The 135,563-nt window shown below is 61.1% G+C and overlaps 6 protein-coding genes across 21 annotated transcripts; 3 read left to right on the top strand and 3 right to left on the bottom strand.

Annotated features, from left to right (window-relative positions):
• The first annotated feature begins 454 nt into the window (after positions 1 to 454).
• Positions 455 to 22,928, top strand: MEIOSIN (meiosis initiator). 2 transcript variants are annotated; one of them, XM_048833337.2, is made up of 14 exons: positions 455 to 536; positions 1,578 to 1,660; positions 4,846 to 4,936; positions 6,098 to 6,197; positions 8,428 to 8,580; positions 11,226 to 11,465; positions 11,861 to 11,984; positions 12,824 to 12,924; positions 13,613 to 13,765; positions 17,003 to 17,079; positions 18,100 to 18,219; positions 18,608 to 18,843; positions 20,159 to 20,248; positions 22,147 to 22,928. In XM_048833337.2, the coding sequence occupies exons 2-14, from the start codon at positions 1,578 to 1,580 to the stop codon at positions 22,343 to 22,345; spliced, it is 1,767 nt and encodes a 588-aa protein (XP_048689294.2). In that variant the 5' UTR covers positions 455 to 536; the 3' UTR covers positions 22,346 to 22,928. The 2 variants fall into 2 exon arrangements, with proteins under 2 accessions (XP_048689294.2, XP_074978547.1); XM_075122446.1 differs by lacking the exons at positions 455 to 536; positions 1,578 to 1,660; positions 4,846 to 4,936; positions 6,098 to 6,197 and adding an exon at positions 7,969 to 8,046 and having other exon boundaries at positions 18,043 to 18,219.
• Positions 22,929 to 35,206: 12,278 nt separating this feature from the next.
• SIX5 (SIX homeobox 5) lies at positions 35,207 to 44,235 on the bottom strand. Its single transcript, XM_048833275.2, has 3 exons — positions 43,487 to 44,235; positions 39,165 to 40,384; positions 35,207 to 38,326 (listed from the first exon to the last, which is right to left on the bottom strand). Exons 1-3 carry the CDS (start codon positions 44,233 to 44,235, stop codon positions 37,737 to 37,739), a joined length of 2,559 nt encoding a protein of 852 aa, XP_048689232.2. The 3' UTR covers positions 35,207 to 37,736.
• Positions 44,236 to 53,810: 9,575 nt separating this feature from the next.
• DMPK (DM1 protein kinase) lies at positions 53,811 to 86,313 on the top strand. 11 transcript variants are annotated; one of them, XM_048832693.2, is made up of 15 exons: positions 53,813 to 54,245; positions 67,853 to 67,944; positions 69,487 to 69,570; positions 70,940 to 71,035; positions 71,841 to 71,989; positions 73,700 to 73,793; positions 74,181 to 74,381; positions 75,089 to 75,352; positions 76,743 to 76,828; positions 77,495 to 77,600; positions 80,045 to 80,187; positions 80,449 to 80,546; positions 81,502 to 81,566; positions 81,920 to 82,000; positions 84,611 to 84,829. In XM_048832693.2, exons 1-15 carry the CDS (start codon positions 54,086 to 54,088, stop codon positions 84,707 to 84,709), a joined length of 1,818 nt encoding a protein of 605 aa, XP_048688650.2. In that variant the 5' UTR covers positions 53,813 to 54,085; the 3' UTR covers positions 84,710 to 84,829. The 11 variants fall into 11 exon arrangements, 8 of the variants coding, with proteins under 8 accessions (XP_074978733.1, XP_048688650.2, XP_048688651.2 ...); XM_048832690.2 differs by having other exon boundaries at positions 53,814 to 54,245; positions 81,924 to 82,000; positions 84,611 to 86,313; XM_048832691.2 differs by having other exon boundaries at positions 53,814 to 54,245; positions 75,089 to 75,337; positions 81,924 to 82,000; positions 84,611 to 86,313.
• A 2,058-nt stretch (positions 86,314 to 88,371) lies between these two features.
• Positions 88,372 to 95,880, bottom strand: DMWD (DM1 locus, WD repeat containing). Of its 2 annotated transcripts, XR_012665876.1 has the most exons (4): positions 95,746 to 95,880; positions 93,584 to 94,849; positions 92,060 to 92,198; positions 88,372 to 90,121 (listed from the first exon to the last, which is right to left on the bottom strand). XR_012665876.1 is itself a non-coding variant. In XM_075122633.1 (3 exons), exons 2-3 carry the CDS (start codon positions 94,745 to 94,747, stop codon positions 90,074 to 90,076), a joined length of 1,212 nt encoding a protein of 403 aa, XP_074978734.1. In that variant the 5' UTR covers positions 94,748 to 94,849; positions 95,746 to 95,880; the 3' UTR covers positions 88,372 to 90,073. The 2 variants fall into 2 exon arrangements, 1 of the variants encoding a protein (XP_074978734.1); XM_075122633.1 differs by lacking the exon at positions 92,060 to 92,198.
• Positions 95,881 to 99,696: 3,816 nt separating this feature from the next.
• Positions 99,697 to 120,722, bottom strand: SYMPK (symplekin scaffold protein). Of its 3 annotated transcripts, none has more exons than XM_048832686.2 (27): positions 120,678 to 120,722; positions 119,229 to 119,468; positions 117,967 to 118,032; positions 117,452 to 117,505; positions 116,846 to 116,919; positions 116,025 to 116,151; positions 115,501 to 115,750; positions 115,172 to 115,342; positions 114,526 to 114,765; positions 113,562 to 113,716; positions 112,821 to 112,971; positions 112,107 to 112,341; positions 110,266 to 110,416; positions 109,946 to 110,181; positions 109,179 to 109,260; positions 108,729 to 108,842; positions 108,196 to 108,343; positions 107,515 to 107,675; positions 105,362 to 105,470; positions 104,268 to 104,368; positions 103,903 to 103,993; positions 103,407 to 103,508; positions 102,954 to 103,141; positions 102,005 to 102,181; positions 101,230 to 101,319; positions 100,614 to 100,919; positions 99,697 to 99,994 (listed from the first exon to the last, which is right to left on the bottom strand). In XM_048832686.2, the coding sequence occupies exons 2-27, from the start codon at positions 119,334 to 119,336 to the stop codon at positions 99,815 to 99,817; spliced, it is 3,867 nt and encodes a 1,288-aa protein (XP_048688643.2). In that variant the 5' UTR covers positions 119,337 to 119,468; positions 120,678 to 120,722; the 3' UTR covers positions 99,697 to 99,814. The 3 variants fall into 3 exon arrangements, with proteins under 3 accessions (XP_048688643.2, XP_074978491.1, XP_074978490.1); XM_075122390.1 differs by having other exon boundaries at positions 112,107 to 112,320; positions 120,678 to 120,720; XM_075122389.1 differs by lacking the exon at positions 120,678 to 120,722 and having other exon boundaries at positions 119,229 to 119,471.
• Positions 120,723 to 127,986: 7,264 nt separating this feature from the next.
• LOC125628017 (homeobox protein MSX-1-like) lies at positions 127,987 to 130,475 on the top strand. Of its 2 annotated transcripts, none has more exons than XM_048832695.2 (3): positions 127,987 to 128,456; positions 128,948 to 129,111; positions 129,883 to 130,475. In XM_048832695.2, the coding sequence occupies exons 1-3, from the start codon at positions 128,123 to 128,125 to the stop codon at positions 130,045 to 130,047; spliced, it is 663 nt and encodes a 220-aa protein (XP_048688652.1). In that variant the 5' UTR covers positions 127,987 to 128,122; the 3' UTR covers positions 130,048 to 130,475. The 2 variants fall into 2 exon arrangements, with proteins under 2 accessions (XP_048688652.1, XP_074978514.1); XM_075122413.1 differs by having other exon boundaries at positions 128,948 to 129,069.
• Positions 130,476 to 135,563: the final 5,088 nt, after the last annotated feature.

A 135,563-nucleotide genomic window follows, 5' to 3' on the forward strand; every position in this document is an offset into this window, starting at 1 on the left:
CTCCTGCCCCCCGTCCCGGCCCCACCCCCTCTCCTGCCTCCCAGCCTCTGCCCCAATTCCCTCTCCTGTCCCGAGCTTCTGCCCCATCCCCCTCTCCTGCCCCCCGTCCCGGCCCCACCCCCTCTCCTGCCTCCCAGGCTCTGTCCCAATTCCCTCTCCTGTCCCGAGCCTCTGCCCCATCCCCCTCTCCTGCCCTGCCCCCCAGACTCTGCCCCATCCCCCTCTCCTGCCCCCCGTCCCGGCCCCACCCCCTCTCCTGTCCCGAGCCTCTGCCCCATCCCCCTCTCCTGCCCTGCCCTGCCCCCCAGGCTCTGCCCCATCCCCCTCTCCTGCCCCCGAGTCCAGGCCCCATCCCCCTCTCCTGCCCCCGAGTCCAGGCCCCAGCCCCAGCCTTTGCCCACCCGCGCTCCGCCCACTCCGCACGGGCCACGCCCCCTCCTCGCTTCCCGCCCGCCCCTCCCCCGCCTTGGAACCCGGGCCCGGCTCGTCCTCGCGCCCTGCCGCGCTCCCGGGAGCTCGCGGCCCGCCCGGGAAAGGTGGGGGGGCGGGGGGGTAGGGAGCCTATTCCCCCCGCCCCTCCCCCATCCGCCCCGGGGTCCCCCTCCCTCATCACCCCTTCCCCATCGCCCCCTCTCCCTCTATGCCCCCCCACTGCCCCCTCCCCTGTCACCCCCCCAGACCTTCCCCTCCCACCTCAGCCCCAGGGAGCCCCCTTCCCCCATTGCCTCTGGTTCCCCCTCTCCCATCACCCCCAAGAGGCTCCTTCTGCCCCCCCCCACAGCTCCCCTCCCACTGCACCCCCTCCTCCATCAGCCCACCAGGGAGCCCCACCCTCTCCATTCCCCCCCTGTGGGAGCCCCTGTCACCCCCCCCAGGAAGCCTGCTCTCCCCCACTGGTCTCCCATCACCCCACAGGGTACCTCCCCCGACTCCTCCCCATCACTCCCAGGGCTCCCCCCCACATTGCCTCAGGCTCCCCCATTCCTGGGAGCCCCCCCATAACCCCTCAGGGAGCCCCCTCCCCCCCGTAGCCTCTTGACTGCCCACAGCCCCCTCCTGGCATCCCCGCATGTGTTCCAGGCTGGGCCCCCTTACCACTCCCCTGAGATCTTCCCCCCATTTGCCTCTCAGAGCTCCCCCCCACCCATTGCAGGGGATTGGGCCTGTCTCCCTTCCCCCACAGTGCTGGGTCTAGTAACAGCTGCCTCCGTCCTCCATGCTAGTCTCAGCATTACTGCCCCCTCCCTACTGCATGGGGGGCAATATTTGTCCTCCCCCCCAAAAGGAGCAGGTGATATTTGCCCCCCTCCTTTATATCCCTGAGCCTCGCAGGATGGTATTGGTCATATCTGCCCCACCCCCACACTCAGCTCAGTTCTCTTCCCCCCTCCTGTGTATCTGCCTCTGATTCTTGCAGCTGATGACATACCCCCCCCCCTTTACGGCACCCTCTTCTCATCCCACCCTCTGTCCAGTGGGGTGGAGGGACAACACATGGGCTCCCCGTTTCCCCATCTCATTCCTGGTCTGGGATCGATTGGAATTCCCCTTCTTTTTCCCTTTGTTCTCCATTGCAGATGTGGGGTCAGGTCGGGCGTGCTGGCCCCTGGGAGCCACGTCCTGGCCGCAGCAACTGCCAGCCGCGAACCATCGGAGACGGGTGAGGACATGGGACAGGGCAGTTAGGGCCTATCCCTTCCACGCCAGAGACCAGATTTCCCCTGGCTTTATCCCCTGCCCCCATTCAAAACCCCTTCTTGATACACCAAGTCACTTACGCCAGTGCAAAGCGGTCCCAGAATAGAGTGTTTTATACCCGCTTTGCCCTTGGCAGCTGGGAGTGAAGTTCAGGGGTTTTGCCTTCACTTCCTGTCCTAAAGTGCTGTGTTATTGTGCTGTGTGGCGTTAAATAGCTTTCGCAGTCCCAACGGGATACGTGCAGTGTGATTTCTGTGAGCAGCTCTATCATTCCTAGAGAGAAAGCGTTGTTAGGATGGAGTCAAGTTTGTCAATATGTATCAGTCGATCAGTGCACGGGGGAAAGGGGTAGCCTAAAAAAAAGCCACCCCCTGCTCCCCGTCAGCTGGCTGGAGTACAGTGATGAGCATTATAACATGTCTTCGCCTTCCACGCCCTTTGTGGCCCATCCCTACCTGACCTAACATCTCTTCTTTGCTATCGAGTTGTTGACCCGCGCCTCTAGCGGGCCCATGGCGCCAGCCTCCGTCACCCACCAGGGAAACTTTCCAGCAAGCATCTTTGTGCTTCCTCCTTTGCTGCCCTTCACGCTTGGGAGGAACTCCCTGTAAACATCTGCAAAGCCGCCTCCTTCAAAACCCACCTCGAAATGCTCCTTTCTGTGATTCCTATCTGAAACTTGACAACAGTCGGGCTGCTGGTGTGCCGAGACCTCGGCCCGTCGTGCTGACCAGCATTGTCTCGTTTCCTTATACTTCCCGTCCATCTGTCTGTCTCCATCTGTTGACCCTTGGCTTGGGGCAGGGACTTTTTCGGTGTTGGTACAGCTCCTGGGTGCGGCGGTACTACAAATAATTAATACTAATATATTCATGGTTGCATTGAGTTCACTTTTGGTTGCTTTAAATAAAAACTGCTTCAACCACTGTTGCACCCTGTGTGGATGCTCTACGTTCAATTATAACCAGGCTTATACCAGTTTAGCTTACCTGGGTGAGGAATCAGGCTAAAGCTAAATCCAATTTAGAATGTCCACAATTTAGAATGTCTACACAGGGGTTTTGAACTGATTTAACAAAAATCTATTCAAACTTGCACCTTTTGTGAAGCAGGTGGAATTCTGAATATAGACAAAGCAATGCAGATTTAGTGATGGAAATAGGTTTTTACTACAGACAGCCCTGCAGGCCCAGCCCAGCCACGTTGTCACCGCAAAAAGAAGTGTGTTCTTCCATCAAGTTAGCTGTCTAACGTGAATAAGGAATGCGGCCCATACTTACAAGATGAGGGGCTCTATCCTGGGAAGTGTTTGGGGCCCCCGAAAGTCACCGAGAAGCAGTGACTCTGAAAAAGATTTTGGAGTCATGATGGATAATCAGCTGCAAATGAGCTGTCAGTGGGATGCTGTGGCCAAAAGGGCTAATAGGATCCTGGGGTGTATAAACAGGGGACTCTCAAGTAGGAGCAGGCAGATTATTTTTACCTCTATATTTGACACCAGCTGCTGGAATATTATGTCCAGTTCTGGTGCCCACAATTCAAGAAGGATGTGGATAAACTAAAGAGGGGCCACGCTGCAAGAATGAAGAAAGGCTGGAAACCTGCCGTATAGTGATAGACTCAAAGAGCTCGGTCTATTTAGCTTAACAAAGAGAAGGTGAAGGGGTGACTTGATTAGAATCTATAAATACCTACATGGTGAACAAATATTTAATAATGAGCTCTTCAATCTAGCAGACAAAGGTCTATCCTGATCCAATGGCTGGGAGTTGAAGCTAGATTCATTCAGCCTGGAAATAAGGTTTAAATTTTTAACAGTGAGAGCAATTAATCATGTGAACAATTTAGCAAGGGCCGTGGTGGATTTTCTATAACTGGCAATTTTTGCATCACAATTGGATGGGTTTTTTTTGCAAGATCTGCTCTAGGAATTATTTTGGAGACATTCTCTGGCCTGTGTTATGCAGGGGGTCACAGTGGTCCCTTCTGGCCTTGGAATCTAGGAATCTCTCTATAAACTCCTAGTGGAAATTCACAGATTCAAGGATTCCCAAGGCTTAGAAGGGACCACTGTGATCAACTAGTCTGACCTCATGTAGTTTTTTTACCTGGGGGTAGCTAGTTGAGGTCAACTTCAGGGGGATATAGGGTTGATCTCAACTAGCTACATCAAGGTAAAGACTCCTCGTGCCTCGTCTTCGCTAGGAGCTTACAAAGATAGCTGACTCCATGAAAAAGCTCACCTCTTTTCACAGTTAAGGCATAGCCCAGGGAGCTAGATGGATACCATTCCTTCTTGTGCATCCTCAGCCCAACTCTTCGTGTTCCAGTGAGAGAGCCAGTCAATGAGACCTCGTCTCCACACAAAAGTTGTGCTGCTTGAACTGTGCTGGTCTCGCTAAATCGGGACGGTGATTTCAGTATAAATGTGTTTCTACTGGTAATGCTGATTCCTGTAAGGGAAGGGGAATAAGCTATATGGGTGTATGGCACCCTTGTTCCAATATAACGCCATCTGTACTAGGAGTTGTGCCGGTATAACTACACCAGCAAAAATAATCATTCCCCTAACCAACATGATTGTATCAGGACAAAATCCGTGGGTAGAGCAGACCTCAATAATGAGCGCTTTCCAGCAGTAGGTCTCAAAGCGCTTTACAAAGGAGGCCAGTCTCATTATTCACATTGTACAGAGGAGGAGACTGAGGCACAGGGAGGTGACAGGACTGGCGCAAGTTCACCCAAGGCAGGATTAGAACCCGGGACTTCTGAGTGCCAGTCCAGTGCTTGTTTGACTGCCTGTGTGACCTCTATTGGTGGCTACCCAATTTGTGTGAAGCCTGAAAGTAGTAAGTGCTCAGCAGTCAGGAAATGCCACAGTCAAAGTTGCCTGCATAAGCTTAGATCTGCCCCGTTTGGATGCATGCAGTAGTACGATAGTACCCGGCCCAGTTCCGCAAAAGTATGTAGGGACCAGAGCAGGCCATTCGTCTGCAGTTTCCTGCCTCTTCCCTGAGCCTCGCCTGTGCCACTCGTCTATGTAGCTAAGTGAGCTTTGCAGTTGGTCAGAGGGGAGCATTACCAGAAAGGACTTTTTTGCCAGTGGATTTGGAAGCAACTGTTTGACCTTCTTTTATCCCTGAACAGAAAGAGACGTGGTAACTACACCAACATGCTCCGAGAGCTGGCTCAGATGCTGCCTGTTCCTCTGCATACCAGCTACAAAAAGCTTACCAAGGTACTGCCGGCCAGAGTGGGCTGCTGCCCTGACAGCTGCTTCCCCAAGTATAACGTTCTGGAGAGAAGCAAGGGACCATGTTAAAGAAATAATGTGACTCAGGGAAATCATAGGTGAGGCAGGATGGAAGCCAGCCCGCTCTGAGATCTTCAGTCTATTGGAGGACGAGAGGCTTTGAGCCTTGCTGCTGCTAAACCTCTAGGCTTCTTGAAGGGAACAAACAGCTTGGCACTCTTATGCGATCTTATTCTGGAATAATGACTCTGTTTCAGAAGCATGCTAATTATTCCGGAATACAGTGTCCACAGGGGGAGCTATTCTGGAATTGCTATTCCGGTCAATTTCCCCTGCAGACAAGCCTTTAGACTCTGGGTCTTATGTGCAGGCTGCCAACCCCATCCCAGAATAAATCAAGGAGAAGAATTTCCTCACTGAAATCATCCTTGTGGGGTTTTCTAAAAAGCAAATGTGTTGTGGATGGGTCTGTTGGATTTGCAGCCTTGGAGGCTGACGTGCTGTATCTGCCCAACAGCTGCGTCCCAGACATTTGGAGGGGACGCTTTGCCCCACACTCACGCCTTGCTCACCTGCCTTGTTTCTGTTCTGGGGGGACCCACCATTAAAGATGAAACATGAAATCATGAAACTTGATGACAGTCCTTGGTTTTTCTGCTGAGCCTTCCAGCTCGTACCAACCCTTGGTGATGTGGATACTTACCCTCATTGAACTGGGCAGAAGAGCAACTTAATTCGCACAACAGCCGTCCCGTGGCAGTGAATTGAGTCGAGTAGGAACCAGTGAATTGAGTTGGGTCACCAGTGAATTGAGTTGAGTGGGCACTGAGCAGTCTAGAGGCAAATGGCTCCACGTCCCATCCCATGAGCCAACCAGCCCCCCTCATGGTCTTGTTTTGCAGACGGGTCTGTCTTACACAGGTGCACACACACGCACACTAGAAGGTGTAACTCATTATTACTGAGTAAGCCTAGAAGAAGGTTCCCAGCCACTCTCCAGCTGTGCAGGGCCAGGGACATTAGTGGCTGTGGATTTTGTTTGTAGAATTCACGTGTTGCCACAGAATTGTGCCACGGGTGCTGCATCTACCAACGCTCCTTGTGAGTATAAAGCCTTTCCCTGAGCGTGTGTTCCCTTTGAAACAGAAGGAAATCCTGTTGTGTGTCCTCTGCTACATTGAGCATCTGCAGGCGAGCATCAGCACCGCCAGGACTCTGCTCCAGCTCCGGCGTGGGGAGAAAGAAGGTAAGGGATCGCGAGCAGTGAACGGAGATGGGGGAGGGCACAAGGGACGTGAGCTGCCACGTGGAGGGAAGCCAAGGGGCGGTGTAGGGACATGGGTCACAGCAGGGATGTGGGATAAGCCAGAGAGGAGATCCGCTGTACGTGCATTGCTCAGCCAGAGGGGCAACAGGGGCTTCCGAGTAGGAGAGACAATATTTTCTGGGAGTGTTTAACGCAAACCAACTGGAGCTCTGAGAAGGTGCCCCTGAGCCCCTTGGAAGGTGGTAAGAATTCCCCTGGACAGGGAGCCAGTTCTTCCAAATGCCTTGTGCCTGCAGTCGTTCCGGTCCCCTGTCCTTCTGGCTGCTGGGGGCTATCTGCTCAGTTCTGGAGTATTTATGCAGGTGCTTCCTTTTAGAGCTGCGTGAAGAGTTCAACAAATAGCCCCCCACCCCCCACATACACACCTTGGCCATAGCATGAAGTGACTGGGAAAAGCCCCAGGAGGGTCCTATTCAGTCCAGTGTCCTGGAATCCAGTGCAGGATCGGGCCAGGCGATTTGTGTCCCAGCACTTTGGTCAGAGGATTCTTGGTTTTGGAGTCCTCTGATTTGGTCACGTGGGGTTAAGTCAGGCTGGCTGTTAAATTGTGCCCTGTGGGTTTGGCCCACCAGGTGTATTATTATTTTGTATTATTGTAGCCCGTGGGCTTCACAGGGAACAGGGCCCCATTGCACTAGGTCCTGTACGAGCCCAGAACAAAACCAGTCCCTGCCCCGCAGAGCTGACACTTTCATTCTGTATTTTCATTTCCTGGAGACCGGAGACCAGGCCCTGCTCAAACCCCCACCCTCGCCCCTTGACCTTGCCCTGGAGGTCAGGGGGGTGTCTGTGACCCACTCAGTCCTTGACCTTTCCACTGAAATGGTGATCCAGGGGGCCATTTGTGAGGCAAGCCCATTAGGAATTGGAATGGGCCACCCCTTGCCACTTGGTTCACCTGGGCCACCAAGCAGCTGCCGGGGGTGGTGACTTTTGAATGCTGCTGGGCGGGCGTTGCATTCGCGTGGCTGCCCCTGGAGGGATCGGTTCCGTCTCCAGACCCACACTCCGTGGGCACTGTGGCTGTGACAGGCTCCTCTGACTCCGGGGCCGTCCGCGCTGCAGCTGGGAGGTGTAATTCCCAGCTCAAACAGACGTATGGGCTAGCTCTACTCCAGCTAGCATGCCAAAAATGGCAGCGTGGCCGCGGCATCATGGGTGCTGGGACGGGCTGGCCGCTCCAAGTACAGCCCCGTCTGAACCTCAAGGTGTGTACTCAGGTGACCACCGCTGCCGTCAGAGCCATACTCCTGCTTTTAGTGCACCAGCTCAGTGGTTCTCCACCAGGGGTACGCAGAGGTCTTCCAGGGGGTACATCAACTCATCTAGGTATTTGCCTACTTTTACAACAGGCTACGTAAAAACCCTAGCAAAGTCAGTACAGACTACAATTTTATACAGACAATGATTTATTCGTATTGCTCTATATTCTATACACCAGCAGTTCTCAAACTTTAGTAACCCGAGGACACCCATTTTGATTTTAAAAAATTTCGTGAACTCCCAAGACCCAAACGCTCAGCCCAAGGCCCCACCCCCACTCCACCCCTTCCCCCACCCCACTGCATCCCTGCTCCCCCACCCCCGCCTCTTTCTGCCCCCTCCCCCGAGTGCACCTGTCCCCGCTCCTCCCCCTCCTTCCCAGCACCTCCTGCACCACGCTGAACAGCTGTTCCCCGGCTTGCAGGAGGCACAGGGAGGGAGGGGGAGGATTGGATCAGCAGGGCCCGTGGACCCCAGTTTGAGAAACGCTACTATACACTAAAATGTAAGTACAATAGTTATATTCCAATTGATTTATTTTATAATTTATGGTAAAAATGAGAAAGTCAGCAATTGTTCAGTAACCTTGCGCTGGGACACTTTTGTATTTTGATGTCTGATTTTGTAAGCAAGTTGTTTTAAAGTGAGGTGAAACTTGGGGATACGCAAGACAAATCAGACTCCTGAAAGGGTTACAGTAGGCTGGAAAGGTTGAGAGCCACTGCCCTAGCTTGAGCAGGGCTAACGTGGACCTCTACACAAGCTGAGTGATCGTCGGAAGCTGTGTTTTTTTCTCTCTCCCTTTTCGGCCCGGGATCCTTGCGAGCCAAAGTGGTTGCTGGAGGGGGGGAGTTCTGACCTGCTCTGCTCTCCCCTCGTCTTGCAGAATTTGAAGCGGGTGCGTTCAGATGTGCAGAGATGTCCGCCTGTCAGCGAGGGCGTGGAGACGGCACTCCGCCCATCACCCCGCGGAGGAGGAGAGCCAAGCTCCTGAACGTTGGCAAGAAACCCCGCAAAGGAAAGCGATCCTGCAGATCAGGTTGGGACAGAAGCTGTAGCAGCCATTCCCCCTAGCCTCGCTCTGCAGAGCGATCTCTCCTCCCCCCCCCACCTTTCCTGTGGGACAGGCCCGTCTCTGCTGCATTGGGACAACCAAGGGGAAGAAGGGGAGATTTCTTAGGAGAGGCAGCTCTTCTCCAATGGCCGGACCCCCTTCTGTGCTCATGTTGCTCTCCATGCTTCGCTTTGGCCAGCCCTGGCTTTTGACTTCATTTTGAACATCCTGACCCCTTGCCTTTGGCAGGGCGGAGCACCGGACCCCCACCTGGAAAGTCACTGGCCATTTGCCTCTAGGAAGGCCCTACAGCACTCAGAGTACATCCGCACTGCAGCTGGGAGGTGTCATTCGCAGCCTGGATAGATGTACACAGTACGCTGCTGTTCAGTATTTTCATTACGGACGTGGGTAATGGAGAGGAGAGGATGCTTATAACATTTGCGGATGACACCAAGCTGTGGGGTGGGGGAGGTCTGCAAGCACTTTGGGGGACAGGATTAGAATTCAAAGCAACCTTGACAAATTAGAGAATCGGTCTGAATGCGACAAGATGAGATTCAATGAAGACACGGGCAAAGTGCTGCACTTGGGAAGTGCACCACTATCAAATGGGGACTAACTGGCTCGGCGGTCAAACTGCAGGAAAGGATCCGGGGTCATAATGGATCACCAGTGGAATCTGAGTCAGCGATGTGACGCAGCGGCTAACCAGGCTAATATGGTTCTGGGTGTATTAACAGGGGTGTCGTATGTAAGTCGCAGGAGGTAATTGTCCTGCTCTGCTAGGTGCTGTGAGGCCTCAGCTGGAGGGCTGGGTCCAGTTCTGGGTGCCGCACTGTAGGAAAGATGTGGACCGATTGGAGAGATTCCAGAGGAGAGATACTAAAACAATCCAAGGTCTAGAAAACCTGACCTAGGAGGAAAGGTTAAAAAAACTGGCAACATTTAGTCTTGAGAAAAGAAGCCACAGGGAGGCCCTGAGAACAGTCGTCAAATACACTAAGCACTGTTATAAAGAGGGGGATTGATTGTTCTCCGTGTCCACTGAAGGTTGGCCAAGAAGCAATGGGCTTAATCTGCAGCGAGGGAGATTGAGGTTAGATATGAGGGGAAGTTTTCTAACTCTCAGGGCAGTTCAACTCTGGAACAGGCTTCCCAGGGAGGCTGTGGGATCCCCGTCCAGAGAGGATTTTAAGACCAGGCTGGACAACCCCCTGTCAGGGCTGGTCTTGGTTTGCTTGGTCTGGCCTCAGGGCAGGGGGCTGGGCTCGATGACCTCTCAGCCGGACATTTCTCTGATTCCATGACACACGTGCTAGCTCTGCTCAAGCCGGCGTGCTTCCCTAGGATCTTGGACCCGGTGGTCCTCAGGCAGCTAGCTCAAGCCTGTGCCACGGTTGCCAGATTGCTGTTTTTAGCGCGCTGGCTTGAGCAGAGCTAGCTCATGTACATCTGCGTGAGGTGGGAAGAAGGCCTCCCAGCTGCGTTGTAAACGCAGCCTCCGTGTCACAGATCTGAGATTACCTCCAGAGCGTCAATTGGTGAGTGTGGCTAGCAGGGGCTGCTGTTACATTTGTGAAAAACTCTCCCTCTTCTCCCCCCACCCCTCCCGTGCCGTGCATGTGTCATCCCCGTAAGGGTCAGGATCCCAGCTCACCTCCTAGGTTTCTTGCCATGGAATGAGGTAGCTGGGTCTTTGGGTTGCTTGACCCAGCAAAGGGCTGATGCAGGGAAATGATTAGTGTAGCTTAGAGTGGGAGGAGGGCTGGGAGCCAGGACTTCTGCGTTCTCTCCCCAGCTCTGGGAGGAGAGCGGGATCTAGTGGTTAGAGCAGGGGGGAACTGTGAGCCAGGACTCCGGGGTTCTCTCCCCAGCTCTGGGAGGAGAGCGGGATCTAGTGGTTAGAGCAGGGGGGAACTGTGAGCCAGGACTCCGGGGTTCTCTCCCCAGCTCTGGGAGGAGAGCGGGATCTAGTGGTTAGAGCAGGGGGGAACTGTGAGCCAGGACTCCGGGGTTCTCTCCCCAGCTCTGGGAGAAGAGTGGGGTCTAGAGGTTGGAGCAAGGGGGCTGGGAGCCAGGACTCCGGGGTTTTCTCCCCAGCTCTGGGAGGAGAGTGGGATCTAATGGTTAGAGCAGGGGGGCTGGGAGCCAGGAGGTTCTCTCCCCAACTCTGGGAGGGGAGTGGGGTCTAGTGGTTGGGGCAGGGTAGTGGAAGGCAGGACTCTTGGGTTCTGGACCTAATTCTGCCACTAACTTGCTCTGTGACCTTGGGCATGTCCCTTAATCTCACCATATGTCAATTTCTCCAGCTGGCCTGTTAGCATTTCCCTTGCTCCTGGTAATCTTGTGTTTCCCTCTCTCCCGGTGAAGCTTGCTGAGCTGATGTCCGGGAAGCCTAGGGCGGTGTGCAGCACAGGGGTGTTACCTTGGAGCTCTTGGGGAAGGGGCGTCCTCACAAGCTGAGCTTGGAGCTGACGGGTGCCCAGGGCAGGTGGAATGTTCCTCGTGCCTGAGCTGCACTGTGTGGCGATGCACCTCGGGGCTCACCTGGCTCCGTGTCCTAGGTGAGTTGCCGGGAAAGCAGAGACACAGTCAGGCCTAGAGTACTGTGCCCTTTCCCTTCGCAGAGCAGCATGGGGTGAACAAGGAGATACGTCGGAGCCTGAGCCTGGGGGAATCGCCCTGGCAGTCTGGGCAGCGCACAGAGGCAGATCTGCACGCGGCAGGCGAAGGGGCCGTCCTTTCTCCTGGCATGAAGCAGCTTCTGTTCCAGTTCAGCCGAAGGGACCCGGCGCTGGGGTCTCGCCAGCCCACAGGCAGCGCCTTCCTGGACAGGGGCAAAGGTGGCATTCCCGACTGTGCAGCAGGTGTGGTCCCTCTCTGTCCTTTGCTGGACACCTCCTGCAGGACTGGGTGGGAGATGGGAGCTGATGGGAGCTCGCCCGTCGCTCGGGTCAAGGGAGTGTCTCACCCCCGCCACGTTCGCCGTGCACGGGGCCTCTGGGGAGCATCAGCTCTCGCCATGCACAGGGGTCCGTGGCAACACAGGGTGTGTGTGAAATCCAGGCCCTCGTTAACAGAGATTATGCACCAGATCCCCAGCTGCCCATTTCCACCCACAGAGCATCTGGCCCCGTTCCTATAAGAAGCCATGGCCGTAGCGTCCATAATCTGGGTTGGATCCGTGGTAACCTTGAGTCTCCTCTGCTGGGGGTCGCGGTATCTGGTGGAGCAGGACCAAAGCATGCATGTGCATTTGCAGATTGGTGCGTAGGCTGTGACCGAGAGGGGAGCCAGGAGGAGGATGACATCTGCTCTACCTGCGAGGCTCAGCTGATTTACCGGGAGCAGCGTCGGTACGACGGGCCGGACCTTGCTCTGCTGGGGTAAGAGCTGGTGCGGGAGCTTGACCACAGAAACTTGTGGCTCTGGTGACTTCAAGGCGGCTCTGCCAATTTGCACTTGCTAGGGATCTGGCCTGGAGCTGCCATCCAGCCAGGGTGCAGCGTTTTCAAACCCTGACTCCAGATTGCTGCTGGGAGCTCCCTCCACAGCCAGCACTTCTGCCCCGCTCCCCACAGTGCTCCCTGCTGGGGGAGGCTGGGACTGGAGTAGCTGGGAGCTCTGCCCCCAGCCAGTGCTCCACCCCTGCTCCCCACAGCACCCCCTGCTGGGAGAGGTTTAGACTGGAATAGCCTGATGCTGCCCCACTCCCTACAACGTCCCCGGCTGGGGAGGCTTAAACCAGAATAGCCTGGCATTCTCTACAGCACCTCCTGCTGGACGGTCCCCCTAGTTTTCGCCCCTGCAGCGTGCTTAGCAAAGGGGAAGGCTCCCGCAGAAGGCGAGGCTGGGTCTCACGTACAGTTGGGTTCTCTGCCACGTGCCTGCTGGCTCGGCTATAGCCTGCAGACAGCCAGAAGGAGAGGCCTGTTCCCAGCCGGCACTTCTCAAAGAGGATCAGCCGTAGTGCCCAGAGCAGGTCTCCCCGGTTCCAACCCTCCCTGGGCGGGAGGCTGCAGCTGAAAATCTCCAGGAAGCTGGGGTCCGCCCTACCCCACTGCACAGCTGGGCCCTAGGACACTAGGAGCTGCTCTCAAAACCGCCTGTGTTTGGTCCAGCCCCTTGCGGCCAGCTGCACAGAGCTGCAAGCAGTTCTGTCTGGGGCTCTGGGAGAGAAGAGACAGAGCAGCAATCCAAGGCCGTCTCTAAACTGCTCTTCCAGGCAGGAGCTGGTGCAGTATTATTCCTGCGGGGAGGAAGAAGAGGATGGGCTGGATGCTGGTCCTTGGCTCTCAACCCAGTCCCCTGTGTGTAGTTCCCATGGTGAGTACTGCTGTAGACTAGAGCGTGCAGAGATGGCAAAGGCCCCTTAGGCTGCACCAAATTGCTGCTCTTGGTTGTGTTGGGTACCAAGCATCTGTGTGTCCAGGCTCTGGGAGACAGACCTCGTCAGTACTTTCAGACCTGAAAGGTCCCCCCATCTAACAGCACAGTGTGTTCATTGACAGACAGCTGGAAAAAGGGATATGGACATATCAGCTGCATGTGTCCTTTTTAAACTTTATTGTTTTGATATCAAATACAAACACACAAGGAAACACAATGAATGGAAACACATGCACAAGAGGGAAATAACGAATAACAAAATTCGATGTTGGTTATTTGCAAAACCTGGGGGGGAACAACCAAAAAACCCTGAACATGCAGAGGTCATGCAGGGCATCGGTTATTAAAGGGGCTAAATAAGTGAGAACATAACCTCTGATTATCGGGGTGGGGGAAGGGGGGCAGAGATTATAGGTCCCGGCTGACAAGTGGTAGAGGAAGTTAACAAGCGTCCTTTAAATAATAAATCCAGCAGCATCTTAGTGGTCCAAGTTAGTCTATTTCCTGGAAGTCTCCAGCTTTGCTGCTGAGGAGCAGCCCAAGTTCTCCTGGCTGATTATGGGGACATAGGGTAGCAGAAATGTAGCCAGTGAGATTCCTGTGTAAATGATGTTTTGGTTCACAGGCAGCTCACTCCTGTGCTCTCCCGGGAGCGGAGGCCAAATCGGGGCTTGCTGGGCCAGTAAGGATCTGGGCTTGAGCCCCTCGCTGTTCTCCTCTCCTGGACGGCTGCTTCCCGGTCATATTCTGCAGGGGGGGTCAGAGGAGCTATCCCAAGGTAAAGGGGGTCCACGTCCCTCCTTGCGGCCGGAGGCGTCTGAGGGGCTTGCCGGGATCGGTCGTGGTGCTGTGGTGATTCCCAGGAGGCGAGCAACGAACCGTGCCATGCAAGGGAGGCGGGGAGCAAGTGAGAGCTGTGCAGCATGCCTTAGAAAGGACAGAGCACATTGCTGTCATTACAGCTTATGGGGGCGTTGTTGGGATCCCAAGAGGGGGGCTGGATTCTCCTGTTGCCAGTCACTCTCTCCCAGATCACAAGGGAGCCTACTACATCCACGCCATAGAGCACAAGGCAATCGAGAGTTAACCGCCCCTCCCCTCTTTTTGTGTGATCTCTACCTAACGTGTCTGGGGGCACCATGCCATCATTACTGTGTGGCCACGTGCTGTGTACCGGAGCCATTCAGCAGTGGCACGTTACCGGCTTTGTCAGCCAGACCTTTCCTTATATGTGGGCAGCATCCGTATATTTATCTGGCTCCAATCACTGTACTGTCTGGGCACCTCCCGATTCTTCACGTGGTTCTCCTGGCACACTCCTGTGTGGCTGAGCAGGGCTAGTCTCTCCACTGTACAGATGGGGAAATTGAGGCACAGATCCTTAAAGATATTTAGGCGCCTAACTCCCATTGATGTGAATTACCTTTGAGGAACCAGGGGCTGACGTGGCTTGCCCAGGGTCCCACAGGCAGGCTGGAGCAGAACAGAGAATCCAACCCAGGCCTCCCAAGTCCCAGGCTAGCAGCCCTAACTGCTGGGCCATCTTTCATCTCCAGCCATCCAACCGCGGTAGAGTCTAGAAGCGCCAAAGCGGGATTGGGGCCCCTTGTGTCAGACGCCGTATGCAGTCCTTCCAGCTGCCACAGGCTTCAGTGGAGGTTGGGCTGCAGGGATTGACCCTGTGCGATTTCAGCAGAAGGAGCTGGTTGGCCATGTCTACATGGCGAGTTAGTGTCACAAGCTAGGGTGTGAATCTGCTCTGCACCCACTTACTGCTCAGTTACACCCTGAGTGGACAGTGCTACAGTGCAAGAGAAGTCCCAGACTGTGTTTTCCAGTGGGAACATGCCCCAAGAGCAGCGGTTCTCAAACTGTGGGGCAGGCCTCCCAAGGGAGGCAGGGGACTGTGTCAAAGAAGGCGTGAGCTATATGCTATTCTTTTTTGTGTGTGAGTGGGGGGGAGAGAGCTCTGGCTGTCACCCCTGGGTGGCGGGGGCTTGTGCAGAAGGGCTGTGAACACCGGGGATGGGGGGATAAAGGGGATGGCTGGAGCCCTGCCACCCAGACTCTCTCCTTTTCCTCCCGCAAATCCCTCACCTGCAGGCGGCGAGGCTCTGGCTGCCAGCCCCAAAGTGGCAGCAGCAGCAGTACAGAAGTAAGGGTGGAAATGGGGCACTACGTCTGCTGTGGAAAGTGATATTGATGAATGTGTCTTTTCACATTGCCACCCTTACTTCTGCACTGCCTCCAGAGCTGGCCGCCCGGCCAGCAGCCGCTGCTCTCCGCTCTGCCTCCAGAGCCAGCCGCCCGGCCAGCAGCCGCTGCTCTCCGCTCTGCCTCCAGAGCCGGGCGCCCGGCCAGCAGCCGCTGCTCTCCGCTCTGCCTTCAGAGCCGGGCGCCCGGCCAGCAGCCGCTGCTCTCCGCTCTGCCTCCAGAGCCCGGCGCCCGGCCAGCAGCCGCTCCTCTCCGCTCTGCCTTCAGAGCCCGGTGCCCGGCCAGCAGCCGCTGCTCTCCGCTCTGCCTCCAGAGCCGGGCGCCCGGCCAGCAGCCGCTGCTCTCCGCTCTGCCTCCAGAGCCGGGCGCCCGGCCAGCAGCCGCTGCTCTCCGCTCTGCCTCCAGAGCCGGGCGCCCGGCCAGCAGCCGCTGCTCTCCGCTCTGCCTCCAGAGCCGGGCGCCCGGCCAGCAGCCGCTGCTCTCCGCTCTGCCTCCAGAGCCGGGCGCCCGGCCAGCAGCCGCTGCTCTCCGCTCTGCCTTCAGAGCCCGGCGCCCGGCCAGCAGCCGCTGCTCTCCGCTCTGCCTTCAGAGGCGGGCGCCTGGCCAGCAGCCGCTGCTCTCCGCTCTGCCTCCAGAGCCCGGCGCCCGGCCAGCAGCCGCTGCTCTCCGCTCTGCCTCCAGAGCCCGGCGCCCGGCCAGCAGCCGCTGCTCTCCGCTCTGCCTCCAGAGCTGGGTGATGGTATATGTAGTTGTGTGGTGGTGGGGAATGCGTAAACAACTATAGATACAAAGAAGGGGGGCCTGAACAAGTAAGTTTGAGAGCTGTTGCTCTAGAGAGATGCTGCCACTTCATTCCCTGAGCCCCAGGAACGCTGCACCAAGCACCCAGGGTTTATCAGAGACTGACTGAAATCCACAAACTTAACTGGCCTTTTGTTGTCTCTTGAGCCGGGCATTGCAGCAGAGACAGCCAGCACCCGGGATGCTAGAAATCAGGTCCTAAACTCCAGACTGTTCAGCTAGTCAGTTCAGATTTTGGCTCCTGGCTCCTTCCCTGCTTTGATTCTGGTTCCCTCCCGTGCTGGGTCAGAAAGAGAGATACAGCCCCTGCAGGTGGAGTCCCGCTGCAGCCCATGGCAGGTCGTGGCAGCTTCCATCCCAAGTGTCTGATCCTCTCTGTGGTGGGTTGTGGGGGATCCTGGAGATGGTGGCAAGGGGAGAAGGATCCTTTTTATCATCCAGTCTGACCTCCTGGCCTGGAGATTCCCCCTCCCCCTGCCATCATTGTCCCATCCTCCACCAAGATTTGAACGCTGACCCTCACGTACCCCAATCGTTTCATCCCTAGGCTAACGAGCTACAGAGGGTCTGTCTGCAGTGCAGTCCTGGGGCATCGCTGCAGCCCGTGCAGACATCCCTGCGCTGGCTTTGCTCTAGCTGGCTCAGACGGCGATAGCCAGGAAGCCCACGGCAGCTCAAGTACATACCCAGCCTCCCGGGCACGGCTTCACTGCTGGCTTTATTGGAGCCAACGAGTTCAGAGCTAGCCCTGGGGATGTCTATACGTGCTGTGCTCCCACCTCTGCTTGCAGTGTAGGCAGACTCCTAGCGACCGGCTGGTGTGTATGCTGAGAAGGGCATGTGGCAAGAGGAAATCATTAAAATCATTGCTACCCTGCAGTGTGGCCTTTGGGGGAGGGGGCTTTCCTCTTTCCTGGTGGGGGTCCTTGCCGGGGGAAGGCCATGGGAGGTCTGCTCTGATGTTACTTGTTTCGAAGGGGTGTGTCTTGTTCTCCGGCAGGTTTGTTTGAGGACGTGTGTCTGAGCCCAGAGTCTGCTGGTTCCTCGGACAGCCTGGCTGGGACCCTGCTGAGAAAGGTGGGCAGGGGGGAGCCCCTTCCTGAGTCCCCTGTTGGCCCCTCTCCCTCTCCCTGTCAGCAGACAGAACCCGCCTCCCAGCTGTATATTGTCGTACAGCCTCCTCTGGTGCTACAAAGTCAGGCTCAGATGTGGATGATCATAATAACGGCCCTTAGCATCAGTAGGTCTCACAGTGCTGCACAAAGGAGGACCAGTACCATTATCCCTGTGTTCCAGGTGGAGAAACCGAGGCACAGAGCGGGGAAATGACTTGCCCCAGGTCACCCAGCAGGGCCGGAATTAGAGCCCACCTCTCCCGAGCCCCCGTCCAATGCTCTGTCCATTAGGTTGCTCTTACCTGCTGGCTGTGAGTGGCCTATGTGAAGTGGCCAGCCACGGGCATGGGCGCTATCCTCACCACCACCATCGCAGCTGGCATTAATCGGGCCTCCTTGGGGGCAGCTGTAGAGAGGGAGGCCAAGGGTCGAATGAATCGTGTGACCCCTCCATGAAACATGCTGGTGGAGGTGAATGTGGGGGAGCTTTGCCCTGCTGCTGGGGTCTGGAGCTGCGAGGTTCTCATCCCCCTTTGTTATTTGTGCTGGAGACCCTGCTTGGGGCCCTGTAGTGCTGAGCGCTCTCCATATCCATACTAAAGCCAGACTTGCTGCTGCAAGGGGTTTGCAACCAGCCCTGTAAGCAGAGACTGCAGGGAAGCATTGGAGAAGGGCTTGCCTGTAGAATGGAAATCATCTGGGGCGGGTGAAACCTGCTGCATTCCTCGCTGAAGATTGAACAGCCCAGGCCTGGGAGGATTAGACAGGCCATTCAAGGCTTATGGACACAGGCCGAGATTTTCCCACACGCCTGTGGCCAGCCTGGGTGTTGTAATGGGAATCAGGCTCCCGGATCCCTTCTGAACATGTCAGCCTTAATGTTTCATTGGCCGTGTTCCTCTCCCCTCCCTCACATCCTTCTCAGCACGACCCGCATCAGACCCTTCCGGACACTCCGCTGAACTCCCGCAATCTCTTCCAGTCCACCTTCTCGCTGGATCATTGCTACCTCTCCTACAGCGAGGCGAGTAAAACCGATTCCAGCCCCAGCTCAGGAGTGACGGAATTAATGGGGGTGTGGAGTGGGCAGCTCTTGCAGGAGGTGAGAGGATGGGGTGGGGGTGGGGGGGAAGGAAGGAGGGAGGGGTCATGGCGCTGCCCTGTAGACTGTGAAAGGGGGGAGAAGATGGGTTTTGGGGGGCAGGGGTTGAAATCTTGCAATCTTAGGGTAACAGAATGGGAAAGGGCAGATGTACATAGTGGCTGTATAAGGACTGGATGAGACACCAAGCCTCTGATCTGGCTGGAAGCGGAGCCCGCTTGGGTGTTCTCTCTCTTCCACTCCAAGGCTGAGGCTTCCAAAACTGCTTTGGGGATTTAGACCTGCAGCCCCCAGTGAGGCTTGTGCCACTTCCTTTCCCCGGTGTCCCAATCTCAGGGGCCTGCCTGGGTGTTTGCCCACCACACCCCCCTCTTTCTCCGTCCGCCAGGGTTCCAGCCCTGGACTGGCTCGCTCCATGTCCTCCAGCGACGAGAACAGCGACAGCACCTGGATCCCTTACAAGCGGACGAAGCTGCCACCTGCTGCCAGCCGGAAAAGGAAGAAGGGGGAAGGCGGGCGGCAGCCGGAGGCCTCCAGCAAGTCCCGGTCCCCCTTGCAGCTGAAGAAGAAATGTGTCAATGGGTTCATCATGTTCTGCCGGCTGAACCGCAAGCAGTACATTCGGTAAGCAGGAGGGGGTGCTGAGTCACGGGCTGGAGAGCGGAGCTTGACCCAGCTGGCCCTGTGTCCAGGCACTATGGCCATGGCTCAGCAAAGCGCTCGAGCATGAGCATTAATTTTAAGCATGTGCTCTAGGTTTCATTGGCTTCAATAGGACTTAGGGAATGTAAGATCCAGGTTCTTATTGCTACTTATTATTTGTATTACGGTAACACCTAGGGGCCCCCAGTCATGGACCAGAACCCCATTATGCCTGGCGCTGTACATTGTTTATTGCTATTAGGTGTATTACGGTAGCACCTAGGCACCCGAGTGACGGACCAGGCCCTCGTTGTGCCAGGCGCTGTACAAACACAGAACACAAAGACAGTCCCTGCACCAAAGAGCTGACACTCCAAGTATCAGACCAGAGTCACCTGATGGAGACCGACAGAGCACTAGTGCGGTGCAGCAGCTAATGTAGTCCTTGGCTATACAAGCAGGGGAATATAGCCTAGAAACGGGTGGAGGGCAGTTACCTCTGTATATGGCAGGGAGACCATTACAGGGATGCTGGGGCCAGTTCTGGCGTTCCCACTTCCAGCAGGATGCTGGAGGGTTGAGCTGCGGGAATGATCCATGATCTGGGACACCTGCCTCAGAGATGGCTCGATCGGTTTCATTTACCCAGTTGACCTTGCTCCCGGGCTGTCAGCCGCTCTGTGGGGAGGAGATTGCTACGAGCAAGGGGACAAAGGCAGAGCAAGATCTGAGGGATAGGAACTGAAGTGAGAGAAATTCTGAATAGAAACAAGAAGGGAGGGGAATTAACCGCTGCAACAACCAGCCCAGGGTCTGGGGAGGTTCACATTTGGAGTCTTTACATCAGGTGGGACATCATTCTAAAAGATCTGCTCTAACTCGAGCCGGCTCAGAGTGCAAACCGCTGGGTAGGGTCTCTGGAGACCTGATGGTCAGAACGGTCCCTTCAGGCCTTACCATCCATGACGGAAGCCGCACGCCAACCCCCTTTCACCAACACCTTTCAGCCACTCCTTTTCCCTTGGCACAATCCCAGGCTGGATATTTTTAGTGCCCTTGTGGCGGGACTGACCTGCTGGATCTCAGCACGCAGCTGTGGTCCATAGCAACCAGCTGGAGAGAGCAGGTTGTTTGGGTTTCGTTCCCCTGAACGTTTAACATCTGTGTCCATGGAGAAGGCAAGGCGGGTGGAATGTGTATACAGCTGCTGGGTATTGCCTCGGCAACCCACGCTGGTAGGCCAGGCAGACGTGTGCTGCTGGGAGAACTCTGAGTTCCTGGTGCTCTCTCCCCTCAGCGCCTGCCCGGGGATGGCGTCCACCGCGGCCACCAGGGAGCTGGCACAGCTGTGGCGCACCATGACAAAACAGGAGCGGAGGCCCTACTGGTAAGGCTGGCATTCGGAGAACCCCATCAGAGCCATGGGAGTCAGTCTGGTGTGGGGGGAGATCTGCTGGGGAAGGTGCCAGCTTCCACCACGGGCTGTTCTGGCCCAATGTTGCAGCTGCTCTTTGTATTACACTAGCATCTATGGGTCTCAACCGAGATCAGGGCCCCGTCGGGCCGGGCGCTGCCCAGACACACAGAGACCGAGATCAGGGCCCCGTGCCGGGCGCTGCCCAGACACCCAGTGACTGAGATCAGGGCCCCGTCGGGCCGGGCGCTGCCCAGACACACAGTGACCGAGATCAGGGCCCCGTCGGGCCGGGCGCTGCCCAGACACACAGTGACCGAGATCGGGGCCCCGTCGGGCCGGGCGCCGCCCAGACACCCAGTGACCGAGATCGGGGCCCCGTCGGGCCGGGCGCCGCCCAGACACCCAGTGACCGAGATCGGGGCCCCGTCGGGCCGGGCGCCGCCCAGACACCCAGTGACCGAGATCGGGGCCCCGTCGGGCCGGGCGCTGCCCAGACACCCAGTGACCGAGATCGGGGCCCCGTCGGGCCGGGCGCTGCCCAGACACCCAGTGACCGAGATCGGGGCCCCGTCGGGCCGGGCGCTGCCCAGACACACAGTGACCGAGATCGGGGCCCCGTCGGGCCGGGCGCTGCCCAGACACACAGTGACCGAGATCGGGGCCCCGTCGGGCTGGGCGCTGCCCAGACACACAGTGACCGAGATCGGGGCCCCGACGGGCCGGGGGTTGCCCAGACACACATTGACCGAGATCGGGGCCCCGTCGGGCCGGGCGCCGCCCAGACACCCAGTGACCGAGATCGGGGCCCCGTCGGGCCGGGCGCCGCCCAGACACCCAGTGACCGAGATCGGGGCCCCGTCGGGCCGGGCGCTGCCCAGACACACAGTGACCAAGATCGGGGCCCCGACGGGCCGGGGGTTGCCCAGACACACATTGACCGAGGTCAGGGCCCTGTCGGGCCGGGGGCTGCCCAGACACACACTGACCAAGATCAGGGTCCCATCACGCCGGGCACTGCACAGAGTTAGACACCTCCTGCCCTGAAGAGCTTGCAGCCTGAACGGACAGCAATGGGAGGGGAGACAGTGTCTCAGGAAGGTGCAGTGACTTGCCTCCAGTCACCCAGCAGGCCAATGACAGAGCCAAAGGTTACTCGAGTCCCAGTCCAGGGACCTTCCAAGGGACCCCGTTACCCCTAAAGTCTGCCTTAGTCCTGCCACACACGGGTCACCTCAGGGGCTCCCAGGGGAGCGGATTTTGCCACATGGACAGTTGTCCACTAGAAGTTGAGATTCCCCTAACTCATTACACATAGGAGCCAGTAGAGTGAGATCCAGCCACTGCTGGCCTGGTGGGTTCACACCATGGACCTAGAAATGAAAAGCTTCCAATTCCATCCCCTGTCCCCAGAGAGATGCTGATGAGCAGAGAGCCTAAAATGGAACAGGATTGGATTCTTAGCACCAACTAAGCCTAAATGGGATGTAAATAAGTACTATAATCCCCTCCCAGCCCCCTGCTCTAACCAGACACCACTCCCCTCCTAGAGCTGGGGATAGAAGTCCTGACTCCCAGCCCCACCTCTCACTTGCTACATCACCCACCATAGGTGGGATTAGAACCCAGGAGTCCTGGCTCTCAACCACAAATGCCCTTTATTATCCACTGAATTACACCTGCTGGCTGTCCGTGGCATGTGGCTGTCCCATCCTGGGCTATATGGGAAGAGTTTTATCAACCTCTAGGCTCAAGGCAATTGATCAGGCTGGGCGGTTATTTGCCAACAGCCCATGGGACGGATGGTGATGAGCCCATAGAGGAAACGGGCGCAGAGAGCCATCTGGTTGGATTTCACCTCTTTCTTCCAGTGTCAAGGCCCGGAGGTTCAGCAGGCTGAACAACCGCATCGTGAAGCAGGACTTCTCCAGCGGGGGAGAGGAGGAGGAGGAGATGGAGGCTCCTAAGCCATTTCATTTGCTGCTGGCCGAGAAATCCCTCGGTTCCCGGGACCTGGGACCGCCAGCCCCGCCCTGCTCGCTCCCACACCCAGCCCCGGAGTCTGTGTGACGAAGGGCAGTGCAGGGCCCCTCCCACCCAGCGTGCTGGGGCCCCCATCCCCTGATGTGGCACCTCTTCCTTCCTTTGGAGACACTTGCTGCTCCATTGAAATGAACGAGGGTGCTTGGGAACAGGCAGGGGCTACAGCGTGCGTGTTGCCGTTGGGAGACAAGGCTTTGGGGTTTGTAGACTGGCCTCTTGTTTTAGCTCTGGCAAGGAGAAATTGTGTGTGGGTGTGGCGGAGTGGCTCATGTTTTTAATTAAAATCCTATTTATTCTGATAGTTTTCCGCCATAACTACACCACTGTGCCGATCAGAGAGCACCGACCCCGGGCTGCCCATAGGTCTGGTCAGTTCCAAACTGCCCTGTCCAACCAGCTAAGGGAGGGTTGCTTGGGCATAAGGGTAGCCGTGGTTAAATGGAGGATTAGAGGCCCCCCCCTCCCCCCAAAAGAAAACCAAACCGTCCTCCACTGGTTCAGGCCAGACTTGTATTGGATTCTGTTCGTTGCTTGAATAGTTTGACAGCTGTTATATGTATGTATGTATTTATTTATTTATTGGTTTTAGAATAAAGCTCATTTGTGGGTTTCCTGGCTCCGGTCCGAGGTCTCAGACCCCCCTGGGGCAGCCCCATTCACCACTCCTCCTGGGTTTATTCAAAGCAGGAAGAGCAGCAGGGGTTGTGGTTGGGCTGAAAACTCTTCCTTTGTTCAGCCACTGAGCTATCAGAAGGGGATATTTTAGATAAGGGTTTCCCAAAGTGTGGGGCACACGCCCCTATGGGGACACATGATGGACTGGTTGGAGGGTGCACTCACGCTGCTTCGTTGTCTTCCAGAATCTCGCATGAGTCTCTAGCTCTTACGGCTGTGAAGGAAACCTGGAAAACACGCTCCAGGTACCCTGCTTCTGATTCCTGGCTCTTTTGGCTGTGGCCTCCGGCTTCTGGCTCTGGGTCTGAGCCTTGGGTCCATTTCCCAACTCCTGCTGTGACCGCTAGGCCTGACTGCCCCAAGCCCTGGTTCCTGATGCCTGACTCCCATTGAAATCAGTCCTTTGAGCCCTGGGGCCTTGGCCGCTAGAACAGGGCTAACACCCCCACCTGCAGGCTCTGCAGTGACCGGGAGGTCTCTGGCGCTCGCTCACACCTCAGCGCTCCCTAGCAGCACCAACTGGATCACCGCTACAGCCTGGGTCTGCCGTGGCCAGCTCCCATCCGAGCAGCTAATGCCATGGCGGCTGCTTCCTTGGGGCTGCCACCGCCCCAGCTGGCCTGGCTCTGGTGCTCCCTGTCCTCGGCTGGCGCAGCGGTGATGGTGGTGTCCCTCCATCTGCCTGGTGAGTGATGCTGTCACACCGGTCCCACAGGTGGTTTCCAGGAGGGCCGAGGCTACGCAGAGGTGGGGCTGGCAGCTGGCCCGGGCCAGAATTCCCGCCCTGCTCTCTCTGCCCGCTAGCCAGGGCCTGTGCCAAGTGGATCCAGCTCAGACGGAAGAGATCCTTAACCCCAGCGCCTTCCACCCCCTGATGTTTCTCACCTCTGCCTGTTGCAGGCAAACTGCAGGGGGAAGTTTCCTACCCCCTACTCTGCTCCTCTGCCAGGCCTGATCCAGACCAGCTGCTCCTGGAATTTAGGACCTGCCGCATGGAGACGTGAGCCGAGGCTGCCCTGGGGGGTTATTTCCACGCGACTGAGGGGTTCCTCTGCCCTGAGTTTTAATGGGTTGACCCCCTCGGTAACCAGAGCACCATGGGAGGCGGGAAGGTATGAGTCCCCTTCTCCCACCCTTCCGGCTGCAGCCAGCCAGAGTCCAGGGAATGGCGAGGGGTGAAGCGGGACCTGTGGGCAAGAGGAACCCTGTAGAAACGTAGCCTGCTAGGAGACCCTGAGCGATGTGGGTGCCTCTGGGTGGTAATCACAGCCCCCCGGCCCTGACTAGAGCCCCAGATGTGCCGCAGCGGGTGGGGTTCTGCTGGAAAGCAGGGGATGGAATTTGGCCAGGCCGCAGCCCTACTGACACTGTCCCGTGAACACTCTGCTCCAGCCTCAGCTGCTGCTTTTAATTCCCGAGGTGCCAGGCTCGAGTCCCGCAGATGGCGACCCCCCTGCCCCCAAAGGCGCTGTGATATGAGCACCGTGGAGCCCTGTTCCGTGGAGGCTGCCTAGGCCCCACTGCAGAGGAGGCTGTAGGAGCCAGCCCGTGGGGATGGGGGCCATGCCTTGGAGGCAGCGCTGACCATGTCCCCATGGTTAACTTCAAGTTTCAGGCGTTGATTTGGCTCCGTTCCCATGGCCCAAAGAGTAGAGGGTCCAGCTGAGCCCCTCCAGCCTGGCTCTTGCAGGGGGAGATTCATGCTGCAGAGGCTCACCTGGGAGGATGGCACATTTCATGGTGCAAAACTTGGGTGCCCTTTGCCCTCCTGGCATCACCCAAGATCCACTGAGGGGGTTGGGGAGAGATCTGTAGGGGGAGGAGGCGCAAACAAGGGAAAGTCCTGGCACAAGGAACCCTAAAAAGCTGGGAGATGAATGTCCCCAACCCTCAGTTTCCCATCTCCAGGCTGAGGAAGGGTAATTAGTTGATTAGCATGCTGCAAGCTGTTGGCAAGAGCAATTCATGGCTGACTGGGCATCCCGGGGCTCCGCACACAGGTTACAATACAAATTCCTGGAGGTGCTTTCCCCTAGCCAGCCGCCAAACACACCAGCCCTGCGCCCCCTGCTGCACACAGCATAATTGGAAGAGCAAAAGACTCAAAAACTAACAGCAAAAAAAACTATTTCGGTACATCAGAAGCAGGAAGCCTGCCAGACAATCAACGGGGCCAATGAACAATGGAGATGCTAAAGGAGCACTCAAGGAAGACAAGGGTGTTGCAGAGAAGTGAAATGAATTCCTTGCATCAGTCCTTACCGCTGGGGATGTGAGGGAGATTCCCACACCTGAGCCGTTCTTTTTTGGTGACAAATCTGAGGAGCGATCCCAGATTGAGATGTCAGTAGAGGAGGTTTTTGGAACAAATTGGTAAATTAAACAGTAGTAAGTCACCAGGACTAGATGGTATTCACTCAAGAGTTCTGGAGGAACTCAAATATGAATCTGCAGAACTACTAACTGTGGTATGTAATCTATTGCTTAAAAGAGCCTTTGAAGCAGATGACTGGAGGGTAGCTAATGGCAGATGAAATTCAGTGTTGAGAAATGCAAAGTAATGCATATAATCCCAACTATACATACAAAATGATGGGGTCTAAATGACCTGTTCCCACTCAAGAAAGAGATCTTGGGGTCACTGTGGATAGTTCTTTGAAAATAGCCACTCACCGTGCAGCGGCAGTCAAAAAAGCGAACAGAATGCTGGGAACCATTAGGAAAGGGATAGATAATAAGACAGAAAATATCATAACACCACTATATAAATCCATGGTACGTCCACACCCTGAATACTGTGGGCAGTTCTGGTTGTTCTACCTCAAAAAAGAGATATTGGAATTGGAAAAGGTTCAAAGAAGGGCAATGCAGATGATCAAGGGGATGAAACAGCTTCCATGTGAGGAGAGATTAGAAAGCCTGGGACTGATCATCTTGGAAAAGAGATGCCTGAGGGTATGACGGAGGTCTGTAAAGTCTTGACTGGCGCGGAGAAAGTGACAAAAGGAAGTGACAAGAACTAGGGGTCACCCAAGGAAATTAGTCGGCAGCAGGGTTAAAACAAAAGGAAGTATTTCTTCACACAATGCACAGGCAACCTGTGGAACTCACTGCCAGGAGATGTTGTGACGGCCAAAACTATAACAGGGTTAAAAAAAGAATGAGAGAAACTCCTGTAGGATGGGTCCATCAATGGCTGGTAGCCAAGGAGGTCAGGGACGCAACTCCATGCTCTGGGTGTCCCTAGCCTCTGACTCAGAAGCTGAGAAGGGGCGACAGGGGACGGATCACTTGATGATGACCTGTTCTGTTCATTCCCTCTGGGGCACCTGGCACTGGCCACTGTCGGAAGACAGGACACTGGGCTAGATAGACCCTTGTCTGACCAAGTATGGCCATTTTTATGTTCTGTTAGGATCTGGGCACGTCAGGAGCTTTGGGGACAAGCGTGACGGGTTTTCAGACACAATGAGGCCAGAAGGAACCATTCTGATCATCCACTCTGACCCCTCCCCTGCCCCCCCAGTGATTCTGGCCTCCAGCCCATAGCTTGTGGTTGAGCTAGCTTTCCTAGGACAACATCCAGTCTTCATTTAAAGACCCTCACCCCTGCATCAGTCGTTATTTCTCATCCCTGTTACATGCTGGCACCTTATTTCCAGTCTGAATTTATCTCACTTCAGCTGCAGTCACGAGATGGCGCTCTCTCTTTGTCTGCTGGATTGGAGAACCCTGTGCTCTCAGGTGTGTCCTCAGGCAAGTGCTGAAAGACCAGGATTAAGGCACCACTGAACTGCCCTTGGATAATCTAAATACACTGAGTTTCCTCCCCATCAGAAAAGTTGCACTGGTCACCCCAGGACAGTTTTCCCAGGCCGGGAATCTGCCAGTATGGAGAGGGCGTGTGGGCCATGCACCAGGACTCAGGAGAGCTAGGTTCTGTTCCGGGATGTACCACTGGCCTGCTGGGTGACCTTGACCAAAATCCTTCCCGTCTCTGTGCCTCAGTTTCCCCACCCATCCTTTGTCTAATTAGTTTAAGCTGTTTGGAGCAGGGACACTCTCTCAACCTGTATCTGGGCAGTGCCCGGCCGAAGGGGCCCCATATCTCAGTCACTGTGTGTCTAGGCAGCGCCCGGCGCGATGGGGCCCTGATCTTGGATGGGGACCTCTAGGTGCTACTGCAAAACACCTAATAAAATCCAGTACCAGCACAGGGATGTGACCGCCTGTTAACAGAGGGACCCAAACAAGGTTTGCCTCTAGTCTAACCAGCAAGTGGCGCTGGAGCACACGTCTGCCCCATCAGCACCCCCTGGTCGGTGGGCCCTTCCTTTCAAAGCAGGCAGCCAGCTCTCTGCCTCAGTTTCCCTAACTGTGAAAAGGGGGAGGCCAAAGTCTGCCTGCCTCTTGGGGGTGTGTGGAGGACGGTTAATGCTTGCGTGCAGCATTTGTAACTCTAGTGAAGAGCTGGGTGAGCTGAAAATCCTCCCTGAGCCACCTGTACATGGTTATGGGGGTGCTGCTTTGACACCCCGATTCTCCTCCCTGCCTCACCCCCATTTGTATAATCCCCTAGCACCTCGCTATGCAGCAGCCTGGCACACCCTCACCCTGCCAGTGCCCACACAGCAAGGCCCATGGCCCTGCCCCTCACATTATGTCTTGTAGGTGTCAGATGCCCCCACCCCCCCCCCCGCCTTTTGATCCACCGGCCTCCAGCCCCTGCTCTGCACTGGTACAATGCTCCTGGGGCCAAACAGCAGGCCCCAAGCCATGGCGAGCGAGGGCAGGGGGCCCCCAAGGGCACTTGGTTGGATCCATGTGATGGGCGGGCGGGGCTGCTGGTGTCATTCCCCGTGGAGCATGGGGATGTGCAAGGGGCTGGGCTGGAATAGGGATCTTGGGACAGGGAGCAGGAAAAGCCAGTGGGGTGGGTCAGCCCTGGGAGAAGCGAGTTTCTGGGGCTCGCACTAAAATAGCCGTCCCCCAGAGCTGCACCCAGCGGCGATGGAGATGCCCCAGCAGTGTCCATCCTTCTAGCCCATCCCCACATGGGGCAGGGTCCCTCGTTGCCCCATCCCAGCCCCCAGGAGCAGTAGGGCACAGCTGGGGTGGATGGCCTGGCTCAGCTCATACCTTCTCCCTGGCTCAGCTGACCCTGGGCAAGGGGAATTTGCGCCGCACCCACAATTTGCACACATGGGCCACCCAATACCTGGCTGGAGAGGGGCTCCACCCGCCCCACAGCCCAGCATCCAAGGGTCTGACCTCACAGTCCTCTCAGAAGGGACTTAAAATCACCTTTGACTCCTCCCAGAGGTGAAGTCACCTGACACAGCTCTGAACTGCAGGGGCCAGTTCACCACAGAAACAACTTACAGGGGCAAAAACTTGGTGTTCAGAGGGGGATCACAGCTTGGCGGCCATGATGGGCCTTCTGAGGAGGGTGGAAGAACTCGACAGAGGATTTGATGATATTGGGCTTTTGAAAGGAGATCTAGTACAAATCAATGTAAGAGACAATGCTGAGCCATACAGTGTACAGACACCTCTACCAGACAGAGCAGGGAAGAGATTAGCTGCAGATTTATGTAAATTTAGAGGATAGCATTTTGTGGTTGTTGTGGGCTGTTTTTCCAGGTATAGAGAGAGAAGACGTAACATGTCGCAGTATTATCAAGAAACTGACGTGCTCATTCGCTCCCTTTGATATTCACAACTAGCGATGGACAATGTGACGCTCTGTACCTCGGGGGAACACCCAGCACTCCCCTGTTCATCTTTATAAAATGATTGTGTGGTATTCAATGCAAAGTTAGTCATGTCGGGTGTCTTCAGAAGGCTCATAATGCACTGAGCATGGTTGTTATAGTGATGTTATAGTAATTGTTACAGTAATGTTATAGTGAGGTTATAGGTTATAACTTCCATGTATATAGTTATGAGGCTGAAAATGTATCCTCATGGCTTAAAGCAAGCCCAGACAAAAACTCTCCAAGAGCAGAGAGGTAGTTCACACCTCGTCAGGGCATGGATGGGACAAACCCAGCCCAGCCTCACAGGAACAATGGACACTGGCTTAGGCAGCAACAAAAGAATCTATTAGACCCTCAAGGGAGTCACCTGACTCTGAAGGGCGGGGGGGAAGCCAAGAGGAAAGAAAGGGCATGATAAAAGGGAGAGACGTTTGCCATGCTCTCTCTTCCATCCACATCTACAGACACCACCACCACCAAGTGACTGTCGCACTGATCAAAGGGGAGAGCCTGACGGAAGGGCAACCAGCCAGCCTGTGGTGAGAAGCATCTAAGTTTGTAAGGTTTCAGAGGAACAGCCGTGTTAGTCTGTATTCGCAAAAAGAAAAGGAGTACTTGTGGCACCTTAGAGACTAACCAATTTATTTAGTCTCTAAGGTGCCACAAGTACTCCTTTTCTTTTTAAGTTTGTAAGGACATTGAAAGTGTTAAGATTAGCTTAGAATGCGTTTTGCTTTTATTTCATTTGACCAAATCTGACTTGTTATGCTTTGACTTATAATCACTTAAAATCTATCTCTACAGCTAATAAATCTGTGTGTTTATTCTACCTGAAGCAGTGTGTTTGGTTTGCAGTGTGTCAGAGGCTCCCCTTAGGAGAACAGGCCTGGTACATATCAATTTCTTTGTTAAGTTGATGAACTTATATAAACTTCCAGCATCCAACAGGCATAACTGGACCCTGCAAGATGGAGGTTCCCAGGGTTGTGTCTGGGACTGGAGATATTGGTTAGTGTCATTCGCTTGCAAGTAGCTGGGAGCAGCTTACATGCCAGAGGCTGTGCGTGAACAGCCCAGGAGTGGGGGTTCTCACAGCAGAGCAGGGTCAGGCTGGCTCCCGGAGTCAAGGATTGGAGTAGCCTAGCAGATCACTGGTCCAGATAACCCCAGAGGGGAACGTCACAGACAATGAACCATAAAGTGGTGCAGCAGAATGTACATCATTCCACATGAAATATGATTTTAATCATATTCCCAGCAGCCCACATTACCCACAAGCGATGGAGAGGCTGAGAGAGCTGGACAGACAGCCAAGGAAATCCTACTGCAGGACGATCCATTCCTCGCTCTTCTGCGTTACAGATCAACACCAACAGCAGCTACTGGATCCAGTCCAGCACAACTCCTGATGGGAAGACAACTCAGAGCTACTGTTCCAGCTTAGGTTCTTTTCCAGTCTTCAAAGTGGCCAGGCATGTGGAGAGTAGCCAAAGCGCATAAAAAGGCTAAAAGAGCTCACGAACACTTTTTTAACAGACGTCACTCAGTTAGAGAACTGCCCGCTCTAGAACCTGGTGAGCGTGTTCATGTCCAGTTGGGTAGAGAAGAAGGATGGATGCCTCCAGCTGCCATAAAGAAAAGGAATTCAGCGCCCAGGTCAGAGGTGATCGAGACCGACAGTGGAGACGTCAACGGACACCGTCAACACTGACAGTTAGTTCCTCAGCAAGAGCTATCGGCAGAGCAAACTCTGCCAACGGCGGCTGCAGGACAAGGAGACGATTCCTCAAGGTTTCCAAACCAACCGCAGCCCATTGCTGCAACGGCCGGCCAGCCTGGTGGCCGAATGGTTCCGCGTTTGGGTCACGTAACTAGAAAACCAGCAGGATTCAGAGAGACGTGACAGCCTGAGCCGCCGTGAACGGCACAGACAGCGTGATGGTGTGAATAGCGTACGTGGTAGGAGATGGAATGGGATGTTCAGCTGTATTGCGCTAGGCAGCCACAAGGAGGCGCTGCGTGTAACGTACCGTATTGAAACGAACCGGAGCCGCTGGTGATGTTTTGGGATCCAAGGATGGGCACAGCCCGGGTGTGGGCGCGAGGGCCAGGGCCAGTCCACAGCTGGGACAGGGGCATGATGGGCAGCTCCCAGCCCCGCCCGCCTCTGCCAGGCTGAGCCACCAGGGGCACGCGCCCACCCTGCTGTGGCCCCAGGCGCTGTGGGTGCAGGGCACTGCCAGGTGTATGGGGCAGGGGGGTTCATATCACACACACGGCACCATCCCAGCCAATGCGCACCCCCGCACAACCCACACATAATTTATACCCCCACGCACAGAATATGTACCTGCCCATACTCCCACATGTGCACAACACACAATTCCACAATACCCCCCCACACGCACAAAATGTGCACACCTCACAACACCCCCCACCCCACAACACCCTCCCACGTGCACTTAGTGCACACACCCCACAACATTCCCTATACACACACACAACATGCACACTGCACGCTCCCCCACCTTACACAGACCCACACAACAGGTACACAGCCACAGAGTGCACACTCAAAACAGCCCTCTACACAACTCTCACACAGTGCACGCACCTCCATACAATTAACACAGAGCATACACCCAAAATATCCCCCATACACCTCTCAGCCCCACCTCCACCCAACCCACACAGCCCCTACACATCACAGGCACCCACAATGGCAAGACAAACACTTGTGCACTCACAGCGCGCCCACACATAACACAGCACAATATGCCCGAACATCTACACAACTCATACAGCCCCCTCCCAACACAGGCACCTGCAAACCCACCCTCCACAACTTGCACAACACAACACACACACCCCACATTCACAGAACACAGCATGAAATCCAGGGCCCAGACAGAGCCCAATACGCACCCCCACTCAGAATACGCCATTGTGTATGGACAACACCCAACCCCATGGGACTACGACACATGCATCCCACACGACACACATGCACCACAAACTCTAGTACTCACAACACATGCACACCCACCGTACACCCCATCGCATACAACATCCCCACAGCAGCTACCCCCCACAAAACACACACTCAAGTACCCACAATCCCTGCGACTCCACACACACCCCTGTAAGAAACGCACAACACAGACCCAAGGACCCACAACCCCCCCGCACCACAAAACACAGGTACCCACCCATACATGACACACACACACCCCGGTTTCAAGAGTCCCAGACTGCGGGCTGATTGCCCTGGGTTTCACATGGCCTGTAACTTAAGCCAGGGGCCTGAGCCCAGAGTGGGGGCAGCTCAGTAGAGAGGTGATGGGGGACTCGCGGGAAGGGGGCTACCTGGGGTGGATCAGGAGGTGCAGGGGGGCAGGGCTGGGGAGCAGTTGGCTGGTTCTCAAGCCCAATTCGGAGCTCAAGGCTGGGTGGGCGTGCGGGGGGGCTGGGAGGGGTCGTGCAGTGGAGGAGTGTTGGGGGATGGGTTGTGCAGTGTGTGCACGAGGGGGTTGTGAGGTGGGTGTGTGTGGGGGTCATGCCGTGTGTGTGCCTGGGGGTTGTGTGTTTGGGAGTTACCATGTAGGGGATCATGAACTGTAGTGGTTGTGTGGTGAGTGTGTGTACGTGGGGGGATTGTGCAAAGGGTGGCATACGATGTGTGTGGAGGGGGTATTGTGGGGGGTGTCGTGGTGTGGGGGGGTGTCATGCGGTGTGTGTGGAGGGGGTATTGTGGGGGGTGTCATGCGGTGTGTGTGGAGGGGGTACTGTGGGGGGTTGTGCGGTGTATGTGTTGGGGGTAACAGTGTATGTGGATGGGGTATTGGGGGTGGGTAGGGGTGTGTTGGCAGGTGTCATGCGGTGTGTGTGGAGGGCATCTTGTGTGTGTTGTGTGGTGCGGGGGTTGTGCATGGGAGGGGGTGTGGGAGGGTGTCATGCAGTGGGGGGAAGTTGTGCAGTGTGTGTGTGAGTTCAGTTCCCAGTGCCCACATCCCATAAGCCAGCCCGACCAGGCCTGGCAGGGGCAGCACCCGTGACCCCAGGATGGGGGAGTAGGGGGGCCAAGGGTCCCATTTAAACCTAGACTCAGGGCAACAGTTAGAGGGTGCAGCCGGGGGGCAGGGCGGGGGGCAGGGGTCACTCAGGCATTTCAGGCCCCAGCTGCCCAGCTCTCACCCAGGTCCCCGGCAGGGCTCAGGGGCCCACGGAGCTGACAGCACTCACCAGGCCCACGGCCCGTCTGCTCTGGCTGAGAAGAGGAGCCTGTGCGTCCTGGCTTGAGAAACTGAAGTGGGCGTGAAGTGAAGTGAAGAGGTCGGACAGGAGCTGGGTGTCTGGGAGAGCCTGCTCCCCTCCTAGAGCTGGGGAGAGAACCCAGGAGTCCTGGCCCCCAGCCCCCCCCTGCTGAAGTGCTGTGAGCCCCTTGGCTGGGCCATGCTGGGCTGGCATGATCCCAGCTGGGGCCTATGCAGCAAGAGGCAGCCCTGAGGGGCAGGAGGGTAGTGCTGGGCACAGCAGGGCCAGGTGCTGATGACACCCATGGGAGGGATGTGAGGCCTGCCCCAGCCCTATGCCCCTGCACCAGGTGCCCTCTGCCCTTTGACTGAGGAAACCCTCTGGGTGCTGTGCCGCCCCAGTGTGGAGCCACGGGACCAGCAGTACCCTGCGGACCCTGGCCCTGGGGGTTCCCCCTTCACTGCCAGGAGGGCACAGTGCATGGATCTCAGCCCTCTGCACCCCTCTCCTGGTGCCCCCCAGCCTGCTCCCCTCTGCACCCCCCTCCTCTGTGCCCTCCTTCCCATTACCCCCCTCCCCTCCTCTCCTCTGTGCTAGCCAGGCAGCCGGCAGTTTCATCCCACCTGGGGGTGTCACCCGCTAGCTGGCACCCAGGGGACCAGCGTTTGGACAGAAAACACAGGGGACACAATCTTGGCCTCCATCCATTGCCTCAGGCCAACGCTGGGCTAGAGGGATCTCAGCAGCCCCCACATCCAGCTCCCCCCCACCCCCGGGAACATAGGGCTTGTGTCAACGTTGGCAGCAGGGCCACAGCCAGCTTGGCCTTTGGGGCGGTGGTTTTCCCAGCCAATTAGAATAGAGACAAACTGGACCCACCCAGTTCATCCCGCAAACCCTCCAGCAGCAGCGTCTCACCCCAGTGCGGGAGGAGACCAAAGCAGGGAGTCCCCCGGGAGTTGGGGGGCAAAGGCCCACGTGTCGAGCAGGGCTAACGAACAGCACTGGGGGGAGAATGGGGCACAACCGATGGACGATTTTATCCTGGAAGTCCAGGGCGGAGCTGATCTGGGAGCAGGGCATAGGTTGGTCAAAACTCTCCCAGACTCTCCGGCTGCTGCAGTAGCACTGGGGACCACGCCCATGGGAGTTAGGCACCTTTGAGGAGCTGGGTCCAAGGTCACACAGGGAGTCCAGAGCAGGGCCTTCAAACCAGCCCTCCCAAGTCCTGGCCTAGCGTGCTAGGCACGTGGTCAGCCGAGGTGGAGCAGCGGGAGGAAGGTGACAAAGAGGCGAGAGAGTCCAAGAACCGCACACGCCCTCGGATTTACCGAGTCGGTGCTCTGGGGCCGGAAGCGTCGGCTCTGGTGTTTGTACAGCGCCTAGCGCGATGGGGGTGGGCCTGCTCCACACCCGGCGCTCCGAGGTGCTACCGTAATGCGCCTCCCCACACCAAGTAGGCTGTGCTCACCTCCGGGCCACTCAGAGGCAGCAAGCGCATCTCCCCCCTGCCCAGCCAGGCCTGCAGTACTCGGCCTTGCTTCCCCCATGCGGATCCCCCTCACACACACACACCTGGGTGAGTCTCAGCAGAAGTTCTCTGTGCAGTAACAAAACCAGCCCCTGGCACCCAGCAACGCTGCCCACCGGGTGCAGATCCAGTTGGGGTGGGGCCAGTTGGCTCAGTGCTGGGCAAGGGGGGACCCAAATGCTCTAGCCAGAGTGAGCATCCCAGCCCAGGAGGCTACATACGCATTTAGGGCCACAGGCTCCGGGGCCAGCCTCTCCATCACCTTCCCCACATGAAGCCCCGCAACTCCCAACCAGCTCAGCAAACAGGGTGAGGCACGGGCAACGCGGCCCAGGTGACAGAGCAGGCTGGTGACGTGGGACCAAGGTGTGATGGTGAAGCTCACAGCCAGGGGGCAAGAGGCCAGGTCTCTTGGTGCCACTCAAGCTGGGGGCTAATGGCCAGGATTACAAGATGGAGGCCATGAGGTAGGGTGGGGGTTACCGAGGGACCAGGCCTGCTGGTACCCCTCCCCATGGAGACAATCCTCAGCCTGGCCACCCTTGAGCACTGGCCTGCTGGGAGAGGTCACACGTGGCAGTGGACCCAAGGGGTCAGCTGCTGCCAGTTTCCCGGGCACCCCCCACCCCCACCCACCACGCTCCCAGCCCCAGCCAGCAGCAGGCTGTGTTATATAGAATATATATTTATGGATATACAAATTTCATACAGTACCAGGATGGATGGACGGACAGACAGACACACACACACAGAGCGCTATGTTAAAAAAAAACAACAACCAACAGTAATAGTGTACAGGGATGACGAGGACAGAAGCTTCTTAAAAAAAAGAACATCGGGTAGAAATGATTGTTCCTCACAAAAAAAAAATTGTAGCAAAATGGTGAACATAATAATAATCGTGAGATGCACTAGTACCTGGTGAGAGGAGGGTGGGACAGGAGGCAGTGCCCCAAGATTCAAGTGTCCAGTCTGGGTCCCTCCGCAGATAACCATGGTGCACGGGTGGAGGGAAGGAACCACCGGTGCCACACCGCTGGCTCGCCAGACAGAGCTGACCCCGCCCCCCGGTTTGTTCATCTTGGACAGCCAGAGAAACCCAACAGGCTCATGGGAGACCAGGGTGCCGGAGGAGCCCATGGGTGCCATGGTGGGGACAACTTTGAGGAGTCACAATGGAAGCTCTGGATTTTGAGGATGAGGAACCGGGGAAGAAGAGAGGACGACAGGGGAGCCGGTCCCAGATGACAACGAAGGCTGAAAAACCACAAAGAGCAGCTTGTTCCGAGGTGGGTCCAAGAGAAGCCAGCTGCTCCAAGGGGTGGGAACCCATTCCAGTGTGGATCTAGAACCTGGAACCCATTCAGATGATGATCTAGAACCCTGGAAGCTCCAAGGGGTGGGAACCTATTCTGATGTGGTTCCAGTTGCACTGTTGAGGATCCAGTTCCAGTGTGGCTCAAGAACCTGGTGGTTTCCTTGCGGGGGGTTCCCATATTGCCAGGGATCAAGAAACTGGCTACTCCATGAGGCAGGGTTCTCATTGAGACATGGATCTAGAATCCAGTAGCTCCATGGCAGGGGAGAGCTTCTATCCCACTGTAGGTCTAGAAACTGGGTACTCCATGGTGGCAGACAGATCCCACTCCAGTGTGGATCCAGAACCCAGTTACTCCATGGAGCAGAAATCCCAGCCTGGCACAGATTTAGAACCGGATTACTCCATCAGGCTGGGATCTGGTTTGGTGTGGATCTGGGACACAGGAGTCCCATTCTGCTGCAGATCGAGAACCTGGTTGTCCCACAGGGGGAGGGATCCTGTCCCATGGTAGATCTGGGCCCAGGCATCCTGTGTAGAGAGGACCCCGTACCAAAATGGCTCTCCGGTAGCTCCGTAGTGAGATTTGAGGGAGTCTAAAGCCTTCAACCAGTCCAACATACCCGCTCGAACAAACCCCACCAGGCTGGCGGGAAATATGGCCTCAGCTGGCCATGACAGGAGCGGCCACCGCTCCAACGTAGTGAATGTTTACAAAAGTTAAATGCACTTTATTTTTTAATATAAAAGATTCAGCTCGTGGGGTGTTTATCCTCCTGCTGGAAGAGTGATTCAAAAACCAGTGAGACCATTAAATACAGCTGGGGCGAGGCGCACCGGGGTGACGGTCCCGGGCATGCTGGAATCACGCAGCAGGATTTGCTCCTTCTAAAAATATATATTTTTATATATATAAAAATTCTTTCATGTAAAAAATAAGAAGTCAGGTGAGTTGGTTTGTAGTGTCTAGGAGTGAAAGGTGGGGGACCCATGAAATTCAGGGGGAGTAACTAGGGATGACTTTGGGTTTCATTCGTAAGATTCACATGCAGCCCCATCAGTGCCATTCTGGCAGCCTACCCGGGGCAGAAATGGCCCCAATAATCCCCCCCCCATGCACAAGGGGAGCTGGCATAAGGGTTCTTATCCCTGCTCCTGGTATAGAGGGCGGATTGGGGGTGTGGCCGGAGCACACGGCACTGTGGCTATTCGCTGCCCCACCAGGGGCGTGGCGGGGACAGACTATGGGGAACCCCAGGGCAGGACAGGGGAACAGGGAGCCAGGCCCCAGAATTTTCCTCCACCAGAAAACAGTCAGTGGTTCCCGCAGCGACCGATGGGACCTGGGGTCTGATCAGCAGCTGCCCCAGAAACCCCGTTCCCTTAGCACCAAGACCCCGCTGCGCTGCACGGCTCCCACACCCTGCTCTGGGAAGACACTTAGTGTTTCTAGGAAAGGGGGGGGGGAGCAGGGGGAGAAGGGAGCAGCTCATTACCTCAAAGCCCATTAATGCCTGCTTTTGTCCTGCCCCCTCTAAGCCACAACAGCTGACACCCCCTTCCTGAGGGCCTAGGAGCTTGCCTGGCAAGAGCCAGACTCCCTTCCCCCCACCCCGAAGTTTGGAATTGTAGTGTTTGGTCATGGGCCCCCCCCCAGATGCAGCCTCGGATCCGGCACCTCCCAACTGCCCAGAGCCTTTCAGGCACCCGCAGCGTCAGGGCCCCCTGGCAGCAGGATCCGGGGCGAGGGCTCGGGGATCTACAGATGTCTGAGAGTTTGGATCTGATGCACTGGGGGCAGCGAAGGCATGGAGGGGCCAAGACCTGGCCCCCCAGGAGGCGGCTCCCTGGTCCCATCCCGTGCTCCCCCCGCCGAGCCTCTTACAAGTCCAGGGGCTCCTCCACCGGCACCGACTGCAGCTGGGTCAGCACCTTCTCGTCCGAGTCGAGGCCCTCGGGATCCAGGGGGTCGCTGCCTGAACTGCCCAGCAGCAGCCCCTCGCCCTCGGGCAGCAGGAGGCCACTCGGCTCCGTGCCGTCCAGCACCTCCACCGCCCCCTTCTCCATCTCGAAGAGCCCCTCGGTGCCAACCGCTTGCATCTCCATGCCCGCCGAGCCGGGCCACGCTGCCGGCTGAGGCAGCGGGGACAGCACCAGGCCCTCCTGGGGGAAGTTCGAGAGGATGCCAGGCTGGCGGCCAGCCACACCGTCCGCCCCAAAAGCCAAGGCCGGCTGGCCCACCCCGGCACCCTCGGCGTTCACGGGCCCTGGGATGGGGGCGCTGGTGGCTGTTAGAGGCGCCGTTTCTTGCTTGATGGGCAGGGCCAGGCTGCCAGCGGGGGCGGAGAGCACCGGGGACATGAGCATGGTGGCCGGGAAGGTGGCAGTCAGGATGAGCTTGCCCTGCTGGAGCGTCATGCCGGTGAGGATGGTGCCGCCACCCGGCACTGGGTTCGTCAGGAGGAAGTTCCCTGCAGAGGGGAGAAGAGGGGGGCAGGGGGAACCCACAGGCCTCAGATGGGTGAGTGTCATCGTCCCTTGTACTGCTGAGGGGAACAGAGCGGAAAGGACTAGCCCATGGGCACCCAGCAAGTCATCAGCAGAGGTGGCACGAGAACCCAGGAGTCCTGGCTCGCACCCCCTGCTCTAACTACTAGACCCCACTCTCCTCCCAGAACTGGGAACAGAACCCAGGAGTCCTGACTAGAGCAGGAGGGGCTGGGAGCCAGGACTCCTGGGTTCTATTCCCACTTCTGCCACCAACCTGCTGGGGGACTTGGGTCAGCCCCTCCTGCTCTCCGTGTCTCAGGCTAAAAGGGGCCAGCCTGACCCTCCCCTGAGCCCCAGCTAGCGAGCCCCCAGGCCAGAGACACCCCCCCGCCCCCGCACACACAGCCAGTCCTGTACCCGGACCCGCGCTGGAGCAGAGCTTGGAGAGACATGGCGTCTTGGTGGAAGGACTCAGGGACTCCCCCAACCCCCTGGAACCTTGTCCTAGGGTTCAGCGCCCTTCCCCCCCTCAAACACCCACAGCCCCAGGACTCCCTCTGCTTCATCGGTGCTCCAAAATAGTCTCCCCATGGGCCCGGGTCCACACCCCCTCCCCCCAGCCTCTCCCCAGCCCTCAGGTCCTTCCTCTAGAACTTCTCTGACCTCCCCCCACCCCGACCTGTGGGCCAGGGGCCCCCCAGCCCACACAGCCCCCAAATCCACCTGGCCCGGGCCCCAATCCTCCCCCAGTCATTCCAGCTGCGCCCCCCCCGGCCAGGGCAAACGCAGCCAGCCCCTCCCTCCCCCCCCCGCCCGTACCTGGCGCGCCGGCAGGCAGCTGCAGCGTGGTCACGCCCACGTTGGCATTGATGAGGTGCACGTTGCTCTGCCCCAAGGCCCCGCCGGCCGCCTGCGGAGCCCCCACCTTGAGCGGGGTGGCGCTGGCCAGGATCTGGATCGGCCCCACCCCCTGCTGCAGCGTCACCACCTGCGACGTGGGCACCACTTGCGGGAGCGAGAGGAGCTGGGAGCCCTGGGGCACCGACAGCAGCTGCGGGGCGGGGGCCCCCTGGGGCACTGAGTAGACCTGGGTGGGTGAGAGCGGCACCGTCTGGGGAGGGGACAGCACCGGGGTGCCTGGGGCCGGCTGGCACAGGGGCACCACTTGGGAGGGGGGCGAGACCTGGGAGATGGGGATCAGGGGCGGGGCGGGGACGTGGACCACGGCTGGCACCGGGGCAGCCTGAGCTGGCCCCGGGATGGGCGAGGTGAGGGCAGGGAAGGACAGCAGGGGAGAGCCCTGGAGGAGCGGGGTGGCAGCCGGGGGAGGCGACGTCACGGGCAGGGCCTGGCCAGGCTGAGAACTGGGCACCACGTGGGAGAGGGGGACGATCTGGGAGCCGGAGGCCACCGGCTGGGGGAGCGCCGGGGCCGGGCAGGGGGCTTCCTCGCCCGACGGCACCACCTGGGGCACTGAGCTGGCCGGCGCGGGAAGCAGCACCCCCTTCGGGTCGGACGCGGCTGGGGGAAGGAACGTGGGCACCTCGGACAGGGCCCCGACCGCCTGGCTCTCCTCTGTCTTCACCTCCAAGGTGCCCGGGCTGAACACCAGAGAGGGCAGTGACTCGCCGGCTTCCGCCTTGATGTCAGGCCTGGCCGAGGCGGCCGGTGGCGACTCCAGGCCAGTGCCGGTTGGGGTCTTGGCCCCCGCCAGGGCGGCGCCGTTGAGGAGCACGGGCGGGGTGGGCGCCACAGGGCTCAGGGTGATGGTCTGGCTGTCGCCCAGCGCCAGCCCGTTGATGAGCACCCCGCCTGGCGCCTGGAGCACGGAGCCGCTGTTCAGCAGCATGGCCTGCGGGCCGGCCGTGGTGATGAAGTTGCCGTTGAGCAGGATGGACGAGGCCCCGGCGGGCGCCGGCAAGAAGAGGTTCCCCGAGGCGCTGGCCCCATCCGGCCCGGCGGGCGTCCCCACGGCCAGCTCAGTCTCCTCCAGCCCCCGGCTCGACTCGTCCTCCGTGCTGGGGTTCCCGTCCGACTCGCTGCCGGGAGAGAGGGACTGTCAGGGGCGGGGGGTTAGCCGGAGCTGTCATCCCCCCTCTAGCTGCAGCCTCTGCCCCCACCATAAAGGGGGCTGATATCCAGAGAGTAATGAGAGATAGCATGGCCCAGTGGGTAGAGCAGCCAACTGGGCCTTCAGAGACTGGCGTTCTAATCCCAGCTCTGGCTTGCTGGTGAGTGCCTTCCTCACCCCATGCCTCAGTTTCCCCACTGTATAGTCAGACTGCCAGCTCCTGGGGGCAGGGCCTGAGCCGGGTTAGGATCTTTTGGGCCAGTGAGTTTGACAGCGTTGAAAGCTCCTGACCCCCCTGCCTCCCGACGGCTCAGTTACCCCGTGACACAAACCTACCTGGGATCCGCAGGCTGCACCACAAGTAGGAAAGTTCCCCAGCAACCCAAGAGTTCCCCACCCCCCGGCAGAGTCCCAGCAGGACTGATTCCAGCCAGAGGGGGGTCCTCCAAGCCCACACGGCCAGAGCCGGAGACCCCGCATCTCTACTACCTACATCACAGGCCATGAACTAGATCCCCAGCTGGGGTCAATCATCCTCGCTCCATTGGAGCCTCTGGGGCTGCGCTGATCGCCCTCAGCCAAGGCTCTGGCCCCACAGATCTACGGAAGGCAGCAGAGACCCAGCGCTAAATTCGTTGCGGGGTCTCAGAGTCGTCACCCCCCCACCCCCAGCAGTCGGGCATCGGCCTCCCCACACCACGCGGCAGGGATACAAAGAGCTGCGACACAGAGATCCAGCCGTCCCAGGCCACGTCTCCAGCCCCGCGGGTTTGCACCAGGCCCCAGCCTCCCCGGACCCAGCTTCCCTAGGCCCCAGCCGGGGGAGGACGCCAGCACCGGCTGGAAGGTGAAATCACCAGGATGCCAGAGAGCTGGGGGTGGAGGAAGGGGGGTCTCATATTTCACAACAAAGGGAGAGAGTTGGGAACAGCCCCCCTTCCCCTCATGGGGAGAGATGGAAGACACCAAGTCAAGACACCTCTCCACACACTTCTTGTACTGAGGGTGTATCGGGTAAGGGCCTGTCCCCCACCACCACTCTTCCCCCCGGGAGCGGTGTGGGGAGGGGGCGCTTCTCTTGCCATGGGTCCCAGCACTGTGGGGGGATGAGTTGGGTGCATATGGTTTGGGGATGCACCTAGCTCTCACTGCAGGGTCCCAGAACTATGGAGAGGTGGGTTAAGGTGTGCATGGTTTGGGGGTGCACCTTGCTCTCATGGGGGGAGTCAGAGCATTGTGGGGGATGGGTCAGGGTGCATAGGATTTTGGGGTGCATCTAGCTTTCTCTGGGGGCTCCCAGCACTGACTTCTGACCCTGTAGGGGGAGATGTTTATGAACATGTGGGGGCTGCCAACACCTCTTATTGGGGTTGCTGGCCTGTCCCTGGGGAGAGATGGGAGGGGTGCATGGGGTTTTGGGGTGCACCCTCCCAGCTCCTCTCCTGCCCAGGGATGAGATCTGGGGAGGGAAGCTGTCCCTCTTGCTGAGTGGTCCCAGTCCAAAATGGGGTCTGCCTGGGTGATTTGGAGGTGCTGTTGCAGGGCTCTTCCTGTGTCTATTACTGGGTGCCCTCCTGCTGCAGGGGCTGTGTTATTTTCGGGGTCCCTCCAGAATCCTGGGGCTTCCCAGCCCCTCTCATCAAAAGAGATTCTTCCTTTCCCTGGGGACACATCTTCAAAGTTTCTATAGGTTCTTGGGGTCCCCCTTTCCCTGCAGCAGGATGAGATATTGGGGTATCTCCTCACATCTAGCTGAGGATGCCTGCGGGGGGGGGGTTCCTCTTGCTAGGGTTCCCTTCACCCTATAAGGGGACGCCTGCAAGAGGTCAAGGTCCATCCTCCAACCTCTTTTGGAGGTCCCTGCAGGGGGTGCCTATGGGATCCAAAGAGGGGGTGAATAGGATTGAGGGGGGATCCTTCCAGGGGGAGCTGAATAGGATCTTTGGGGTGTGTAGGATCAGGTTGGGCTGCTTGCAGGAGAGGGCTGTATAGGATGGGGTGCCTGCGGAGGAGAATCTGGGGTGTATAGGATCTGGGGGGGCCCCCAGAGGGAAAATTTATAGGTTCTAAGAGTTGTAGGCTCTGGGGGGTCCTAGCAGAAGAGGGTGTATAGAATCTGGGGCTGTCCCTGCAGGGGGGGGTTGTATAATATTGGTGTGTAGGGGGGGTGTCGTTGCAGAGGTGTAGGCTCTGGGGGCTGCATAGGATCCAGAGAGGTCCCTGAAGAGGGAAGATGTACAGGATCTCCGGAGTACAGGACCCCAGAAATGCCGGCTGCAGAGAGGGGGCTTTACAGGCTTTCGAAGTGGGGGCGGGAGCGAACAGAGTGAGCTGCAAAGTCTCGGGGTGGGGGGGTGTTTCTCTCATGGGAAGTGGGGGTGCTGCATGGGAAGTGTTCCCTGCAAAATTTTCCCATACCGGGCTCTCAAGGGAGAGGGTGTCCCGCACCCGCAGAGGGAGGAGGTTCCTGTGCAGGGCTCTCGGGGGAGGGGAGCTCTGGCCAGGCTCTCAGGGGATCCCTGCAAGTGTGGGGCCTGTCGGCGGGTGGGGGGATACGGGCTCTGGTTCCCCGCAGAGGAGGGGGGCTGTCCGGGCTCCTGGGGGGCGGCGCTCGGGTTCCCAGCAGAGGGTGGGGGGGGCTGTCCAGGCTCCCGGGAGGGCGGGGGAGGCCTCGGGTTCCCCACAGAGGCTGAGGAGGGGCTGTCCGGGCTCGCGGGGGGGGGGTTCCCCGCAGGGGGGGGGGGCTGTCCGGGCTCCCGGCGGGGGGGCGGGTTCCTCGCAGAGGCTGGGGGGGCTGTCTGGGCGCGCGGGAGGGGGTGGGTTCCTCGCAGAGGCTTGGGGGGGGGGGCTGTCCGGGCTCCCGGGGGGGGATGTCTGGGCTCGCGGGGGGGGGAGAGAGGCGGGTTCCCCGCAGAGGCTGGGGGGGGGGCTGTCCGGGCTCCCGGGGGGGATGTCTGGGCTCGCATGGGGGGGGGGAGGCGGGTTCCCCGCAGAGGCTGCGGGGGGTGGGGGGGCTATCCGTTCTCTGGGGGAGTCCGGTCTGGAGGGGGGGATCCCCTCCCCCCTTTACCTCTTGCTGGGGGTGCCGGCGCCTCCCCCGCTGCGGTCCCGCTGCCGCCGGTTCTTGAACCAGTTGCTGACCTGGGTGAGCGAGAGGCCGGTGTCGCGGGCCAGGCGCCGCTTCTGCTCGGGGCTGGGGTAGCGGCTGCGGCCGTAGGAGTCGCGCAGGGCGGCCCGCGAGCGGCGCTTGAAGCAGTACACCGTCTCCTCGCCGTCCCAGATGGTGCTGGGCAGCGGGAACTTCTTGCGCAGCCGGTACTTGTCCACCGCGCCCAGCGCCCGGCCCCGGGCCGCCTCGGCCTCGCGGTAGCGGGCGCGCAGGTAGAGGTCCTGGAGGAACGGGTGGTGCGGGGCGGCGAAGGGCCGGCTCTGCACCAGCCGGTACAGCTCCCCGAAGTCGCCGCGCTGGAAGGCCAGCAGCGCCCGCGCCTTGGCCAGGCTCTCCCCGCCCGCCGCCGGCTCCGGCTCGGCCGGCAGCGAGCCCAGGAAGCGGCCCAGCCGGCCCGGGTCGCCGGCCTGCAGCAGCGCCTCGCACACGCACGACACTTGCTCCGGGGAGAAGCGCGGCGGGGCCGCCGGCGGCGGGGAGCCCGCGGGGGCGGCGGCGGCCGGCGGCGGGGAAGGGGGGGCGGCCGCTAAAGTTGGCAGAAGTTGACGGGACTCGCCTGCCGGCGGCGGCGGGGGCGGGGGCGGCGGCGGCTGGGGGCCCCCCCCCGGGCCGCGGCCGGGCGCGGCGGGATCCGCAGGGAAGGAAGCCATGTTCGGGGCTCGGGTGCCTCCTCCCCCGCCCTGCCCCCCCCCCGCGTCCCCTCCCCCTCTGTTCTTCTTTCCCCCCCCTCCCCGCGTCGCCGCCCCCCAATCCTCGACCCCCCCCTCCCCAGTCCCCCCTTCTCACTTGCCCCCTCCCCAGCCCCCCGTCACTCCCCGGGCTCCGCCCCCTGCCCCTCGGCTCCGCCCCCTCTTCCTCCACTTCCAAAGCGCCAGCCTGGCTTGTCCCGTTCACACACAAAGGGAGCGTCGCCAAAAAACAGCTTCCTTCCTCCCCCCGCCTCCCGGCCAGCTCTGCCCGCCGTCCCCGGCCCCCATCTGCCCCCTTCCTCCCGGCGCCGCCCCCGCCACTTTGCAAAAGTTTCCAAACACGTTGCCACGCGGGGAGGGGGGCGGATCCCGGGGCGCTCGCGCCGCTTGGCCAAAGTTGGCGAGTGCCTGCAGGAGCCTGCTGGTGGGATGCGGCTCCTTCCCCACCCCCCCCCAGCCCCGGGGCCTAGCGAGCCGCGCCCTCCCCCGCCGGGCGCAGGGAGACGCGGCTGCTCAGCGGGAGGCCAAGCCTGGGCAGGCGACTGGCCGCAGCCAGCGCGGGGGAGGGGGCAGGGCCGTTGTGGTCCGGCCTCGGGGTCGGGGTGGGCAGCGCCTGCCCTCCCCTGGGCTTTCTGGGCCCGGGGGAGCTGGGGGGAGGGTCTGGGTGCGCGGGGCGGGGAGCCAGGAGCGGGCCTGGGAGGAGCAGGGCTGGGGGGGCTGGGTGCGGGGGGGGGGGCGGTGTCCATGGCGAACCCACCCTCGGGACTATTCTGAGCCTGGTGACTGCTCAGGCCACCATCCGGGGCTCCAGTCGGGGCTGAAAGCGTCTCCCCAGCAAAAGGTGGCTCCGAAGTTTTGCCCTTATAACCCCCCCCTACACCCTTCCCCTGCCACCCCCAACCCCCTCCGCCCCAATGTCTTGCCATTTCGGTGGGGCCCCGCGGGTGGAGCTGCGCTGGGGCCCGGTTGCAGGGATGTCACTGCGGCGGGCTGGGCTGGGGCTAGTTGAGCTGGGGCCGGCAGAAAGAGAAGGAGAATCTGGGGTGTACCCCCCTCGGGAGCCCGGACAGCCCCCCCCCTGCGGGGAACCCGAGGCCCCCCCCCGGGAGCCCGGACAGCCCCCCTCCTCTGCGGGGAACCCGAGCCCATATCCCCCCCCGGGGAGCCCGGACCGCCCCTCTCCTCTGCGGGGAACCCGAGCCCATATCCCCCCACCCACCGACAGCCCGGACAGCCCCCACACTTGCAGGGATCCCCTGAGAGCCTGGCCAGAGCTCCCCTCCCCGAGAGCCCCGCACAGGAACTTCCTCCCTCTGCGGGTGCGGGACACCCTCTCCCTTGGGAGCCCGGTATGGGAAAATTTTGCAGGGAACACTTCCCATGCAGCACCCCCACTTCCCATGAGAGAAACACCCCCCCACCCCGGAGACTTTGCAGCTCACGCTGTTCGCTCCCGCCCCCACTTCGAAAGCCTGTAAAGCCCCCTCTCTGCAGTGGGCGTTTCTGGGGCCCTGTACTCCGGAGATCCTGTACATCTTCCCTCTTCAGGGACCTCTCTGGATCCTATGCAGCCCCCAGAGCCTACACCTCTGCAACGACACCCCCCCTACACACCAATACTATACCCCCCCCTGCAGGGACAGCCCCAGATTCTATACACCCTCTTCTGCTAGGACCCCCCAGAGCCTACAACTCTTAGAACCTATAAATTTTCCCTCTGGGGGCCCCCCCAGATCCTATACACCCCAGATTCTCCTCCCAGGGCAGTGGGCGCGGCAGGGGTTGGTATGGACAATGGAAGAGCCATGGGCTCGGCTGGGGGTTCCCCCACAGCCAATCTCCTGCCCCGCTCCTCACAGTGCTCCCTACTGAGCCAGCCCAGGGCTGGAGTAGCCAGGAGCTCATAAGAACGGTCTGACCAAAGGTCCATCTAGCCCAGTGTCCTGTCTTCCGACAGTGGCCAATGCCAGGTGCCCCAGAAGGAAGGAAAAGGTCAACATCAAGTGATCCATCCCCTGTTGCCCATTCCCAGCTTCTGGCAAACAGAGGCTAGGGACACCATCCCTTCCCATCCTGGCTAATAGCCCTTGATGGACCTTTCCTCCATGAACTTATCTAGTTCTTTTTTGTTATAGTCTTGGCCTTCACAACATCCTCTGGCAAGGAGTTCCACAGGTTTGTGTAAAGAAATATCCCCTTTTGTTTGTTTTAAACCTGCTGCCTACTAATTTCATTTTGTGCCCCCCCCCCCCACACGCAGCCAGCGCCTCTGACCCACTCCCTACAGTGTGGTTGATGTGTGTGGGATGTGGTTGTTGGCGTGTGGGTGGCTGTCCATGCCGGGGGTGTATCCGTTCCTGAATGCGGCTGTTTTGGTGCTTGTGCGGGGTTGTCAGTGTGTTCAGGTGCTACAGTGGGTGGTCAGTGCAGGTCAATTGTACGTGTCAATTGTGCTTGTCACTTGTATCAGGCTGGGGTTGTGTATGTGTGTCACTGTGGTTGTGGGTTTGTGTCTCTCCGCCCCCCACATCCCCAGGCTCTGACTGCCCCACGGCTGGGTCCCCCAAGCATTGGTCACCCCTGGGGGTGGCATTGGGGTCCCAGGGTGGGTTTCAGGGTGGAGATGTTTCGAACAGCTGGGTTGGGAGAGGGCCGGTTGGGAGCCCAGAGAGGACGGGGTGGGCCAGTCCTGGGGACAGACAGGAACAGCTGCCTGGCACGGACGGGGTGGGAAGCAGCCACCATGGCTTAATACCCGTGCCCGGGGTCAGGTTACCAGCCATGCCCCCCCCTTGGCTTGCTGGACAGCCCCAGCCCATGGGGGCAGGCGGGGACAGCAGGGGTCCATGGGGCTGGGGTAGCGGAAGAGGGGTTAGCAACGTACACAGCTCTGCTGGTGCCCCTCACTCCCAACCTGCAGGCCCCTGCTAGCCCAGCCCTGGGTCCCCCCCTCCTCCCGCCCCAGTTCTACCAGGGTCCATGGCAAAGGCAGCCCTTGCAAAGCCCTCCGCTCCCGGGGAGCGGCTGAGCCGATGGGACGTCTCAGCCCACCCCTAGAGAGCTGGGGCCACACAGAGCCGGCCCGGGCCCCTGAGGCTGGGGCTGCACGTCCCAGCCGGGTTCTGGCTGGAGGGAGCCCAGTGGCCGCTGCCCTGTCCCTGGGGGTGTCAGCTGTGCAGACCCAGCCGTGGAGGGTGCCATGGGCAGGAGGGGGCAGCCAGGGGGCGGGGGGAGCTCTAATCCGCTGTCCTCTGCTGGGCAGGATCAGAATTGCCCATCAGCGTGTCATAGACCCTCCCTGCAGCTGGGATTCTCTGGCTTGGGGTGGGGGCTGGCAGAGGCTGGGTGCTCTCCTCACTCTCGCCTCCAAGGGCCAGAAGTAAATCAGGCCCAGATCCACCAAAGTCGTCTCCCCCCCACAAAAAAAATTGCCCACCCCCTGGGGTCATTGATCACCCCCTCCAGAGAGACTCGCAGCAACATGTGGGCCTGGGCGAGCACCAGGGCCTGTATCCAAGCACCCAGCCTTCAGCCGGGGAGTGAGACACGGGCAGATCCTGGGACTCAGGTGTGGGCTCCCCCCACAGCCAGCTCCTGCCCCGTTCCCCACAGCACCCCCTGCTGGGAGAGTCCGGGGCTGGAGTAACTGGAGGCTCCTGCCCTGCTCCTCACAGCACCCCATGCTGGGAGCGCTGGACAGCACGGTGCACTGGAGTGTTTTTGTCCATCCTGGCGATGTAGCCGGAGAACCTGCCATGCGGCCTTTGAATCTAACGGGCGACTGGAGGCTGGCCAGGCCTTGTGGGACGGTGACATTTCACACATAGTCAGACCACGTTATGCCTATTTGGCACTGACAGTATGTCTGGAAAGCCTCCAGGCGCTCCAGGTCTGCCTGTGTAGGGGCCAGGTTTCTGACCGTACAACAGTCTAGGGAGAACACAGGTTTGATGGACCCTGACCTTGGTCTCAGTGCAAAGACAGTCTTGCGTCCGCAGTGAGACCTGGACTCATGCAGGAGGTGGCAAGACCTCTTGGTGGGGGAGCGTCCCGTTCGCTGCGACCGGTTGAACTCTCGGTAGATGAACTCATAGAATGTCAGGGTTGGAAGGGACCTCAGGAGGTATCTAGTCCAACCCCCTGCTCAAAGCAGGACCAATCCCCAATTTTTGCCCCAGATCTCTAAATGGCCCCCTCAAGGATTGAACTCACAACCCTGGGTTTAGCAGGCCAATGCTCAAACCTCTGAGCTATCCCTCCCCCCAACTCATCCCCCTTCTCCATGGCGCTCAACCCCACCTGAACCCGGGGTTCTGCTGGCCCAGCTCCCAGGTCTGGATCTTCATCTTCTGCCCGGAGACGTCTGACCCCACAGTGTGGTGGGTGGGGCTGAAATTGTTTGACTTCCCCACCAGCCAGGCAGCGCCCGGTCGGTGAACACGTCTTGACCAGCCTTGATTCCGATGGGTGGCCCGGCAAGTCCTACTAGCCAGTCGCCAGCTCGACAGAACTGGGCCGGGGGGAGGGGGGGGGACGTCCCTGCTGCGCCCCCAGGGTTGTGTAGAAACATGGTGAGAGCCAGGAGCCGGGGCATGTTCCGGTACGGGTGTGAAAATCACACGCCAGATTTAGCAGAACACCTGGGGCACCAGCTCCTTTCACTGCCAGGCGAAGTGCTGAGCGGGCGACCGAATCCAGAGCCACTGTGCAGTGGCTATTTGCCCCATAAAGCAGGCGGTTAAATTCTCGGTGCGGCTCTGTCAAGTAGCGGCTGCGTCCCACCGGGCAGAACGTGAGCAAAGCCTGTCCCAGGGCCCGGGGACCATGAGATCGGCCTGTAGCTGCCCCACTCGGGGCGAGAGCCTCTGCCTACTGTGATGCTGCCTGTCCGTTCTGCTGGCACTTTGCTTAGTGCCTGACGCAGGCCGATGGTTGGGTGCCGCTGGGCTGCAATAGCTGCCAGGTCAGCCACACAGCCAGTCTCACCTTCTCGAGCGATGCTGGATCACGGCTCCTCCCTGGGGCCGCAGCCCTGTGGTTTGCCAGGTCCTGTAGCCGCAGGCCCGTGGCTCAGAAGGAGCCGCCTGGCATCGGGATGGAGGTCTGGGATGGCTATGCCTGGCTCTGAAGTCAGGACGCAGGGGCAGGCTGTCGCGTCCTCCGCCGCCCTGGCACCAGGATGTGCACACCCAGCTCGGGGCGCTGGGCTGTCAAACGCTCCGGCACCAGGCACTGCCCCGAGATCCCTGGGATTGAGCCGGAGCTGGGAATCTGCAATGCCAGGTGTGACGTGGTTGCTCCGCGGAGGCCACGGGCCGCAGTAGGCGACGATGGTCTCTGTAACCCACCCGTGCCAGGGCTTTCCCGGGCACCGACTGGGAGCCATTTCCACTGCTGCGGGGGGTCAGGGTTCACCGCTTCTGTCCCGCCTGCTGCAGCCCCAGTCAGCCTGGTGCTGGACATAGGGTGGGGGAGGAGCTGGTGCGCAATGCAGCTGCCTCCGAGTGGGACAGCTCAGTGCCAGGGAAGGCGGGCACTGATGGGACAAGAGGGGACCCAGGTCGGGCACCAGGGGAGCAGATATCCCGGATGGGGGGGTGGGGTCTGGCCTGGCAGGTTGTGGTGGGGGAATCCCAGGAGTAGACAAAGGCTCAGGTGAGATGGTGGCAGCTGGGCTTAGAGACCTGCCCGCCTGGCACACGCTCCCTGGCCAAGGCCTCGGCTGGGACAGGTTTCACCTGCTGTTCCAGCCCGGTCGCTTGTAGGGCCAGTGTCTGGCCTGTGTTTGTAACCAGCAAAGGTGGGAACTTCCGAGGCTGTGAGCTTCCTTGGAGCAGTGCCGGCCCCTCAGGCCAATTGAGAGCCTGGAGTCCCAGTGCAGCACCCGATGCACCAAGCACCAGGGCCAGGGTTCGCACGCAGCCCCATGGGCAGCACCCCGTGCCAAGGAAAGGAGCCGTGAAAGCTCCTAGGGATCAGCCCCTCCCCATCCCCTTGAGGCCCAGGCTGCTTCGCCTAACGCCCTGCCCGCCCCTCACAAGGGATAAGCCTGAGCTAGGGGCGCCGTCTTGTGGCTGATTGTAGAACTGCAGATATGCGAGACACCCATGATAGGTATGCAGGGGAGTGCAGCGCCTAGTGGTTAGAGCGGGAGGGGGCTGGGAGCCAGGACTCCTGGCACCCCCTTCCCCCCACACTGCCCCCTTCCCCCAAACCCCAACATTGCCCCCTTCTCCCCCAAACCCACACTGCCCCTTCCCCCCACACCCAACACTTCCCCTTCCCTCCACACTGCCCCTTCTCCCCCAAACCCCGACACTGCCCCTTCCCCCCACACTCCTCCTTCTCCCCCAAACCCCGGGGGGCAGGTCCCACAGCAGTTGCAAGGCCGGGGAGTGAGCTCTGGTGGCCCGGGCTTTAAGGGAGCTGGGGAGCCTGCAATTCCCCCGAAGGGCACAGGGGGGCACTGTTGCTGCAGGGGAAGGGGCAGCGTGGGTCAGGCGTTGCGGCCTGAACTGTGCACCCGGGTTACAGGGTTAGCACCCTGCTCTGTCCCTCGGGGGGCAGCCTACGGTGTGAGCCCTCCTCCGCCCTGGTTCTCTCCCCAGCTCTGGCAGGGGAGTGGGGTCTAGTGGTTAGAGCAGGGGGCTGGGAGCCTGGACTCCTCGGTTGTGGGTTCCATCTCCAGCGTATCTCCACAAGATAAGCATGAGATTATTTAGCTGTGCCCCCTCCTCTCCCACCCTGCTGGTTAAAACTCGGAGCCTCCAAAGCCCAGCACCAGCATTCAGAGCTGGGTCTCCCCACGAACTCCTGAGCAGCACCCCCTAGCCTGCTGCATTGCGTCTCCCTCAGCGCCTGCTGCTCAGAGCAGCTGGGGGGCTATTTTTACTCTGGCCCTGCCCTTGCCCAGCCCCCCTGCACCTGCTGGGATCCTGTGGTGTGCGGGTGTCACTCTGCCCAGCGGGTGCGGCTGGGCACACACATTCTGGGCTGCCAGCCCCACCCTGGCAGCCAGCCTTGACATGAACCCTGGGCAGAATCCTCCCATGTTCTGGGAACCAAGGGGGCAGCCCTGTCTGGACGCCCTGGGCTGTGTGGGTCATCTCATGTCCCACGGCCCAGGGCAGGTTCAGAGTTGACTGAGGGCAAATTGGAGCGTGACTCGATCCGTCTCTTAGCCCAGGGAGGAAGAAGAGGGCACAGGGTAGGTCTGTAATGCCGTGCCTGGGAGACTGGGGGCTTCTGCTTCCCCCGTCTCAGAGCACAAGAAAAAGGGGACGGTCAGTGAAACCAAACGGTGGCAAATTCCAAAGCAATGAAAGGAAAGAGGTTGCCATACACGACGCGATTAGCCTGTGGAACTCCCGGCCCCATGAAATCCCTGAGGCCAAGAGCTTCACAAGATTCTAAGTGGGAAGGTGGATCCCAGCTACAGCCTCAGTTATAACAGCTAATGCTAACACTTGTCAGAAGGGAGATAAAAACCTCACACTTCAGGCTCAGGTAAGCTGTGGCTCCTAGGGTTGAAGAGGCTGTTTTGCGTCTCCATTTGGAGCCAGCTGCTGTTGGAGGCAGGTTCCCAGGGTAGAGGGAGCTAGGGTCAGATCCAGTCCGGCAGGCCCCATGGTCCTGTGACCGGTTAGGGCAGAGGAGGGTAAGAGGGGCTGGCAGGAGATGGACTAAGGCATGGGGCAGAGAAAGGTGCTGCGATATGAGCCACAACACAAGGACGAGGGCCGTGCGGCGATGCTGAATGGAAAACCCTTCTCGAATGATACAAGGAAAGGACTTGGTTACGCAATGGGCCCGTGGAACTCACCACCACTGGATGTCAGGAAGCCCCCCTAGTGGTGCAGGATCCAAACTGAGGAGTGGCTGTTTACATGACATGCAAAGCGACACTACAGAGGGTTAATAAGAGAAGGGCCCATCACTGAGCCAGGTGGGGGGTTGGAGGTAACGTCCCCATGGCCAGTTCACCCAGCAGTGCCCACTAGAGCTGGTTTTGCACCATCCGCTGAAGCGGCTGGTGCAGGGCACTGCCAGAAGTGACAGAACTGGCTAGCTGGCCAAACCTCCTCCCTCCTGGCTTCTATCGCCGCCTTTGGGAGGGGGTGGGGTCTAGTGGTTAGAGCGGGGCGGGGACTAGGAGTCAGGACTCCTGGGTTCTATTCTATAATGCTATCTCATTTCTCCTTCCCCCCCACCCTCATCCTAGTCAGTTGTGTACAGCTGGGGGGAATCAACACTGCCCAACCACACACAGGGGCCCAGGCACTGACCTCTTAATGCCACCCGCCTGCCCACTCTGCCCCCGCTCCACTGAGGGGTCTCACCACCATGCGGGGGCGACAGGAGGGAATGGAGCCCTGAAGGGTTAACTGAAAGCGGGTGAAGGGTTAACTAGCTGGATAAAGGCATGGAGATAGATAGATAGATAGATAGATAGATGGGGGGGGTGTATGGGGATGGATGGAATAGATGAGTGTATATGGGGCTGGACAGATGGGTGGGGCATGTGTGGGGATGGATGGATAGGTGTGTGCGGATGGATGGATAGATAGATGGATAAATGGGTGGACGGACGGGAGGAAGTGTGTATAGGAGAGTGGACAGACAGCTGTGTCCGGGGCATGGATGGATGGGTGGATGAATAGATGAGGACGGACGGACGGGTCGATGGGTGTGGGGGGGATGTACAGACGGGGAGGGTCGGACCAACGGGTATATAGGGGGGTGGACAGACAGCTGTGTCCGGGGATGGGTGTATGGATAGATTGGGAGGGACAGACGGGTCGAGGGGTGTGGGGGGGACGGACAGAAGGGGAGGGGCGGACGGACGGGTGTATAGGGGGGTGGAAAGACAGCTGTGTCCGGGGATGGATAGATGGGGGGGGGCGGAGGGGTGGATGGTTATGGGGGGAGCGGACAGACGGGGATGGGCTGACGGACGGGTGTATAGGGTGGTGGAAAGACAGCTGTATCCGGGGATGGATAGATGGGGGGGGCGGAGGGGTGGATGGTTATGGGGGGAGCGGACAGACGGGGACGGGCTGACGGACGGGTGTATAGGGTGGTGGAAAGACAGCTGTGTCCGGGGATGGATAGATGGGGTGGGGGGCGGACGGGTGGATGGTTATGGGGGGAACGGACAGACGAGGAGGGGCGGACGGACGGGAGGACGGGTGAATGGGGGGCGGACAGACAGCTGGGTCCGGGGATGGGTGGATAGATGGGGACGGACGGACGGGAGGACGGGTGAATGGGGGGCGGACAGACAGCTGGGTCCGGGGATGGATGGATGGGTGAGTGGATGGATGGATAGATGGGGACGGACGGACGGGAGGACGGCTGTACAGGGGGCGGACAGACAGCCGTGTCCGGCGATGGACGGACGGGCACGGACGGGCTGGCTCCGTGGCGGGGAGGGTGCCTAGCCGTGGGGGCGGGAGGGCGCGGCGGCAGGGAAGGGGTTAAGCGCCCCCCGCCCCGGGAGCTGTACATGGACAGTGGGTGCGGCCCCGCCAGCCCCCGCCCCCTGGCCCGGGCGGCTCCGTCCGCTGCGCTGCCAGCCCGGAGCAGGGCGCAGGGAGCCGCGGGGGGACAGGGGCCGGCCGGGGGCTGGGATGAGCCCGATCCGGGGCAGGGGGCGCTGAGCCGGGCGCCCATCCCCGTGGCTTTGGCGCGCGTGGCTGGATGTGAGGGAGGGGGCGAGGGCTCTGCCGACCCACGCGTGGGGGGGCCCCCCCCTCTCCGCCGGGCTCGCGTCCGTCCCCCCGCCCGTCCCCCCACCCCACGAGCGTCCGCGATGTCCGCCGAGGTGCGACTGAAGCAGCTGGAAGCGCTGGCGCTGGACCGGAGCTTCCTGGGGCTGGAGACGCTGCTGGATCTTCTGCTCTGCGTCTCCCACGAGCTGGGCGCCTCGCCCCTGGCCCACGAGAAATACATCGCGGAGTTCCTGCGCTGGGGTGAGTCCGCCGGACGCCGGGGTCCCTCCCTGGCCGCCCCCCACGCCCAGGACACCTGGCTCCCTCCCTGGCCGCCCCTCACGCCCCGGACCCCGGGGTCCCTCCCTGGGCGTACCGCCCCCCTCCCTACCCTGGACATCTGGGTCCCTCCCTGGCCGTGCCACCCCCCGGACACCTGGGTCCCTCCCTGGCCACCCCTCAGGCTCCAGACACTTGGGTCCCTCCTCGGCCAGGGTGGCATATCAGGGGTGATGATGCAGTGGGGCATGGGTGCTGTGATGAGTTGGGGGTGCCTGGCAGGCCATGGGGAGGGGGAGCTGGTGGCTGGGCAGTGCCATGAGTTTGGGGGGGCAGGAGGGGTCTCACTTTCTTCGCAGCATCTTCCTCGGCATCTCCCCTTAGCCCCCTAACGGCCTGGCCCAGGGTGGGCCAGGGACAAAGATAAACCCACCCTGCCCCCCCCCCCGACCCCCCACTTATGGAGGGGAGCCGATGAGTCTCCCCAGCAGGCCCCAGGGCACTGGACAATCCACTGAGGATGTGGGGAACTGGGGCATGACCCTGCTGTCCCTGCCCCTCACCCTCCGGGCACAGCGGGCCCCCCACTGAGGGGCGAATGGCTCGGGTGCTGGGGAGAAGGCTCCCAGGTGTGGGGTGAGTCCCTCAGGTGCCAGGGGCAGGGGCCTGTATTGAGATCCCCCCAGTGAAATCAGCGACGAGTGCCCAGTGACAAAGGGGTCCAAGCTGGCCCCAGGTGGCCCTGGCGCCCAGCTCTGGGGCAGGTCTGGTTCGGCCTGGTAGGGGGACACCCAGGCATTGCGAATCCGAGCTTTCTTGGGGGTCCAGGTCGGGGGTGTCTGTGGAAATTCTGGTTGCCTGAAGCCTATACCATGGGGCTGTGGCAGGAGCCCCGAACCCCACGGGTGATTCTGCAGCATGCGTGGAATGGGGCTCAGGGCAGGGGAGGAGCCAGTGGGATCCACGCTGGGGGGACTCCAGCCACCGATCATCAGATCAGACGGGCAGCCACTAGGGGTTGGCGGAGGGGTCCCCATGGCGGTTCCAATCTAGCCCCTGATGACCAAAACCTTCCTCCCCTCCTGCCCCCCGTGAAGCGAGTTTGTTGGACTGTCAGCTCAGTTCCGAGTTGGCAGGTGAGCTCCCAGCCCCTGGCCGGCCCATGGAAATGGAGCCTCACCGAGTGGGGTTCCCTTGGCAGGGGGGCAGCACCTGCTCGGGGATGCTCCAAATCCAGGCCTCTCTCGGGCCATGCTGCCCAGTCAGTGTTCAAGGCTCCCAGGGGACGAAGAGGGGGCTGCTGGGCCAAGAACACTGGCTGGTGCTGAGGGCTCTGGGAGGGGAGTGGGATCTAGTGGTGAGAGCAGGGGGCTGGGAGCCGGGACTTCTGGGTTCTGTCCCCAGCTCTGGGAGAGGGGTGGGCTCAGGTGGTTAGAGTGGGGCGGGGCTGGGAGTCAGGACGCCTGGGTTCTAGTCTCTACTCTGCCACTGTCCATAGTCAAGTCCCTTCCCCACTCTGTGATTCACTTTCCCTCCGGTGGCAGTGAATGGGGAGGGCAAGGAAGGTTCATTATTGACCTCAGGTGAGGTTGACACCTCTTGGGGGGAGTCAGGACCCCGGGGTTCTCTTCCTGGGCAGGGTGGAGTTCTTGGGGGAGAACTTGCCTTGGGTGGGGCGTGCCCATACTTCCCTAGACCTCCACTCCCTGCCCCTCCTTGGCTCTGTCCCTGGCTGGGAGGGGACAGGCTGGCTCAGCCTGCAGGCAGGTCCATGACAAGCACTCAGCTGTGGGCAGAGGGGATGGCCGAGCCCACCTGGCAACAGCCATGCTCCCTCCCACCCTAGGGCAGACCCAGGGGTTAGGCCAGGAGAGGAGCTGGGAGCCAGGACTCCTGGGTTTTCTGCCCAGCACTGGGAAGGGAGTGCGGCCTAGCAATTAGAACAGGGGGGTGGGAGCCAGGACTCCTGGGTTCTCTGCCCAGCACTGGGAAGGGAGTGGGGCCTAGCAGTTAGAACAGGGGGGTGGGAGCCAGGACTCCTGGGTTCTCTGCCCAGCACTGGGAAGGGAGTGGGGCCTAGCAGTTAGAAAAGGGGGGTGGGAGCCAGGACTCCTGGGTTCTCTGCCCAGCACTGGGAAGGGAGTGGGGCCTAGCAGTTAGAACAGGGGGGTGGGAGCCAGGACTCCTGGGTTCTCTGCCCAGCACTAGGAAGGGAGTGGGGCCTAGCAGTTAGAACAGGGGGGTGGGAGCCAGGACTCCTGGGTTCTCTCCCCTGGAATGGGGTCTAGTGGTTAGAGCAGGGGGATGGGAGCCAGGAGGGGAGTGGGGCAGCGTGTTTCCAGCTGGGGAAGTTTAGCATCCAGCTCCTGTGTTCCTGGGTAGGGGTTGGATCTGGGTAGCCTGGGCTGGGCTCTGGCTCAGCCATTTACTGCACTAAGGAGAATTGTCTGCCAGGTTCTCCCCGCCCATTGAAGAGCTGGGGGGCCCCTGGCTTCCCTCGCTATGAATTGCGGATGAGGAGGCCCAGAGAGGCCACTTGCCCCAGGCCACGTGACAACCAGAGAACCCAGGCGTCCTGGACATGTGCCCTGAGATCCAAGGGCTGAGAATAGAACCCAGGGGGCCTGAGTCCTCACCCCACACCCACAAGGTGGGATGTAGGCCAAGGAGCACAGGCGGAGTTGGGGGGAGCCCAGGGCTGGACTAGCGGGGGCAGGGTGGGGTGGGGGCTGGACTGGGGGGGTAACAGCGGCATTGTCTTCTGAAGTGGAGGAATCTTAGAACTGTTCGGTGATGCCTTGGAAAGGAAAAGACTCATAGCCCTGGGGCAGCCCCCTGCTGTCCCCATCCTGCGCTCCCCTCCCCGCCCCCCGCCCCGAGCTCTGCCGGTGCCCCTCACTCCTGACCCACAGCTCCCTGCTAGCCCAGCCTTTGGGTTTCCCCCAAAAACTAGCTTAATGATCTCCACCCAAACTGACCGCCAAAGTTTTCTGAACTTCCAAGGCCAGCTCCCCCTCCTGTCCCAAACTCTCTCTTGTGCCCCTCGCTGTACTCCCTCTGCCCTGCTCCCTCCTTGGGTTGGGAACTTACAAGAAGCGCCCCCAGCCCCTGGCCTTCCCCGCCCCCCACCCCCGGCATCCCCTCCCCACCAGGCCTTGTGCATTCCAGACCCCCATTAGCATCACACAGCTGCTATTGTTCAGCCTTGATGGAGCCTCATGGCACAGGCATGCCAGCTGTCCCGGGGAGGGGGGAGTCTGGGCAGAGCCGAGCCTGTGTCCCCGGGGTTGGCATCCTGGGAAGGCAGTGATGGGGTCCCCAGAGGCAGCTGAGAGAGCTGGGAGAAGGGGCACAGGTTGTACCCACAGGCTGCTGGCATTGCCCTGTTCTCAGTTGAATCTCTCCGGCCTGGAGACTTCAAAGCACCCAGGACATTATCCCTGCTGTCAGGGTTATGGGACAGGACTGGCACCCAGGACTCTTGGGTCCTGTTCCCAGCTGTGAGACAGGAGAGGCGTCAAGTGGTTAGAGCAGGGGGCTGGGAGCTAGGACTCCTGGGTTCTATTCCTGACTCTCACTTCCCTGCTCTGGGATTTGGTTTCTTGTTTGGACGATGGAGCCGGCGACACCAATAAACCTTTGGAGAAAGCAGCCAGCCGCTCAGGCAGAAGGTGTTCAAGGAATGACAATTGCAGCCACCTCTGGGGTGGGGCGCAGCCGCTGTGTAACAGCCACCCGGAGCTGCAGTGTGAAAGCAAGAGGGGGCAGAATGGGGTTACCGGGGAGCTTTCATGGGCACCTGACACTGGTTCCCCAGAGATGCCAATGCCTGAATGGGCCGCAGGCTGAGCTTCCCTCTCCCACCTCAAAGGGAAGCCCTTGTGGGGCTGAGCTGGGGCTCACTGGCAGGGTGGGGTCACACCAAACTCCTCCCCCCAGCCTCATCCCCAGCTGGGAAATGGCCAGTCTTTGGGCCTCGCTCCACAGGGTTCCAGCCCTCACTGCCCCGGGGTGGTGGGTTCCCTTCTGAGCCCCACTGGCCAGGGGTGACAGCCCCATGTGCTGCTGATGGGGCACTGCTGTGGGGAAGCTCACAGCGACAGAGCTCCCCAGCGCTGTGCTGATGGGGAACTGCTGTGGGGAAGCCCGCAGCGCCGGGGGTCCCAGTTGGCCAATGCCAGGGGGAAGCCCGCAGCACCAGGGGCCCAGTAGGGCACGGCTGCCTGGAAGTTCACAGCACCAGAGCCGGAAGGCCCCCACCGGCGCTTGCTCCCGCCAGCCTCGTCCCCGAGCGGGATCCCGGCAGGAAGAGGCTGGGTTTTGGCAGCGGCCCCCGGCCGCTCCGCCAGGCCCGTTGGATCCGCTCCTTATGTGGACAAGCTGGCAGAGCCGCCCCTGCCCCCGGGCCCAGCCTGCGCCACGCGCTGCCGCAGGGGGATTTGTTGTCTGCATGCTGGGAGTTTGTGCAATGCCATAAAAGGCCGGCGGCTCTCACCACTGCCCCCCCACCCCCCCTTGCTCTGCGCCGGGAGCTCAGTGCCAGGCTAAACACAGGCCCAGGCCCCGCTGCTTACGGGGAGCCAGAAAAGCCCATCTCAGGGGAGCGGGATCCAGCCCCCCCCTCCCCCAGCAGCCTTAATATCAGAGCAATGCTCTGCCTCCTGCCTGGGAGAAGCGTTCCCTTCCCCTGCCCCCCACAGCGCCCCCTGCTGGGAGAGGCAGGGGCTGGTGTAGCCGGGAGCACTCCCCACAGCCAACTCCTGCCCCACTCCCCACATCGCCCCCTGCTGGGAGGGGCCGGGGCTGATTTGTCTCCTCAGTGAAGGGAAGGAATAAGGACGGGCCATGAAATTTACAAAGCAGCAGTAGGGCTCAGTGGTTAGAGCAGGGGGGGACTGGGAGCCAGGATTCCTGGGGTCTAACCCCAGCTCTGGGAGGGGAGTGGGGTCTAGTGGCTAGAGCAGGGGGCTGGGAGCCAGGACTCCTGGGTTCTGTCTCAGCGCCGGGAGGGGAGCGTGGTCTAACCAGTGCTCTGGTCAGGCCCTGACTAGATCCCTTGCTGTAGACTCAGCTCCCCACCACCTCCCGGTTCTCCAGGCTCTGGTCACCAGGCCTGGGGGCCAGCGTGTGGCTACAATAGTCAGTGGGTCCGTTATACCTTGGGGGGTGTTGTGGTGTACTAACAGGGGTGGGGAGCAGGAGTTGGGGGGCTGCTGTGGGGCACTAGTAGGGGTGTGGAGCAGGGGGGTGCTGTGGAGCACTGGGGGGGTGGGGAGAGGGGGTGGAAGGAGAGCTGCGGGGTGCTGTGGGGCACTAGCGGGGGCATGGACCGGGGGGGCGCTGTGGGGCACTAGTGGGGGCAGGGTGCGGCGGGTGGTGTGGGGCACTAGCGGGGGTGGGAAGAGGGGGTGGAGGGGGAGCTGGGGGGCACTGTGGTGCACTAGTGGGGAGGTGGGGCAGGGGGGTGCTGTGGGGCACTAGCGGGGGCAGGGCGCGTGGGGGGCAGGGGGGGGCGTAGCTTGTATATGGAAAGTTTCAGGCGCAGGAATTTCCACCCGGGCACGAGCCCCGCCTAGGCCCGGCTGGAATCTGAGAATTGCAGCGAGCCCAGATTCCCAACCCGGCCGCAGCCCGAAATAGGAGCTGGAGGAAGGGGCGGGGGGGGGTGGGGGGGATCCTGTCAGAGCTCCAAGGCCTCCCGCAAAGCTGCCTCCACCCCCGCCGAGGGAGCGGGGGGCGCTGAAGTGTCCAAAAATAGCCCCACGTCTTCACTAAAGTGTTGCTGGCCACTGCTCTCCTCCCAGGGCCAGGCCTTGGTGGGGGGCAGCCCTTGCCGCGCAGGGCAGGGCCTGAGCAGCTCCTGGCGTGTTGATCCCCACCAGGGCTCAGGGGTGCAGGCGTGATAGTCATAATTCCTCTTCCTGGCCCTCCCCCTTCATTGCCACCAGCAGGAGAGTGGGGCACAAGGAGGGGCTGTCACAGAGCAGAGAATAGAACCCAGGAGTCCTGGCTCCCAGCCCCCCTGCTCTAACCACTGGACCCCACTCCCCTGCCGGAGCTGGGGAGAGAACCCAGGAGCCCTGGCTCCCAGCCCCCCGTTCTAACCACTAGATTTGTTAGGTGTCTCTAAAGCAAGCGGGTCGGACCCAGCGCCCTGCTGGCTCTGCTCCATTTTTCCATGAGGTTTTTTTCATCGACTCGTTAGGAAGCTGTGGCCTGTGAAACATTTGGGGCGTGGCAGGGACAGGGGCTTTGCGGGGGTGGAGGGGCATGCGGGGTGCTGTGGGGGTGGAGGGGCATGCGGGGTGCTGCAAGGGTGAAGGGGCGTGGGGGGCATGGCAGGGACAGGGGCATATGGGGCACTGTGGGGGTGGAGGGGCATGCGGGGTGCTGCGGGGGTGGAGGGACATTTGGGGTGTGGCAGAGACAGGGCGTGCGGGGTGCTGCGGGGATGGAGGGGTGTGCAGGGCGTGGCAGGGGCGTTTGGCGCACTGTGGGGGTGGAGGGGCATGCGGGGTGCTGCGGGGGTGGAGGGACATTTGGGGTGTGGCAGAGACAGGGCGTGCGGGGTGCTGCGGGGGTGGAGGGGTGTGCAGGGCACAGCAGGGGTGCTCAGGGTGTTGCGGGGGTGGAGGGGCGTTTGGGGCATGGCATGGCAGGGGCGTTCGGGGATGGAGGGGTGTGCAGGGCGTGGCAGGGGCGTTTGGCGCACTGTGGGGGTGGAGGGGCATTTGGGGTGTGGCAGAGACAGGGGTGTGCAGGGCGCTGTGGGGGTGGAGGGGTGTTTGGGGCGTGGCAGGAAGGGGTGATTCGGGGTGCCCAGGGAGGGGGCTGCTGTGTTGCCATTGGCCAGGAGGAGGATAAGGACCCGGGGGACGCGGAGGGAGGTAGCTGGAGGAGTGGGCGCTGGGTCAGTCAGCCTGAGCTACAGGGGTTTTAGTGGGGCGCTGAGCTCTGATTCGGCCCGTATTCCTGCCCACCTGGGGCAGTGCCCCAGAGGGAGACAGCTCCTGGCTGTCCGTCTGCCCCAGGGCTGCCCATCCACACAGCTGGCATTGCCTTGTCTCTCCCACGGTGCCAGGCATGGCCAGGGTGCCAGACCCTCCCCATTCCACTTCCCCAAACAATGCCCCCTCCCTGCCCGCTGCGGTGTTTACACTCGCTGATATGAATAGACTGTCACGACCTGACCCCGCCTGCCCGCCCGCTGCCCGGCCAAAGGGGACGGATTTAGCTTTGGATCACGCCTGGCTGCATCTTCCCCTCTCTCCCCTACCCCGGTTCAGACCTTGGGCTATTTTCAAACTTCTGCATCCAAAGAATCATCTGGCGGGGAAGGCGGGCGGCCGAGTGCCGGGCTGAGGGCACCTTGGCCCCCTGACCTTGCTTGCTGCATGGCAGGAGGAGGGAACTGGGTCTTAGGAGGTCCAGTGGTCAGAGCATGGGGGAGGGGGGAGTCTGGATTCCTGGGTTCTTGTCCCAGCTGCGGGCAGGGAGCACGGGCAACTGTTAGCAGCAAGCGATCGTTACCATCCCCAAAGCTTGTTAGGAGTGTGCCGTGCCCCCCGCTCCAGGGCTGAGAGCTTCTGTTAGCTTGGCACCCACCATCCCCTGCCCCGCCAAGCCCAGGCTTGAAGTGATTGAACTGCCAGCAGAGGGGCCCCCACCTGCACAGGGGCTAATGGCCCCCAACATCCAGCTAGCTACCCCTCCACCCCAGCACCCTCTGACCATCCCCCACTCAGCCCAGGCTGGTCCCTTTGTTTGCACACACGATGGGAGTAAGGGGTCACGGCCTCTCCCTGCCCAGCTGTGGGGGCAGATGCCCGGGCTGGGGGTCCCATGCAGGGTTGGGGGGGAGACGTCGGTGATATGACCCCTTCATGCATGGGGCCCTGCCCCTTTGCCATGGTCTCTTCCCTTCCTCTCTCTATTCCCCCCTCTCCCATTAATCTTCATTCATCATCTATCAGCCTGGCCAAATCTTTCCCCCTGCTCGCTCCAGAGGGGTTGGGGGGCTCCAGTGAGGGGCTGGGACACAGCTCCTGTCCTTGCCTTTCAACACTTGCCCTGCCAGCTTCTTTCCCCATCTGGGGTTAAAGGAGCCGACATGACCCAGGCTGGTTCCTGCCCCCAATTGCTGGCGGAGAGCTGGGGTAGGGGGAGACCCAGACTCCACTAAGACACCGGCCTGCACCGCTTGCCCGATGGCCATTCTTCCGTGGTAGTCCTGGCCTGCTCCCATGCGGGAGTTTGTGGTCCCATGCGGGAGTTGGGGCAACTCTCCCATACTCTTCCCCCTCCAGGGGGATCCGCAGGATGCGAGCCTGCCCAGCCTCGAACTAAAGGAGCGCCAGCCGGCGGCAGTAGTTGGCCGTTATCCTCTTAGTAAAGCAGCCGCTCCAGGGGAACGTGAGGCTGGCTGCACAGGGGAGTTAGCGCCTCACCCGTGTTTAGATGCTGCAGCGACAGGCGCCTTGAGAGACTGGCGGAGATGGGGAAGCTTCCAGCAGCTCAGAAGGAAGGGGACCGATCATGGACACAGAGCGTTTTAACACGGCTAAATGTCTGGGAACAAAGAATGGGGGTTGTGCTCACAGGATGGGGGCTCTCATGGGAAGCAGCGACTCTGAAAAGATTTGGGGGTCGCGGGGAATGATCAGCAGAACACGAGCTCCCAGTGCGACGCTGGGGCCGAACAGGCGAACGCACCCACAGGGGCGTCTTGCGGAGGAGCAGAGAGGTGATTTTCCCTCTGGATTGGGCCTGGGTGCGACCGCTGCTGCGATCCGGGGTCCAGCTCTGGGGCCCACAATTCAAGGATGCTGATAAATTGCCAAAGGGTCAGGGAAGAGCCACGTGAACGATCAAAGCATTAGAAAACCTGCCTGACAGTGAGAGACCAAGGAGCTAATGCCCATGGCTACGAGCCCGGAGGTGGGAGGTCTGGTCCCAGCTCGGCTTCAGAAGTCCTAGTGATGGTAGGTAAGGGACTTTGTGTGCGAGGTGGCTGCTTGCCTTCCTCTCCAGGAGTGGTGCCCTCTCCTCGTACTGACGGAGCGTAACTCACCATCTCCTCTTCAATGAGCAGACAGATCTGACCCCTCTGCTTACAGGCTTTTTTGAGAATAGGGGCCAAAAGCTTGTGCTTCCTAATAATCTTTTCTCACCTCGATTCCCTTTGCCCCACCACCAAAAGGCAGCCACCTCTGGTGTGGGATGCGGCAGCTGTTTAAAGAGCTGTCTGTCGACGATGCAGCACAGAAGTGGAGGGGGCCTAGCTAACACACAGCAGAAGTTTAAGGAGATGATAGATTTTGGCCAGGACTATTGTTATCCTGTTGGAAATGTCCCGGGATCTTTAGGGGCCGGGGGCAGTCAGGGGCTCCAGTTTTCCATCCAGAAGATGGCGAGCCCAGCCACACGATGGGCTGTTGGATCAGTGCTGTGGAAGGAGAGGTTCCACCTTCCGGATGGCTCCCGCCCCGATCGCACCCTGCGGAGCTACGTGCGAGACATGATGGGACAACACAGAGGTTGTCCGTCCTGGGCTGGCAGAGAGGGGCCCCAGGGTGGACATGGGAAGCAGAGATCCGGAGAGCTGGGGTGGCTGGTGTATGCCTCGGTGTGGATCCCCCGGGATCCCCTTGCAGCCCTGCTCTGGGGCAGCAGGGTCGAGGCCAGCAGCAGGTGCGGGTAGACTGACTCCAGCGGCTCGGCTGGGATAAAAGCACCAGGGCTCCCCATCCTCGTGCTTCAGCTGAGAACTGCTCACCAGCAGGGTCAGGAAGGCCACTGCTCCCATGGAATAGCACCGCGCAGCTGGGAAGGGAATGCATGTATGAGACCTTCCTATGGCCGCTGCTGGAGGTGGGATACTGGAGTCCATGGAGCCCTGGGTTGATCTGGTGTGTCCGGAGGCGGGATATTGGCCGAGACGGAGCCCTGGGTTGATCCGGTGTGGCCAGAGGCGGGATATTGGCCGAGACGGAGCCCTAGGTAGATCCGGTGTGGCCGGAGGCGGGATATTGGCCGAGACAGAGCCCCGGGTTGATCCGGTGTGGCCAGAGGTGGGATATTGGCCGAGACGGAGCCCTGGGTTGATCCGGTGTGGCCGGAGGTGGGATATTGGCCGAGACGGAGCCCCGAGTTGATCCGGTGTGGCCGGAGGTGGGATACCGGCCGAGACGGAGCCCTGGGTAGATCCGGTGTGGCCGGAGGCGGGATATTGGCTGAGACGGAGCCCCGGGTTGATCCGGTGTGGCCGGAGGTGGGATATTGGCCGAGACAGAGCCCCGGGTTGATCCGGTGTGGCCGGAGGTGGGATACCGGCCGAGACAGAGTCCTGGGTAGATCCGGTGTGGCCGGAGGCGGGATATTGGCTGAGACGGAGCCCTGGGTTGATCCGGTGTGGCCGGAGGTGGGATATTGGCCGAGACAGAGCCCCGGGTTGATCCGGTGTGGCCGGAGGTGGGATACCGGCCGAGACGGAGTCCTGGGTAGATCCGGTGTGGCCGGAGGCGGGATATTGGCTGAGACGGAGCCCTGGGTTGATCCGGTGTGGCCGGAGGTGGGATATTGGCCGAGACGGAACCCCGAGTTGATCCGGTGTGGCCGGAGGTGGGATACCGGCCGAGACGGAGCCCTGGGTAGATCCGGTGTGGCCGGAGGCGGGATATTGGCTGAGACGGAGCCCCGGGTTGATCCGGTGTGGCCGGAGGTGGGATATTGGCCGAGACAGAGCCCCGGGTTGATCCGGTGTGGCCGGAGGTGGGATACCGGCCGAGACGGAGTCCTGGGTAGATCCGGTGTGGCCGGAGGCGGGATATTGGCTGAGACGGAGCCCTGGGTTGATCCGGTGTGGCCGGAGGTGGGATATTGGCCGAGACAGAGCCCCGGGTTGATCCGGTGTGGCCGGAGGTGGGATACCGGCCGAGACGGAGTCCTGGGTAGATCCGGTGTGGCCGGAGGCGGGATATTGGCTGAGACGGAGCCCTGGGTTGATCCGGTGTGGCCGGAGGTGGGATATTGGCCGAGACGGAGCCCCGAGTTGATCCGGTGTGGCCGGAGGTGGGATACCGGCCGAGACGGAGCCCTGGGTAGATCCGGTGTGGCCGGAGGCGGGATATTGGCTGAGACGGAGCCCCGTGTTGATCCGGTGTGGCCGGAGGTGGGATATTGGCCGAGACAGAGCCCCGGGTTGATCCGGTGTGGCTGGAGGTGGGATACCGGCCGAGACGGAGTCCTGGGTAGATCCGGTGTGGCCGGAGGCGGGATATTGGCTGAGACGGAGCCCTGGGTTGATCCGGTGTGGCCGGAGGTGGGATATTGGCCGAGACAGAGCCCCGGGTTGATCCGGTGTGGCCGGAGGTGGGATACCGGCCGAGACGGAGTCCTGGGTAGATCCGGTGTGGCCGGAGGCGGGATATTGGCTGAGACGGAGCCCTGGGTTGATCCGGTGTGGCCGGAGGCAGGATACTGGAGTCCATAGAGCCCCAGGTTGATCTGGTGTTATTACTGCCCCCAGTTCAGCACCGTTTCCAGCGCTGCGTCCACACTAGGGACAAAGGGCTTTTTGGAACACGTGGTAAAGTCTCTGCACGGATAAGGGCAGCTTGTAATTTTCCCACGCGTTAGCTGCTCCAGGCCCCACTCCCAGGGTAGGGCTACACTGCCCCGTGAGCCCAGGATTCGAACTCAGGCTCCAGACTAAACCACCTTCTATCTACACACCGACTGTGCTAACGCAGGACTTGGACCTAGCCTCCCACGACCCTACAGGGCAGAGTGTCCAAGCCTGAGTCAAGCCAGGACCCAGGGTTCAAGTCCTGTCGCTCCGCAGTGTAGACTCGGCCCCCCTGGACTTGTGTTCTGGGAGTCCACCAAAAGTATCCCACAATCCCCTGGGCCGACTGACTCTGGGCAGTCAAGTTTTTCTACTCTGCACCACAAAGGGCTAGAGCGGCCCCATTTTGGGAGGACGCTAGGAAGTCTGGGATAGCTGTGGTGGGGCTCGGGTTTCAGTGGGGCAGTGTAGATGCTGCAGCCCCAGGTTGGGCCCCGGGTTCAACACTTCCTAACAAGAAGTTACCAACGGGTGTTGACGCTCAAGCCCTAGGGTAACAAACCCGATGGCTGCTCACTCCAGTTCCACGAGCCCAGGGCTGCCACTGCAGTGTAGACAGACCCCTTTGTGTTTCCCGCAGCTGGCTAACGGGTGCGAACCAAACTGCCTTGTCCACACTCGGGTCTTACCAGGTGTTAGCGAACGTGGGGTGAAACCGCACGCTGTTCCTGGCTGCAGGATTCCCAGGCCCCTGGTGCTGTCCCTGACCCCAGTGAAAAATGACAGGGAAGCACTCCCCCAGCAGAACGCCCGTGGAAGGGGGGTGTGGATCGGAAACGCCGGCTAGGGCCTTGGACCAGCAGCCGGTGCACTGTGGGCCTCGGGGGCTGTCTGCACTGCACCTAGATGGCACCGCGGCCCCTGGCGCTGCCCCGGCAGCCCGGATTTCACCCCTGTGCGCACGCAGAGCCCTGGTGGCCTGTCCAGCTCGTGCTGGGATGGACCCGGGCTGTGGCTTTTCCCTGGAGGCAGCCAGCAGAGGCCCTTCTGGCCGGAAGGGACAGGGCTGCTTTCCGTCCATGCCGGCCAGGTAAAAACGACCCTTGCTTGGCTAGGTAGCCGGACCAAGAAACCCACCTTTTTTTTTTTTTTTGCTGTGACTGGACACGTTCTCGGGGTTGCGCCGGCTTCTCTGTCACGCCTCGTGAGCGTTTGGCACAGCTGCTGCGCCCCGCCCCAGAGGTGGCTGCATTGCGGTTGAATTTGTCCGGCGCGCTTGGGGCTCTGGCAAGGCTGGAGACCCAGGAGAAATGAAAGCACTCGATGCCGGCAGGCTGCAGGCGGGTGTTGAGCAGGCTGGGGCTGCCGCTGAGAGAGGCGCGTGAGCTAGACCTTGCCCCCCAGCACCCGAGCCTGGCCTGCATTCAGGACCAAGCAATCAGGCCCCGGAGACTGAGGGGCCTGAGAGGGGAATCTCAGGGGGGACCAGCCCCAGAAGGGGTGTGCATGGACGGGGGATCCCTGTGAGTGCCAGGGCCCCATTCTACCCTCCCCCACAGGGCTGGCTGTGGGGGGAATGGGGGCTGTGGGGGGATGGAGAGGTGCAGAACTGATGGCTATGGGGGGCGGATGAGGGAGCTGCACAGGGTTGGCTGGAGGGGGGGATGGGGAGGTGCAGGACTGATGGCTGTGGGGGGCGGGCGAGGGGGGTGCACAGGGCTGGCTGTGCGGGGGATGGGGAGGTGCAGAACCGAGGGCTGTGGAGGGTGGGCGAAGGGAGTGCCCAGGGCTGGCTGGGGGGGAGGGGGAGGTGCAGGACCGATGACTGTGGGGGGCGGGCGAGGGGGGCGCACAGGGCCGGCTGTGGGGGAGATGGGGAGGTGCAGGACCAAGGGCTGTGGGGGGCAGGCGAGGGGGGCGCATGGGGCCGATGGAAGGCAGTGCTGAGGAAGGCACAAGGGGTCAACTGCAGTGTGACCCCCCCCCAGCTTTACTGACCCGTGTCCCTCCGGTGCCCCTGCAGCCGAGCCAGTGACCGCCCGGATCAAGGAGCTGCAGCTGCAGAGAGATGACTTTGAGATCCTGAAGGTGATCGGGCGCGGCGCATTCAGCGAGGTGAGACAGGGCTGCGTGCCGGGAAGCCGGGCCAGCGGCTGGCAGGGCCGCAGGGCCGCCAGGCAGCCGGGTAACGCCTCATCGGGGTCGCACGGGGATCCCAGCCCTGGCCTTGTGCATGGGGGACAGGGGGGGCGCAGCTGCCGGGTGTCCGGCTGAGCCAACACAGCCCAGGCCCCGGGCTCCCCTGCTGCCAGCCCCCGGCGGGGTGCCGAGAGCTGCCCCAGGGAGCCGCAGGAGAGCTGGTGCTGACCAGTCGCTGGCGAGCCCAAGGGATCCAGGCAAAATGGGTTTGTGTCGAGCCGAAAAGGCAAATTTGGGTTTTTTTGTTTTGTTTTGGCGACTTGCAAAGTTAAAAAAAAAAACCACCAACCCCCCCCCCCGCCCTCCCCTCCCGTTCTGGGCCAAAGAAAATGTTTTGTTTTGTTTGGAGCTTTTCTGACGTTTAAAACCTGAAATGAAAGAAAAGGCCAGTTGAGAATGTAAAGTTGCTTCCAAGGGCAACGCTTGGTTTTGGAAATGGTGGAACGAAACCTTTTGATTTCCTCCCTCCCCCGCGCCCCCCCCCACTTGAAATGCACAGTGTGTCCTGGGGTGGCCAATCTGCATTTTTCACAGAAAAACCCGGTTCGGGGTGGAAAAGTTTGTCCAGCTCTAACTGTCAGTAGCACACAAAAGGAAGGACTCATTCACTCAACGCCCAGTCAACCTGTGGAACTCACGGCTGGGGGATGCTGTGACAGTCAGAAGTACAAGTGGGTTCAGAAAAAAATGAGAGGATAAGCCCATCAGTTCCTGGAGGATAGGCCCCTCAGTTAGCCAAGACGGTCAGGGGCGCAGCCCCAGGCTCTGGGTGTCCCTAAGCCTCTGACTGCTGGGTGCTGGGACTGGATGACAGGGGATGGATCACTTGGTAATTGCCCTATTCTGGTCATTCCCTGGCATCTGGCAGTGGCCACTTTCAGGGTCCGGATACTGGGCTAGCTGGCCCATTGGCCTGCCCCAGTCCGGTCACTCGTATGTTCTCTCTAGCCTGCCCAATTCAGGGAGGAAGGTCTCCCAGCCAGGGCGTCAGAGCCTGTCCTTCCCGCTAAGGGTACGGGTTCAATCCCCAGGTTTGCTGGGTTGGAGAGGGACCAAGTGCTGCAGAACCAGTGGTGTCAAGTCTCTGCCCTACAGCTTGGGCAGCGTGGAGTGGTCAGTGCCACTCTGGCCGACTGGTAAGGGGGAGCCCCATTTCCCACCAGTGACCCACTTCATAACCTTCCCCCTGCAGCTGGCAGGTTCTGCCCTGCTCGCTCCCTGCCCCCAGGGAGGTGGCATTGCAGCCCCCCACCCCTGCTTCCCACACCCCACTGCACCCCAGCCCTACCCTGGATTCCTGGAGGGGCGTTATTCCGGCCCTGTGACCACCCCAGGCTGTGGATGCTGGTGCTGGGGTGGGCACTGTTCCCGCTGGGAGCTGCACGGAGACAGCCAGTCTGCCCCCTCCCGCTGGGGTGTCTCTGTGCCAGCCATGGGCCACGTCCCTCCCCCTGACAGGTGGCGGTGGTGAAGATGAAGAGGACGTCGCAGGTGTACGCCATGAAGATCATGAACAAGTGGGACATGCTGAAGCGGGGCGAGGTGAGTCGGAGGCGTGAGTCACGTGGGGGAGCTGGGGGGCGCTGGGTGCCGGGGGCTGATCCCAAACGGGCCTCGGGCTTCCCTGAAGGTTCGGATGCCCCCTTTCCAGTGCCTCTCCCCGGTGCCCATCCGTGGCCACCCTGGGCTGGAAGGGTGCCCCCACCTGCCCTCCATGGCACGGCTCAGCCACCCACCCCCATTCCTGCCCCCATGATGGCATGGCCCAGTGGTCATCCCCCACCCATGGCATGCCATATTGCTAATTCCTTCTGGACAGTGTCTTCATCTGTCTGCCCCCAAGCAATAACCCCCACCCCCACTATGTCCCAGATCCTCTGCCCTCCACCCCCGGGGCCTGCCCTGTGTCTGCGCCTGCAGGGTAAGAGCCCCTGAACTGCCCCATCTGCTCTGCTCTGCCCCCTCCAGCATTGCCCTTGTATCCCAGCAGCCTGACCAGGGCAATCTCGAGCAGGAGCAGAGAGGTGACTTTACTCTGTGTGTGGCCCTGGTGCGACCGCTGCTGGGATCCTGGGACCAGTTCTGGGGCCCACAGCTCGAGAGAGATGCTGACAAATTGCAGAGGGCTCGGAGAAGAGCCACGAGACGGATCGAAGGGTTAGGAAACCTGCCTTGCAGCGAGAGACGCCAGGAGCTCAATGTATTTAGCTTAACAAAGAGACGGTTAAGGGGAGACTTTAGTCCTGTCCATCGGAGCCGACGTGGGGAACGAATATTGAACCCTGGCTCTCCAGCCTAGCAGAGGCAGGTCTCACACGATCAGGGGGCTGGGAGTTGAAGGCAGAGAAATTCACGCTGGAAATATGGGATCAATTTTTAAGAGGGAGAGTCATTAACCCTGGGAACAGCTTCCCGAGGGGCTTCTCCAGCACTGGCCACATTTCAGTCAAGACTGGGGGTGTTTGTAAACAACCTGCCCTGGGAATTACAGTGGGGGCAGATCTGTGGCCTGGAGTATCCAGGGGGTCAGATGAGATGGGGTCACAATGGTCCCTTCTGGGCTCGGGCTCTCCAGGCCAGACTCTCTGAGTCCTGCCCCATCAGAGCCCTGTGTCTGCACCCGATCTACCCACCCCCCTGGCCCAAGCCTCTCTCTGCACACGCCTCCCCATGGCATTGTCCCGTCTCTTCAACTGCCCTCCCCCTGCCCGTGGCAGGGCCCTGGGCCCATCTCCCCATCTCCGTTACCTCTGTCCAGCTGCCCCTAGCTGCGCTGTGGGGTCCCAAGGAGCTGGGAGCCCTGTTGTGGGGCCCAGACCCTCGCCCAGCCTGGCTGGCCCCTCTCACCCCCGGTCCCCCGGGCCCAGGTGGCCTCCCCAAGCCAGGCTCAGCATCTCTCCTGTGGGGGCAGGTGTCCTGTTTCCGCGAGGAGCGGGACGTGCTGGTGAACGGAGACAAGCGCTGGATCACCCAGCTGCACTTCGCCTTCCAGGACGAGAACTATCTGGTGAGCAGTCGGTGCTGGGCATTGCGGGTGGGGGGCATGGGGCACACGGGGGGCCAGGGCACACACAGGGGGTACAGGGGGCACATAGGGGGTCAGGAGGCACACCCAGGGGAGGGCAGGGCACTTCTGCCAGCACTTCCCGCCCTGCCCCATTCACAGACCATCTGCCTAGGGATGGGCCACTCCAAACCCTATAGATCGGACAGCCTGGGGTCTCCATAGGGACCACACTTGGGAACAGCCACTCCAGACCATATAGAAACCTCGCCTGTGATCTCTATGGGGGGTACACATAGGGAAAGGGCCATTCTGGACACTATAGCCTGAGATTTCGATAGGGGACACACACTGGGAGCTAGCCACTCTGGGCCCTATAGACCGTATAGACTGGCATGTCTATAGGGGACAGAGTGGAGACCCCATGTCCTGACATGGGATGTTATGAATGAGACATCTCCTGGACCTCCTGCCACCAGCTCTGAGATTAGAGCACCCTGAGGGGTCTGGGGCAGGGGGGCTGGGAACCAGGACTCCTGGGTTCTATCCCCAGCTCAGAGAGGGCTGTCGGGTCTAGTGGTTAGAATGGGGGGGGGGGTTGGGAACCAGGACTCCTGGGTTCTATCCCCAGCTCTGGGAGGGGCGGGGGGTCTAGTGTAGCTAACACAGCGGGTGCTGGTCATGCCAAGGGCTGGAGCCCCCCACGCTGCCAGCACAGTCTCTCCCCTGCTGCTCTGCCCCCCGTGGTGGGCTGCCCTCGAAGGTGGCCTGTCGGGAGAGCTGTCACACCTAGTCTCTGCTCCTGCAGTACCTGGTGATGGAGTACTACGTGGGGGGTGACCTCTTGACGCTGCTGAGCAAATTCGGGGACTGCATCCCCCTGGACATGGCCCGCTTTTACCTGGCCGAGATGGTGATGGCCATCGACTCCATCCACCGCCTGGGCTACGTGCACAGGTAGGGTGCCCCCGGGGGGCAAGGCGGGGCACTGCGAGCAGAGGGGGCAGCCTGCACTGGGGGGAGGGCAGCAGAGCGCCTAGAGCCTCAGGCAGACAGAGTCCTGGCCCCCTTCTCCAGCCAAATACCCCCTGCCTCCCCCAACCTCCCCTTCTCCAGCCAGACATCCCCTGCCTCCCCCACCTCCCCTTCTCCAGCCAGACACCCCCTGCCTCCCCCACCTCCCCTTCTCCAGCCAGACACCCCCTGCCTCCCCCTGCCCCCCTTCTCCAGCCAGACACCCCCTCCAGCCCCCAGCCCCCTTCTCCAGCCAGACACCCCCTGCCACGCCCAGTCCCCCTTCTCCAGCCAGACACCTCCTGCTGCCCCTGGCCCCCCTTCACTAGCCATTTACTCCCTCCCTCCCCAGGCCTCCCTTCTCCAGCCAGACACCCTCTGTCTCTCCAGATCCCTTTCTCCAGCCAGATACCCCCTGGCCCTTATCCTGGGGGCTGCTAATTGTCGGGAGAGAGCATCAGATCAGGCCTTTGCTCCCCAACCTGCAGCCCCTGGGGCCGGAGCACGTGGGAGCTCTCTCGTTCCCCCGTGGGGTGCACAGGGCCCCGGCCAGCCAGCCAGCGTCCCAGGGTACCAAATGAGGTCGGATTTCTTGGCTTTGGCAACAACCCCTGTCCCCTGCCCCCCCAGCCCATGATGCTGGCTCTGCCTCCAGCCATAAACACTGTCCTAGATTCAGACTCATCTCGGCCGGGCCCAGCTCCAAATCACATGAGCCACCGAGGCCTGGGAAGGTTCAGGGCCCTGGGAGAGGGCCCGGGAAGGCCCCCGAGGAGTGGGGGAGGGTGAGAATCGGGGGAGGCGCGCTGGCGAGATGGGAAGGGGCCAGAGAGCTCCCGGCTAGCACGATGGATGGGCAGACGGACGGGGTGGACGGACAGACAGGCAGGCAGATCCTAGGCCAGCGCCTGGAGATGGCCGGGGAGGGAGACCCGGGGCCCGGGTTTGGGGAGGACCCTGCGTTAGTGCTGGTTGAAGGGGAGCATCTGGGCCCCTGGCGTCCTGCAGGGACCTTGGCACATGGGCCTGGCCTGGGATGGGAAACCTCCAGGCAGAACCCGCGGGGAGGGGAGCGGAGTGAGGTGGTGCTCTCGCCAGCCTGGCACCAGGGGGCGCCGTGCCACAGGGAGCGGGGTGAAGCCACAGAGGGGGCGCGCTCCCCTGGGTCAGTGATGCCCCAGCCTGGCACCAGGGGGCGCCGTGCCGCAGGGAGCGGGGTGAAGCTGCAGGAGGGGGCGCGCTCCCCTGGGTCAGTGATGCCCCAGCCTGGCACCAGGGGGCGCCGTGCCGCAGGGAGCGGGGTGAAGCTGCAGGAGGGGGCGCGCTCCCCTCGGTCAGTGGTGCCCCAGCCTGGCACCAGGGGGCGCCGAGCTGCTGAACGTGCCGTCGGGAGTATTCATGAGCCCGGGGTCCTGTTGGCAGAAGCTGGAACGTTCTCCTGGCGTCCCGGCTATGTGGCAGCCTGGGTCCCCGATGGCTTCTGGCGAGGAGTGGGCATGGTCCTCCACTTCCTGTCTCAAACTGCTGTGCTGTCCCAAAGCTGCCGGGGCTCAGGGCTGGGGGAAGCGAATGTCATTTGGGAGTGACGGGGAGACTCCCTAACTCCCCCTCCAACACCCTCTTTCTGTCTGCGCCCCCCCTCCCCCCCTCCAGAGACATCAAACCCGACAACATCCTGCTCGACCGCTGCGGGCACATCCGCCTGGGGGACTTCGGCTCCTGCCTCAAGCTCCGGGAGGACGGCACGGTGAGTGCAGTGCCCCCTGCCCCCCACAAAGCTGGTCGCGTCGGGCGACAGCGCCGGGGCAAATGACGTAGCTTCCAGCCGGAGATCTGCCGACTGGCAAACACCTCTCTGCCATGGCTGGGGTGGGGGGACTCCCTGTCCTCACTCCCTGCTTCTAGTTCACGCTGCTTCACCCTGCCATGCTCCCGGACTGAGCAGCTAGGACACAGCTGGTCCGGGAGTCTGGGTGAGTCAGCAGAAAGGGCTCTGCCTCTCTATGCAGGGAGCACACGGTGTGCGGTGGGCTAAGGGACCCTGCATGCCATGGGCCTTGCGGCACCGAAAACAAGAGGAGGGTCCAAACTGGTGCCCCCCACCTGCTGAATCCTCTTCCCCCCACCCCGACAGATCTGCTCGTCGGTGGCAGTGGGGACCCCTGATTACCTGTCCCCTGAGATCCTGCAGGCCGTGGAGGACGGGAGCCACTCGTACGGCACCGAGTGCGACTGGTGGTCCCTGGGCGTCTTCGCCTATGAGATGTTCTTCGGGCACACGCCCTTCTTCGCCGACTCCATCGTTGAGACCTACGGCAAGATCATCCACTTCAAGGTGGGGGGGCAGTGGGGCGGGGAGGCGGCACCGGTACCTGGAACCCTAGGAGTCCCCACCCACTGCCAGGCATCCCCTCGCCTCCCCACAGAACCCTGCCGCCCATCTCTGACCCAACGCCCTGCCCCCCATCTCTGCCCCAGCCCTGCCCCCCATCTCCACCCCAGTGCTCTGCCCATCTCTGCCCCAGTGTCCTGCCCCCATCTCAACTCTAGTGCCCTGCCCCGCATCTCCACCTGAGTGCCCTGCCCCCATCTCTGCCCCAGCCCAGACCCCCATCTCTACCCCAGTGCCCTGGCCCCATTTCCAACCCAGTGCTCTGCCCATCTCTGCCCCCATCTCTACCCCAATGCCCTGCCCCATCTCTGCCCCAGCCCTGCTCCCCCTCTCCACCCCAGTGCCCTGCCTCCATCTCTGCCCCAGTGCCCTGCCCCCCATCTCCACCCCAGCCCTGCTCCCATCTCTGTCCCAGTGCCCTGTCCCGCATCTCTGCCCCAGCTCCACCCCAGCTCCCCGCCCCCCCATCTCTTCCCAGCACCCTGCCCCCCATCTCCACCCCCAGTGCTCTGCCCCTCATCACTGCCCAGTGCTTTGCACCCCCATTTCTCCCCAACTCCACCCACCCACCCTGTCCCCCATCTCCACGCCCAGCATCCCTGGTGTGCCCCCACCCCGCGCCCCTGAGCCCCCCACCTCCTGCCTTTCAGGAGCACTTTCGCTTCCCGCTCTCGGCGCCGGATGTGCCGGACGACGCCCGGGCCCTGATTCAAGGGCTGCTCTGCCCCCGGGAGACGCGGCTGGGCCGGAACGGGGTGCGGGACTTCCGGGAGCACCCCTTCTTCGCCGGCGTGGACTGGGAGGGGCTGCGGGCGTTCACCCCGCCCTTTGCCCCCGAGTTTGCCAACGCCACCGACACCTCCAACTTCGACGTGGTGGACGACTGCCTGACGGACATGGTGAGCGGGGGCGGGGTACGTGACCTTTCATTTCTCAGCCCCCCACCCCCCATCCGCGCCCCGCATGGCTGCCGCCCCTCCCCCACTGCGTCCCCCCTCTCACCTTGGGCTGCCCCCACTGGTCTGCCGGGCCACCTTGGGCTGCCCCCACTGGTCTGCCGGGCCACCTGGTCTGGGCGGGCAATGGTGGGACGTGCCCGCGGGCCGGTGCAGCGCCCTCGGCCTGGCATCGCTCAGGCCCCCTGGCACTGCAGAATGGCCCTAAAGTGGGGGGAAGCGCCCCTTGAGTATCCCCGCCACTGGCTAGCATGGAGCTGGCGTAAGGGTCCTGCTCCCAGCCCCTGGGGTGTGGCCAGGGCGCCCTGCGCTGTGGCTATTCCCTGCCCCCCAGGGCCCATAGAGGACGGATGGGAGGTTGGGGGTGGGGGTGGCACAGAGTGGGCAGAGCATGAGTTAGAGCAGCCCTGAGGCTGCAGGAGCTGAGGCCAGGGTCTGGGAGCAGCTGTCACCATAAACTGAGCCCCCCCATTCCCACCTGCGCACAGGGAGGGGCGACCTGCCCCGGCTTGTGTGTCGTATGCGGCCGTGCCAAGCGGGTGGGAAAGTCGCCAGCCGCGTCCTGGAGCCGGCTCTGACTCCGGCGTGGGGCGGGGGCAGGGCTCCCAGGGCGGTTCGTTCTCTCCTTGGTGCTCAGGGGCCGAGTGCCAGAGGACCGGGCCCAGGAGACCCTGGCTGCCCCCTGGGAAGGGGGGTCCCCTGCCCTGCTGCAGGCTGAGATCTGCCCTCGCTGCCTGCCCCAAGGGGCAAAATAACATGAACTCCCAGACCCCCCCACCCCTTTCCCAACTGAGCCAGCATAGAGTTTCCCTATCTGCCCGCCAACCCCCCAGCTACTGCCCGCCATCCACCCTGTGCCCCCCAGCCCCCACCTACTGCCTCCATCCACCCCCTGCCCCCACCTACTGCCCCCACCTACCACCCACCAGCCCCCCTGTCCGCCAGCCCTCACCTACCCCCCATCCACCCCTGTCCCCCCAGTCCCCACTTATCGCCCCCATCGCCCCTCCAGCCCACCAGGCCCCCATCCACCACCCCTCCCACGTCCCACGCGCCCCTCCCACCTACCGCCCGCCAGCCCCCCAGTCATCCCCTGCCTGCCCCTCAAACATACGCCCGCCCACCTCTTGCGTGTCCACATGGAGCCGGGAATCACCTGCACACGTGTCTGGCTTTTGCTTGCATGGCTAAAGCAACTGGCCCAGCGCCGGCAGAGGGCATGGAAGGCAGGGCCATGTCTGCCAACAGAGTTTGGAGCTGTGGGGGGGCACATGGGGCAGGCCCTGGCGGGGGTGGGTGCGGAGCCACGGCCCCCCCAGTTCAGGGCCCCCCTTGGTGTCGCCCCCAGGAGACACTGTCAGACGTGCTGGAGAGCTCCCCGCTGGGCGTGCACCTGCCCTTCGTGGGCTTCTCCTACACCAGCACCAGCCTCAAGTAAGGGGGTGCTTGGGGTACGGGAGAGGGGGACATGGGGGCTGTCCCCTCTAGGGGGTGCGGCGGGGCCTGGGGGTGTGATGGGGCCTCCCCCGGGGACTGAGGCTTGGTGGTGGGGGGAGCCTTGGTGGGGGCTGGGGGTGGGCAGAGCATGTGTTTGCTTGTCAGGGTGTGGGGGTGCAGGAAACCCTGATAGGATTGGGGTGGGGCGCAGGAGGCTGGGTCGGGTGGTGTGGGAGCCTGGGGCTGGCCTGGCAGGACTGGGTAGGCGCGGGGGGGAAGGGGCCACCTGTGGGGGGGCACGTGGGGTTGGGGGCTGGGGGTGACCCTGGCAGGGCTGGGGGAAGTTGGGAGGCATGGGGGAGGGGGGTGGAGCTGCCCTTGCAGAGCTGGGGGTACTGGGGTGCTGGCCATGGGGGGGGGCGCATTGGGTTTGGGGGCTGGGGCCGGCTCTGGCAGGGCTGGGGGGAGCTGGGAGGCCAGCTGTAGGGGAGGCGAAGTAGGGTTGGGGGCTGGGGCCGACTGTGGGGGGCACAGTGGGGTTGGGGGCTGGGGCCAGCCCTGAGGGGGTGCAGTGGGGGCTGGGGCCAGCTGTAGGGGGCACAGCGGGGTTGGGGGCTGGCTCTGGGGCTCCAGGCGGGGCCGTGAGATTCTCCCTCCTCTCAGACAGAATGAGCCGGGGGACAGGGGCCGGGAAATCGCCATGGAGCTGGAGTGCGACCGGGGCCGCCCCCCGCAGGAGCAGCCCCCCAACCTGCCCCCTGAAGACCTGGTAAGTGGCTGCACTTGGGGGGCGCAATCGACTTCCTGCTGTGGGGTCCCAACCCACAGCCCCCTCCTAGCCCAGCCCTGGGCTCCCCCCAGCTCTGCTAGTCCCCCCCAGCGGCAGATTCAGAGTTAGTGGGTCCCTGTGCTCAGCTTCATTTTGGGGGCCAGCCAAGAAAAAAACATTCTCTCTTATCGGCTCCCCTTTTCCCTTCCTCCTCCTCCTCCTCTTCCTCCTATAAGTAATATCAAGTAAATGAAAGTAAAGTTGACAGTTTTTCTAGTCTAATTTATTTCTCCACAGACCTCTTGAAAATCCCTGGGGGTCTCGGCGAACCACTTAATGATCTTTCCAAATATTGTTTGTACCATTAGCTAACTAGTTTAAAGCACTTTGGATAAGAACCCTTAAGAAAACATTGGGGTGCAGGGGCTGGGAGGGACTTAGGGTGCAGGAGCAGGCTGGGGGTTGGGGTGCAGGGTCTGGGAGGAAGTTAGGGTGTGGGAGGGGGCTCAGAGCTGGGGGTGCAGGGTCTGGGAGGGAGTTAGGGTGCAGGAGAGGGCTCAGGGCTGGGGGTGCAGGGTCTGGGAGGGAGTTAGGGTGCAGGAGAGGGCTCAGGGCTGGGGGTGCAGGGTCTGGGAGGGAGTTAGGGTGCAGGAGCAGGCTGAGGGTTGGGGTGCAGGGTCTGACCAGGAGTTAGGGTGCAGGAGGGGGCTCAGGGCTGGGGCAGGAGGTCGGGGTGTGGAGCGCTTACCTGGGGCAGCTCCCATTTGGTGTGAGGGGTGCAGGTGGGGTTGGGGGGGTTGCAGGAGTCAGGGAGGGCAGAGGGCTGGGGGGATGAGGGTGTGCACCGGTGCAGGAGTCAGGGCTGGGGTCGTGGGGTGCTCCCGGCCCCCAGCCCCGCCCGCCGCCCTGAGAGCAGGCTGGGCTGGGCCCCTTTGGCAACCCGGTGCTGGTTCTGTGAGAAGGAGCAGAAAAGAGCATGGGGCTGCGGTATACGCTGGCATGGGCTTTCTTTGCCCTGGTTTGCTGTAAGCGTGAACAGTGAGAGATTGCCAGTCACAGGGCAGTGGGCGGGGTTATGCAAATTAGGAGCATACAGGGAACCCAGCCAGAGGAAGGCAGCTGCAAGACATGTCTGTCTTTGAACAGAATTGTGTGTTCAGGGTTCTCGCTTTGAATCCTGCCCCTGGAGTCATGTCGGGGGAGTGACCTCACGTGGAGTCACCTAGCGATGGTGTTTGTTGCGGGGCTGGGAGCTGGTCACGGCGAGGTAGAGAGCATGGGGTGCAGGGGTGGGCGCGCGTCACAGAGTCTCACCATTGTTTCTCCGTTCTCTGAGGTCAAGCATCATTTCTGGTCTTATCAGTGTAATCTCAGATCAGTCCTGTACTAGGACTGTGCGTTAAATTGGGTCTTGGACCAGGGGTTGGGCTAGGAGGTTGCTCCATCTGCCTCATGCATCAACATTGTATTGTAGTGACTCTGTCTAGAGAGAATCTTCTGGTCAGAAAAACAGGAAGAGTTTTGCTGGGATGAGGGTTCTTTAAAGCAGGTTTAGTTGAAAAATCTGAAATCTCTGGCGGGTGCTTTGGTTACAATTTCTTGGGAGCGTTTTGTGAGTCTCTAGATGAGAGATTCTTCGTCTTCCGAGAGCAGTGGGTCTCAAACTTTTGTACTGGCGAGTCCTTTCACACAGCAAGGCTCTTGTGTGTCACCCCCCTTATAAGTTTTACAGTATGTTGAACACTATTGTAAATGCTGGAAGCAAAGCGGGGTTTGGGGTGGAGGCTGACAGCTCGTGACCCCCCGCCATGTAATAACCTCGTGACCCCCTGAGGGGTCCCGACCCCCAGTTTGAGAACCCCTGTGCTAGAAGATTGTTTAAGAAGCTGGGATCCTTCTTTCTGCTGTCAGTCTTTTCAACAGTATGAGGGACGAATGCTTTCCAGACTGTGGGTCTGTTGGGGAGATGCTTGTTTTTTTTGGGGGGGGGGGGTTGGTAATATTTGAGGCCACACGTGTATCAACAGCTACATGAGTTACATAGACGTCTCCCCATCCAGTCTACGTTCCATTTATCTTGATTTGTAAGATCAAGACAAGGTCCCAGTCCTGTTCCCCCCGCCCCCGGCCCAAAACCTACTGTAATGTAAATGCTAAATGATAATCCTTAACTTCTCAGTGTTGCCACCCCCCCGAAATCACGAGATTTGCTTAAAAATCATGAGGACTCTTTTTTAAAAAATGCAATGGGCCGTGTGGGGGGAGGGCAAGGACCCCTGGGGGGAACCAGGGGCATGGGCAGTGGGGGGGGACACCCCAGGGGAGAGCCAGGGGCATTGGCCCAGCCCTGGGCTCCCCTCAGCCCGGTGGGTGCCCCTCACTCCCGACCCACAGCCCCCTGCTAGCCAGCCTCGCCCCCCTCACGGGCGCCCTCCCCCGGCCAGGCCTGCAAGGCGCCCGACGGGCAGAAGCTGGATCTCGCCGCCTTCCTGGAGCTGCAGGCGGCCTTCGAGTCGGAGCTGCACACGCGGGAAGGGCTGCGCCAGGAGCTCAGCATGGTCAAGGTGGCCAACCAGACCTTCGCCAGGTGAGGGGCAGGGACCCCAGGGGGAGCTGGGGGCATGCGCAGTGGGGGCAGGGACCCCTGGGGAGAGCTGGGGGCATGGGCAGGGCGGTCAGAGGCCTGAAACTGCCTGGGGGGTGGGTTTCCAATGCTGCCCCCCCCGAGGAGTGGCACTGCCCCCTGCCAGCTAGCGGTGCCCTTGTCAAGGGGCCTGTATGGGCGGGGGTGGGGGGGATTTGCTGGTTCTGGGACTCAGCTGCCCTGACGTGCCCCCAACCCCCCCAGCCGCCTGCAGGAGGCCGAGAGCCGCAACTTGGAACTGGAAGCTCAAATCAAGCGATTGGAGGCACAAATCGAGGGGATGAAACCACCCGGGGAGGAAGGCAAGTGCCCCCCTGCCCTCCCCGGGCCCCCTACCCCCCTTGCCCCCACTGACTCGCCGCCTGCCCCCCTGCCCTGCCCCAGGCCTGTCCCCTTGGACCCTTTTCCCCCCTCCCCCCAGGGCCTCTCCCTCTCCACCCCTGTGTCACGCCCTTTGCTCTGCACCCCGTTCCCCTTCACTCCCCTCTCTGCACCCTCCTCTTTCTCCTCCCCCAGCCCCCCCGCTTTCCCCTCGATTCCCCTCCCCTGCCCCAGCCCTGTGCTGGGGAAATCGGCCTGTGGCAGGCCCCCTGTGCCCGCCTCGTGTGGCTGTTAAACAGCTGCCATGTCCCTCCTCAGAGGCGGCCACATCTCCGTGCTGGCTGGGGGTCCCCCTGTAAGCAGCCTGACCTCCAGGAGGTTGCGGGGGCTGGGGGTTTCGAGGCTGATGCAAGGGACCAGAGATGGGCAGGACTGTAATTAACTGGGTGGGATGGGGGGCAGGGACCGTTCCGGGTTGGTGACGTCCGGCTGTCCCGGCACTAGCCTGGGCTTTGCCCCCTGCAGCAGTGAGTGTGAGCCGGGAATCGGCCCGAGAGCCCTGGGCACAGCCCCGCGTGGGGCAGGATACACGCACCCAGCCCCCGTGCCTGGCCAGACCGACCTGTTGGGGAGCTGATGTGCTGCCCCCTGCTGCCCGCGGGGGTGGGGACATCGGTTCACCTAGGGCTGAGCCTGCCTGTGAGACAGGGGTCTGTGCATGGCTGGGGCGGGCACTCTGGTGCCCACAAAGCTCAGCAAGGGCCGTGGCTCTGCATGGCTGGGTGGTGGGGGCCCGTCTGCCCTGCAGGTGGAGGGGGTCACCGCTGCATGACTGGGTGGTGGGGGCCCGTCTGCCCTGGGATTGTGGGGCGGTGACTCCTGCATGGCTGGCCTCCTCGGGCCGCGCACGGTCCCACCTCTCTCTTTTCCTTGCAGCTGCTGTGGGGCGGCCCCCCGGCTGCGGTGCCCCCTGGCCGTGCCGCACGGAGCACCCCGCTGATGTAAGCCTGGCCTGGGGGCACCGTCTGGAGTGGGGCTTGCCTGGGGCTCAGCACCGGGGCTGGTCACCAGGCTACAACCCAACTGTGACACTCAGGGCCCCACACCCAGGGGGTGGGGGGTGGAGCATAGGTCACGGCAGTGGGCAGCTCGGGGAGCCTGGATGTGCAGGGGCGTGGCCGGGGAGCCAAGGGGGGGCTCTGCCCGCTTGTGCCAGGGCTGGGGTGGAGAGCAGAGTCCGGTCCCCTTCCCCCTGCTGGGGCAGGTCTGGGAGGAGGTTTGGCCTGGGTCCAGCCCCAGTGCCGCCCCCCCGGCCGACTCCGCTGATCGGGGCATCTCTGCTTTCTCTTTCCAGCAAGGCGGCACCATGGCAGCGCGACTCTGTGAATACCCGCTTGTGGTACCTCTGTACCGCCACTTGCTGCTCTTTTCTAGGGTACGTCGGCCCCTGCTGCTCACGCGCCTGGCTCCTCACCAGCCCGGTCCCTGCCCGGCTCCTCACCCGCCTGGCCCCTGGCCCAGCTCTTCACCCGCCCGGCTCCTCACCCGCCCAGCTCCTCACCCGCCTGGCCCCCGGCCCAGCTCTTCACCCGCCCGGCTCCTCACCCGCCCGGCTCTTCACCTGCCCGGCCCCTCACCTGCCTGGCTCCTCACCCACCCAGCTCTTCACCCGCCCGGCCCCCGCCCAGCCCCCGGCCCAGCTCTTCACCCGCCCGGCTCCTCACCCGCCTGGCCCCCGGCCCGGCTCTTCACTCACCCGGCTCCTCACCTGCCCGGCCCCCGGCCCGGCTCTTCACCCGCCCGGCTCCTCACCCGCCCGGCCCCGGCCCGGCTCTTCACCCGCCCGGCCCCCGGCCCGGCTCTTCACCCGCCCGGCTCCTCACCCGCCTGGCCCCCGGCCCGGCTCTTCACTCACCCGGCTCCTCACCCGCCCGGCCCCCGGCCCGGCTCTTCACCCGCCCGGCTCCTCACCCGCCCGGCCCCGGCCCGGCCGCCCGGCTCCTCACCCGCACGGCTCTTCACACACCCGGCCCCTCACCTGCCTGGCTCCTCACCCGCCCGGCCCCCCGCCCGGCTCTTCACCCGCCCGGCCCCCGCCCAGCTCCTCACCCGCCCTGCCCGCCTGCCCGGCCCCTCACCCGCCCGGCTCCTCAGCCACCCTGACCCCCGCCCAGCTCCTCACCCGCCTGGTTCCTCACCCGCCCTACCCCCCCACCGGGCTCTTCACCTGCCCGGCCCCCTGCCCGGCTCCTCACCCACCCTGCCCCTGCCTGACTCCTCAACCGCCCAGCCCCTCACTCGCCCTGCCCCCCGCCCGGCTCTTCACCCGCCTGGCTCCTCACCCGCCCTAGGCCGCCCGCCCGGCTCCTCACCCGCCCTACGCCCCTGCCACCCGTCCTGCCCCCCGCCTGGCTCCTCACCCGCCCTGCAACCCGCCCTGCCCCCGCCTGGCTCCTCACCTGCCCTGCCCCCTCGCCCAGCTCCTCACCCGCCCGGCTCCTCACCTGCCCTGCCACCTGCCCTGCTCTCCACCCTACCCCCCTGCCTGGCTCCTTACCTGCCCTGCCACCCGCCCGGCTTCTCACCCGCCTGGCTCCTCACCTGCCCTACCTCCCGCTCTGCACCCCGCCCGGCTCCTCACCCACCCTGCCCTGTGCCCAACTATCTGTGCCTCCTGCCCAGTTCTGTGCCCAGATATATGCCCCATGCCTGGCTCTGTGCCCATCTCTGTCCCTGCTGCCTGGCTCTGTGCCTCGCTCTCTGTGCCCACTGCCCAGCTCTGTGCCCGCCCTGCCCGGCTCCACCTTTGGGGCTCAGGCTGGGGTTTGTGGAGGGATAGTTCAGTGGTTTGAGCATTGGCCTGCTAAACCCAGGGTTGTGTGTTCAATCCTTGAGGGGGCCATTTAGGGATCTGGGGCAAAAATTGGGGATTGGTCCTGCTTTGAGCAGGCGGTTGGACTAGATACCTCCTGAGGTCCCTTCCAACCCTGATATTCTGTGATTCTATGATTCAAGTCAACTTGTGCTGGTGGCCGTGACAATCTGACCTCCGCTTGCCCCCCAGGTCCCCACCTGCTTAACCTTTTGCTTAAGGTGCTTTCCTGCCCCCCCCCCCCCAACTAACCCCGTGTGTCACCCCACTGGGCCCTGCCAGCGCCCCCTGCTGGACAGCACCGAGATGGCCCTTGCGTGAGGGTTGCTCCTGTCCCTGCCCCCGTCCCTCTCACCACCTCTCCTCCCTGAGGAGGACCTGTGGAGACACACAGCTGGGGGGGGGGGGAGACAAAGAGCCCCCCCCCACTCCTCAGCCCAGGGCTGGAGAGCCCCCACGAAGGGACAGAACTGGGGTGGGCGATGGGACACATGCGTCCTGAAGACTGCAGCTGGAGGGAGGGTGGGGGAGAAACTGAGACCCCCCCCCCCGCCCTGAGAGAGGTGCCCCTGGTGCCCCATGTCACATGGGGTGGGGGAGGTCAGTCCTCGCCCAGCAGGAGGGTCATGGCTCCCGGTCTGCCAGCACCTACAACTGTGCCCCCACCCCCCCATCCCAGCCGGAACAGGGGAAAGACCTGGTGCCCAAGGCTATGGGGTTCAGCAAACAGCTGGCCACCAGCTCCCCCTGCAGCCAGCCTCAGAGCTGGGGGCTTCTTCCCCATCAGCTCCAGCCCCCCCTCCCCCCCAGTGTGACCCTCCCGCCTGGGACCCCCAGGCCTCCCACCAGGCATCTGCCAACAGCCCTGCTCGGCCTCCGTGGGGCGGGTGTTTATAGTGAACATGTCACATTGTGGGGGGCAGGCAAGGGCCCGTCTACCGGGCACCAGCTCCCAGCTGGCCCCATAGTGAGGGGGGCAAGGAATGGGACATGAAGCCTTTCCCCTCTAGGGGCGCTGGCTCTGATCTGGACCCATGGCAGGGACCAGCTGGCTCAGGAGAGTGGGGAATGGGAAAAATGAGCTGGGGGGGGGCAGCTGCTGAGCAGCCCCCAGCCCCTGAGCCCCCTCTGCCTGCTGGGGGTGCCCTTGCTGACGGTGCGTTTTCCTCACAGGTACCTAGGCCCTGCATCACCAAGGCGGGATACCTGCTCCTTTGTACCGGCGGCTTTGGGCTGGTGGTGCCTGGCCAGGACCCGGGCGAGCCGTCCTGAGCGAGGCTGGGCGCTCGCCCCGCTGCCCCCGCCCGCCATCCCTGTCACCGCCTGGCCAGCACCGCGGGGGTGCCCGTCAGCCCTCCTCCCCAGGAGGCCTCACACCCCGGGCCCAGCCAGGACCAGAGCTGGGGACGCCTGGGTGACAGCACTCCAGGCCCACGGGCCCCTTCCCACCCGGAGCCAGGCTGTGTGGCTCGGGCCCCTCCCGCCGTCAGGGGACCATCTCTCCAGTCCCCTCCTGGGCCTGCCCTGGCCCTGGGCTGCTGGCTGGGTGCATCTGCTCCTGCCCGCCAGCCCTCTGGCCTCCCCATCGTGGACCCCTGCCAGCTCCCTCTGCATGGGGCAGGCTGCCTCTGCCCTGCCCGGCCCCAGCTCCACTCCTTCCCACGTAGCAACCCCATGGCCCCGTTTGGCAGCTGGGGAAACTGAGGCAGAGCGAGAGGAAGAGTGTCACCTAAGGGCACACAGTGAGTCAGGGGCAGAACTGACAACTGAACCCAGGAGTCCTGGCTCCCAGCCCCTGCTTCTTTAAACTACTGCACCCCACTCCCCTCCCAGAGCTGGGGATAGAACCCAGGACTCCTGGCTCCCAGTGCCCCGCTGCTGTAACCACTACACCCCACTCCCCTCCCAGAGCTGGGGATAGAACCCTGGAGTCCTGGCTACCAGCACCCCCACCCCAACCACTAGCCCCCAGGTCGTTCTAAGAGGCATGTCACTTTGGAAGTGGGCCCCAGTCCCTGGGGGGTGAAGTGATGGTCATGCCACGGGGTGGTGCCAGGCTTGGCAACCCTCTACACCCGCCTCCCAGGAGCCTGGTGTTACCTAGTGCCCCCTGCCCTGGCACCCTGCCTCTCCAAAGGCCCTGCTCCCAGCTCCCTTTGCCCCAGTGATCCTGGGTCCTTGGCACGGGCCTTGTCCGCACCCGCCCCACTCCATGGGGAAAGGGGCCCAGCGGAGGGGCCGGCTGGGACCTGCAGAAACGCAGCCGAGGGAGCCCACAGATGCCCTTCCCTGCCCGAAGGGAGCTGCAAGGTGGCGACAGCCGACGGGGGGGGCCTGCTGCCCAGGGTGCCCTGCTCCCTCCGCAGTGCCAGCCCCGGGCGCCGTTCAGCAGGGCTCCAGGCAGCACCAGGGACCCCTAGCGGGTGCCAGCCCCAGGCACAGGGGTGGCACTACTGTTAAAGGCTGAATTTATGCTGCTAAAATCACCCATCACCTGCCGTTCCACCTTCCGCCATGGGGGGGCCCCAGTGACTCCCCCCTCGCAACACCCCCAGCTAGTAATTTATTTCTAGTGTTGGCATCTCCCATTCCCTGTTGACCCACACCCAGCCCACCGGCTCCCCCACCCAATCACCCATCTCCAGTGCACACCTGGGGCGGAGGCTCTTAGGGGGTGAAGCCCCTTTGCCCGGGGGGAAGGGGGGAAATCCTGCAGTTTTGCACTTTGACCCGGTTAATTTATAGCCACCTGCTGCCCCCCCATGTATTTATTGGCCCTCGGTGCCAGCCGGGCCCGGGGGTCGGAGGTGGGATGAGGGACCCGGCCTGGAGGCTTTGTCTGAACTGTGGAGAGGAAATAAAAAAGCTGAATTAGGCTCGGGGCGGGCAGCCCAGCGCCAGCCTCGTGTATGAGCGGGGCCGGGGGGGGGAATCAGCGCCACCCACCGCAGCACCAACGGGGGGAAGCTGAGCCTGGGGCGCCCCCACATGGTGGATGTGGCAAGAGGCTGGGGAGCTGGGCCTCACATGGCCCCCACTGGCCAGTCACTGTGGGGGCTCAGCGACCGGACCTTTGGCTGGCCCAGGGGCGCCCCCTCCTGGCTGAATGTTATGCTGCCGCCTAGCCCCTGGGGCCCCAACACCACTGGGGCCGAGCTCTGCCCTGCACTGGGGGGGGGTTCCGCTCAGAGGGGCTGACGCCCCAGCAGGCTGCCCAAGCAAGCGACCCCTAGTGGGGACGATGGGGCTTTACCCGCAGGCCAAATGCAGCCTGGTGGAGGTTGGGCCAGGGGGCAGGGAACAGGCCAGCAAGGAGCACTCACCGCCCCCTCCCGCCCCACACACAGAGCAAGGCTGAGGGGTGGGTCAGGCAACAGGCCTCAGGGCCAGGCCCATGGGGCGGGCACCAGCCAGGAGCTGAGTGACAGGAATGGCCATTGTGCACACACTGAGCCCTCCCTGACACCCCAATATGCTCCACCCTTGATACTCAACGCATGCACCTGCAATTGCCACTCACCCACCAGGCACCCCCTCACCTCCCCCGGCAGCACGCAGCCCCCCCCCCGCCCCCCCACCCACCATGCATAGGCTCCGGTCACATCACCCCTTGCCCTGCCTGGCGCAGGCTACCGAGACCACAGTCAGGCTCCATGGTTGGGGTGGGGACCGGGGGGGCCAAGGGGTGCCCTGCAGCTGCCCCTGCCGGGCCCCGCAGCAGCCACTGCAGTGCAGCCTAGCCGGGACGGACCACGCTGCCAGCTCCATGCAGGGCTACACGAGCAGGGTGGTGATGCTGGGGAAGAACTGGGCTAGCAGGGGGCTGCAGGTCAGGAGTGAGGGGCACCGGCTGGGCTGGGCTGGCAGGGGGCACCAGGTTGGGAGGGGCACTGGCAGCACTGGGGGGGCCCAGGACACATGCTGCCCCTGTACTAAGCCGTTTCACCCTGAGGCCTGGCTGAACTCCAGCTCCGCTCACGGCCCCCATGGCTTTGAACGCGCGCAGACATTATCGCTGCCCATCCTGGCCTGGCAGGCCATGTTGTTTCGTGACTGTCACAGCAGCTGCCGTCTTCCACCCCAGAGGTGGCTGCATCTCAGTGGCTGGGGCAGAGATCCCTAGGCATTGTCCTACCACTTGAAAAAACCCCATAGATGCATTTTGCGATTCCAAAGCCCAGCGGAGACCCTGGCCTGGGACTCAAGAGGCAGGTTCGATTCCTACCCCCACCCTACATCCCTGCTCAGCTCCCCCAGTCGCCCTGGCCAGGTTGCAGCCAGCAGGGGGTTGAAAGCCAGTTAAGTTCAGCTGGTGCTAAGCCCGCTGTGGCCCCCCTCAGACTACTTCACACGTGGGCACAATAGTTGTTCATGCCCGTGCTGGCTGCCCAGCTAGAAATGGCGCCAACCTTGTCCCCCAGCCTGCCCCCCTCACTTCACAGCAACTGGAGCTAACCCAGTGCAATGGGCTGGCCAGTCCCTGCCCCCTGCTCAGCCGGAGCTCTGGGATTGGGATGCTCTCATGCTGGGCAGCGCCCGGTGCGACGGGACCCCGATCTTGGTCACTGTGTGTCTGGGCCACGCCCGGCCCCCTGATCTCGGTCACTGCGTGTCTGGGCCGCGCCTGGCCTGAGGGGCCCCAATCTCAGTGACGGGGCCCCAACATCGGTCACTGTGTGTCTGGGCAGAGCCAGGTACACAGGGGCCCTGAGCCTGGTTGGCACCTGGCTTATAAAGACACACAGTGAATTATTATGTAGCGAGGTGGTCAGATGGCACTGGCCTTCCCCACCTTGGTACCAAGAGAGGAGCTGGGGCTGCGCATGCTACGGCTGGCAGGAGCAGCCCTGTCTTTGCCCTATGCTGGCGTCGCCCCATGGGCAGCGCAGAGCCCAACTGGAGGCGCAGACAGAGTGGAGGCATGGGGGCAGGGGTGTGAAAATTGTATCTTTAGTATAAATAAGAACTTGCAGATCCGCAGCTCCATAACTTAGACATTCAGCCACAAGGGGAACAGACGGCAGAGGGGTACCCAATCCCTGCGGGCCCTGCCCCCCATGCAGGGGTGGACAAGGGGTGTGGGCTGCTGGGGGGCATCCAGTGGGCAGGCGCCCTCGGGCCAGCAGTAGTAGGGCAACATTGTGCCTGCACAGAGCCCCAGAGGGCTGCTTGCAGGGGAGTGGGCTAGAGGGCACAGGTGAGTGGCCATGGGGCAGGGGATACCAAGGCTAATACTGTTCTTTGTGCGGACCGGGCTCTCCCTGTGCCCACGCTGGGTGTACAGCAAGGCTGGGCTCTCCCCCATCCCAGCAGGCAGGGGAACGAGCAGGGGCAAGCACAAGTCAAGCCGGAGGGATGCACGTTGTGTTCTGGTCAGCTCCCAGGGGGATCCAGGGTTGCCTGCTCCAGGGGTGGAGAGTTCCCCGGGACCGGACCAGCGAAAGGTGCATGTCCTGCCAGCCTTCCCCCAGGGCGGGAGGCAGTGGCAGTCGCTCAGGCAGCTGGGGCCAAGTGCCACCCAGCATCCCCCCCCCCCCATGATTCTACATGAGGCCAGGGTGGCCGTTCCCAGGGAGAGGGGCTCAGAGGAGCACAGGGGCAGCTGTGTCCAACCCCAGCTGGAGCTGGCGGCCCAGGCTTTAAGAGGCGGAAGGGGTAGTCGCTGTGGCCAGCTGCAGGAAGAAGGGGCCGGTAGCCAGGCAGTGCCGTGAGCACCCACAGCTCCAGGGAGGCCGGGGAGAGCCAAGGTGCATGGCAGTGCCCTTGCCCCTGGGGAGTGGGGGGTCTGACGAGGCCAGGCACAGAGCAGACGGCCAGAGTGGGTATAACGCAGGACACTGGCACAGCAGCCTGGGAGTTTCGCTTTGGGGGTCGCTCCCACAGAGGGGAGGGGGAGGCATTTGCCAAACTGCCGCCCTCTGGGCACCTTTCCACTCAGCCCTGCCATCTCTGGGGCTGGGGATCAGTAGTAACAGCGGGCACAGAGGCCCTGCAGGGCAAGGACAGACAGGCAGGGCCCCCCTCAGCTCGACCACGAGAGCGACTGCTGGCTCAGGACGAAGCCCAGCCTGCCTGCAAGGGATCTGGGACAGCAGCAGGTGGTGCCGGGGATGCCGGCGGTAGCTTGTGCCCATGTGGGGGCAGGGTGCCAGGTCTCCGGCTGCCTCCAGGACTGCGTATGCTCCAGGGTGGTTGTCTCTTGGCAGAGGAAGTGCAGGTAGTGCCAACCTGTAGGGGCCCTTCTGGCCACTCCAGTGTGTTCTGGGGAAACTGAGGCAGCAGAAAGCCCCCCCCCCCGCAGCACCCCTGGGCAGCTCGCAGCTCCAGAGCTCCAGGCTGTTGTGCAAAATGAGGGCTCTGGGGAGACCGGCTCTGCTCCCATCACTCCAGGGCTGAAGTTCCACAAAGCTTTAAACAGGGGCCATTAATACGTTAAGGGACAGGGTGGCCCAGGCCAGTGGAGGGGCCTGTGCACTGCAGACGGGTATCTATATATTAAACCTCTGTTAGCGGCTCACCACCACGGGAAGCGTCTGTCCTCGCAGCGTCAATTAGCGTTAAATAACGAGGGCCCGGAGTCTGGGCGGTGCCAGGCGGCCAAGCTGGCACCGAGTGGGGGGGCAGGCGGTCCCTGGGTTATACCACAGTGCCACTGGGCGAGCTGCCGTTCTGAGAGGGGAGGTTCTGAAAGGGAAGGGGGAGATGGTTAGAACCGGGGGGTGGGGGATACACACACCACACAACAACAGACAGGGACAAGAGGCTGCAACGGGGCAAACCGGGCCCCACAAGTCAGAAGACTTTGCACCTCCCCAGTCCCAGGACCCCAGGCTGATGCCCCGTCGCCAGGGCCTGAAACACAGGCACCGACCAGGGCCCAGCCCGGCAAAGGGATCGAGGTACCAAACTCCACCTGGACCAACAGAAACTAGGCACCAAACCACGCTGGAGGATCTGGGCCCCACCTCTTCGGTTCCCTTTGCAGCAGCCGGAGCCAGAAGGGGCCGGTCCCTGCACCTGATTCCTGGCCTACAAGAGCAGATGTCTGCCAGCCCAGCCCATCACAGACCTGCTCCCGTTCCCCCCACCCTCTAACCTGGGGGCAGTGGCCAGGTGCAGAGCTTTGCCTGGGTACTACGTTTTTTCCAGCCGTGAGCTCTTTGGGACAGGGAGTCTCTCCCCCTGCACACCCCCATCCCCCCGCTCTCTGTCTGCACAGCACCTGGCACAACATGCCCACCCCCGCAAACACAATAACAATCCACCTCAAAGTGCTTTACGAAGGAGGTCAGTGTCATTAGCCCCACTGCACAGGTGGGGAAACTGAGGCACAGGGAGGGGAAATATCTTGCCCAAGGGCACCCAGCAGCAAAGCCCAGAGCCCCCACCCAGGGGCGTATCCACTGAAGGCGGTGGGGGCCGTGCAGACGGCAGAACCTCCGTTGGTGGAGACAGGTGAGATCGAGAGAGCCCCCTGCTCCCCTCGCCGAGCCCCGGAGCAGCTGTCAGGGCTGGTGACAAGGATCAAATCCCATTGCTTGCCTTTGTTCGTGAGCCAATCTGGAGTCCCAGCACATTGGGGGTGGGGGGCACACGGCACTACGCGGTGCAGGGCTGGATGGAAACTGCCTTCCAGAGGCTAAGCTCTTCTGCTGAACAAGCCCCCACTCCGGTCCCAGACACCACAAAGCCACTGGAATCACCTCTACCGGGGAGGCAGTGGACATGCCAGCGGCTGGGACATCTGGGTGAAATCAGGGCTGAGTTGGCAGCTGTGAAGCCCTTGTTGTATCGGCGGGACAGGGCTCACCATCCCCTCCCCCACCCCCCATCCTGTTAACGGGGCTTGGCCCCCCAGGCTGCCCTGTGCACCCAAAGCTTTCTAGCTGCAGGCTCCCATTGGGGCAAGATCTGGGGAGAAGCCAACGACCCTGCAGCACAGAGGGGCCAGGCGGCTCCACAGAGAAGCAGCTGCAGCCCATGGGATCCCAAGCACTAACGAGAGTCCACACGACCCCCCCCCGCCTGCCTGATTCAGAGCCAGCGACCGTCTCCTGGACACAGGGTGCCTGGCTCCGATGGGGGTCCCAAGCCTCAGGCTGGGGGACGACAAGGAGCGAGTTAAAGAACTTCAAGAGGGCAGCTGAGGGGCCAGGTGCCCCTGGGATCACGCAACCCCGATGCCCTCACTGACAGCAGGCAGAGCCGGGGCGCAGAGGCAGGTCCTGCTGGGTTTTAAGCGCATCACTCACCAGTCCTGTTTCCCGGCAAAGTCAGTGACAGGCCAGCAGCCTGGCGTGTTAACCCTTTGCCTGCAGGCTACAACCACCATGGAGATGGGTGGAAAGGGGCACCCCCCCACACACTAGTGACAGGACCCAGCCCCGTCTGGGCCAGAGGGGAACACGCTGCACTAGGGCCAACATGCAGCAGGGCCTCACTTCCACACGACTTCAGCTAGTGGGGCTCACGCTCAGCACCGCGGATGCTGCGGCTCCAGGGGTGGTTTGGGCCGGCCAGGAGGTCGGGAGGGCCTGAGTCTCTGCCAGAGCTGCAACCTCCCCAGGGCGCGAACGTCAGCCCGGGCTGGGAGGCTCGCTGCCAGCTGCAGTCCAGACGTACCCAAAGGCACCCCCCCATTTGGTCTCTGCTTCTCTGCCGCGCACGGGACCGGGCTGGTTCTGGACTAGCCGCGTCTCGGGGTCGCTCCTGAAATCGGCTGCAGGGGGCAGCGAGGATGGTTTGTCTCAGGCCCGACAGCCTGAGAAGCAAGAGAAGGCAAATTGCACGGATCATCTCAGAGCAAGCAGCACAAAGTGTGTGTGTGGTGGGGGGGGAGCTGGAAGATGAGTCAGTGTGAGCAGCTGGGCGTTCCTGCCACAGAACCGCTTGGGGGTGGCTGTGTCAGCGGGAGGGGGGGGGGCACTGTAGGTATCCCCGATTTCACACCTCTGTGCTCCCAGGCACCAGTTAAAGGGTGGGGGGGGAAGGTGGAAGACACGCCACCCCAACTGCGGAGACAGGGAAGGGCAAAGTTAACCCCAAGTGCTCAGAAACCTGCCCCCACAAATCACGAGATTAGCTTCAACCTCCGGAGATCTTTTTAAAATAACAGTGGGGGGGGGGGCATTCATTAGCCTCCTGGTGTCTGAGCCTTTTGGGGTCCCCTGTTGGAGTAACTTTCGACAGAGGATCTCAAAGCAGGTGGCACCCAGCAATTGCTGGACACCTCCCGCAATGCTTCTGAGGCAGGGCCGCGTTGCCACTCCAGAACAGAGTCAATCCGGAGGCCGATGAAGTGATTTTCCCCCAGGGTTGAAAACCAAACCAGCGAGTCAGCGGCAGAGACAGGAATCACCTGGGCCAGCAGCATCCCTACAGCAAAGGCTGACTCTTGTTAACAGCTGATTTTTCTAAGAGCTCTAAAATCCACTTGCTCACTCAGACTGTCTGGAAGATTGCTGGGCCCCATTCAGGGGACGTGCCCAACAGAATCCCCCGGACGAAGGCCCAGGGGAGCAGCATCCGGAGTGGTCTGTGCAGCGTAGGCAAGTCCAACCCCGGCGTAGCTGGTGGTCGTAAGCCAGCCCTATTCCCCTAGTGAGGACACGCTCAGACAGCTTCCTACTGTCCCATGTGCAGCGTCCCCACATCACTGCGTACCGTCGGGAAGGGCAGAGTGGCGTGGTGGCCCTCTCGCAGAGAGCAGAGTTAGAGCTGGGGGGCTGAGCTGGCCCGTTTGCAGGGTTTACCTCGATGCACTTGACCTTCTGCAGCAGTCAGCCTCACTCTGGGTTAAAAAGTTTTGGGGCAGTGAATAGAAGCTAGAGCCGGTTCCAATAGTCAGTCCCCACTCCCCTCCCAGAGCCAGGAATGGACCCCAGAGGTCCTGACACCACTTCGCACTAGACCCCACTCCCTAATTTCTTAGCTGCTGTCCCAAATGCCCCCCTGAGTACAACAGCCTTTCCCACTTCCCTCCCCTCTCCTCAGAGCACTGCCCCTGTGTGGTCCCCCTGCCAGGAACCATTCCCCACAGGCTGCAGGGCTCCACGAGCGCCAGAGGGGAAGCAGAAGCCTTGGCCGCTCTGGGATCAGTACGTGCAGGCCTCCTCGTTCCCAGGGCAGCCCTGCAGCTGTACTTACGGCTTTCCCAGGCCTGGCCCAGGTGCAGATGAGCCCCTCCTGGCAGGCGGTGATGATGCAGTCCTCCAGGAAGAGCAGCACCGTCAGCCGCTCGTGGGCAATCTTCTTGCAGACCAGGGGCTCCAGCAGGGGCACCTCGTGGATGCGGGGGCAGAGGGCCGTGCCCAAGACCTTGGCCGTGTCCAGCTTGCTCCGGGGCGCCCCGCTGATCTTGTCGTTGCTCTTACTGATGTTGCCCAGGCTGTGATACCGCTTGTGCTCCTTCTCGGCGTTCTTGTCCCGGCGCTCCTGCAGGGTGAGCGTGGCGAACTTGCCGATGCTGAAGGGCACGGCGCTGTCCGCCACCTGGCTCTTGGCGGCGCTGGTAACGGCCGGGTGGGGCAGGCTGTTGGAGCGCGAGAGCGAGCGGGGCAGGATGGACCCCCCGCTGCTGACCCCCGGCTCCCCAGCCAGGTTGCTCCCACCGCTCACCGAGGAGGGGATGCCAGAGCTGAAGGTGTTTGTGAGAGTCCGGGCCCGGGAGAGCGGGGGGTGGGGGTACAGCACGTCCTCCGTCAGGTCCCACAAGCAGAACTGAGTGTCCTGGCCGGCCGAGCCGAAGCGGTAGGTCACCGAGGGGGAGCTCTTGGTGCTGTGCTTGGAGAGGCGGGACAGGGTGCTGCTAGTCCGCACCCGGCCAAAGTGGGCCGGCTCCTGGGGCTCCTCGTCGCTGCCGCTTAGCTCCGGCGGTTCCTCCTCCTCCACGCTGCTGGTGTAGGGGTCGAAGGCCACCGCGTTGACCCAGGACTTGTGCCCGTGCCCCCTGGCGATGACCCGACCCTCGGCAAAGGACCAGACGGTCACCAGGTCGTCTTCGCCGCCAGTGACGATGTAGCGCCCGTCGGGGCTCCAGCAGACGCACAGCAGCCCCCCAAAGTAGCTCTTCATCATTCCCTGCAGCAGCATGGAGTCGAAGTGGAAGACGCGGAGGCAGCCGTCCTGGCTGACGCAGGCCAGGTAGCGGCCGTCGGGTGAGAAGGCGAACTCGTTGAGGGCCCCCTCGCCCACCGCCCACTTCACCAGTGGGTTGCGGGAGCTTTTGCTCTTGCAGGCGTAGACGGCGAAGCCCTCGCCCTGCTTGAGGAGGGTGTACTGGGGTGAGGCGGAGCCGCACGGGTGCTCCATGTTGTACAGGTACAGGTGCCCACTGGCGTGGGAGGCCAGGAAGAGGCCCTCTGTCTCCGGGATCCACTTCAGGTAGGTCACCTTCGTCTTGTCGATGAGCCGCTGGGGGAATGTGAAACAGAGAGCAGGTATCAGACTGAGGTGACCTTCCCTAGGGGGAGCCCCCCAGGGCGGAGAGGGGAATTTAGGTTAGGGGCCTGTCCAGTCCTCGGCCATTCCACTGGGGCTGGTTGGGACAGTAGCTTGTGATGTGGCCTGCTGGGCCCTAGACTGAGAACTCCCCAACTCGTTGCATACAGACCAAGGGACAGATGGCAACTGCGTCCCAAACTGGGCTGGACCTGAACCAGAAACCTCCAGGCTGAAGGGCCTGTATCCCGTTCCCATCCGTCTGCTTCACCATTAACCCTTTCCCGTGCAAACCGCAGCCTCGTTTGAAAACCCCTGCAGCTAAACAAGAAACTTGCCAGCTACAGCAGGAAGCCTTTAGCAGGCCCAGGCTGCAGCAGGGGAGTGTTTTGCTAGCTGAGAGTCAGGCACAACCCCCACAGCAAAGTACATCACCCACACAAACAAGAGCAGCTGTGAAGTCCCCCTCTGGTTGCTGCTGCTACAGGGGTTATTTCAGGTAACGGACAGAACGTTAACGACCTCAGAATACGATTTATAATGACAGGCTCCCCTTGAGCGCCCAGTGACCCCTAGAAACACACAGGGCTCAGTAACCAATCAGAGGGAAGAGAACTGCCTAACAGAGCCTCCCGCAAACTCTGGCCCAGCCTGACCCTGCTTAGCTTGTGAAATGTGAAGTGATGCCAGGAGCATGGGAAATCTTGCACTGCTCTCTAGCGGCCAGTCTGGGGACCAGCACAGCTGGGCTCTGAACAGGAAGGTGGCGAGTTACAAGACCCATAATGGCAGCAGGGCTCAGGAGGCTGGATGAAATCCTGCCCAGGCTAAGGAGGGAGCAAAAGGCTCGTTAGCAGCGGGGATCTCACCTCCTCATTAAACAACTTGCTGGTGTCCTTCTTGATGAGATCCAGGTACTGAACCTGGCCAGCAGAGAAGCCCACCAGCAGTGAGATGCTGTCAGTGGTGGCTGTGAACTGGTTGAAGTCGTGGCAGGTGGGCTGAGTGCCTTTGTAGATGCGCTTGTCGATGGGCTTGTTCAGATCGAGGGACTGGAATTCAACAACACCAGGAGGGGTGAGAAGCCGCTGGCTTTGAAAGAGGAAATGTCAGTTACATCATCCCCCCCCCCCCCCCCCCCCGTAAACCTACACACTTTGCAGGATTGGATCTAGAGCCAGGACCCTGAAGCAGGGGTTCAGGGCCACCTGGGGCCGCTAGCAGATTTTAAGGGATCCACCAAGCAGGCCAGCATTAGACTCACTGGGTCCCAGGACACAAAGCTGAAGCCCCGGGCTCTGAGCCCCGCCACCTGAAGCCTCAGCAACTTAGCTTCACGTGGCTCCCGTTTGCTACCCCCTAATGCCGTCCCTGCCTTTTATATGCAGAAAAAGTTGTTGTGGCCCAGGTGGGCCGTGGAGTTTTTATGGCATGGTGGGAGGTGCTGGCAGGAACAGGGGATTATCGCTGCTGCTCCTGTTCAGGGTAGGATCCCCAAGGCAAGCAACTGAACTCAATAACTGTTCAGGACAGCGAATCCCCTCCCTCCTGCCGCGCCCTGCTGCCAAGGGTCTCAGAGTGTGGACAGACATCGGTTACGGAGGCCCAGCCCCTTCCTCCCGGGACAGTACCATCCCGCTGACTTTACAGATGGGGAAATTCAGGCAAAGAAGGGAAGTGATTTTTCTGTGTCAAGAAGTGACAGAGCCAGTAACAGAACCCAGAAATCCCAACTCTCAGCCCCTTCCTGCTCTAACCACAAGACCCCTCTCCCCTCCCAGAGCTTGGGGATGGAACCCAGGAATCCCAATTCTCAGCTCCTTCCTGCTCTAAGCACTAGACCCCTCTTTCCTGCCCAAGCCTGACCATTTTTGACGTGACTGTGACAGGGATTACAACCAGCTGTGCCTGACTAATACACGTCCCCTCTTTTTCTTTTTGCGGATACAGACTAACACGGCTGCTACTCTGAAACTTATTTTAAGGCTTAAGCAGCCAATTGTTCACTGTAAGCAGCAATTGCTCTCACACCATTTCGATGTGCATCTCCAGTGATGCGATCACATTGCAGTAAAGATTTGAACAGTTTCCTAACTGCTTACACAACCCCTAGAAAAAACCCCCAATTACATCTAACCCCCAGAAGGCTTCTCCACAACACCCCCCGCCACCCTCTTCAACCCACACAAGATGCCAAACGAGCCTTTTAAAGAAGGCTAAAACTTTCCCCTTTCAAGTGGCTCCGCTTTCCCTGCCCCTCCCCGGGAAGGATCGAGAAAGCACTGGCACAGCAAGGGCTCTGATGTGGAAGAGTGCCAGCCGTGTAAGTGTTAGTCTCCACACAGCCTCCCTTAGTTGCCCTAGTGACAGATCGAGAACCTTAGTGCTCCCAATTTCAGCTAAGATGCTAAGTTCAGGTGTAAAGTTATCTTATCCATCTGAAGCACCATGCTCACCCACGGTCCTGTGTGCGCAGCTGGAACAGCCCATTAACACACGCTGGAAACACACACAAGGATGCTGCATCATTAAATATACTTTGATTGGTCAGGCTCGGTAACTGATACCATAGTTTGGCCCCAACTGCCAAGATCTCTCTGGAAATGGGCCCAGACCCCTCACATCTCCAACAACCTTACGGTCAACTAAAAGCTCAGAGATCTAAAGTCAGCATCCTCCTCCCAGGGTTGTACATCCCAACTGCTGCTGTACAAATATTTGCACTGGAGTGTATGTCAGAGAAGTGGCAGTAGAAAGACTCACGGCAGCAACATCTCTGTTGCTAAATCTTGTGGAAATGGGGGACTGCAGAGTAGCAAAGCGGCACCCAGCACCAACACAGAATTCGGCAGGGGTTGATTGCGTAGCTTGTTTGTGCAGCTGTTTGAAAGCAACAGCACAGGGCGGATGCCCAAAGTGAACAGGACAGACGCCTGTCGCTGCCACCTTTAGCCTTCACTGGAGCTAAACAGCTCACTCACTCCTAAACTCTTACTGCCTGCACGCCTCTCAGCGCATGAACACTGGGGCCTCCAAGCACCCCCTCAGCGGAGGCTCTTCCCTCTGTCTGGAATCCAACCCCACACGCTCCCCTGCAGGAGCTTAACCCCCTCCCCTCCCCGGGGAAGGACCCCCACACACACCCCAGCCCCCCTCAGGATTCCTGGTTCCATCCCTCTCCTCCTTCTCAGGGGTTTCTCTTCCCTCCAGCCTCAGGCTCCCCCTCTCCCTTCCTCTGCAACCACCCAGATTCCCTCTTCACTTTGGGGGTCCCTGCAGCTCTTGCTTCTGGAGGAAACCTTCTCCCTTCCCTGGGGATTTGCTGATTCCAGCTCCCCCGGGCCCTAAAAACCAACTCCTCCCTCTCTCCCCATTATCAACGTGCTCGCCTCAGGCCCCCTCGATCCCCCCACAACTTGACTGCACCCCATGACCTAATTGCTCCCCCAATCCTTGTACCAGCTTCCCGCCCCCCCCCCCGGGCCCCTTGGCATCCGCTTACTCCCCTGCCCCTCCCACAGTTACCTCCCTCTCCTCGACCCCTTCTTCCACCCCTCAAGAGATCGCTTTCCAGCCCCCTCTGCTCAGGGCTCCCCCCCACACCCCGTTACCCACTCAACCCGGGGCCCCCCAGAGCCCCCTCACCCGGGTCCTCCCCTTCCCCACCCACTTCCCCAGTCCCCTCCTTCGCCCAGGTCCCCTTCCCAGCCCCCACCCCCGTACCCCGCACATGGGGGTGCTCCCGTCCTGCCCCCCAACCCCCCGTTAATACCGCGCCCCCCCCTCACCCGCCTGCTGCCGCGGCCGCCGGGGCCCGGCCCGCAGCCCGAGTAGAAGTAGAGCTCCCGGCCCAGGTTGCAGCAGAGGCGGCTGCGCTCGGCGGGCTCGCCCGGCTCGGCGGGCTCGGGCCCCTCGGGCGGCAGCAGCAGCCGCACCAGCGAGAGCCGCACCGGGGGCAGCGCGGCGGGAGCGGCGGGGCCGGGCGGGGGCGCGGGCGGGGAGGGGCCCCCGGGGGGCGGCGCGGCGGCGGCGGCGGCGGCAGGGCCCCCCCGGCTGCGGGGCTCGGGCCCCGGCGGCGCCAGGAGCCGGTAGGAGCCTTCGCGGGTCCGGAACTGGCTCTTCAGCTCGGGGAGCAGCGCGGGGGGCCCGTCGGGAGCCGCCACCGCCGCCATCTTCCCTCCGGAAGCCACCTCTGACCCCGCCCCCGGAAGCGGGGCCGTAGCAACCACACGCGGCCCCGCCCCCTTCTCGACTGGCCACAGGCTCCGCCCCTACCGACCTAGCCCCGCCCCCTACCGAGACTCCACCCCCACCGACCTTCCTCCAGGCTCCGCCCCTTAGCCACCCCCAACCCGGCTCCGTCCCCGCCCTGACCCTCCCTAGGCTCCGCCCCCACCAACCTCCCTCTAGGCTCCGCCCCTTATCAACCCCAACCGGGCTCCGCCCCTCCCTAGGTTCCAACCCATAGCAACCTCCCACCAGGTTCCCCCAGCCCCTCCCCCCCTCAGCCCCGCCCCTTCCCCACCCGCCCACCCCCTGCCCCTCCCCCCTCAGCCCCGCCCCTGCCCCTCCCCCACCCCCCACCCACTGCCCCTCCCCCCCTCAGCCCCGCCCCTTCCCCACCCACTGCCCCTCCCCCTAACACCCACTGCTCCCTCCCCTCCCCTTCCTCCCCTCCAGCACCCACTGCTCCCTCCCGCACCCCCCCACCAGACTCCCCCAGCAGGAGGTTTCTCTGGAGGGTCAGGGAGATGAGCCCCGCCCCAGGGAGGGACACGCCCCACACAGACAGGGAGGCAGAAAGGCCCAGGACCAGCGACTCTTGATTTGGCCTCTTTATTTGGCCAAGAGCCAGGCCGTTAGCTGTGCAGTTTCTGCTCCTCTCCCCCTCCCCCCTGAGTATCTTTGCCCTGGAGGGGCCGGCTCTGCCCCGCCCCATCAGCTCTCTGCTTTCTGCTCCTGCTCCGTGCCGCCACCGCCGGGCTCTGGCAACTCCTCAGGCTGGCTGACCGGCTGGGGCCCGCCGGGTGCTGGCTCGTCGGGCGTGAGGCTCTCGGGCTTGCTCTCCGCTCCCTCGTCAGCAGCGCTGCTGGCTCCCGCCTCCTTGCTCTTCGCTTCCTGGTAGGGGGCAGGGAAAGGGGGCAGACAAGATGCCTCATGGAGACACCCCAGCCCTGCAGCCGGATGGACCAATGGGACCCGTTGCGGAGCTGGATTCTAGCTTTAACTGCCACCCTGACCCCCAAGAGGGGATCATGTCCCTAACTGAGACCTCAACGGCCCCTCACTTATCCTGGGGCACTCCCACCCCACCCCAAGATCTCTACATCAGCCTTGGTTTCCTGGCCTCAGGCAGGAAGGGGAGGAGCCAAAGGCACTGGATAGGCCCTTGGCTCCATGCTTTGGTCAATCAGACCAGTGGGGGTGGAGCAGCCCTGCCCCCAGGGCAGATTGGCTCAAGCGGCAAGCAGGGCAGGGTCACTGGCTGCACAGGGGGTTGGCAGCAGGAGTCACCTTGGCTACCATGGGGCAGGGCCCTTGATGCTGCAGTGTTTGGGGAGCGCCCTCTGGTGGCCGGCAGAGCTCTCCTTACCCCCCTCTGTGCAAGGGGACACTGGGAGGCCAAGAAGAAGTAGGAAGCTCTAAGGCCAGCGAGGGGTTAATGGGACCCTGGCTGTGTGCAGCCCTGACTCTATGCACGAGCTCTGCCAAGTGCCTGTCTGTGCCCAGAACGTACCTTCGCAGGTAGGGGCCCCTCCATGCTGGAGTCCAACAGGGACCCATCTCCGCCTGAACCCTCCTCTTCCTCCTGCATGCTAATGAAAATGGTGGGCGTCTCCACCTCGGGCCCCTCCTCCCGGAAGTCCATCGGCTCCTCAGCAGGCAGCGGTGCCAGGGCATGGGCAGGGCGCGGCTGGCTGGCTGGCTGCTTCAGTTTCTGCTCCTCCTCCAGCTGGCGTTTGAGTGCCTTCTCCTGGGCCAGCCGCAGAGCGATCATGTCCTGGGACATGCGTGGGAGGAGAGGCGCGGGCTCCTGCTCCTCCTGCCGGGCGATAAAGCGCCGTCAGCCAGGGAAGGGACCCCTCCCCATCCCTCCGAGTCAGGGTAGCAAAGGACTCCGCTCAGAGAGTCTGGGCTGGGGACCCCGCTCCCTGCCAGCCCGCGGGGGAAATAGACGAGGCCCGTCCCACAGACCCTGGGCCTCTGCAGCAGAGCATTCAGACCAGCCCTGTGGCTAGAGTCCTGCCCCCAGCACCTTCTTGAGCCCACAGCTCTGTTCTGCACCTTCAGGTACCGGCTTACTCCCTCCCCAGCCCAGTTCCCAGCCTCCCAGCCCAGGCGTCTCCGCTCACCTCCTCCAGCGGCTGGGAGTCCTTCACCTCCACCTCCTGCTTGCTGCTGGCTTCCAGGATGGCCATGGTGGAGTTGGGGACATGCGCTTGCTGTGCGGGATGGGGAGGGGAAAGAGGGGCCGGGTGAGCAAGTCATGCGGGAGCCAGCTGCCCTGGGTCCGGGGCTCCAGCCTCTCCCCTGCCCTGGGAACAGCCAGCTCCCAACTGGAGAGAGAGGCTGGCCCGTAAGGACCTATGATTCTATGACCTACCCTGGGACGGGGGCAGAGTTGTCCTAGGGAGCAGTCACTAGTCGCAGCAGGTGAGTTTAAAGGCTGAGCACGAGCTGGCTGACTGAGGTGTGGTATCCCCTAGGGGAGAGCTGGGAGCCCCACTGCTGGGGGTACACAGCCAAACAGGGGCAGAGCCCAGCACACTAGGGAGCAATCTTGCATCAGGCTCCAGGGGGCACTGTGACTAGGACCATCCTCCTCCTCCCACTGAGGGCTGGTGACACACAGCCTGACTCCCCACCTGCCCCAGTAAAGGGTGGGGATGCTGGAGCCCCAAGGGAACTGGGTAAGAACAAACCCTAAAGAAAGCTCCGTTCCCTACACCCCCACCTTCATTAGACTGACGGGAAGCACTGCATGCTGGGGCCCTGCAGTCTGTCCCCATTATTAAAGGGAAGGACAGCTGCATACCCCACCATCACTTGTGCCCCCCCCCCAGATTACACTCAGCCCCCAATCTCCTGCATGACTCCCCCCCAGCCCTCCAGGGAGCAGGCCAGTACCTGGTGCGGAGTGAAGGAGCGGACATGGGCCAGCAGCGGCTCCCGCAGCTCGGGGCACTTCTCGAAGACGGCGTTGAGCTGCTGTGGAGGGAGCTGCAGGATGACCTGGAAGGACTGGGGCTTGGTGCGCTGGCAGCATTTGATGAAGCCCTCCCACACTTTGGGGTACTTCCACACCTGGGAGGGCAAAGGGGGGTGGTTAAGAGAGGGGCCTTTTCACTATGCCCTCCCCTGCACACCCACACATGGGCACAAGGGGCAGCGAATTCAGCCAGCCCTCCATGTGTCAGCGGGTCACACTGGGGGTGGAGAAGCCCACCCAGAGGCAGTGCTGAAAGCCAGGGCAGCTGGTGGAGGGGCAAGGCACACCTGGAGTGGGGCAGAGGCCTGGCATTGTCACATGCACCTCCGGAGCCCGCGCCTGAGGGGGAGCAGGACTGAGAAATGAAGAGACCTGGGCTGTCTGGGGGACAGGTGAAGAGCTGCCCCGCCCCCAGCTACTTTGGAGAAAATCGCTTTCCTTGGCGCGAGGATGCTGCCACCTCTGGGGAGGAACCTGGCGGCCAGTCAATAGCCAGACGCCACCAGCGCATGGCAGTTTAGGACAGGAAGTGCAGACTAAGTGCAAGGAGTGGGGGCTGAGGGAGGCCGAAGAGAGGAGAGGGGGAACGGGCCAGGACAGTGGACTGAACAGAAGCCAGTGACGGGATCTTAGCGTTATGGCTCAGCAGGGAGAGGACAATGCCAGCTCCAGAGCCCCCTACCTCCGGGGCACGAGCTTAACAAGGCCTCAACAATAAGAGCGCCCTCTGTGGATCACCCCCCCCTCCACTCCTTAGGAGCCCTGGGATTTCCAGGGGCTAACCCAACCCAGTTTAGCTTGTGCCGGGGTCCCAGCACTAGGCTGCCTGGCCAGGCTGCAGGAGGTGCCGCGGGGCCGGGTTCCCACCTGCTTCATGATGAGGCGGGACAGGACGTTCATGACGAAGCCACCCAGGCGTGGGTACATGGTCAGTGACTGGATGACCGTCCTCATGAGCAGCATGGGCAGGGGGCTCTGCTCCATCAGCTGCTGCATCACCACGGCCAGCACCTCCGACGTGTAGACGTTCCTCTCGCCGAAACACAGGTTGGTGGCTGTGGTGGGGAAGAGATGACGTCAGCCAAGGCTGCCGGGGATTCGGGGGTGTGGCTGAGACACACGGAGGGGCAGAGAAGAAAGCAGGGGGTAGGTTGCCAGTGGGCACGAGACGAGAACCCCGGAGTCCTGGCTTCCACCCGTGGGCCAGTTAAGGGGAAGGAGAAAGGGGCAGCACAGTGGCGCAAGCAGCCAAAGGGCTGGCCCAGCAGACGCAGCTGTCCCCGCTGTCCGAATCTGCCCCGGGCTCCGGCACCCCCTTACCTTTGATGATGGATTTCATGTCGCACTTGGTGGAGTCGATGTTGTGCAAGGCGATGAGCAGCTCCCCAGGGTTCAGGGGGGACACGGCCGAATTCCCTTCGCCTGCACAAGGCAAAGAGGGGGAGGCTGAGCTGGGAGGCCGGGCTGTCTGCGCAGACCCACTGTGCCCTAGTGGGAGGCTTGTACTGGGCCGCCTAGGGCCCTGCTGCCCAGATCAGTTTCTCCCCAGGCTCCCAACGAGAGACAAGATGGGGCTCCTGAAACTTTCCATGCTCAGGCTTCTCCCTGGCTGGGCCAGGGGGCGTGAAGCTCCCACCCCCGCCTGGAATGGACGTGGCAGGACTGACCCCCAATTGTCCTCGCACTGAGCGTTATGTCACCATTGCCCCCCCAGGGTCCATTGGCACCAGCCCATCTCCCAGCATCATGTCAGCAGCTGGCCCCGCAGAACGGGGAAATCGCAGCCCTTCGGCTCAGCTCCCGGCTCAGCACCTACCGTGCTGCGTCCCCAAGAGGCGGTTGAACACCTCCTTCACCACGATGGGATTCAGCTTGATGAGCTTGGGCAGAGCCTGGATCACCTCTTTCTGCGGGAGGGAGAGGGAGAGCTTGGCAGATATCGGTTATGCCACACAACCCTCCGGCCCCACTCTAAATGGAACCCAGGAGTCCTGGCTCCCAGCCCCCTCTTAACCCCCACTCTAACCACTAGAGCCTACTGCCTCCCATAAGAACAGTCTCCACTAGGCAGTGGCTGTCCAGCCACTACCCCCACTCCAGCCATGGCAGCAGCTGGGCCAGGCAAGCTGCCAGGAGCCCTGCCTGGCTCAGCAGCACCCGCCAGGCCCCATGGGGTCCTACCTTCTCCAGCCCGTTGAGGACGGGGATGAGGAACCGGACGTCCGGGAGCCGCTTGTGGTAGAGATCACGAACTCGCTTCACCAGCTCGGGAGATGGGGGCACTGTGAGAGCAAGGGCAGGTTGTGACGAAGTGGGACTGTTCTTAATGTTTCCTCTGAATAGTGTGGGGGTGCCTCGGTTTCCCCTAGGCAGTTCTTAAGTATCTAGGGGGTGGGGTAAGGGTGTATGATCATTGCAGAGTCCTAGAGGGCAGGTGTGTGCAGGAGTCTGGACACAGAGATTGGCCGACACCCTGTTTCCTGGCAACTGATGGCCTGGCCCTTCCCCCCTGCAAGGTGAGAGCTAAAGAGTTGGAGAACAAAGGAATCAGGTGACCTCCTGGCCCCGGAAAGGGGAAAGCCCGGAGGAGGGGCTGGAGGGAGTTTTCAGTTTGGGGCTGGCTGGAGACATGGAGTGAAGGGCAGACCTGGTTATCTAGCTCACTGCCCCCCAAAATGGACTCAGCTGAGGGGTCCGGTTCTCTTCACCTACAAGCTCTGTGTTAGACCATGTTCCTGTCGTCTAATAAACCTTCTGTTTTACTGGCTGGCTGAGAGTCACGTCTGACTGCAAAGTTGGGTTGCAAGACCCTCTGGCTTCCCCAGGATCCCCGCCTAGGCGGACTCGCTGTGGGACGCGCACGGAGGGGCAGAGGATGCTGAATGCTCCGAGGTCAGACCCAGGAAGGTGGAAGCTGTGTGAGCTCTGTGTCCTGAAGACAGGCTTCTCCCAGAAAGGAGACTTCCCCAGAGTCCTGACTGGCTTCGTAGGAAGCAGTTCCAGAGCATTGCCCGGGGACTCCGTGACACAGGTCAACGCTGGGGGAGGGACTAGAGATCAGCAGGAGGAGCCCAGCGCTGGTGTGTGTGTGTGGGTGGGGGGAGGACGAACGCTTGAGAAAGCAACATTCCCATTTAAGGGGAAACCAAGGCACAGGGCAGGACAGACAGCCAGGGAGAAAAGCGAGCAGGCCTGCTCTAGCCCTCCGAATGCCCACCCATCTGGAGGGCAGTGCCAACTGGGGCGGGTACAGTGGCAGCGTGGGGTGGGGATACCTTTATCTGTCAGGCTGTGCAGGCAGCGGGTCACCAGGGTCTCAGCTCCTTTGGGGCAGTTCTCCACCAGCAGCAGCAGCTCCGGGGAGTTCATCCCCATCCCGCGGATCTGGGCAAGGAGGGGAGAGAAGGAAGAGGCAGTCTCAGAGCAGAATCACCACGGATTGCGGGGGGAAAGGAACCAACTGTGCCGAGTCAGCACACGCAACAGGGCCGTGGCCTCCCCACCAAGCCCCAAGGGAACCCAGCTAGTGGAACGCAGCTGAGTACCCCAAACCCCCACGCTCCTGGGACCCTCCCCACCCTGCTGCAAGGTAGCCCAGCAGCCGGCTAACCCGATCTGTGCAGCACGGCCAGGTGATGCTCTTTGTTTCCACCTCCCCACCTCCCCCAGAGGTTGGAGCCTGCACGGGACACTCCAGCTTTAGGTTCTGTTCAGAAAAGGCAAAGGGGGATGGACAGAGGCTGTAAGATCAATGACCCAAGGCTGGCTGCCCACCAGAGATGGCTTTGAGCCACAGGCAGGAGCAGTCTGGAGGATAACAGGGTTATAAGGAATGGCCAGCATGGATTTGTCAAGAACAAATCATCCCAACCCAACCTCATTTCCTCCTCCAACAGGGGTACTGATCTCAGAGGTAGGGGAAAGCAGTCGGCAGGATCCAGCTTGATTTCAGTCGGGTTGAACAGTTCCACCTGACAGTCTCAGAGCAAACTAGGGAAATGTGCTCTACGTGGAATTGCTCTAAGGTGGGGGCACAAAGCGCCGTTACCAATGGTTCGCTGCCTAACTGAGAGGACGTGTCTCTTGGGGTCCTACAGGAGCTGGCCTTGGGTCTGCTACCATTCAGTATTTCCATTGCTGACCCAGAGATCGGAGTGGAGAGTGCGATTATAAAATCTGCAGCTGACACCGAGGTGGGAGGGGCTGCGAGCACTTTGGAGGGTTAGGACTCAGCAAGAAGAAATCCCATCAAGACAGGCGCAAAGTACTGTACTTAGGAAGGAAAATATCAAACGCACAACTATAAAACAAGGACCAACTAGGGGGTCGTACTGCTGAAAAGGAGCTGGGCGTTAGAGTGGATCACAAATTGAATGCGAGCCAAGAACGTGATGCAGCCGTGAAAAAGGCGAACATTGTTCTGGGTGTATTAACAGAAGCGTCGCAGGAAAGACACGGGACATAACTACCCTTCTGTACTTGGCACCGGGGAAGGCCCCAGCTGGAGGGCGCCGTACTTCAGGAAAGATGCGGACAAAGTGGAGAGAGTCCACAGAAGAGCAAGAGAAATGATCCAAGGTTTCGAAAACCTGGCCTAGGAGGAAAGGTTAAAAAAACCAGGTACGTTTAGCATTTAGAAAAGCCTGAGCAGCGAGTGGAGAACAGTCGTCAAATTCGTTAAGGGCTGGTATAGAGGACAGAGATCCAGCATCCTACCTTCAGTGGACATGGCGAACAAGAAGCTATGGGCTTAATCTGCAGTGAGGGAGACTGAGGTGAGATATTAGGACAAAAACTTTCCAACTCTCAGCGGAGTTCAGCTCTGGAACACGCTTCCCAGGGAAGCTGTGGGATCCCCATCCAGAGAGGATTTTAAGACCAGGCTGACCGACCTGGCACGGCTGGTCTAGGTTTACTTGACCCGGCCTCAGCGCAGGTGAGCTCGAGGCCCCTTCCAGCTGGACACTTTTGGACTCCAGAACAGCTGATCGACCCAGTTTTAAGCCAGCTGTCAATCATCCATTAACCCTTTATTTCTAACCTGAACCTTAATAGAAAGTGTGACCCATCTGCCTGGATCATTATTAGGTGTATTACGGTAGCGCCTAGGAACCACAGTCACAGCCAGGACCCCATTGTGCTAGGCACTGTACTTTTGCTTTGCTATTGGGTGTATTACGGGAGCATCTTAGGAGTCCCAGTCACAGAGCAGCCCCCCCACGGTGCTAGGGGCTGTACACACGGCCCCTGCCCCAAGAGCCTAGCTTTGAATTCAGTCTCCAGCCCTGGGCTCAGACAACTCCAAGTCATCGGGCCCCGGCGCCCCTTTGCTTTGGTTACAGCAGCCACAGTTCGCTGTCCCCACCTGCACAGACAGCCCTGTACCCTAAGCAGCGGGTCCCCGCAGAGCCTTTCCCGGCTTGCTCACCGGCTGCTCGATGACCCGCAGCACGGTGCGCTTGATGTCAGCGATGGCCTCTGTGTAGACCGACGCCAGCTCATGGATCAGCTTGTGGTTCTGCGGCAGCAGGGCCAGGTACAGGTACAGACACTGCTTGACGGTCTCCTCGGTCCAGGGAGCAGCCACCTCTGCATGACAAGGGCGGGGGCGGGAGATCGGTTGTGGGGCTCCCAGCCAACAACAGCAGCTGGAGAACCACAGGGAAGAGCAGCGGCCACCCCGACCTCCAGCGCCAGCCCGCACCCAGGGCGCCAGTCCAGCAGGGAGACAAGGGACAGGCTCAGACTTCAGGGAAGAGGCAGCAGCTGGCCCGATTAACTCTAAGGAGGGGCTCTCTGATCCGCGGCTATGGAAGCAGCAGACAGCTACCAGCACAGGGGGGTTGGAGTGCTAACCACAGCAATGCCGGCTCGCGGGCAGAACCCAGCCACGAGCCTGAGATGCCCAGGAATTCCCCGCGGCTACGAGCACAGATCTCCTTCCTCCGATCACCGAGCGGGGAGCAGCCATCAGCACCAGGCTGGGACTGGTGCCAGCACTGTAGGGGAGGTCTGACCCACCAACTAGCGACACTGAGGACTGCCCCCCAGGGACAGCTGCCCACGTTCATTGGTTGTCCCCCGGCCAAGCACGGCCCTGCCTTGTTACCCGTGTCCTTGTCGGCGCCGAAGAGCACAGATGGGGGGTTGGGGTGCACCAGGAGCTGTAGGTAGTTCAGTGCAAACTTCTCCACGTACTCCCGCAGCTGGTCCTTCTCGTACATGCGCTTGATGAAGAGGATCGCCTGCTGGCGGACCTGCAGGGCAGATGCGGCATGTGAGGGGAGTGCTCACCCAGCACTGAGAGGCAGCCACCTCTGGGGCAGGGGCAGCTCAAGACAGCTGCACAGCAACACCACACGAGCGCTCCAGGCCGGGAATCACACCCCTGGCTAGCTGCTGGGGGACAGAGGCCTGGGATCTGGCTAGGACGGCACTGGGAACCCTCCGTCTCGCTCAGGACGCTGGGGGAGCAGTGAGGAGCTGAGTTACAGGTCTCATCGGCAGGATTCCTGAGCCTTTGTGGCCAGAGCGGTGGGAGCCTGGCCTGAGGCAGTATCTGGGGGGATGAGCAGGGCTGAGTGAATGCACAGAGGGGCTGGACGATACCACAAGACACCGGCCCCCAGTTGCCTGACGCACCTTGTCCTTCTCATGGGAGCTGAGGTCCAGCAGCACGTGCAGATACTGGAACTGCCTGGACGGACGCTTGAAGATCAGGTCCCGGAGGGTGGACATCCCCAGGTAGGTGCGGCTCTGCGACAGACGACCCCAGTGAGCAGATGGTCCCCCAGGGGCTCGGCTCTGCACCCCCCCTCCCCCCACTGTAGGCTTGGGAATCGGCTCCATGCATTCAGCCGGAGGAGCTTAATCTAACGCGGACAGGCAAGTGCCAGGTGAGGGACGCGGGCGATGGGGCAGGAATCACAGGAGCCTGCCCGCAGATATTGGGTGCAAACACCATGTGATGGGGAGATACCAGCCCCACCCTGCCCCCCTGCAAGAGGGATCAGTGGGGTCAGTTAGGATCTTCTTAGGCAAGGACGGTGCCTCTTGAATAGCTGCTCTCCCCACTCTGCTCCTCGAACCCACCTCATCCTCGCAGTACTTGCGGATCACCTCCAGGGCACTCTCTGTGATGAGTGGGGCTTCCAGCACCACCTTGGTGAAGATCCTGTAGGGGGCGCACACACAGACCATTACCAGCAGGCTGCGGCCCCAACGTTCCCTTTGAAAAGGGGCCCTTCGCCTGCCCCTGAGATGCAGCCACCTCTGGGGTGGGCCAGGGATGGAAAAGGGAGAGAACCCCTGCCCCATGACATTATCCAAGTCACTTCCTCAGCTGGGCAAGAGATGTTTAGGACAGGAAGTGCAGGCAGATGTCTCCAGCTGAGAGTGCCGTCTCCACAGCCCTTGTGCCCCCTGCTGGGATGGAGCGAGGATGCTCACTGCTGTGTGATGGGGACACCTGCCCCCTGGAAAACCTTCCTAGTGTGGCAGGGAAGGCCAGGCTGGCAGCCCCACAACACGGCAGGGAGCTGGTCCCAGCAGGAGCGTTAGTTACGCTACAGGAATCCGGGCTGGGTGCTGGTCTAAGGCAGGTGATGCTGATGGGAGCCCTAGCTGCCACAGGCAGGACACTGCTGGGAGGAAGCTCGCAGCACTGGAGCCCTAGCTAGGCACTACTGGGAGGAAGCTCGCAGCACGGACATCCCAGCAGGGTCGCAGCTCATGGCACAGGCAAAGCTCACCCCCCCACCTAGGCTAGTCTGGGTCCAGACCAGTGACTCAGGCCAGGAAGGCTCCACCTCTCAGCTCCTCCCCCCCCAAAGCTCAGCCCACATAGTGGGGACACCCACCCATCCTTCTGGTCTGGCTTCTCCTGCAGGCCAGAGAGCAGGCCAATGAGGCACTCGTCGTAGCTGTCCAGGGAGCCGGCGGGGAACGTGCTCAAGTAGGCATTGTACTCCTGGTACAGCCAGGCAAAGGCCAGGTCCAGCCGGTTGCGGATGTCGTCCAGGATGAAGGCCAAGACCTCGCTCTTCAGGGGCACGTCAAACTGGGTCACCAGGGATGAGAGGATCTTGACACGGGCCTGGTGGGGAGGGGAGAGGGGAGGGGAGGGTCAGGCACGGACGGTACCCAGGCCCTGCCCCTCTGCGGCTGAGCCGGTGCCTACCTGGGCCGCCCCGCTGCAAGCGACGGCTCTCTCCGAGCACAGGATCCGCTTCACGGCTCCCAGCTTCAGCTTCTCCATCTGCACGTCCGTCAGTGGCTTGATCGCGTCGCTCAGGCGGAAAACCTTCTTGCGCCCGCCGGCGCCCGCCAGCCTGGAGCAGGGAGTTAGAATGTGGCTCAGCGCCGGAGACGGACATGGTGTGTAACATTCTCACGAACCACCCACGCCTCAGGGTACCCATTTGGCTTGGTAGCACTACCCACCGGGCACAGCGGGAAGGCCCCAGGCATCTGGGCGGTGGGAACGCGCCGTCAGGAGCTGGCTGGACTCAACATACGTCATGTGGGATTGGGGAAAATCAGTGCCTGAGTGTTAACGGCCGCAGGGGGCTCAGGCAGGACCAGAAACTCAGCAGGGCTTGGCAGATGGAGGACAACGGACTTGAGGGGGCAGAGAGGTGTGTTAACAATGGGAACACAGAGACCCCGTGAGGGACCCCACAGGAGCCTGGCCTGGCTCCCGCCAGGACCAACTGCCATAACCTCCGATCCTCTTCGCTGACCTAAAGCCCTCCCAATGGTATTTGTGGTTCACAATCAAACTGGAAGGGCACATGGAGTGGAGTCCCACAGGGATCAGTTTTGGGTCCAGTTCTGTTCAATATCTTCATCAATGATTTAGATAATGGCATAGAGAGGGCACTTATAAAGTGTGTGGACGATACCAAGCTGGGAGGGGTTGCAAGTGCTTGGGAGGATAGGATTATAATTCAAAATGATCTGGACAAACTGGAGAAATGGTCTGAAGGAAATAGGATGAAATTCAATAAGGACAAATACAAAGTGCTGGACTTGGGAAGGAACAATCAGTTGCACACATACAAACTGGGAAATGACTGCCCAGGAAGGAGTACTGCGGAAAGGGATCTGGGGGCCATAGTGGACCACAAGCTAAATATGAGTCAACAGTGTAATGCCGTTGCAAAAAAAGCGAACATCATTCTGGGATGTATTAGCAGGAGTATTGTAAGCAAGACACGAGAAGTAATTCTTCCGCTCTACTCTGATATGACCTCAGCTGGAGTATTGTGTCCAGTTCTGGGCGCCACATTTCAGGAAAGATGTGGACAAACTGGAGAGTCCAGAGAAGAGCAACAAAAAATGATGAAAGGTCTGGAAAACATGAGCCATGAGGGAACACTGAACAAACTGGGTTTGTTTAGTATGGAGAAGAGAAGACTGAGTAGGGACATGATAACAGTTTCAAGTACATAAAAGGCTGTTACAAGGAGGAAATGAAAATTGTTCTCATTAACCTCTGAGAACAGGACAAGAAGCGATGGGTTAAATTGCAGCCAGGGCAGACATTAGGAACAAGTTCCTGTCAGGGTGGTTAAGCCCTGGAACAAATTGCCCAGGGAGGTTTGGAATCTCCGTCCCTGGAGGTTTTTAAGAGCAGGTAGGACAAACAGCTGGCAGGGGCGGGCGTGAGTGCAGGGGGCTGGGCTAGTTGTCCTCTCGAGGTCCCTCCTAAGCCTGCGATTCTATGATGCTCTGGTGCAGGGACTCGGAGCCTGTTTGTAAAGGGCTGCCTGGTGGCGCTGCAGATACTGACTGACAGGCACTGATCCCCAATGGGGCAAAACCTCTCTGAGCAGGAGTCTGGCTGTCAGACTGGCTGGGCAGAGCTCCCAGCGGGCAGCAGGGGGTGCTGCAGAAGAGCCAGCCTGGGAGGCGCCAGCCTGCCCTGGAAAGGGCCACGACCTCTTGGGGTACCTCCTGGGAGACTATAAACCCCAGGCACAGCACAGACCCTGAGGGCCCTCCCCTGAAAGACCTCACCTGGTCTGGGTGGCCGGGATGATGGGCTCTGGGCGCCGCTTGGCCTGGGGGGCCTCTTGCTCCAGGAGGATGGTGACGCAGCCCTGAGCCCCCAGCACGGAGATGGCCTGCCCCTGAGACAGCGAGGACAGGCGCCGTTTGATCAGCACGCTCTCGGGCTTCACCAGCTTCTCCTCCTTCGGCTCCTCCTTCAGCAGCTTGGTGTGTTCCACGCCTGGAGGACGGGGAGAGGAGCCTGTGCCAAGGAGCCGACTCACTCACGGTGCCCTCGCGAGGCCAGGCAGAGCCATTCAGCCCCCGGCCACCAGCCCCAGAGGAAGGAGAGAGGAGCCGGGAAACAAGAGCTGCAACTACCCCCAGCTCTGCCGAGGCCCCTCAAACACAATCCACAGCCCCCTGCCAGCCCCCCCTCCCTCCGCCTGTGCCCCTCCCTCCTGACCCGCAGCCCCCTGCTAGCCCAGCCCTGGAGTCCCCCCAGCTCTGCTGGTACCCTGCACTCCTGACCTGCAGTGCCCCCACCCACTGGAAACCACTCACCCCCAGCAGGCAGCGAGGAATCTTGTGGATGGAGAGGGCTCCCGAAGTCTGGAGAGGCAGGGAGCCGATGAGCAGGGGAGATGGCACTGAGTCTGAGGTCTCCCCGACGCTAGCTCCCCTTCCCCCAGAGCTCTATCTGTGCTACAAGGGAGACCTCCGCTCCCCCAGCAGACGTACCTGGCCCAAGCCCTGCAGCCGTCATCTGGGTGGCCATCAGGCGGGCGAGATGCTTGATCTGGGCGTCTGTGCCAGCCGACTCCACGGGGGTGTAGGTGGCTTGGAAGGAGGCGGGCATGGTGTCAGGCAGGTACACCATGCTGATGAGCACCTGAGGCAGGAGAGCCAGGACATGGCCGTGATGCAGCCCGCCGGGGGATGCCCTGCAGAGGGCGGTGCTCTTATGGGCCCCAGGCCCTGCGCTCTAGGCCCAGGGCCGTTTCCAGCAGCGAGGCCTCCCCGGCTTCCCACCAGGCCAGCGGGTTAGAGACCAGGCTGCAGGGAGAGCGCCCTCTGCTCAGCCCCCGCCCAACCGCCCTGCAGCCCAGGGCCCCCCAGTGGCATACTGGGGTCACTACTGATTGCAAGGCAAGATGGATTGCAAGCTGAGCGCCCTGCCCCACTCCCCGCAGCACAGCGTCCCCTAGCGCCATCGCACTGAGGTCAGCACTGACTGCGAGGGGAGAGCGCCCCCTGCTGAGCCCTGTCCCGCACCCTGATCCCCCTGGATTCCCTCACAGGTCTCCCATCCAGCACGCCTGACACTCTTTAGCTTGTGAGCTGTAACAGGAGCCACTGCTCAAGGCCTGGCGGTTGCAGCCCAACACACCCCTCCCCGGGCAGCGTGTCTAAGCGGGGGGGCGTGCATTTCAGGGGACTCAGGGACCCACCAGCACCGAGCTAGGGCCCAACTTCACCCACCAGATTGGCCACATTGTCCGGCGTCAGCAGGGGCTGCAGGAACTCGGCCGTGATGTCCGTGTCCGAATGGGTGCTGGTCTGGGCAGAGGGCTTGGGTGGTGGCGCAGCTGCTTGCTCCAGATCCTTATCCTCATCGTCCTCCCCGAGGGGTGGCTCTGTGCCGTAGAGGCCTGGGGTTAGAGACGAGGGGCACTGCCAGCCCCAGACAGCCAGGACTGGCACCATCTCCACCCCGGGCTTGGCAGCGGAGAGCAGGCTCCTGGCAGGTGCCACAGAGCGGATGCCGTGTGCACACAGAGCTTCACCTTCCCAGCAGCCCCTGGGACCAGAACCTTGGGGTCCACAGCTGGTACGGCCCCAGCAGAGGGGAGGCAGCTTCCGCCCCACACGCTGCCCCCTGCCAACCTTACCCAGCCCTGGGGAGGGATTTCACTGCCTTAGAAACCCGACCTCTAAGGACAAGCTGGCTGCTCCAGGCCTCTGGCCCGCTGGATCCCCGACTTTGCTGCGCAGGCTGCACCCAGGGGCCCAATTCAGATGATGCCTGGGACACCAGTGCTCCCATGCCCCCACAGCGCCCCCTGCTGGGAGAAGCTGGGACTGGAGTAGCCAGGAGCTCTCCCCACAGCGCCCCCTGCTGGGAGAAGCTGGGACTGGAGTAGCCAGGCGCTCTCCCCACAGCGCCCCCTGCTGGGAGAAGCTGGGACTGGAGTAGCCAGGCGCTCTCCCCACAGCGCCCCCTGCTGGGAGAAGCTGGGACTGGAGTAACTGAACTGGAACTGGAGTAACTGAGCTGTTCCCTTGATCACCTCCCTCTGGGAACTGGGACAAACTCACTGCACAGGGGGGCCACCCAGACAGCTCTCAGCTGCCTGCACCCCATCTCCCAAGGCACCCCACCCACAGAAACGGTTGCTGCTAAATGGGGCCTCCCAGCGGAGCGAGGCCTGCCCTGCCCGCTCACCCATCTTCATCTTCTTCAGGGCTGGGTCGCTCTCGTCCCGCGGGCGCTTGCGTGGCTCCTTCAGGCTGGGCATGCTGCGGGTGATCTCGGCCTGCTGGGTGCCCAGGTCCACCAGCAGGGTGGTGATCTGCGCCTGGAACTCGAAGGACGAGGGGTGCTTCAGCACGCTCAGCAGGTGCAGCTTCAGGTTCTTGCGCACACTGCTCACCTGGGACTTAGCCAGTGTCGGCGGCAGGTTGGCTGGCGGGAGGGCGACATGGAAGGGGCGTCAGGTACGCAGGAGGGGGGCTGCCCCAGAAGGGACCTGCTGTAGGATGGAGGCTTGGGCTAGGCCTGGGGTCTGGCTCTGGGTAGAGAGTGGGGTGCAGGGCAGGGCAGAGGGTCAGGACTCCTGGGTAGGAAGTGGGGTGCAGAGTGGGGGAGGGGCAGGACTCCTGGGTTCTATTGCTGGACAGGGAGTGGTGGGGTGGCTGGGAGTCAGGACAAGTGTTGGGATTTCATTCATTAACACACACAAAGCCCTTTGGGCTCCCTGGCTGAAGCCCTGGAGAGGACCCGGGGAAGCCCCCGGCCGACTGCTGCACCCAGTGGCTCAGGCCAGGGATGGGGGTTCCGAGGCAGAGCCCGGCCAGGGGGCAGTGCTTACCATGCAGGGTCTCGTAGGCCTGGATCACTTCAGCCATGAACATGGGCCGCTGGCGGGCAATGGAGGCCAGGGAGCCCAGCGCCGCTGTGAGGTTGATGCTGGAGATGGCCGGGTGCACCATGAACTTCAGCAGCTGCTCCAGGGCCGCCTTGCCCTCCTCCCACAACACATCTGAAAGGCAGGAGTGGGCGGGGTCACGGCACAGGCCGCAAGCCGTGGGCTGGGTGGGGGACAGCTGTTAGTGGTGGAGGGGCCACGTGCCAACAGGCAGTGGGACCCCAACAGATCACCCGACCCGGCTCCTAGAGCCCTGCTGGGCCCCCACTCACTGTGTTTGATATAGGGGTGGTCCTTGGGGATGCGGTCGAGGCTGATGTCGTTCTCATGGCGCTTGGGCACGTCTGAGTCGGGCATGCGGGGTGACAGCGTGATGATCAGCCCCTCCACGAACTTGATGGCGTGGGTGCGGATGCCGTCGTTGTCCGAGTCCAGCAGCAGGATGATGTCGCTGGCCATGGCCGACACCATCTCCCAGCAGGCCTCCTGCAGGTCGTTGATGACCTTGGACTTCACCATCCACTGCCGGGAGCCAGAAGGGAGGGGTGAGTGCCCAGGCCGGCCGCCGAGCACTGATGACCCCCGACAGCTGGGGTGGGGAGCACAGTGCCCCCTGCGGGGAGAGGCCGGGCCTGGAGTAGCCGGTCGCTGCCCACACAGCCAGCGTCCCACCCCATTCTCCACAGTGCCCCCTGCTGGGAGAAGCTGGGGCTGCAGCAGCCAGGCGCTCCTCCCCCAGCCAGTGCCCCCTGCTGGGAGAGGCGTGGGCTGCGCAGGCTGGCCGAGGGGCGCTCACCTGCAGCGCCACCTTGTAGAGCTGGGTCATGGCGAGGATGGCCTTCTTCACCACGTTGACGTTCTCGTCCTTCAGCAGCATGTTCAGGTTGGCGATGAGCTTCAGAAGCAGCTCGATATCCCGTTTGCTGGGGGTGGTGGGGAGACAGACAGCGCTGGCTGGAGGTGGGGCAAGCAGCTACTGCAGCAACCAGACACTCATCCAGGACCAGAGCAATTGGCTTCTATGGAAACCTCACCCCTTGTACAAGTGGGGAAACTGAGGCAGGGGGAGGGAGTTGCCACGGTCACACAGGGAGTCAATGGCAGATCAAGGCACAGTACCCAGGAGTTCTGGCTCCCAGCCCCCTCGCCCTAACCACTTGACTCCATTCCCCTCCCACAGCTAGGAATAGAACCCAGGAGTCCTGACTCTTCGCAGCCCCTGTTGTAACCTACCAGGCCCTGCTCACAACAGGGATCTTAGCTGGAGACAAGGGATAAGTGCCTGCCCCACCCTGGACACGCCCCGCCTCAGGGAAAAGCCCAGTCCCACCGGTCTGTAGGTAGCCAACTTCCCTTCTGCAGACTGCTGCTGGGACGCTCCTGTGCTGGCTGAAGGGAGCTCCCAGACTCAGCCCCTCCCAGCAGGGGGTGCTGTAGGAAGCGGGGTGGGAGAGTCCCAGCGGCTGCGGCCTGTGGGACATGGGGCAGGAGCGCTGGCTGGCTGGGGCTCCCATCTAGGTGCTGTACAGACCTGTAGCACCCTAAGGGATTGGAAGCTGTGGGGGAAGGAGAATTACACCCAGTGGCTCCGGGATGCAGCAGCCAATCTGTCCTTACCAGGCCTCTTCTATGAAGCCGATGACAAACTTCCGCACCTCGATGGATTTGTCCGCCTGGAAGGTGATGATCTCCTGCAGCCGGAGAGGCAGGCGGTCAGGGCCGGCCTCAGCTGCCCAGCGGGCAGCAGAGCTGGCCGAGAGGGGGAAGCGGGGCCAGGGCAGAGCTAGAGTGCCCCCGAGTCAGGGCAGGGAGGAGGCTGCGGAAAGCTTTAGGTTAGGCCCAGGTGAGAATATTCACACTCCACGGGCCTGTGTTTGACACTGAGCAGTCTAAGCCACCAGCCCTGGCACTGCCCAGGACACGCCAGGCTTGAGGGGCGTCTGGGGCTCCAGCTGGAAACCCAGGCAGCTTTTGGGCAGCCGCTCATACCTCACCCCCTGCCCCCCAAGCCATGGGCCTGCTGCGCAGGGAGTTAATGCTCTGCGTCAGTCAGAGGAGTTCTCCACCTCACTCAGCCGTCACAGGGTCGTGGGGGCCACTGAGTGAAGGGCCTGCAGAGCCAGTGGTACTGCACCGGCCCTTGCCACGGGCACGAGGAGAGTCGGGACAGGCTGTTTTCAGAGTCGTTCCCGGCACTCCAAAGCGGCGCCCAGGGCTACTCACATCCAGGAAGTTATCCAGCAGCGTGGGGTCCTTGTTTATAATTAGCTCCTGGACCTGTGGGGAAAGAGGAACGGCAGGGGGTGAGACTCGGGCGGATGGAGGGGTTTGCAGCATCAGCCATCGCCCATCTGCCTCCCCCCAGCGCAGCACCCTGCCCCACGGACCCAGCCGCCATCCAGCATTTCTGCGACACCAAAGAACTCCACACAGAGCCATGTGAGCCCAGCAGCAGGTCTTGTCCCTGCAAGGAGCCAGGTGGAATCAGAGAATCCGAGGGAAGCCAAAGAGGGGCTAATGGCTAGAGAGACGGGGAAGGTGTGGGTCCTTATGAGAAGGCCAGGGAGGAATCTGAGAGGCATGAAAGAAAAGCTGATGCTATTTGACCCTAGCCCTGCTGTCTACACCTTTGACAGGCAGGCACGGGACCTCGTGCCCCTCTACAGCTCTTCCCAGCACCCTGCATTCCAGCCCACTGTCATCCCACTGCTGCAGGGAGGAGCAGCGGTTTTGCTCACCTGTTTGAGGAGGTTGATTTTAGAGTCGTTGCTGATCAGGGCAGCTTGGTTTAACAGATCCACCACCTGCAGAGAGAGGAGGCACCAAGGAATTCAAGATTGGCCTGGCTCCTCTCGCAAGACAGATCAAGCTGACAAAGGAGGCAACACCCAAGGGCCAAGCTAGGCTGGGAGCTCAGGACAGTCCTAAGTTCACCACTCATGCGGCACAAAGCAGCACCACAAGCAGGGATGGCAATGAAGTTAGAAGTCCTGCCCGGTACAGAGGGACTCCACACAGGTAGCTCAGGAGGGGTACGCGACCAATGGCGACAGCTGCCCTGGTGACAGACACCTGTCCCACTTGCATTATGGTAGTGCCTAGATCAGGGCCTCACCGTGCTAGTACAGACCCATTGCAAGAGATGGTCCCTGCCCAAAAGAGCTTCCAATCTAAACCCTTAGCTAGACAGGACTTTACCCGCACCTAGTTTCCTCCAGCGTGGATGCCGCTGTACCAGTATAAAGGTGCTTACATTGGTGTGGGGAAGGGGAATTCCAGGATAAGGCACTTTGATGCCAAAGTAACTGAGTCCACGCCAGGTTGCACCAGTGCTATATACCAGGAAAAGTAACACATCCCGACCCTGCGTTAGTGACCCTGGGATAAAAGCCGTGCAGACAAGACACGCAAAAGATGGGAGGGGAACCAAGCCCAGAGAGAAGGAGGGATGTGCCAAAGGTCACCCAGTAGGGCAGTGGCAGAGTCGGGATAGATGCCAGGTCTGCGAAGTCCCAGCCCTGCCCCCAGACTACACTGCCTCGCAAGAACCAGACAGAGCCAGTAAACACCCTGTACAGAAGGATCACTGAGGGGCACAGCACGTGGCCCCACCATTTAGCCCCTCAGGACACCCATTGAAACTGGACTGTAATTGGCAAGAGAGGTGAGCAGACTGTAACCTGTTTCACAAACCCCGGCGCCAGCCACTCCCCCTGCCAAGGGGCTGGAACAGAGTTGCTGCCCCCTAGAGGGAAAGGCCCTTATCCTAGTCATGACACCCTCCACGGAGCCAGCCGTGCCCCCTGCTGGGGTTGGTGACCCCTAAAGGGGAAAGGCCCTGTATCCTATTCCCCCAACCCCTGGGCAGCCAGTGCCCAAGACCTGGGGCCGGATCAGAGCCACCTCTCTTGTCCCTGGTCTAGGGCTAAAAGGGACCAGGGCCTGACTCCCAGCCCACTTGAATGTTCAGCCTTCACCGACCGCTCCCCGCCCCACGCACCCGCTCCGAGGTGGTCATGCTGTCGGTGCCGCTGCCCTCCTCCTGGGTGAAGAACTGGGAGGCGATGCTCATGCGGGCGTTGCTGCCCTCCCCTGCGCGGCTGGTCATGGTGACGCGGGCACCTGGCGCGCGAGCCGTTCCCAGCCGAGAGCGGGATGCCCCTGCCAAGGGGTCTGTGCCCAGCGCTGGACGGGCGAGAGGGCAGCTCTGTGTTCCCGGCCCAGGGGCTCTCAGCTCAAGCTGCTAACGAGGAGACTAATTAGCACCCTGCCCCCCACAATCCCCAGCTCCCCCCACATGAAAGCCCAGGACACCCCATCACCCCAGTCTAACATCCCCACACCCAGATACCCCCCAGGCCTCCCTGACGCCACCCCGGCCTGGATGCCCTGTTACCCCACAGGACCCCCAGCCTGCCCCACTGCCCCCATGGGCTACCTATCGGCCCCACCCTCCCCCCATTATCACCGCCCCAGGCCTCCCCCAGGGATCACATCACCTCAGGGCAGCCCTCCCTTAGCCTCCAGGCTCGCTACCCCCCTCGCCGGCCCCCTCCCCATTGTAACCCCCCTTCCCTCCCTCGCCGGCCCCCTCCCCATTGTAACCCCCCTTCCCTCCCTCGCCGGCCCCCGCCCCATTGTAACTCCCCTTCCCTCCCTCGCCGGCCCCCGCCCCATTGTAACCCCCCTTCCCTCCCTCGCCAGCCCCCTCCCCATTGTAACCCCCCTTCCCTCCCTCGCCGGCCCCCTCCCCATTGTAACCCCCCTTCCCTCCCTCGCCGGCCCCCTCCCCATTGTAAACCCCCCCCCCTCGCCGGCCCCCGCCCCATTGTAAACCCCCCCCTCATTGTAAACCCCCTCCTCCTCGCCGGCCCCCGCCCCATTGTAACCCCCCTTCCCTCCCTCGCCGGCCCCCTCCCCATTGTAACCCCCCTTCCCTCCCTCGCCGGCCCCCTCCCCATTGTAACCCCCCTTCCCTCCCTCGCCGGCCCCCTCCCCATTGTAACCCCTCCTCCTCGCCGGCCCCCTCCCCATTGTAAACCCCCCCTCCTCGCCGGCCCCCTCCCCATTGTAACCCCTCCTCCTCGCCGGCCCCCTCCCCATTGTAAACCCCCCCCCTCCTCGCCGGCCCCCTCCCCATTGTAAACCCCCCCTCCTCGCCGGCCCCCGCCCCATTGTAAACCCCCCCCCTCCTCGCCGGCCCCCTCCCCATTGTAACCCCCCTCCCTCCCTCGCCGGCCCCCGCCCCATTGTAAACCCCCCTCCCTCCCTCGCCGGCCCCCGCCCCATTGTAAACCCCCCCCCTCCTCGCCGGCCCCCTCCCCATTGTAAACCCCTCCCTCCCTCGCCGGCCCCCTCCCCATTGTAAACCCCCCTCCTCCTCGCCGGCCCCCTCCCCATTGTAACCCCCCTCCTTCGCCGGCCCCCTCCCCCGCGCTCGCTCACTCACACTCCGCGCTGCCCCCTCCCGGCCGCCATCTTCCCCCGGCCCGGGCGGTGCGCACTGCGCAGGCGCGCGCCGCAAGGCCGCCTGGGTCATGTAGTTCTGTTGCGTGAAGGGTGGGGCCGTGGCGGGGCCGCCGCGGTGGGTGCTGGGTAACCGAGTCCATCGCCTGCTGCTGCCTGCCGGGTGGGGTGGATGGTACAGCTCCTTCCTGCCCTTTGACCCATGACCCCAGCCACAGCGACCTCTCCTGGTGCCCTTTGACCCTTGGCCCCACTGCCCTGATCACAGCAACCTCCCTTTGATGCCCTTTGACCCCTGACCCCAACCTCAGCAGCCTCCCCGGTCTCTGAGGCGGAGGCGCGGCCAGGGGGCTCCACGTGCTGCTTCCGCCCTCAGGCGCTGCCCCCGCAGCTCCCATTGGGGCCCTGTTCCCGGCCAATGGGAGCTGCGGAGCCAGCGCTCATGGTGGCGGCAGAGCGCAGAGTCCCCCTGGCCACCCCTGTGCCTCGGAGCCAGAGGGAGATGTGGCCCCTTCCGGGGAGCTGCGCGGAGCCGGGTAGGGAGCCGACCGGCTTCTCACCAACCGGACGCCTGACGACCCTGCACTATCGGGACTAATGGCGTCCCGGGCATACATCGGTCGGGATGCGGGAGAAAGAGTTAATTATCGGCACAGTCCCGATTTTATCGGGGCGTCTGGCCACCCTACTCCCCAATGCCCTTTGATCCCTGACCCCACAGCCCCAATCCCAATGATCTCCCCCCACCCCCACCCCCAGTGGACATAGACCTGGATCTCACCCCACCCGTGGCCCGGATGTTTTTCCTCCACCTTTGCACCCGTCCCCCAGGCCAGGGCTACGGCCCCCTCCCAAAGCTTTTCACGCCCTGGCGCGGGCGGCCCCATTGGGCCCAGCCCATAAGGAGGCAGGAGGTTGTTTGGGTCTTTGGCTTGTGTCCTTCCAGAAAACAAAACTTTGACACGGCCGGCGTGCAGCCCTGGCGAGATCTTCCATGGTGTGCGGCTCCTCTGGTCAACAGCTGGTCCGTGGGCCTCCGCAGTCCCCTGCATCTGGCTCGCTAGAATAGCAGGCTGACTTTCGAGCTTCTCCAGGCTGCAGGTCGACCTATTGTAATCATTCCATGTTGCTTGCAACCTCTCTCCTAACATCCAGAGCAGCCATTCCAGCAGGCACATAAAGGTTGTTCACACTGGTGGGTTCTAGCCTCCTATGATCCCATTCAGTGCAGGGTCCAGTTTCTGTGCATGGGCTGATCTTGCCCACACCGGACAGGTGTATTCAGCCATTGAATAGCGAAGTGCAAGCGCAGTGGTTTGCTGCTGGGCTGGTTCCCCAGTTTGAATTGGCACACTTCCTGGGTATGTTGTGCCAGGTGCCTTTTACCTTCTCCATGTGTGCCTCAAAGGAGAGAGTGCAGGCTAGCGTCACTCCAAGGTAGACAGGAGTCCAGCAGTGGGCAAGTGATACCCCGTTCCAGATGTTAAGTTGTCTACCGGCCTCACAACTGCACAGATGGAAGAGACTCACTTGTGTTCTGGCTGGGTTGGCACACAACTGGGTCTTGGTGTAATAGACTGAGAGCTCGGACAGCACCGATGTTAGTGTCATTAACATGGACAAGTTCGGCTGGTTTTCTGTTGCCCTCCATCGGCTCCACTTCCTGCATAGTTCAACGTAAAGACGTTGGGTCTCTAGGAGAGATTGTAACATTCAGGCGAGGGTGTGATCTTTTGTCATGTTGTGTATTTAGTGAGGAGCCTTTGGTGATTCGCTGTGTCATATGTCGCTGCTAAGTCGACAGACATGGCGCCTGTTACCAGACCTGTTTCAAAGCCATCTGTGATGTAGTCAGAGATGTTCAGTGCTTGACCAGTGCGTGACTTGCCTGGGCAGAATCCAGCTTGATCTGGGATTAGATGCTTTTCAGCGAATTATGATAGGCGGTTTAGGATAAGAAGCACACACAGTTTGTAGAGGTGACATAGTAGTGAAAGAGATCTGACATTCTTCAGCTCCGTTGAGTCCTTCCCCGGCTTCAGGAGAGCCACAACCTGTGTTTGTTGCCAGGTCTTGGGTACTTTGTATGTGGCTGAGCATGTGTTAAACAATTTAAGTAACTAGTTTTTTATTGCTGGTCCGACAGGTTTAATTTGTTCAGTACAAATGTCGTCTAGCGTGGCGTCTTTGCCATTCTTGAGGGTGTTAATTCTGGAAGTTAATTCAGTTATTGCATACAGTGCCCCCAAAGTTATAAGGCTGTTTGGTGAAAGGAACAGAGTAAAGGGGTTTTGTCACAAAGGAGCAAAGTTAAGGTTGATCTGGTGATCTGTGCATTGTTTATATTTTCCAATAAGACAGGAAGTAGAGGCAGAGTTAAGGCTATTTGATGAGATGGGAAGGGAGGTGGGTTTAAGGCTGTTTGACTCAATACAGCACAAAGCTAAGGTTGATCAGGTGCAGTTAGCTGTGTGTATCTGATACTTGCCGTTGTTTTGGTGAAAGTATCATGGGAGGGGATGGAGTTAAGGTTGTCTGATCCTGGGGGTGGAGTTAAGATTAATGCAGTGACCTCAACTGTACATTTTTAAAAATAATTTTCTAATTTTATTATTTTTTAACCAGAAACTTCCACTTTAATTTCCACTGAATTTCCCGCTGTCCAGATGTTGGTGATTATGGAGGACAGTAAACATTCCCCTCTGGATGATTTGCGTTTTGTTTTTTTTAATCACTGAAGTGATAGATATTCCCCTCCCAAGTTTAAAGCAGTTTGTAGCCCGAGAATCTTGTCCACGTATTAGATCAGCTTTGCAGCCAATCTCTGCCACATGCATGTCTGATGCTTCCCGGGGGTACCCAGCATTGCGAGGCACCTCGCTACCACCCGTCCTTAGCGCGAGGAAACCTTATGTGTGCCTGCCAGGGGTCAGCTCCCTGATTCCACCAGCTCGAAAGCTTGTACCTTCCACCAATGGAAGTTGGTCCAGTAAAAGATATTACCTCCCTCACCTTGTGCCTAGCTCTTAGATACGTCTTAGAGAAAACAGGTATATGTTTATTTAATGCAGAATAGAGATTTGAGAAGAAGCAAGTAGAATTAATGGAAACAAATGGGTACATATAAAATAAAATCATAACCCCCATTCTAAAGCCTGCACATAACAAGCCACTTTTCTGACTCTCCCAGCATTAAACCACCAGGCCAGCTGCAATCCTCTGTTCAGAAGACAAGCTAGGGGCAGAATAGTGAGGTGTACCTCTGTACCCCCGGATGTAGTTCCAACAATTTGTTGTCTTCACTTGTAAACCGGGCAGCTTGTTTTTTCCTTTGCAGACTTTGCCATCACTCGATTTGCACTTTGCTCAGCCTGTACGCCGGCGCTCACGGTGAAGGTCAAGCTACATGCAGCCAGGCAGAGAAATCAGCATCTCCTGCCCAAAAGAAATTTGTTCATCACCTTCTGGGGATCAGCCCCAACTCACTGCAGACGCGTAACTCCCTGCGCATTAGCCGTACACAGGTTTTGCGGTGAGTATGGCGCCTGTCGTGACGCAGGCTTTGAGAAGAGATCTCACACCACACCCTCTGAGGAACTATGCAGAGACCAGCCCAGGGAACCCTGTGATCAACGGCCAGCCGGCACCAGCAGCTCCCTGGGTCACAGCACGTGGGACGACTCGGAGATTCTCAAGCCAGAAGGGATCATTCTGATCATCCCGCCTGAGGCCTTCCTGGCCAGGGTCAGGGAATCCAGCTAGCCAGCCAGACCTGCAGCCAGCCCAGATCTGGTGGTTGAGCTAGAGAGGCGCTTTTATAAAGAGATGTCCAGTTGTGATTTAAAGAACTTTTTGCAGTTTTGCTGTTGCTTTCTCTGCCCTGGGTGGATTGGGTGTTTGCTCCAACCTTCCTACTCCGCAGCGTCTTTTCATCTCAGTCCCCTCCACCCCCATCCCTGCCCCCTCACCCCTTCCCTTCTCTTTGCAGTTAACTTATCCCTTCTGAACTAAACTCACCCCCCCAAATTAAGATGCTGTCCAGTTAATATCTCCAATGTAGCAAGCCAATGGTGGGTTTGTAGTGGTCCCTATGGCGAGTGTAATTTGAATGGCACAATTAGAAATGCCCCCACTTGTACCCAGTCAGGAGGATGGGATGCCCCCCTAGGGGCATATGAACTGTTTGGAAAAGCAGCCTTAAATATCCCAGGAATCCCCTTAAGAAACAGTCCTTACTGGGCCCTACAGGGTCACTATTTTGTATGTGGCCGAAAGGCTTACAAGGTGCTGCCAGCCAACTGGACAGGTAGCTGTTATATAGCTCATGGAGTTCCTCATCTTTCCATAACTGCCACACTGCCCAAAGGAAAGATTAGAAATGCCCGAGACACCTCTGTTGAGTCACGAGAAAAGACCCTGCGGCGACTGACTACGGCATTAGAGGGCAATATGAAGAATCCCCTCACAACCGAGAAGCTGGTAGGGTGCTCTGTACTGGGAATAGCGCCACTGTTTACCGGGCCAGCCATGGCATGCATAGGCCGCTATACTGTAAGGCTGCAGATGGTATTTGAGAAAGTGGCCTTAGAGTTAGAGGACTCGGTTAGTGATTTAGGGTCAGCAGTAAAAACATTAAATAAAGAGTTACAGCAGCTCAGGACGTTTTCCCTCCAAAACAGGCTGGCTTTGGACTATCTTGGCATCCCAAGGAGGGGTTTGTGCCCTCATCGGGCCCCAATGGTGTGTATATGTAAATGATAGCAGTTATGAGATCTCAGGCTGAGGCCCATGCCCAAGCCGGAGCACAGGTTGCCTATACTGCCCCAGAGAACGATTGGTTGCAAACCTTGTTTTCAGGCTGGGGTTTGTCGTCTTGGCTGGGTGGTTTATTTAGCCTGCTATCGATACTTCTCTTTCCTGTATTGCTTGTATTACTGGTATTATGCTGTGCAGTATCATGTGTCAGGGCCCTTTGGCAAACGTTAATAAGTCATTCTCTTCAGGGCTATCACAAAGTGCTTATGCAAAGTCATATTGTAAAGAAATAAGTAGCCCAAGTGAGAAAACTCAGAGCCAAGGCTGTTGAGTGTTCTCAAAGGGGGGAGTTGTTGGGGACACTGGGGCATGGCCACGAGGTAACTCGAGGGGATGGAAGACCACGAGTGTCGATGAAGCCCCCTGGCACTAGGCCCAGGTGTCCTTGGCCCCCCCTCCTGCCTGGAGGCACTCGCAGCAGCTCTGCGTACTAGGCCCAAGTGTCCTTGGCCCCCCCCCGCCTGGAGGCACACACAGCAGTTATGCTGAGAATCTGCAACAGTATGTTGCAGAGTCAGACTGCCTGAAACTAAGCAAGGCCAAACAGGGGAGATATGGAAGAACAATGCTGAATAAAGCAGCTTTATGTAGAGTTTAACAAATGATACAGAGAATCAGGGAACTAGCTGGGAACTGGATTGGCTGGCTATATGGATACTTGGGGCAGCTTGCTATTGGACAAGTATGCTGGAAAAAAGGATGTATAAAAGCCTGTGTAACTTCCTGCTCTGTTGTGCAGGATTTGAGATTTTATTCTCCCTGTACCTTTTTGCAGCTGCAAATAAACTTTTCTGCTTCTCCACCCCGTTGTGATTATTGGGTGTAGCACACCGGGTAATGAACCAACTCAAGCTGTTGTTCAGCCTCACTGGGTGCCGGCAACACCATTGTTCAGGACTCCTGGATTCTAACCCTGGCTCTGGGAGGGGAGTGTTGTGTCTATTGGTTAGAGCAGGGGAGGCTGGGTTCTCCCCCAGCTCAGGGAGGGGGGTTGGGTCTAGTGGGTTAGAGCAAGGGGGCTGGGAGCCAGGACTCCTGGAACCCAGCTCTGGGAGGGGAGTGGAGTCTAGTGGGTTAGAGCAGCAGGGCTGGGAGCCAGGACTCCTGGGTTCTGTCTAATGGTTAATTCCCCTCCCTTTGTACAATTTGCACTTTATTTCTAGACAGATTTTCTCTCGTTTCAGTTCCCAGCCATCCAATCTTGCTCTGCCTTTGTCTGCTGGATTAGGGAGCCCTCTGCTCTCAGCAAATCTCTCCCTGCCGAGAGGCCGAGATGGGGGTGGGATGGGGGGGGGGCAACTGTGCCTGCGTCAGTCAGTCTCCCAGGAGCCCCGTTGTATAATGGGAAGAGGGTGCGATTGGGTTACGTGCGCCCCAGCACTCCCCGCCGGGGATTAGAGGTCGAGCAGGTAATTAGTCAATTGCGGCCCCTTGGCTGGCAGACTCTTTTGTGCTTCTTCTTAATCCCGAAACCAGCAGCTGGATCAAGCGTTCTCCTGACAACGGCCGGGGCACCGGAGAAGTGGCAGGGTAACAGGAGCCTTTGGGGAGAGATGAAGCCAAAGGCAGGTAAACAGCCAGGGGAAGGCAGGTGGGAGCTGAAGGGGGGAGGCACACTGGCCCCAGGGCAGGGGGCCTGTGCTGGGAACCCGAGCTCTGGAGTTCAGGTTGGAGCAGGGGCAGAGGGGCAATGAGTTTACAGTTCTCAGCCCATTCTCATGGGAGAAAGCTTGTCACATTACCAACCCCCACCCCCTGCCCCACATGCCAGCCAATGAACCCAGGGCTGGGCTAGCAGGGGGCTGCGGGTTGGGAGTGAAGCTCATTGGCACAGCTGCGTGGGGAGCCCAGGGCTAGAAACGCATGGCGGGGGTTGTGAGCTGGGATACGGGATCCTCCTTCACTTTCGGTTCCAACCAGCAGTGTGGTGTTGCTGCATCTTTTAAACAGCTGCTGCGCTTCACCCTAGAGGTGGCTGCATCTCAGCGCCAGGCGAGGGATCCCTGAAACCCATCCATAGTTCACTGCAGGTCTCGACTCTCATTAGTGCTGAGATGCCAGCAGCCCCCTTCCCCATGTGCTGTCACAGCCCCCGTCACCGGGGGAGCGTTCAGCTGTGAGGTTTGGGGGGGAACCACATTCCCCGTGGGTTCCCCGTGGCCCAGAGCTCCCAGGACCCCCACACTGGGAATCCAGTGTCCCTGGCCCCTCCTCTCCCCTCGCTGCTGCCAGGTGATCCTATCGCCCTGATTGGTCCCACGTAAATCCCGCTAAAGCTCCTCTGGCCAGCGCTCTGCCCTTAAATAGGGGCCGGGGCTTCAGCCAGTACCTCTCGAGCACCCTCCCACTCCCCCTCCCGGCCCTCCATCCTCCAGGGCTCTGCCCCCCACTCCCCTGGCTGGCCTCCCTGACCCCAGGGCTCTGCTCCCCCTGCCCCCCACTCCCCCTGCTACCCCCCTACCCCGCACTCCCTTGGCTAGCCCTCCTGCCCCCAGTGCACACTCCTCTGGCTCCCAGGGCTCCACTCCCCACCTCACACCCTTGCCCCCAGGTCTCTACACCCCCCCTCCTTCTCCTGGGCTCTGCTGTCTCCTCGTCCTACTCACAGGGGCCATGGGTAGCTTCAGCATCAGCAGCCTGGAGCACTATGCCCAGCTCAGGGTGCTCACCTCCTGGCCCCTCCTCCTCAGACAGGGGGTCTCCGGCTTTGCCCCCCCAGCAGGACCCCTGGATCCAGCCCTACGCTTCCCCCAAGCCCGGCCAGCCCAACCCCCCCGGCGGGTGGCCGACTTCTCCATCTGCTCCCTCCTGGCCCTGGGCGGCTCGGAGAGGACGGGGGAAGGGGGGCGCCAGGAGGAGCTCGGCAAGGGGGCTGTGGCGTGGGGGGCGACCCCGCCGGGCTACGCCTGGATCCACTGCTCCCGCTTCAAGCCGCCTCGTCTGGCAAGTAAGATCCTCCCCTTCCTGAGCCCTTGGGGTGAGCCCCACTGTGGCCCGGGCCCCTGGCTAAGCCCTGCAGCCATCCACGAATGGCAGCGCCACGAGGCACCGGGCATGGCTGGGACGGTGGGGGTTCACCCCGGCTCCCCCAGATACCCCCAGCAGCTTGAGTGAGCAGGATCTCAGCCCCTCCGGCAACAGGCTGGGGCCAACACAGAGTGCGAGGGGAGAGCGCCCCCTGCTGAGCCCCTGCAGCACAGCGCCCCCTAGTGCCCCATTGGGGCCAGCCCTGCGTGCCAGGGGAGAGCGCCCCCTGCCGAGCCCCCCGCCCCCTGCAGCACAGCGCCCCCTCGCACCGCACTGGGGCTGTGGCTTCCAGATGGAAAGATGTGGGGCTGATATTAACAGCAAGGGGGGCTGGCGGCCCTGGTCCTTCCTTTCCGGCTGCTGTGCAGGCCCTGCTTCACCTCTCCCCTCTCCCCTCTCCCCTCCCCGCAGAAGCGAAGTGCGGGGGCAGCCCCGGCCGGGCCCCCCGCAGGCCCCGCGTCCCGTTCTCCGTGGCCCAGATCGGCGTCCTGGAGGGCAGCTACCGGCAGACCCGCTACCTGAGCAGCAGGCAGGTGGGGGAGCTGGCAGCTCTGCTGGGGCTCAGTGAGACCCAGGTAGGAGGCTCTGGCTCGGGCAGGGCCTGGGGGAGCTGGGCGGGGAATTAACCCCAGACGGTTCCTCTCAGTTATCAGCACCTGTTAGAGCAGGGGGCAGCTGGCCTGTCGGTGAGGGGGATCCTTCAGGGGGCGTCCTTGGGGCAGCTGGCCCTTCACTGAGGGGGATCCCCCAGCAGCGGGTGCCCTGGGACAGCCAGCCCATTGGTGAGGGGGATCCCCCAGGGGGCGTCCTAGGGGCAGCCGGTCCCTCAGCAAGGGGGATCCCCCAGCAGGGGGAGTCCTGGGGCAGCCGGCCCATCGGTGAGGGGGATCGCCTGGCGGAAGGTGCTTGAGGGGCAGCCGACCTGTTGGCGATGCGGATCCCCTGGTGGGGGGCGCCCTGGGGCAGCTGGCCCTTCAGCAAAGGGGATCCCCCAGCAAGGAACACCAGAGGGGCAGCCATCCCCTCGGTGCGGAGGATCCCCCAGCAGGGGGCGCCCTGGGGCAGCCAGCCTGTCCATGACCCCTGCCAGAGGATCCTGGTGACTCGTAGGCACTAGCTTTCCTGCTCCCACAGCGCCCCCTACTGGAGGGTATCCAAAAGGCCCGAGTGAGCCTCTGGGCTCCTGGGCTGAATTCACAACTGTGCCCATGGCTTGCTGTGCAGCCCTGGCTCTGTGCCTCAGTTTCCCTCTCTGTGCGCTGGGGCCGATGGCACCCAGGGAGATGTCCGGTCTGGTCTGTCTGGGGGCCACGTTCGCGGTGACTGTTGCTATTGTTTGTTCCAAGGTGAAAATCTGGTTCCAGAACCGGCGGGCAAGGGAAAGGCGGGACTTTCTGAAGGACCAGCCAACCAGCAGCAGTGCCCTGGAGGGAGCTGAGCCGGCCCATGCTGCCCCCCTCGGGCTGGCGCCAACGCCAGGGCCGGGCAGCACCAGAACATTGCCCCCTTGAGCCGCCGTGACCTCGGGCATCTGATCGCAACGGAGCCATTTGTGGTGCAAAGAGGCCTGGAGTTGCCATTGGGGGGGCCCCCAGATTGGGGGTGATGGTCCCCCTATGGGCTGTGCATCTCCTCCACCCTGTTGTTACAGGGCACCCATCAAACTCCAGCCCCCCCCCAATTGCAAACTGGTCCCCCTCCCTCTCCAAATCTTCAGCCAGAATTTGACCCCCCCCCCCAGCTGGGATGTGTACCTCAAACTCTGGTTTGACGCAGAGACCAGAATCTGTCTTTCTGTCAAATCCAGCTCTGCTCTGGGGAGACTGATTGCCAAGGAGAACCTGATTATGGGGGAGCTGCCCCCAGTCCTGGGATATCTGCTGTGGGGCGGGTGTGCCCTGTGTCATGGGGGGACAATAAACCCCCTTTGATCCCAGCACTGGGCTGTCATGTGGTGGTTTCCTTGTGTCCCTGCTTGAGTCTGTCCGGGGGGCTGGGGGCAGGGGGGGTGTTGCCTGGGGGGCCGGAGCAGTGTCCTGTGCTCGCCCCTCCCCTGGCTGCGCCCTGTTAGGCAGGGCTGGGCGTGGGCTGTCGGTGCAAAGCAGGCTAGAAGGGCCAGGCCATGGGGATGCAGTGGGGGTGCCCTGTCCCCAGCCTGGACAAGGGCGGGGGCAGGGAGGGGGCTGTGCTGCCTGGGGGCTCAGTGATGACAGCGCTGGCCAAAGTGCACAGGGGGTTGGGCCACTTCACCCCCCCAGTGAGCCAGTATGTCCCCCACCGACCTCCCCCGGTGAGCCAGTGTGTCCCCCTGCGCTCTCCCAGTGAGACGGTGTGTCTCCCCGATTCTCCACCCCCAGCCCCCGTGAACCAGTGTTGCCCTGCCTTCCCCCTGCAGCCCCCAGGCCCTTCCAGTCTCTGCTTCACCCCAGCCCCAGGCGGTCTCAGCCAGGATGGAGGCCCCCACAGCCCACCCCCCATTACTGCCCAATAAACCCTGGGGAGCTGTGATTCCCTCTTGGTCAGAGCTGGATGGATCCCACGCCCAGTGCCCAGGCTCCCAACACCCCATCACTCCTGGCCGTTGTGCTCCTGGGGAACCTCAGCAGGATGGGGGAGGAGATTCAGGGTTGTCCCTCCCCCTGACACGTCCCAGACCCCTCCAGCCACTAGCCCCGGCAGGGGCAGCAGCAACATGGGGCGCAGTCTCAGCTGGAGTCAGTAACTGCTCTAACCACTAGACCCTGCTCCCTTCCCAGTGCTGGGGAGAGAACCCACGCGTCCTGGCTCCCAGCCTCCCTGTTCTAACCACTAGACCCACTTCCCTCCCAGTGCTATGGGGAGAACCCAGGCATCCTGGCTCCCAGCCCCCCCTGCTCTAACCACTAGCCCCCACTCCCCTCCCAGAGCTGGGGACAGAACCAGGCGTCCTGGTAGAACAACAGATGCAAAATCCACAGCCATATCCCCATGGCTAGACCCCCCCCCCCCACGCAAGGCACCGTTCCAGTTCCATGGGTCTTACCCGTGCCGAGCCCAACGTGTGGTTTATCTCAGCCAGTGCAATCAGTGCCCCTGAAACCAGACAGCCCCTGCGTTCTCCAGTGAACTCCCCCAAGCTAATACCAGCCAGACCCCTGCCCCTGGGGTTGAGCCCTGGCCACACAGCGATCGTCCGCCCTCTCCGGCCTCGACCTCCAATAAACCTGCACAACACCTTCTAACGGCTGGCCTGGGAGCTCCGGCCGGGGCTGCACCCCGGCATTCGGGCCACGTAAGCTGCCTAATGATGTCAGCGTCCACCCTACGGCCGTGTCCCGCCGATGTCAGCGCCCTACAACCCTGATAACTGCCCCGCCACGAGAGGCGTAGGGCTCCCGTCGGTGTTAGCACCACGCAGCGTCTGTGTAGACAGGGCCTTACCCTCATGGGCCCTTGGCTGGCATTCTTGCCAATATCACGGCTCTGTGTTGGCAATTGACAAGAAAGCTGCTCACTGCCCCGGCTGTCACCCCGCAGCGGGTGGGGGGCTCCAGCTAGAGCCCTGCTGCTCCCCAGGTTCCCAGCTCCCTGCCAGGAGGGAGTGGGGAGCCGAGAGCCCAGGGGACAGCCTGGGCTCTCAGCCACCCACACTGCCCCTCTTACGTCAGACGGAGAGCAGCGTGGACATGACCCACCACATTAATTACTGCAGTAACATAGGTCCACTTCAGTGTGCAGTGTAGACAAGCCCTGACATTCCTAACACGGCTAGCCACCAGAAAGCCTGGACTGACCAGAGACACTGGCTTTATGGCTTATTCCAGCAATCGGTAACCCACCCACCCCTCTTTGTGTCCCTGTGACTGCAGGGGTGTAAATGGGCCACTCTGCCTTGAAATCTGTGTTAACTGCTTATGCTAAACCATCTGTTCTACCTTGTATGTAGCTGGGACGCTCTGAGCCCCTTTCCTAGCCCTGGAGAAGAGCTCTGTGTGGCTTGAAAGCTTGACTCCCTCGCCAACAGAGAAAGCTTGACTCCCCCACCTTGTCTCTCTAGTCCAGTGGTTCTCAACCTTTCCAGACAACTGTCCCCCTTTCAGGAGTCGGATTTGTCTGGCGTATCTCAAAGTTTCACCTCACTTAAAAACAACTTGCTGACAAAATCAGACCTAAAAAGACAAAAGTGTCCCAGCCCCACTCTTACGGACAAATGGCTGACTTTCTCATTTTTTAACTATATACATCGCTACCCTGATATAACACGGTCCTCGGGAGCCAAAAAATCTTACCGCGTTATAGGTGAAACCGCGTTATATCAAACTTGCTTTGGCCTCGAGCATTTCCGTTATTAATAGTCACTTCCCACCCCCTGACTGACCCTTCAGAACCCCCGACCCATCCAACCCCCCCCCCAGCTCCTTGTCCCCTGACTGCCCCGTCTCCTATCCACACCCCTGCCCCCTGACAGGCCCCCTGGGACTCCCACGCCCTATACAACACCCCCGTTCCCCGTCCCCTGACCGCCTCGCCTCCAGAACCTCCGAACCATCCAACCCCGCCTGCTGCCTGTCCCCTGACCGCCCCCCGAGACCCTCTGCCCCTTATCGAACCCCTCGGCCCCGGCCCAGCACCCTTAACACGCCGCTCAGAGCAGCGTGTCGGAGGTCCGCCGGAGCGCGCAGCCCCGCCCCCCCGAGCGCTGCTGCACCCCGTTATAGCCGGATTCGTGTTAGATCGGGTCACGGTATATCGGCGTAGAGGTGTAATTATAAAATAAATCAGCTGGAATATAAATCTTGTACTTATATTACAGTGCGTAGTGCATAGGGCGGTATAAATCCGTCATTGTCTGTATGAAATTGTCGTTTGCATGGACTTCGCTAGGGCTGTTTAGGTAGCCTATTGTAAAACCAGGCAAATATCTAGGTCAGTTGAGGTACCCCCGGAAGACCTCTGTGTACCCCCGGGGGCAGGCGTGCCCCCGGCGGAGAACCGCTGGTATCCTGGGAGTGACACGGCTACAGCAACCCTGCCTACATACACAGAGACACACACAGAGCAGGGCTCGTTACCCCCTCCCCCCAGCAGGGGGCAGACAGAGAGACACACACACAGAGCGTGTGCACACAATCACACGTGCACTCACACTCAGAGCAGGGCTCGTCCCCTCCAGCAGGGGGCAGCAGGGGGACACACACACATACGCACAGAGCATGCATGTACACACACACACACAGAGCGGGGCTCGTCCCCTCCAGCAGGGGGCAGCAGGGGGACACACACACACATACGCACAGAGCATGCATGTACACACACACACACAGAGCGGGGCTCGTCCCCTCCAGCAGGGGGCAGCAGGGGGACACACACACACATACGCACAGAGCATGCATGTACACACACACACACAGAGCGGGGCTCGTCCCCTCCAGCAGGGGGCAGCAGGGGGACACACACACACATACGCACAGAGCATGCATGTACACACACACACACAGAGCAGGGCTCGTCCCCTCCAGCAGGGGGCAGCAGGGACACGTGCATGTGTGCACATGCACACCATCCCCCCCCCCCCCCCCGCCCCTGTGCCCTGGGTAGCCCCCCCCCCAGCCATCTCCTCTTTCCCAATGGCTCAGCTCCTGGTGCTGACCCCTGCACGGGTCGAAGGCAAACACGAAGCCCACGTCCCCTGGGCTGGGGGGCCAAAGTCCAGCCCCAGCCTCCTAATCAGTCACTCACCTCTGGGGAGTAGGGGAAAGGTGCCTCCCGCCAGATAAGATCCCTCCCTTGGCATGAGGAGTGGGGGGCACCCCAAGGGCTGAACCAACTCCTATCTTTTAGCTTCTTCAAGCAGTTGTCTAAAGTGACAGTCGTGGGGGGAGCATTGTCCAGTGATCAGAGCAGGGCAGGCTGGGAGGCAGGATTCCTGGGTTCTGTCCTGGCTCTGGGAGGGGCGGGAGTGGGGTCTAGAGGGCAGAACGGGGATGGGGAGGGGCTGTGTTTTAGTCCCAGCTCTGGGAGGGGAGTGGGGTACAGTGGTTAGAGGGGGTCTGGAGTCAGGACTCCTGGATTCTGCCCTCAGCTCTGCCACAGATTCCCTTTGGGACAATGAATGAGTCACTTCCTTGTCCCATGCCTCAGTTGCCCCACCCCTCCTCACCTCTCAGGGCTGCTCCACACTGTGTGGCAGCCCCTGGTGGGCAGGCAGTTCAGGGAGCGAATGATCCCCCCTGCCCTCCCCACCCCAAAGGCCCACCTCAGCGGGGCTGGCTCGGGCTCTTGGCCTGTGGATGGGTGCATGTCAGTGTGCGTGAAGGGGTGGGTGGAGCTGTGCAGAGTGTGTGTGAAGGCAGCACACATATGTGCAGGGTTCTCCAATAACAAACCAATGTCAACAGCCCCCGAGTAACCCTACAATAACAAACCAACGTCAACAGCCCCCGAGCAACCCTACAATAACAAACCAACGTCACCAGCCCCCGAGCAACCCTACAATAACAAACCAACGTCAACAGCCGCCGAGCAACCCTACAATAACAAACCAACGTCAACAGCCCCCGAGCAACCCTACAATAACAAACCAACGTCAACAGCCCCCGAGCAACCCTACAATAACAAACCAACGTCAACAGCCCGCGAGCAACCCTACAATAACAAACCAACGTCAACAGCCCCCGAGCAACCCTACAATAACAAACCAACGTCATCAGCCCCCGAGCAACCCTACAATAACAAACCAACGTCAACAGCCCCCGAGCAACCCTACAATAACAAACCAACGTCAACAGCCCGCGAGCAACCCTACAATAACAAACCAACGTCAACAGCCCCCGAGCAACCCTACAACGTCAACAGTCCCCAAGCTATCCTACAGTAACAATCTGCTTTGTGCAGCCTCCATAACCCTCAGCAAGGCCAGAGTAACAAGCTAGTGTGTACAGCCCTTCCCCTCCCCAAATCAGTGTACTCTGCCCCTCTGCTGCCCTACAACGACAACCAGCCCCCCGCGCAGCCCTACAATAACAATTCAGCAGGCACAGGCTCAGAC

The sequence above is a fragment of the Caretta caretta genome, chromosome 23 (assembly GCF_965140235.1).
Source record: "Caretta caretta isolate rCarCar2 chromosome 23, rCarCar1.hap1, whole genome shotgun sequence".
Taxonomy (NCBI): Eukaryota; Metazoa; Chordata; order Testudines; family Cheloniidae; genus Caretta; species Caretta caretta.

Coding starts and splice junctions, on each gene's coding strand:
- MEIOSIN (XM_048833337.2), top strand. CDS start 1,578: ATGTGGGGTCAGGTCGGGCGTGCTGGCCCCTGGGAGCCACGTCCTGGC. Junction 4,937..6,097: donor GCTACAAAAAGCTTACCAAG/GTACTGCCGGCC, acceptor CCTTTGAAACAG/AAGGAAATCCTGTTGTGTGT. Junction 13,766..17,002: donor GTCAGAGGAGCTATCCCAAG/GTAAAGGGGGTC, acceptor GTTCTCCGGCAG/GTTTGTTTGAGGACGTGTGT.
- SIX5 (XM_048833275.2), bottom strand. CDS start 44,235: ATGGCTTCCTTCCCTGCGGATCCCGCCGCGCCCGGCCGCGGCCCGGGG. Junction 40,385..43,486: donor GCCGGCACCCCCAGCAAGAG/GTAAAGGGGGGA, acceptor CTCTCCCGGCAG/CGAGTCGGACGGGAACCCCA. Junction 38,327..39,164: donor GCTGCCTGCCGGCGCGCCAG/GTACGGGCGGGG, acceptor TCCCCTCTGCAG/GGAACTTCCTCCTGACGAAC.
- DMPK (XM_048832690.2), top strand. CDS start 54,086: ATGTCCGCCGAGGTGCGACTGAAGCAGCTGGAAGCGCTGGCGCTGGAC. Junction 73,794..74,180: donor AGCTCCGGGAGGACGGCACG/GTGAGTGCAGTG, acceptor CCACCCCGACAG/ATCTGCTCGTCGGTGGCAGT. Junction 80,547..81,501: donor GAAACCACCCGGGGAGGAAG/GCAAGTGCCCCC, acceptor TTTTCCTTGCAG/CTGCTGTGGGGCGGCCCCCC.
- DMWD (XM_075122633.1), bottom strand. CDS start 94,747: ATGGAGCACCCGTGCGGCTCCGCCTCACCCCAGTACACCCTCCTCAAG. Junction 90,122..93,583: donor GGGCCAGGCCTGGGAAAGCC/GTAAGTACAGCT, acceptor CTTCCCTTTCAG/AACCTCCCCTCTCAGAACGG.
- LOC125628017 (XM_048832695.2), top strand. CDS start 128,123: ATGGGTAGCTTCAGCATCAGCAGCCTGGAGCACTATGCCCAGCTCAGG. Junction 128,457..128,947: donor CAAGCCGCCTCGTCTGGCAA/GTAAGATCCTCC, acceptor CCCTCCCCGCAG/AAGCGAAGTGCGGGGGCAGC. Junction 129,112..129,882: donor TGGGGCTCAGTGAGACCCAG/GTAGGAGGCTCT, acceptor GTTTGTTCCAAG/GTGAAAATCTGGTTCCAGAA.
- SYMPK (XM_048832686.2), bottom strand. CDS start 119,336: ATGACCAGCCGCGCAGGGGAGGGCAGCAACGCCCGCATGAGCATCGCC. Junction 114,766..115,171: donor GGCCTACGAGACCCTGCATG/GTAAGCACTGCC, acceptor CCCTCCCGCCAG/CCAACCTGCCGCCGACACTG. Junction 103,142..103,406: donor CATGAAATCCATCATCAAAG/GTAAGGGGGTGC, acceptor TCCCCACCACAG/CCACCAACCTGTGTTTCGGC.